This window comes from Mercenaria mercenaria, chromosome 8 (genome assembly GCF_021730395.1).
Source record: "Mercenaria mercenaria strain notata chromosome 8, MADL_Memer_1, whole genome shotgun sequence".
NCBI classification, from domain to species: Eukaryota; Metazoa; Mollusca; class Bivalvia; order Venerida; family Veneridae; genus Mercenaria; species Mercenaria mercenaria.
The window spans coordinates 7,622,159-7,766,337 of NC_069368.1; the positions used below are offsets into that span (position 1 = coordinate 7,622,159).

The 144,179-nt window shown below is 34.7% G+C and overlaps 4 protein-coding genes across 5 annotated transcripts in view; 3 read left to right on the forward strand and 1 right to left on the reverse strand.

The window, feature by feature from the left end:
- Positions 1-28,634: 28,634 nt before the first annotated feature.
- LOC123523112 (leucine-rich repeat, immunoglobulin-like domain and transmembrane domain-containing protein 2) lies at positions 28,635-105,357 on the forward strand. Of its 2 annotated transcripts, none has more exons than XM_045300750.2 (7): positions 28,635-28,841; positions 51,449-51,673; positions 87,210-87,257; positions 87,838-87,885; positions 88,700-89,050; positions 100,775-100,845; positions 103,653-105,357. In XM_045300750.2, the coding sequence occupies exons 2-7, from the start codon at positions 51,667-51,669 to the stop codon at positions 103,770-103,772; spliced, it is 645 nt and encodes a 214-aa protein (XP_045156685.2). In that variant the 5' UTR covers positions 28,635-28,841; positions 51,449-51,666; the 3' UTR covers positions 103,773-105,357. The 2 variants fall into 2 exon arrangements, with proteins under 2 accessions (XP_045156685.2, XP_045156684.2); XM_045300749.2 differs by lacking the exon at positions 100,775-100,845 and adding an exon at positions 101,552-101,709 and having other exon boundaries at positions 28,643-28,841; positions 103,653-105,356.
- An 8,303-nt stretch (positions 105,358-113,660) lies between these two features.
- Positions 113,661-115,089, forward strand: LOC128559142 (uncharacterized). Its single transcript, XM_053550321.1, has 2 exons — positions 113,661-114,533; positions 114,649-115,089. The coding sequence occupies exons 1-2, from the start codon at positions 113,661-113,663 to the stop codon at positions 115,087-115,089; spliced, it is 1,314 nt and encodes a 437-aa protein (XP_053406296.1).
- A 16,109-nt stretch (positions 115,090-131,198) lies between these two features.
- On the forward strand, positions 131,199-137,063 carry LOC123565879 (perlucin-like). The gene is made up of 5 exons (XM_045359650.2): positions 131,199-131,349; positions 131,899-131,984; positions 132,623-132,710; positions 134,184-134,422; positions 135,696-137,063. The coding sequence occupies exons 1-4, from the start codon at positions 131,220-131,222 to the stop codon at positions 134,408-134,410; spliced, it is 531 nt and encodes a 176-aa protein (XP_045215585.2). The 5' UTR covers positions 131,199-131,219; the 3' UTR covers positions 134,411-134,422; positions 135,696-137,063.
- Positions 137,064-143,885: 6,822 nt separating this feature from the next.
- LOC123565878 (ovomucoid-like) overlaps positions 143,886-144,179 on the reverse strand; it is a 9,527-nt gene continuing 9,233 nt past the window's right edge. The window contains exon 5 of the mRNA XM_045359649.1: positions 143,886-143,999. Coding sequence (XP_045215584.1) covers positions 143,933-143,999 — 67 coding nt within the window. The 3' untranslated portion in view covers positions 143,886-143,932. The remainder of the gene's footprint in view (positions 144,000-144,179) is intronic.

Consider the following 144,179-nt stretch of genomic DNA (forward strand, 5'->3'; position numbering starts at 1 on the left):
TTCTTTTTGTTTCGTAGTATTACAGAGAAATTAGTGAATTAAATAAGGAAGAAATGCACTATTTTTTATTTTTATTCAGTTCTTAATTCATTTACTTGTATCAAAACATGTCATCAACTATATTTGCTAGTATCTTATTTGCTTGACTAATTGAATATGTTCTGATGTCCACTTTGATACTAGATGATCGTACATAACATTTGTTCAGACATGGACGGGCGCCTGGTACCGGCCCTCCGTAAGCCAGCTTGATGCCTTCCTCACATGAAAGAATTAAACACCTTAAGCGAGGTTCCAAACCCACAGTGCTTGAAGGGCAAGTGTTCAATGTCACTGATCGATCGGCCACGGAGGCCCTAATATCAGGTATCTTGGTTGTCCTAGAGGATCACCAAACACGACCAGTCAGTGCTCGCACTTAATTAAAAATATCATTAGTTTCACCATTTTTAACTCCGGAAGAATTTCGACTCAGTTTGCAAGGAGGTATAGCATTACCTGCATGAACATGTAGCCACAGAACGTTCGAGACCGGTATCAGGTACCTGGGGTACATCTAGAGGTTACAGCCGTTCAGAGAAGGTGATTGGGTATTGTCCGAACTTGTATTGATAATACCTGAAATGTTTTCGATCTGGTTCAAGCCCCTACCGGGCCAGAAGGATTTACCTATACTATTCACGGACATATAGGTATGGGTCTTAGCTATAGTTTAAAACAAAACTTCGTTATCTTGAGTAGCTCTAGATGTCAGAGTGTGTCACATACACGAGTATGGTAGGGTAATTAAACGTATATGTAAAAGCTACGATATACAATTTGACCCTTATTCGGGTCCCTGTATTCTTGATACCTTACAAGTTCCAACTATCAGTGTGTCAATGTGTAAAAAGATGTAACCAGTCTGGATTTTGGCATGCATTTAAGAGTCTATAAAATGCATTAGGAGCTCAGGCGTTTTTGAGAAGCAGTCATAACAAACTGTCTATTAACCTTTTAAATATTTGACAGACAGACGAACAATCAAAATTTGCAGATAAGGAGACAAGTAACTATTCGAGATCTTAAGTCAAATTTAGTGTTTTTGGTCGAAATTTGTGTTACGTTAGTCGAAGTTACTTTCGAGTTGATAAATAACACCTACCTGGCACTTTTGAGTAGTAAACACAACTGAGACTTTTAAGGAAAAAAACCAAAACGACATCTTTTGGTCATTTTGTAACTATTTAGCGAGAAGAAATTGACTAAAACTCGACACAGAGTCGTTGATTATATTCTTCAAAATGCATTTGCAAATCAATTTTAGAAACTGTTGAGTAATCGATAACAAACGTACATATTCGCTGAAAAGGTTGTTTAACTTTGTTAACCTTTATAAGACATGCATAATACCAGCAACATCTCTTGGGTAAAATAAGAACATAATGTGTTTCCATTTCTGGCAGCATTTTATCTTGTCAACACACAACATCTATAAATCAGCATTTTATGCCAAGATCAGTGCAATGTTTTTTCCTTGCTCTGTGATTTTGCATTAATTCTGTTACTGCTCAGTTCCGGAAAGGCAATTAGATGTTTCTATTTAAAGTTTTTTGCTTGCTGCTGTGACGAATGCGTTCTGCCTGTTGAAAGACATGCTATTGCCAATATGAAAAGATTTTTTTGGCATGCCACCAAAGTGCGTGACATTTCCATTCATTTTCAGAAATTTATCAAAACTGATTTATCTTACTAGTTTGCAATCATCGAGTACTAACGTGTATTAAAGTATAAATACTGATGAGTTTTAAAGTGAGGACATTAAATACGTATTCAAGTAAGAATACCGATTGGTTTTCTAGTGAGAATACTGATGCGTATTAAATGCCCATTCGATAAGTATACTAATGCGTTTCCAAGTACGATTACTGATGCCTATCAAATGCGTACTCCAGTAATAATACTGTTGCGTATTCGATGCTTATTCAAGTGAGAATACTGATGCGTATAGAACTTTTTACGATGCCATTGGTTGCCAGAATTTTTACCAGATGTTTTGATTTTAATGTGCATGCACTCTTAGTGTGGCAAAAGAACGCTCAAGAACATGTAAACCTACATAAAATAATCATCATACATGTATTACGAATTGTTTTGCCACAATAAAGATAATTTTAATCGAACAATTTATTATACAGAATGCTAGGAATAGGAGTTTGAGCAAATTATTTTTAATTGAAGATTGATAGTTTGAAACATTTAGTGATTAGCCTGATCCCTGAAATTATCGAGCTCATAATTGAAATCATTTAAGAATCATTGGTACACGAATCATTTAGGCAAAGTAGCCAGTGAAAAATTTATGTATGAGATATTTGGTCTCATCAGCTATACGTTTTAACAAAGGACATTCTACATCGTTTGTCATCTAGTATAAGACATAGTCACCTTAGCGATTGGACCCATTTCATTGTTCAAGATACTAAAGGCGTAGGCACTTCCCAGGGTCATATAACACGTATCCTGACACAGTGCCAGAACTAATACACACTAGGATAAATATAGCATGTGGCTGAGCTGTTCTGCAAATCAAAAATAAACATATCACATGATATCTAAAATTTTAAAATCTATAAGAATATACTTTGGAACTTTGATGGACATTTCCTTTTGAAACGTTGTTCATTTTGATATAAGAATACAAAATGCGTATTCATGTAGAAACACTACTGCTAGATGACTATTAACAGTTGATGCATTATATTTGCTCAGTAAAAGGGGATGACCCCGTTCGCTGAACAATCTTATTACGTGTTTTCTTAAATTCAATATAGTCATTAATATGGTGGCTAATTTGTGCCATTTTGTTATTTCATTTAATGATTCATTTAGCGCGCGATCTGACAGCTTTTTGATTTTTTTACAATAATATCCCAAACAAACCATTTTCCTTATAAACACTGTTAAAACACCATATAAACACTGTATGTTTGTAATAACGAGAGATAAAAAGATCGTTTAAAAACCTTAATTGCGTGCTTTTTTGTAGTGTTGTTGATTTCTGGACCCTGGTTATGGATATTTAAAACATGTGAACCGTTTCCAAGAACAATAGAATGGTAATTAAAAAATGTACCGGAATCGTAAAGTCATCATATATGAAAACAATAGATTAAGTGGTTGTGTAATGTTTCCGTCTCGATCACAAACATTCCCGCGGGCTTCTGCAGACGTTAATACACAAAAGAAATTGGTTATATTTCCACGAAATGCAAAGGAAACAAAGTTTTCGAATAGTATGGAGGCAATTTTAACCTTATTTCCTATGTGAGCCCTTGCAAGTGCAATGCCAAGCTCAGAACCAGCAACTGTATTATATTAACCCAAAGAGAATCCTTCTAAATGAAAGTTGTTTCCTCTTGGGTGACTTGTTGAGGGTACAACAGTATATTTACTTCTTAGATCATATTTATTAAGGAGTCGCTGACTACCTTTTTTTACAAAACGCTAACCTTGTTTTAGGCTAGTATGCAGATACATAAACCATAATGACAATCAGGCTTTCCATTTCCTCGTGACGTGAATGTAGTTCAACGGGCGAATGACTTTCCGTAAAAGCCCGAAAATACCCGAATGTCGCATACGGGGAATACGTATTTTGCCGACTGTCGTTACTGGTCCACTACCTTAAAATAGGAAAGCCTTACCATACGAAATATGATGTAAATTTTACTGATATAAGAATAATATTATACGGGACTCGGTTGAATTGCTATGAATTCATATTGATATTTCTTCTTCGGAGAGCCAGCCATGTCGTGACTGCCGCTTTCCATATTCATGTGTCAGAATAACATTAACAGTATGGAATTCCATTGAATCTTCTACACGAGAAATAAAATCGATTTTGTAAGAAACCTTTCCTGTGGTGTATTCACCATAAAAAAAAACTGTACAGAGATTACAATGCCAATCAAACAATCTAAAACATTTAACTTGACATGATTTTATAAAATTATTTTTCAGTGACAAGAGCTTGTGTTTGCAATTTTATAGTCGTACGTTTACTTACCATTTACTAGTATTCACAGTAAAAATAACTTTGAACTTTCATAGAATTTAGTTTAGATTCAACTCCGCCAAACAAACTGCAGGAAAAATGTTATAAAAATTACCAAGTAATTTGTATGGACTAAAAGTGAATACCTCGTCTTACTGCCACATATATCATCAGAAAATAGAATAATAAATGCTTTGCTCTTGTTTCGAACTAAGTCAAGGAGAGACTGGATGAAGGGGCACAAACAATTCCTGGTAAATGAACAAACAATTGATAACTAGGGAGCTTGTAGTGAATAAATCGTATACACTACAGTCATTCCGTTTACTAAAAAGATAAGCAAAAAGATAGTTCTAACTAATAGTGAGGGCGTGCAGTGCCTGATATCTCGGCTATTGTTTATTGATCTAAATTTAAGACAATATTGCCAATAAAGGATAAACACGAATTCCTTGACTATGATACAAAGCATATTACAATAATGTTAACACCCAGGTGCCTGATACATTCTCTCTCGGCTACATTCCATCGTATCAGCCAGATATCCTCGTGATTGTTTTGTTATTATTTCAACAAATATTTGCTAAAAGTTCTTTATCACATTTAGGTAAGCAAGTTACTGTAAAGGTAATTCTAATCACGTGCGCTTCACCTGTATTTTTTAGCTTTACCTGATCTGTTGAATTAACAGTTTCTTTTTTAATTATTGGTGCATTTTTGCAATTGTTGCTTTTTTTTTCTTTTTATTAAAAGCAGACATCCTACACTAACATTTAAGGATTCAAACGAGTTTCAAAAATAAAAAAAGAAATAAAAAAAGAAATGTTTGTTATAGTATAAAGAAATTGCGGATGCGATTTCGGCATTCTGCGGTAGTTATGGAAACCTTTGCTCGTATGAGCTACATTTTTGGCCGAAGAGTACCGAATTAACACACGATAACACGAAATCTCACGGAAACTGACGATTGACATTACGGATCCACTAGATTCTTACATTACAATAACATTTTATCTTATCGAATGCGTTTTTTTACTTTTTACTATATATTATTCTTAGTAATTATTTTAAATATCAAAACAAATTCATTTCTTTCATGGCATATTTTGCATAAGGGCAAGTTTTATATCAATAAATTTTTGTATAAGGGCCATATTTTTTAAGTTCAATTAAGATTTTTCATAGTGGTTTTCGTTGCAAATTTGGAGAAAAGGTGATTCGTCATCTAGTGTAATAACAAAAAAGACAGGCAGTCAAAGATAAAGTTTAATTCTCCAGAATACCAGGCGTCGTGGAGAAATTATATCTCTATTTGAGTTTGACAGCTGCAATATTACTATGTATGAGAATTGGAAAGTATGCTAGAGTATGACCACTTCGTCACAAAATATATAGATCACCGCCAAATTCTGATATTGTTTTGAAGAACTTTGTAGAACATCGATGCTAATAGTGTTTCCTCATTATTTTCGTAGTTGAAATTTAAAGAAATGATTTGTTTGTTTTCAAAGCATAGTTGTTTGTTTACTCTTGGTAATGGATGAAATATAACAAGAATGAATATTATCGTCATTTTACTTGTGTCAAAATCGCTGGAAAGGAAATCCCATGACGATTTAATGTAATTGTAATATTCTATTGCCACCAAATATAGCACTAAAAGTAAAGATGGTGACTTTCCGGCAAAGATTGAAAATATGGTTGAAACAATCGGTGATATAGAATGGACTCCATGATTCCAAAGGACAGAAAAATATATAGTATAAGCAGTGGGGATTTTTACTACCACTTACGGCACTTAGAAACTTCAGTCGTGACTGTATGTCATATACACATGAAGAATATACACATGAAGATGCCATTGAAACGTATAATACAACCAAGCAAAAAAATATATAAATAAATAACAGTCTCGGTTTGATTGAATCGATTTATGAGAGGTTATCTGGTGTTTCATCAAGTACAAACGACAAATCTATCCTCTAGTAAATAGCATTTTTGTATCAATAAAGTTAAAATGACGTGACATGTTTGCCGCAAAATACATTTATTCTAGAAGTAAGACATGGAAGACGCATCATTTTCAGAACTGTAATTGACACTTTCTGTGGTGAAGAGACATTAATATCGTGCCTGAAGCTCTCTTTCACTAATTCCTGTGCTAAATATAAACCCTATTGGGATCCATCAAGTGTTTTGATTGTCATCTTTTCCTGGAAATAATTTGATTATGGTTTTATTTTATTGTATTATAAAGTTCAGAAAGGTTTACAAAGTTCATACTCTATATTTAAACACTCATCAAAGGATTTATATAGCATGCATCAAAATTAGAAACTTTGATACTTTTTTCTATAAGTAGAAAAGAGGTATTCGAAAATAAACTTGTCTAAGCCCGTTTTATAACCACTAATATAAATCGTTTTTGCCGACAGAATCTCATAGATACCTTTAAATATATTTCAATTGCATATGCCAATAGACTACTTTCTTACCCGTATATACAAAATTACAGTGTACTTGGTTTGCCACAATATATTAGTTAACAAAAGTTAAATCCATATTGCAGGATATGTTTGAAGTTTGTGAATAGGTAAAATTTATAATGCTTTTTCTGTTTTGAACACAATACATAAGTTGAACAAAAATGCAGCATTACACACAAATTTTGTGGATGAAGATAATCTGTCACCGAAAATCTGATGGACTTCTGTCGCGGAAAATGTGACGGACAAAGCTTTAAGGTAGTTCTGCACGTTTGGATCGAAATTTTTTCTACAATGTAGAATTTGATTAAACTCCCATTTTTCAAAACTTCAGAATATACCAAAATAATTAGCAAATAAAAAGAATAGGGTCGTGTGCTTGATTTTTTGCTAGGCTGATTTGAAAAATATGGACCTTACGCAATTTTTCATAATGGGAATCTATGTGAAAATCATAACTTTCATAATATTTTCGTAAATAGAAATTTTTCTACAATGAAGATTTTGGTGAAACTTCTCACAGTTGTAAAAAAGCATATGATCTATATGTGGTGGAATAAAATGTATAGGTCCGTGTGCTTATTTTTGAAATACTTGACCATGACTGAAGTGACCGAATATTACACGCTAATTTTGAGACATTATTTAGAATTAGTTAACGTGTCATATGTTTTAATATCATATTTTGAATTTAGAAATATATAGTTGCAGTGCCATTTTAATGAATTTACTCATTGGTTATCATTAATTCATAACATGATTTTCATTTCCGTACGCCGAATCCAGGCTTTATTCTACGTTTTCCGGAGAAATTACGTTACGCCATCACTTTCGGTTTATCAAACGTGCAGAACTACCTTAAATGGAGACAGTTTTAGAAAGAAAATTGCTTTCACATGAAAGTGACAGGGCTGATACAATAGCCATGTATGTTATTTTAGATAAAATCAATCTATTAACAAATGAGAAAATGTAAATATAATTATGTAAATTTTACATCAAACTTCGTTATTACTTCAGTATGTGAATAGCGACATTAGCAAAATTCCATTTCTCGCAACAGAATAAATTATCAAATAGAGTTATTGTGTCTGAATATTCTTCACACTTATATAACTGTTCCGTGACTAAATGTTATTCGTTCTGTTTTTTTTTCATAAGCACCCTAAACCGCCCGGCGCGACATGACCCAAGTGACTACATGAGTACATATAGAGTCAACGACTTTAATATAGCACTAAACTAGTAAAGCTTCCTTTAGTCTGAATAAAGAAACTTTAATATACCAAGTGAAGTAGACAGCGTATTCCTATTAAACTTGACTTTTAAATGAAATAACATTCTAAAGCAAAAAGCAAAAAGTAAGGCCAATAATGTCGCTGGCATCAAATCACTTGCTTGACACTAATGTTGGTTCAAAACCCTTGCTTGGGCTGTAGAACTGTTTCACGTGAAGAAAAACTGAATTATGTAATATGTGGTTCTATTCAGGTGCCCGCACCTGTCTCACATGATGCCCGGATGGGCAGCTGGGGTCTTCCTCCATCATGGAGCTGGAAAGTCAACATGTGTGTTTTTGTGACATTAAATCCAATAAAAACTAGACGTGTGTCCGTAGGACACAGGTGCCCCACTGTATGTGTATTTTTCACACAGTTAAGGACCATAACTCTAATCTAGCAGAGTACAATCCCCAAAAAAGATCACCAGCTGTACAACTTCGCATCCTAAATAACAATCCCCTAATGTTTGATAAGATTTCAAATACTTTTTGAATGATTGCGACACAAAGTTTTATGTCATTTATGCATACATGTTATTTAATAAAGGACCATAACTGTGGTTTGAATGACAGAAATCCAAAACAAAATCCCAAGGTCCATAATTATACATGATAAATAATAATTCTTTTATGTTCCATGATCCCAGGTTTGGTACGTGCGACACAATTGTTTATGTTATTGTATGCTGTTTTTGACTATGTCAAGGACCATAACTCTGGTCTTGCTGAATAAAACCTATATCGAAACCCAAGTGCACAACTTCGCATGCAGAATAGTAGATACAAACTTTATGAGTCAAATACTTTTTTAGATAACGACACACATACGGATACTAAGTGCCCTCCTCCAACTAACACACAAACAAAACAAATTAGAGGCAAAAAGCAAATAACTTAAACTCAAGATGCTAAAACAGTGCATACAATTAGGAAAATATTAATTGCACGGTAAAAGTTCTGAAGACCAAGTTATTAAGTAAGGTTAATTGATTAAAGGTAATGCCGATATTCTTAATACTTTGAAAATAGTCTTTAATGCTGAACGCCTCCAGATTAAGTCAAAATTTTAGAAATGTTTTCAATAGTTAGTGATTTCAACAGAAATAGGTTTTCGGACATTCCGTACGTTTTGGAAGTATTTTTAGACATAAAACACTGTTTTAGTCATAACTCTCAAAAGCATTAATCGGGCATTTGAAATTTGATACCACACAAAAAATAATTGTACTTATACTACACACATTAATTTATCTGGAAGCATCTCACTTCAAATGGAATGCTACTTTGAACTTGGATTTTATTAGCACTGGAATACATTGTGAATGTGATTTATAAACTGAAGACAAACAACTGCTGATCAGATCTCAGATTGTTATAGATAAACAGATATAAAGCCAAACAAATAGAAATCTCGCTCAAATCAAGAAAGATCAAGCAAAAGTCAAAGATCTATGCCACCATACAACAATACAAACTGCTACTGATGCTATTGATATATTCTGCAATGTTTCCTTTCAAGTGATATCCTACTATATCTTTTTTTAATTAGCCATATAAAGAGGGGTTTGTACCTGTCAGTCACGACGTGGGATTTCTAATACAGTTTATAAGAAAATCCCTTGAAAGCAGGTAACACAAAAAAGCAAACTAGCAGGCTCGATTTGATTCATTCTTTTATGAGAGGCAGTGCCTCAATCGGAAATCGTTACAGTCCATCAGCTTGTCCAGAAATATGCGTTTGTATCAATTTAAAGGTAGACTGTAGAATAAAAAACAATACTGCACAAATTTGTGCTGATGAACCATGGGAAAATGTACTAACCCATTTCAATCGCGCATTTCTCACCTTAAACGCGCATGTTCGGTACATGGGTACTATGCATATGGAACAAGTGGTAATTTATCTTCAATCGTGCGCCAGTCACATTGTCTCAATATTTCATATCACAGAGGCACTCTGCATGTTATGCTTTCGTCCACGTTAAAGAAGAAACTTGGTTGAACTTCCCTAGTGGACTTCAGGTCTAGACGACACGACCATGTTAGGCGAAATGTAAATGAACAAAAACACAGTAATTCGATAAAACTCGAAATGATGAATGAAAGTCATCTTAGAAATGAGTTTGAACATGAAATCATACAGTGTTACACACTTGTGTTGTTTATTCAGTTCACATGGCACATTTATGTTGCATATACACATTCTAGCGTACAGGTGTAGTTAAACGACAAGTGACATACATTTCCATATCAGCCAATCAGAATAACCTAGTTCATACAAGTTATTTTTTCTGTAACGTTGATGAACGCATAAAGGATGCAGAGTATCTCTGCCATATGATCATATGGTATATGTAAAAAAAGACAATGAAGACCCAAAGGGACACGCCTGCCATAAAAACAAGACTGTTGTTCAACAATAAAAGACCCCTACCTGAATGGGCATTGCTGCAGTAATAAAAAAGACCATTGTCGAACAACAAAAGTCCCCTACCGAAAGGGGCATTTGCTGTCATAAGAACAACACTAATGTCCAACTATAATGTTACCTTCCTGAAGTGACATAGGTGCCCCAAAAAAGAGGAACCAGAACCACCTTTTTAAATAAAAAAAATACCTTATACTTTTAAATTTATCTACCATTTGTGTCTGATGGACGAATAGACGGACAGTGGGAGAAATGCCTGCTTTGGTTGCATTCTTTTATCATCAGGAATTGCGAATTTATTGTCAAATAAAAACAAAATGGGTAAAACGTCTCGTGGGGGATTTCTTTGACTGGCTGTCTGTAGAATAGGAGAAACAACCTTGCATGTAAGAACCATGTTCATTATTTTTCTTCGGAAACGTGATCTTTGTTTTCCTTTCCGCTCGATATTCGCCGGCTAAATTGATGTTCTATTTGTGTGCTGTTCCTAATTTCCATAACGTGTTCTCTCTCATTTCTTAATGTACTTTCAAAAGCAATCTTACCTTACTCCTTTCTGAAACAGCCATTTAAAATATTTTAGATGCAAAATCACACAGAGATTATGAGTACGGTTGATGATGGATTCAAGAAACTTATCGATGTATATATTTTAGATGATGAGTAGTCACTATATATTTTGTACCCGTCTAGTTAAGATAGATTTGATTATTTTATAATTGCGTATATGACTTCAAAGCTAATCATCTAATCAAAACAGTTTATAGGCCTGTTAATGCTCAGTCTCATTTGCGTATGTATTTTTCGATGACAAAGGGATGCTGGTTGGGGTTGGGGGGCAAAGGGATAGGGGTGGGGGAGTGGGGGTGTTGTAGTGGTAGCCCAGTTGATAGAGTGGCAAGATTTATTGCTGTTGTTGGTCGCTGTTGCCCAGTTGATGTAGGTCCAAATCCTGGCTTCTACTTAAAATTGATGTTATCACACGCTGAAATTAACCTAAAAACTTAAATGAATTACAAAATGTAATGCGCGACCTATTACTACTGTATTTAATGATAAATCTTAAAGTCAGTTAAGGAGAAAACAGTTAATCTGGTGGCAAGTAGATGCTCTGCTGAAAACACTATAACAATATTCTTAAAATATTCTCATTAAAGGTATGCTACATTACAATTAAAGAGTACTTGAACATAATGTGTAATTAAAAGACAATGACATGCAAAACTGCAATGCATGTGAAGACATACATCAGCTTCGGGAATTTGTACGCTGTGATGAAACATACTGCCTTTCGCTCGTTACGGGTAAAATTAAGTTAAACATGCAAAAGAAAAGAAAAACACCGGCTAGCACATTTTCTCTAGTGGCGTAAAGTTCGAAATGTTATCCACTCTTTTAACAATAATTCAATATCACACTAAAACAGACAAATGTATCTTCTATGTTTTTATTTTGCAGAGACATGACTAGCTGTTTTCCAACAGTACAGCAGAGACAGGATCCCGTTCCTTTAAGAGATACAGAGGGCGAGAACAATGTAAATTCTAGCGGAGTTCATTCGCCATTCTGTTGTTAGTGTTCTGGAATCAATAACCTCATTTCATTCAGTTTAATCAACCAAGACATAGTGCGTAAAAGGAATAATATTCTTTATGAAAGGTAAGAAACAATTATAATCAATCAATTTAAACCTGAAAATACTGCGCGCATTATATGTTACTTTAGAAGTCGTCGTTTTAAATGTATGAAAATCCTAACAATTTATCATATTCCAATCATCATACTCATCTTTATCACAGTTATTATTATTATTATTATTATCGTTATTATTATTATAATTGTTATTATTATCATTATTATTATTATAAAAATGATACGACTTCTACTAAAATAAGAATTCATCATCTTTATTTTTTCTCCACATAAGGTCTTTAACCGAATTATTACTTAACATTAGAATTAATTTAGAAATGAGAAAGAAATTATTATCACGATGCTTTCTAAGGTATAGGCTTGTGCATAGATTCGCTAGATTTATTTGACGACGGAAAAGTAAAAGCGAGGATTTTTTTTTTCATTTCGGATATAATAAAATTCGTATGACTTCAAACTTGTAAGTGTATATGTTCCCGCATAGTAAGTACAATGTACTTATAATGTTTCCATATAACAACTACACTTGAACATAAATGTTCCCGCATAAAAACTTCATTTATACATATTTATTCCAATATGATAAGTACTTTTGAATAAACACGTTCCCTTATAATAACTACATTCATATGATCTATTCATATGATGCATTTGTAAGTGCTAAGTCATTCTATATAAAGGACTATCAAGTCAAGAATTTTATTTGTTTGCTTTGGGTTCAACGCCGTTTTTAACAGTATTTGGGCAGTAACCTAACTTTCCTGGATTCTATAACAGTACAAACCTGCTCTCTACAAGTAACTGCCAACTTCCCCACATGAGTAAGAGATGTAGGTCGAATGATTTCAGACACAATATCTTTCATCAAATCGTCACGGAGAACATACGATCGACTCACGACCCCGCAATCTGTAGATCTGTGCTCTCTATATTGAGCTAAGCGGGTGGGCAAAGACAAGAATAAGTAACAAAGTGCTGCAAAATATATTTCTTAATCTTATTTGATCTTAATGCTGCTGGTGTTTTGCTTTTACAATCATATCGTCAAATTTACTATTTAATTCACCCTTAAAAGATGCCTACTTAAATAATATGTTGTCTCGCGTTTAACTTTTTATAAGTATTCTTACTTTATATTTAAAATGTATACCGATCGAAATAAATTGCTTACTTTATAAGAAATTGTCTAGATATTGAAAAAGACAATGATTCTGTCTATATTAAAAAAAACGATTTTAATATAAGTATTATATAGCATGCTGTTTGATAAATCACATTTCTTCCTCGGATCTTGTCTAGTCTGACACTTGCTGCATGAGAAGGCATAGTTTATCACGTAAAGTGCCAGTCTTGTTGCTATAATGACAAGTTAGTGTTCACATCAGAGGTTTCCGTGGCAAATGGAATTCAAAGTCAGACAAATGTTATCAGTTTTGTAAGAATATTCCAAGTTTACATTATGATGCATAAAGAGAGCATGAAAGGGGATTTGCAACATTTTGCAACAGTTTTTACTATATAGAAAGTTTTAGCTAAAATATCAACATTGACAAACAATTATGAAAATTGAACTTATGATGTCTTTCTTTCCTTATATTCTTACAATACACGTTAGAACATCGTTAACACCCTTTTTAAATAATAAAATTAGGTAAAAGTATCTTAACATAGCTCAAGAAACACCCTGGCAGTAATAAAAGTTATCATAAGAACTCTGTGACATCTTCAGAGTTATCACCGGAATTCCGTAACATTTGAAAAATCGGGCATAAAATTGTTAGAAAGTGGTATATGTTTGCAACTTTGCACTAAAATTATTCTATTGCATGTGCTGCGGATGAAGAACGTGAATAAGAAGAATAATATGTATGAATGAGCAAACGATTTCGATATTTTACTCAAAATGTCTTCTTTTCAAAGTAGTGGCGCTGATTATTAGACTAAACAGTTTTTTCTGACGCATAGCACAAGACATCAGGCAACCTTGATCATCAAACTTTAGTTTTACGCCCCATTCTCTCTATTTAAAGATCAATAATTACCATTTTTTCTTACGATTCCTTGGCACGTCATTCAGAAATCAGACGAACTCTGTAACGTTTTCCAGGAACTCCGTAACAGTTATCAGAAGAAAACATGACAGGTTATCAGAAGAACTCCATCCTTCGTGTGACACTTCCTCCCCCGTGAAATCAGCGAATCACGACTAAGACGGTCATATTTTGTATGACATAACCTAATAGGAATCTTAGTTTACTGTATGTGTATAATCGATATTTAATTGTAATTCACATAGTTTTGCAATAAATATCATATCTTGTAATGCATTTAAAAGGAAAGAACAATGATGTAACAGTACGCATAATGGCTGCAGTTTCATTAAAAGTTTTGTTTAGACTCTCATTTTCATATTTTTCGCCAATGAATTTGTTTCATAGAGCTCTTTATAAATATGTTGCATATTCCACTTTCAAACCAAAGACATATACAGTACACATTCGTTTTGCTTGGTTGCATTCCATGCCTCCGAAGGATCTTCTTATAAATTTTGTTCACTATCGCAACCGTAATCTTTAAGTACGGTGTGGCGGCCGGAAAAAGTCTCCCCGTACTTGCGTTCAGTGTTGTTATATTTTATGGTCCTTTAGAATCATGGAATTTATTCAATAATTCTATAATACAAAAGAATTCCACTTAAACCGATGCTTTGGGTTAAAGAGGTGTTGCATTTTCATTACCCTCATAAACATATTCAGTTAAACCCAGTCTGCTATTATCTTGCTTGATTGCATTATTTGCTTCCAAAGGATCTCTGTATAGATTTTATTAAAGTATTATCAAACTACAAATTTACATATGAATTATCAAAGTGGCCTTTGTAATATGTATTAGAAATTTCGAAAATTTGGATAGCTGTACAAAAAAGTCATTACTATTGAAATAATACAAACAGTATAAACAGAAACATTTGTTTAGTTGTAAATAGATCAGTTCGTCAGATTGTCAAGATATTGTTAATCACATCGCACCTTTGGCAATGAAAAAAGAGTGACCTTTGGCAATGAAAAAAGAGTGACCTTTGGCAATGCAAAAAGAGTGATACTGAGGCCCACATGGAAGATTGGATAATCCAAATGTGTTAGCCTCATAACATTAAGTCGTTATTATTATTATTATTATTATAAAATATCAGATTCTAGTACATATCAAAGATGTGTTGACAGTCAACATGCTTCGGATATGTATATTACGAGTAATTATACGCACTATGTAGGCCTACATGCAGTATGTGGCCTATTCCTTATCAACATCTAACCGGTTGCTTTATGTTTGAAGGAATTGAACATATCCTAATTGACAAGCATGCATGGCATACGTGCTTAACCAAATCGCCATAAAAAAGTTTCACTACGATCACTTGATGAGACAGCGACGAAATATTTCCAGTAAATATTGGTCAGAGCATTAGAAAAGAATAGAAAGTTCTAATTCCAAGTGACAAGAATGTCCTACATAATAAGATTTCCTCGTATTTCTTGCAAGGTAGTTCTGGTTAACATGCTTATTCAATTAAGATTACAAAGAAGCTTGTAGAAAGTGCATGTTATCCTAACTCTGTATTTTATCGGATTAAAAGATAAATCATTTTTATATGATTGACTATTTATTTCAAGACATTTTGTAAGTTTATCAACTACTATCCACCAAGTTTTAGTGATAAAATTCATTGAAAAATCCTGACAATATACCTTATGGAAAGTCAAATATAGTTTTTCCAACTGTAATTTACATACGGGACAAGATGACTGAATGCAGATATCTGTCGCAATAAAGAATAAAACTTTGAAAAGTATGTTATACTGTCAATGTGAAATAAATAAATTGCTTTTGTGATATATACGGGTTAAGAAACTGAAATTTAATACTCAGAATTTTGACGTGAGCATTGTTATTTTCTTGCAAAAGAATGCAATTTCTTGCCTACCTAGCGGGGAAAGTATACATTTATCCGAGCACGCGCCGAGGATAGATATTCCTGTCTTTCCCTAGGGAAAAAACCTTGTCTAAAATAGCGTGCACTTAGGTGACGTCACATAGTACTGGTCCGTTGTGACGTCATAAACTTTATAAATAATGTCAGGAAATACCCAAACCTATTTGTCTCCACGATCTATTTTGAACAATGATAGGCAAGAAAAATGATCTAACATGCCTGTCTGTGTAAGACAGCTGTTTTCCCTATCCTCGGGACAGCATGGATAAAAAACCTCGCTAACGCTCGGTTTTCCATTCCACACTGTCCCTCGAGTATGGAAAACCCCGTCTTACACAGGCAGGCATGCAAGATCCTTATAAACATGATATTATAACATGAATACTTAAATCACAATTTTAAACATTTCACTCAGTAGTCTACCGGTATTATGAAAAACAACAATATTTATTATTTGTAGGGTTATAATCAAAATAATCTGGATGGATGAAAACGAAATCATAATTATATAATTGTCGGGAAAATTAATATCCTTTGAAATTAATGTGAATCTTTCTTCCGTTTCTGACAAAGCCAACATTATATTATGCTGTATTTATCTCGTTTTTCTTGGCTGTCATCGTGTAATAGCGATATGATACGACATGACTTGAAAATATGAAGTGAAACATATATATTTGAGATGTAGCTCATTTCCAAACCATCAATTTTTATAATTGCTGTTGACACATTTTGTGGCACAAAATATATTTTATAGTTTGGGAAGCTTTCACGCTAAGAATGTTATCGAAACATATGATGTTCGAAAGGAAATTGCTTTTCCGAAACAATGCATCTTACATATATATGTGGTGCTTTCCAAATTGAATGATGGACCAGTCCATTTTCGAAATATAGGTAAGGATTAAAATTCTCTAGATCTAGACATTGTTTTGAAATCATTTTAAGCCAGAGCACACATGATAACCTAAGGGAAACAGTGATTTGTCGTTGAACAAAATCATTGTTTGTCATATTTGACTAACCGTTGATTTCATTTAGAAACACAAAGTGTATTTCAAAAATGCAAACATTGGACTGTAAATAAATTTCAATTTTGCTCGACATAGCACTTTGATGTTCAACCAAGGCTGCAAAACAGATAGTCCTTAAGAAGCTTTACTTTGCTCCAAAAACAAATAACAATTTGACATTAGCTCATGAACTATTTTCCGAATATGCATAAAAGAAATAAACAAGGATATAGCAATTAAAGGAATGACGTACTTTATGTGTTTAAGTATATTTGAAACATATAAGGAATATAACATAATTATTATGACTTAGATTAAAGTACTATCGATCTTCCAAGGAAACAAACAAATATTCAGAACACCATCTTTGCAGTTCACTAATCTTAATTTACTTCAAAATATGTCATGCAAATGAACATTTCGATGAAGTCATAACCGTTATGTAAAAGCGAACATGTGGTCATAATATTATACTTTTAATGGCAACCCTTTTTAATCTACTTCAATTATTTTAGGATTTGATAAAAGATCTCACACGCACACTCACACATGCTAGCATTCTAATAAGCTGAAATGTACCATAATAAAAAAAATCTATGGACTTCATGATTCAAAATACCTAAAAGTTATCTCTCATGAGTTTGACATGCTTATATTTACAATGTTTATTAGGATAACCATTGACCGGACAGCATGAGTTTGACATGCTTATATTTACAATGTTAAATAGGATAACCATTGACCGGACAGCATGAGTTTGACATACTTACATTTACAATGTTAATTAGGATAACCATTGACCGGACAGCTCGAGTTTGACATGCTTATATTTACTATGTTAATTAGGATAACCATTGACCGGACAGCTCGAGTTTTAGGATCTGTAAGCCTTATATTTACATTGTTAATTAGGGTAATCATTTACCGGACAGCTCGAGTTTTAGGATCTGTAAGCCTTATATTTACAATGTTAATTAGGATAACCATTGACCGGACAGCTCGAGCTTTAGGATCTGTCAGTCATTCTGCTTCTATAATTCGGTCCCAAAGAATAAAATGAAAATGTATCGAACACTCATGTAAAAGTTAAATTACCAATACACAAAGCATGTAAATGAAGAATGCGTAGCTGAGCGAATCATTCTACTAAATATCAAATTTCATTTAAGGCAATCATTTGTAAAAGAAATGTGAAAATTTACAACTGCCACATAAAACGATACGTGAATCAAAATAAGCAAAATCTTTCTTCCGTGGTTGCAGCTACTAATACCACGCACTTTATACACTATTAATTCATGAGTATTTAGACCGTTTGATAACAGAACAGAAACGCCTGACATACATGCTGAACTGAACCACAAGATCAATTCTACTCCAGTACCTTACAATTACAAGAAGAAAGAATTAATTGATAAATTTTGGTTAGAGCGTTAGAAAAGATGATGGTCCTAATCCTATTTGACATTACTACCACCCGCATTTCTTGTACAGTATTATTTGTTGTACATACACACTGCCACATGTAATGTTTCAGTTCTTTTTTGTAAGATGCTAAACTTGATCCGCCACTTGTAATGTTTCACTTCTACTTTTTATAAGATGCGTAAACTTGTTTGTTATTTGTGAAATTTCAGTTCTACCTTTTTGCAATATGCTTCAATTGATTTGCCACCTGAAGTGGCTTAGCATCCCTATTTTGAAAGATGCTTAAATTGATTTGACACTTGTAACGTTTCAGTTCGCCTTTTTGTAAGATGCTTAAATTGCTCGGGCACTTGTAATGTTTCAGTTTGCCTTTTTTATAAGATGCTTGAATTAATTTGCCACTTGTAATGTTTCAGGTCGCCTTTTATTAAGATGCTTGAGATTTGTGCCACTTGAAATGATGCAGTTCTCATTTTCCTGGTTGCTTTTTTTTTCCTTCAGATATACATTGAATTTAGAAAGCAGTATTATGCATAGCGTTCTGCTTAACTATGGAGATAGAATATTTATTGATGACGCGGCATTATGTTTTAGAACTGCAACTAACGTATTCTGTAAAAACGAAGTAGTCCTTTGTGACTGAATTCTTTGATAATTGAATCTTACACTAAGCATAATCGTTATGAGATTCTATAGTGAGCACTGTAGAGAAACATCGAAGACTTAGACTTGGTTTTTATAGTTTGTTGCATTTAGGCTTTCTTAAGAAGTAAAATTCAATGCCCCAAAAAGGCCGGCTTTACATTTGGATCAACCCTCATATTTTCTCGTAGTCTTTTTGTTGAATCCTTTTGTGAAAGAGAAAGTATAAACAAATTATATCCGTTATTTAGCCTTTAAATCTCTGTGACAGCACTGGTCTACAGGGAGAAAACAATTAATTTGCACAATATGACACAACAGTCATAATATAATATGGTTGTTATATGTTCTGGTCTTTTTTGGGATCATGGGAATACATTCAATTTACTATGAAAGAATTTCGTTTAAGCCAGAGTTAAGGTGGGGGGTGGGGGCCAAGGAATGAGCTTGTACATTTCATTTTCTTTCATGAACAGACTCGATCAAACTGAGTCTGCTCCTTTTTTGCGTTACTGCGTTCTATTCTTCTAAAGCTTTTCTTATGACTATTTGTATAATATTTGGACTATGAACAATATCTTTTTGATAGTTTTATTTTTCTTTCATACGAAGTCTTTGCATTTTTAAAATGAAAGGGAGCACATTTCTAGTTTGACAGCTGCTGCATGAGAATGTATTTGTTAGGTTTATCGCCGCACCGACACAAATATAAGTCATATGGCGCCTTTCCAGATTTGATGGTGGAGGAAGACCCCAGATGCCATTCCGTGCATTATTTCACCCCAGACAGGAACCTGGGTAGAACCACCGACCTTCCGTAAGTCAGTTTGTTGGTTTCCTCACACGAAGAATTCCACGCCCTGAGTGAGGCTCGAATCCACATCGGTGAGGGGCAAGTAATTTGAAGTCAGCGACGTAACCACTCGGCCAAGGTCCCTGAGAAGCTATAGTTAACTAGTATCACGGAAAGTGCAACTAGATGATGAATAAGCAGATACTAGTCCACATCAAAAGTGGTTGCCATGCTTAGTGCGAGTATCTATATGCACCATTTGCATGCGGATCTTTTTTCTAATATGTTTGATCTCGGCCTATACTTTATCAGTTTCGAACCGGGTGATTTGAGTTTGAAGGAATTTATCATATCCGAATTGACAGGTACGCGTGACATACGTGCTTCACCAAACCGCAATTACAATAGTTTTACTAAGATCCCTTGATATGACAGCGAAAAAGAGAAAAATAATTCTAGTAATTATTGGTTAGAACATTAGAAGATGAAAGCTGACAAGAATCCCCTCATTGTATTGGCATGATCATGGTTATGTTCTTGCAAAAGAATGCATTAACATGAAATTATAATTGACACAGGTCTGTAGTTTCCTACCTCAGTTTTAACAACACGGGCAGCTTTCAAATCGTCTGGCACAGCTCCTTGTATTATAGACAAATTAATAACATGTGTAAGTGGACAAGTAATAATAGATGCTCCATCTTTGACAAAACGTGATGAAATACCATCAAGGCATGTGACTTTACTAACACTGAATTTGTTCAATTATTTCAATACTTTGTTTTCTGTAACAATGGAAAAGGAACAACTATTGTGGACAACACCATTTTTTAAAATAGAAATTAGCAACAAAATCATAACTATCAACCAGTTTAGGAATAATGTTTAGAGTATAATGATATCAATAAGTATGGGATGGAGTAACGTTGTGGGCGTATTGGCATCAACCATTTTGGGATTAATGTCTAAACCAAAATGGAATCAGCTTGTTGTACCCCCCGACAACAAAGTTGTAAGGGGGGGGTATACTGGTTTCAGGTTGTCTGTCTGTCTGTCTGTCCGTCTGTCCGTCTGTCTGTCTGTCCGTAGACGCAATCTTGTGCGCACCATCTTTCCTTATCGCCTTGACAGAATTTAATGAAACTTCACACAAGTGATCAGTACCAACAGTAGTTGTGCATGGGGCATGTTAGGTTCTTTTAGAAAAAAAAATAACAGAGTTATGGGACTTTGTTTTTTTTGTTACTATACTTTATACATAGACACAATCTTATGCGCACCATCTCTCCTCATCCCCTTGACACAATTTAATGAAACTTCACACAAGTGATCAATACCAACAGTAGCTGTGCATGGGGCATGTTAGGTTCTTTTAGAAAAAAAATTTGCAGAGTTATGGGACTTTGTTTTTTTGTTACTATACTATATACATAGACACAATCTTGTGCGCACCATCTCTCCCCATCCCCTTGACACAATTTAATGAAACTTCACACAAGTGATCAGTAACAACAGTAGTTGTGCATGGGGCATGTTAGGTTCTTTCAGAAAAAAAATTTGCAGAGTTATGGGACTTTGTTTTTTTTTTGTTACTATACTATATACATAGACACAATCTTGTGCGCACCATGTCTCCTCATCCCCTTGACACAATTTAATGAAACTTCACACAAGTGATCAGTACCAACCGTAGTTGTGCATGGTTCATGTTACATTCTTTTAGATAAATATTCTGAATAGTTATGGGACTTTGTTTTTTGTTACTATACTGTATACATACATTCTATATACATACAGTCCACATAATTATGCAATCTTGTGTGCGTCAAATTGCAATGTACTGTCAGTGCATGCGGGGGGTACATTCATCACCTTTAGTGATAGCTCTAGTTTGGGATTAACGTTTATAGCATAAAGGTATCAACAAGTTTTGGCCCAATATCGAGACCATAATGGTATTAACTTCTGTAGGATTAACGTTTAGGGCATACTTATATCATCCAGTTCGGGTTTAATGCGTAGAGCATAATGGTATCAAACCTGTTTGGGGTAATGTTTTGGATATAATGGTATCAGTCCGATTGGGATTAACGTTAAGTATATTCAGGTATCTTTCAGATTAGAATAAATGTTCAGGGTATAATTGTTTGAACCAGTTTAGGATTAAAGTTAAAAACATGTTTAGGATTAATGTTGAACCAGTTTGGGAAAAATGTTAAGACCAAAATGGTATCAACCAGCCAGGAATTAATGCTTAGAGTATATTGGTATCCACCACTTTGAAATGTTCATAGTTATGTCAAAAACGTTTCTCCAAAAGATTTGAAGATTTTTGCTATCAATCGTGTAAAGCAAGGAATAGTGTATTTGATATAAGCAGATGAAAGCGTTAATGTTTGCCAACTAATTACAAAGTGGCATATTTATAAAATTCTTTTATTTCAGACATGCATTTGAAAACCTACTGTTTGAAATGGTTTTATCCTGAATTGCTTGTTTCAAAACATCAATCATTGTAATTGGAAGAATGTGTTTGTTTTATTTTCTCCATGTCATCACATAATCCATCTCATTGATCAATTGCGCGTGTAGATAATGTAGAATGCCTCACAAATATATTCATCTCATGAAAGAAAATGTCATGTATCTGTCTCGTAAATATTTAAGCGACACTTATAACTTCATGTGGGATGATAAACCAGCATCTAGCATATTGTCCAACATTAAAGTCCCCATCCGGAAGGTGCATGACTACCGCTCCATAAGAAAAATAAGGCTATTGTCTAACACTTCCAAGGGGCATTGCTGCCATGAAAAACAAGAATATTGTCCAACAATGAAAGTCTTCTACCGGAACGGACATTGCTACCATAAAAGCAAGACTATATTCCAACAATAAAGTCCCCTTCCGGATGGGATATTGTTGCCATAAAAAGCAAGACTATTGTTCAACAATAAAAGTCCAGAATTGGCAGTGTTGTCCTGGGAACCAGAAACACATTTTTAAATTAAAAAATCTCTTATACATTTAAATTTATCTACCATTTGTGTCTGATAGACGGAAGGAAGGACAGTGGGAGAAATGCCTGCTTTGGTTGCATTCTATTTTTTAAGGCATATGAAATACAAATCAATATAATTGCACCTTTACTAATACCTGTCGGGTATTTCAACACCTGTTCATAAATGTGACATTTTGATATAAGCAAAACTGTATCCTCTTTACCATAATAGTGATATTTGATTTTATTATTAGCTTCTTCAACAATATTTTAACCATTAATAAGCTGATAAAACATTTGAAGCACTGAAAATATTCTAATTGTCTTTGTTGTCAAAAGAATTAAGATATTGTTACTGAAATCCTTTTCATTTTCCACGCAACTGTGTATTTGCAAGGAAAGTAAACTAGTAGATATCTCTGCTTCAAAGTAATTGCCTAAGGCAAGAGTTGTCACTCTTTGTGGTCACAGCTTTGAATTCAATATTAAAACTTCAGTTATTTATAAAAAACACAACTTTCATCAAATGCACATTTGTAATATCAGTTTTGGTTATTTGAAGGACATAGAAATCAATTTCTAGTCTTTATTTCATGTCTTTCTACCTTTAAACAGTTTAGGTTCTGTCTCTAATTCTTTGAAAGATTTGTTTTGGTTTCAATGTCACATAAGCTAGACAGAATTTATTGTCAAATAAAATCAAAATGGAAAAGAACATGTCATAGGGGATTTCTATTAGGTTGTCTCTGCCATAAGAGATATTACCCGCGTGTGAAAGCTGTGTTAATCATCTTTCTTCAGAAACGTGATCTTTCTTTCCGCTCGATATTCGCTGGCTAAACTGATGATCTTTTTGTGTGCTGTTTCTAATTTCCATTATATGTTCAATATTCTCTGTCATTACTAAATGCACTTTTAAAGGCCATCTTACCTTATTCCTTTCTGAAACTGCAATTATAAAGCATTTTAGATACATAATCACACTGAGATTTATAAATACGTTTCATGCTGGATTCAAGAAATTTCTACTGATGCATACATTTTCCATAATGAGTAGTCAGTTTATATTTTGTACACGTCTATTTAATATAATGTTGATTATTTTATAATTGCTTATAATATGACTTCAAAGCTAAACAGCCAGCTTTTGAACTAAATCTAAATTAATACAGTTCATAAGCCGGTTATTGCATTTCATCTGGATCATTAGTATTGTTTATTGCTGCTCGATTAGCCAGATTGAAATAACGACTCATTCTTTGTGAGACAAACCTGCAAAACAACCTACAGCTTCTGAAGACAGGACTATCAAATCTACAGACAATCTTAATATTATGGCAGTATTTGTGCAGTTAGACGGCCGTTAAATTCTCCTCTTGCTTATGTCTTGATCTCAACATTTCACTTGTCAATGATGTGACGCAAGGAACACTTATCAACCATATTTTTAAAAGCTATTCCAGATGTGGATCAAACTTCACTGTTAATGCTACGATAATTCAAATTAAAAGGACAATGGAAATATAAATTAAACTTATCCCCAATGTGCACAAACGTCATTGTTAATCCAACGATATTCCACAATTACGGATCAGTGTAAACATAAAAGTTATTCCCAGTGTGACCAAAACGTAAATCTTAAAGTTATCTTAAATATTAATGTTATCTCCAATTTGCACCTAACATCTTTGTTAATTACAACAGATATTTAGAAATTACAAGACAGTGTTAATGAAAACCATCCCCAAACGACTCTGTTAATCCAATGATATTTCCAGATTACAGGAATGAAGGTTATCACCAATAAGCTCCTAACGTCACTCTTTATCCAAACGATATTTTCAAGTTACAGGGCAGTGTCAATGAATGTTATACCAAATGTGCACCTAATGTCACAGTTAATCTAGCGACATTTCTAAAATTACAGGACTGTGTTAATGAAAATTATCCCCAGTGTGCACCTGCAGTCATTCTGTATCCAAACGATACTTTCAAATTACAGGGTAATGTCAATGAATGTTATCTCCAATGTGCACTTAATGTCACAAGTAATCCGACGGTATTTCCAAAATTATTGGACAGTGTTAATTTGTTGTTGGGTTTAACGTCGCACCGACACAATTATAGATCACATGGCGACTTTCCAGCTTTGGTGGTGGAGAAAGACCCCAGGTGCCCTTCCGTGCATTATTCCATCATGAGCAGGCACCTGGGTAGAACCTCCGACCTCCCGTAAGCCAGCTGGATGGCTTCCTCACATGAAGAATTCAACGCCCCGAGTGAGGCTCGAACCAACACTGATGAGGGACAAGTGATTTAACCACTCGGCCACGGACGCCCCGACAGTGTTAATGAAAGTTATTCCCAATGTGCACCTGTAGTCTTTCTTTGTCAAAACGATATTCCAAAGTTACAGGCCAATGGGAAGATAAGAATTCCCACCCCCCTCGATTCCCATACATTTACAATTATAACAAAAGGCATGTAAAACAAAGGAATATTGTGTTTTTTAAGTATACAAGTATAAATAGATTAAATACTGGAAACGAGATACTTTTAAACTGAATTGTTGTTCTGATTCTTACTGGATCTATTTTCCTTATGTAATAAAATTCCTAGAAATATACGAGCACGGATGAAATTTAACTAAAACATTTGACCATTGAAAGAGGGAGGGCACTGGGGCTGCTTTGCAGCTTTTCATGGAACTGCACTTGGTGTATCATTAAAGGTTCTATGTATATCATCATATGAATACATCTGCGGATATCTCTAAATTTTATTTCGGTACTTGTAACATATGTTAATGTTGCTCAATCCGGGGCTGGAGGGCGTAGGCAAAAGCTTACATTTCCACTTTCGTTTATGAACAGGCTCAGTCAAACCGAGGCTGCAATATTTTTATTTATGTCGTGTTGGGCAACCTGTGGTTTTCCACTTTTTGTCTTATTACTGTAATATTGTCAAGTTAGTAAGTGCTTGGTCATTTGAGATCATCCTAGATTTTATTCCAAGCAAATATTCGAAGCCGGTGAAGATTTTTTGTGAAAACAACGCTATTGTCTACGTACATTAAATGCAACCTAACCTGTAACACCCCTAGTGTCCATTGCCCCCTAGTGTCCATTGCCCCCTAGTGTCCATTGCACGTACTTAAAAGGACATTTATTGTAGAGATACATTGCATAAACTTCATGATCCAAAAAACTAGAACGTATAACAAAACTGAGTACAAATATTTGGTAAATTAATACTGCTGCCAAAATTCCAAACGTTTTCTTTATCAGTATTAAGTCATTTGTTTTTAGCTCACCTGTCACATTGTGACAAGGTGAGCTTTTGTGATCACCCTTCGTCCGTCGTCCGTGCGTGCGTCCGTCAGTCCGTCCGTCAACAATTTCTTGTCTGCACGATAGTGGTTTCATTTATGATTTAATTTTAACCAAACTTGCACACAACTTGTATCACCATAAGATCTCGGTTCCTTTCTTGAACTGGCCAGATCCCATTATGGGTTCCAGAGTTATGGCCCCTGAAAGGGCCAAAATTAGCTATTTTGACCTTGTCTGCACAATAGCAGCTTTATTTATGATTTGATTTTTACCAAACTGGCACACAACTTGTATCACCATAAGATCTTGGTTCCTTTCTTAAACTGGCCAGATTCCTTTATGGGTTCCAGAGTTATGGCCCCTGAAATGGCCAGAATTAGCTACTTTGACCTTGTCTGCACAATAGCAGCTTCATTTATGATTTGATTTTAACCAAACTTGCACACAACTTGTATCACCATAAGATCTTGGTTCCTTTTTTGAACTGGCAAGATTCCATTATGGGTTCCAGAGTTATGGCCCTGAAAGGGCCAGAATTAGCTATTTCGACTTTGTCTACACAATAGCAGTTTCATTTATGATTTGAATTTAATCAAACTTGCACAAAAATTGTGTCACCATAAGATCTTGATTCCTTAGTAGAACCAGCCAGATCCCATAATGGGTTCCAGAGTTATGGCCCCTGAAATGGCCAAAATTAGCTATTTTGACCTTGTCTGCACAATAGTAGCTGCATTTATGATTCGATTTTAACCAAACTTGCACACAACTTGTATCACCACAAGATCTTGGTTCCTTTCTTGAACTGGCCAGATTTCTTCATGGGTTCCAGAGGTATAGCCTCTTAAAGGCCCAAAATTGGCTATTTTGGCTTTTGCAGCCATATAGAGACTTCATTTATGGTTTTATTTGATACAAACTTCCAAAATAACTTCAACAACAATAATTCTTGGATTCCATGACAAATCAGATCCAAGCGTAGGTTCAGAGTTATTTTATATCTGATTACCTCCCCTGATTGTAATCAAAATGGATTTATATCAGTAAGTACTTATAGGACTTATTTGAAATTTCATTAATGTTATTAGTTGGACTGTGCCAATCAGGGTAGATAACTATGGACTGATTTATGTCAAATTACCTCCCTTTATTTCAAATTAAAATGGGTATATCTCCGTAACTAATGAAGATACTGATCTGAATTTTAATTTAACATCAACAGATTTATTTGGCAGATCCTTCTTTTGTTCACTTACAATAATTTATTTTAATTACTTTCCTTTTACGTTACTATAAATAGCTGATATTTAGTAACTTTTTTATTATTGGTCGTAGGGAAAACCGAGACCACTTTTCTGTGGTACAACATGGATGGTACCTCCAATTTTTAGGTGTATTTTGACATATCTGTACCTTGTAAGAATTTTTTTCCTTTGTTGAACCTGTCCTTTGGACTTAGATATTTTTTCTGAGGACCTTCTTGTCCTCAAGTGCAATGATAACAGGTGAGCGATATAGGGCCATCTTTGCCCTCTTGTTTAATTTAGACGCAGATTAAAAAGGTAGGGACCAGCGGACCAGACAACGCAAACAAAAGACCATATAATTCTATTAAATAGCGTGTCACCATATAATGACCTCCCACCTCCCCAACCTCCCCAACCCCTACGCATGTATGAAAAACATTCTGATAATAGCTGTACTACAAGGTGACTGAATCACTTGACCCACAGCTGGGCTTCGTAACCAGACTTGGGGTGTAACATTCTTTCATTTGAGGAAGCCATGTAGCTGGTTTATGAAAGGTGATCGAGTATACGAAAAAAAAAATCTGTATCAAAACCCCTGGAAGCATAGAATGCAACCAAGCAAAATTATAGCAGACTCAGTTTTGGCTGACGGAGTCTGATCATAAGTTGCGTAACCTTGTCTGCAATAATGCCCGGAGAAGTATTTGAATACCTCTTAACAAGTAGGCCCCAAATGTATTAGGTAAAAGGAATTATCCTGGACAAAAAAACCTGTCAAAACAGAAGATATTTTGTTAATTTTAGTGGCCAATATCTTATCTTAAAGTGGTCATAAGCTTATGATCATTGTATTTTATCGAGTGTATGTACTTTCTGTATATAATAAAAAAGAACTTCTGAAGATTTTAGGGAATCGAATTTCATTAAACACTATACACTACTTTGACTGGTTTGATCAATACCCTGAACTTAATATATTGATAGATCTACCTTTTTCTAGAATATAAAAACTTGAATACTATCGCGAAATAGTTTACGACAAGTATATTTGGTAAATGCTATGTTAAATATCATATATTTTAACTCGTACAGAAATACACTATATGGATAAAACCTCGTAGGTTAAACCAAATGAAAAAGAAAAATAACACAAGCTTTTACATTTTCTAGCGTGGCTCAAATGTACATGTTATCCACTCTCTGAACAATAATTCGATATTACACTAAAATAAACAAATGTATCTTCTATATTTCTATTTTGCAGAGACATGACTTGCCGTGTTCCAACAGTACAGCAGAAGCAGGATCCTGTTTTCCTTTAAGAGCTACTGAGGGCGAGTACAATTTGAACTGTTAGCAATTCATTCCTCACACTGTTGTTAGTTTGAGTTCTGGAATCAATAACTTCATTTCATTTAGTCTTAATCAAGTAAACGATCTTAATTCAAACGTAAGGATTAAGACATAGTGCGTGAAAGGAATAAAATTCTCTATGAAAGGTAAGAAAACTTCATAATTAATCAATTCAAACCCGAAAAACTGCTTGCTAAATTGAGTTACCTTATATGTTACTTTAGAAGTCGCTGTTTGAACTGTAAGAAAATTCAAACAATTTATCATATTCCAATAAATCACAATTATTCTACATTTACTAATTGTCATCTTTTTTTTATTATTTTTCGGCGACGCCGTCTAAATTCGTTTTCGTTACCTTTGCCACGTGACTTCAGTTTGCAAATCAAACTGCTTGATAACGCATTATAGATAATTTATCAAAATGGAAGATTTATGCAACACTCTGCCTGATTGGACGAGAGTGTCAATTTCTTTCACTCTGTTGATTGTGCTACGCTGAGTGAAATGTAGACAAAGCGTTTATCCTAAACGACGCTGTTCACAGTTTTAAAGCTAACTTTGGCTCAGTATATTTAGCAAAAATATTGATATATCTCAAAATGATAAGTAAGTTTAATAAATATGATAACAAGAAATATCTTTAAAAATGATGGTCGGCGAATTGTAATAAGGATAGAAGTTTATGAATTTTTCATCTAACATTCAGCTTTCATCTAACTTTTTTCAAATTGTAAAACTAAACACCGCACTTTAACAATTTAAATGGTTCTATTTTAATTTTTCGCAAAGGTTTCGTAGGGTTGCAATTTTATTTCGTTAACCTTAGGCGAATAATTACAGCAGTAGTTTGATGAAGATTCATGAAGCGAGGTCATTAAACGTGTTTATATTTTTAGCTAAATTGGTCCCTATCCCCATTTGTAACAAAATAGCAGGAGACCTTACGATATTGTTATACATCGAGTTTGATAAAAATCCATTACATTTTAGTGGTTAATGCGAAGAAAGGCATATCTACTTTTAGCTATAGTGTTCCCTAATAGGGCCCAAGTTCCTATATAAATAAATTTGGAAGAGGACCTTATAATGATGCTCCAGACCAAGTATGACAAAGATCCACCAAGCTGTTCATGAGACGCTGTATAAAGGCATTTCTAGTTTTAGCTCTAGCAGCCCCTAAAAGGGGTCAAATGTCCCAGCTGAACAAAGTTGGCTACAAATCAAGTTTGATTAGAATACATGAGAAAAAAAATCAATTAAAGGATTTTTTTTATTTATTATTTTTATTTATTTCTAAAATAGGCCAACTGATCCCGCTTTAACAAAAGCATATTCGCTTTTCACGAATCTTTGGACAATGACGTCACACCTATAAAAAAAGTGAAGGTCAAGCAAAACATATAATTGTAATTATTTCAATATTTTTGTTTCATAAGGAAAGTTTGACCATAGTCATATCACATAGATAAACTGTATGCAGCGTACCTTCATTTCAGTGTAATGAGATTCAGTCATTATATAGCATATATAATAAAACAGATTTCAACTGAGTTCAATATTTGCATACCATACTAAAGAAAAATATTCATATATAATAAATCAGTTAAATAATTATATATTTTTATAACAAATATATAAAACGCATTTATATATATGTCAACATTTTCATATAGCAAATCAGAACTTTAAAGCATTACAAGACTTTTTCACCTTATCATGATACGACTATTGCTTCAATAAAAAATCTAAACGATTTGCTTACCTACTTTAAGTGTGACGTCATTCCAGATTCTATGTGATATGCATTGACGGATCAGCTTTGCTTTTAGAAATAATAATTAAATAATAAAACTGTAATTGTTTTGCTTGCCTTCATTTTTATAGGTGAACGTCATTGTCAAGATTCATGATAGCGATATGCATTTGTAAAAGCGGGATCATTGCCTTTTTAGAATAAATAAAAATAAAATAAAAAATCCTTTAATTGATTTTTTTCTCAGTATTCTAATCAAACTTGATTGTAGCTATCTTTATTAGGTCCGCACCAACTTTGTTCAGCGGGACATTTGTTTCCTTTTTAGGGGCTGCAGAGCTAAAACTTAGAATCTTTAACTTCTCTCATGTTGTGAATATTTGTTCTGGTTCTTCGGGATCATTGATTCAATTCTTTGATAAATAATACCTTAGCGGTTAGGGGTGCATGTTGCATTTCATAGTCAGAAAGATCAATCAACGTGTCTGCAATTCACGTTTGCTTTTCGTGCTTCGAGGATTACTTCCAGTTATTTATCAGCTCTCTGACACTTGGATCTTGTCAATTGGTGGAGCACTTATAAGGGCCTCCAATATTATATAGAACTTGCCTTTATGACACAAGCTAAGTAGCTTTCGCATTAACCACTAAAATGTAATGGATTTTTATCAAACTCGATGTGTAACAATATCATAAGGTCTCCTGCTATTTTGTTACAAATGGGGATAGGGACCAATTTAGCTAACATATAAACACGTTTAATGACCTCTTCTCATGAACCGCTTCATGAATCTTCATCAAACTACTGCTGTAATTATTCGTCTAAGGATAAACGAAACAAAATTGCAACCCTACGAAACCTTTGCGAAAAATTAAAAGAGAACCATTTAAATTGTTAAAGTGCGGTGTTTAGTTTTGCAATTTGAAAAATGTTACATGAAAGATGAATGTTAGATGAAAAATTCATCAACTTCTTTCCTTATTACAATTCGCCGACTATCATTTTTAAAGATATTTCTTGTTATTATTACTATTAACATTATTATAATTATTATTGTCATCATCATCATTATCATCCTTGTTGTTGTTGTTATTATTATTATTATTATTATTATTATAACAAGAGATGTCCGTAAGAAAGCCAGTGCTCGAATATTCGAATCGTTGTCACAGAAGCAGAAATATTAATCTAATGTCAAAATATCAATAGAGTTTCAAACAAAACTTTAACCAGAAGTTTCTAAGTCCAAAAGGGCGCAAAATTTGCCCAAAATACATGTCAGAGTTATGGGACTTGATGCAATCAACTAGGTTTCAATATAATATCTGCATTTGTTTTGCAGATGGTAACTTGCACGCAAAACTTTAACCAGAATTTCTAAGTCTAAAAGGGGGCATAATTTGCCAAAAATACATGTCAGAGTTATGGGACTTGACCCAGTGAGGTTGGTAATTGATCTAGAAAAATAAAAATAAATTTCAAATCTATATGCCTATAAGTTATAGCTAATGTACTTGCACGCAAAACTTTAACCAGGATTTTTTACTCCCAAAAGAGTGCATAAATTGGCCAAAATTCATGTCATTGTTATTGGACTTGATGCTATCAACTAGTTTTATAACCCCGAAGACACATGTGAAGTTTCATTTCAATATCTGCATTAGTTTTAGTGATAGTAACTTGCATGCAAAACTTTAACCAGATTTTTTAAGTCCAAAAGGGGGCATAATTTGGCCAAAATACATGTCAGGTCAGAGTTATGGGACTTGACCCAGTGAGGTTGGTAATTGACATAGAAAAAGAAAAAATTAGTTTCAAAGCTATATGCTTTTAAATGATAGCCATATGTATTTGCACGCAAAACTTTAATCAGGATTTTCTAAGTCCTAAAGGGGGCATTATTTGGCAAAATTGCACGTCAAAGTTATGGGACTTGATGCTATCACTTAGTTTTATAACCCCGAAGACACACGTGAAGTTTCAATTCAATATCTGCATTAATTTTGGTGATAGTAAGTTGCATGCAAAACTTTAACCAGAATTTTTTAAGTCCAAAAAGGGGCATAATTTGGCCAAAATACATGTCAGAGTTATGGGACTTGACCCAGTGAGGTTGGTAATTGACCTAGAAAAAGGAAAAAATAAGTTTCAAAGCTTTAAATGATAGTCATATGTACTTGCATGCAAAACTTTAACCTAGGTGTGACGCCGACGCCGACGCCAGGATGAGTAGAATAGCTAGGCTATTCTTCGAATAGTCGAGCTAAAAGTGATACTACTTCTACTTAAATAAGAATTTGTTATATTTCCTTTTTCTTTACATTAAGTCTTTTATTTAGAAGTAAGACAATATAATGATTATTATGATATAATATATTAATAAATTATTCTAAAATATAGGCATGTACATAAACTCGCTTGATATATTTGACCACGTTGACTAATAAGAGAGATGGTGGGTGGGGGGGGGGGGGGGCTTCCTCATTTCTAATGTACTAAAAATCACACTTCAAAATTAAACGTATACTTTCCCGTACAATAACCACATGTGCACATGTATAATCTTGTATAACACATTTGAACACATATGTTCCCGTATAATAACTAATTGATGTAACTACATTTGTAAGTACCAAGCCATTCTATAAATGAATGTATCAGGACAAAAATAAGTAATAAGGCAATGCTAGAAAATATATTTCTTAATTTTATTTGATCTTGATGTTGTTTTGGTGCTTTTCTTTTACTGTACAATTATATCGTCAAATGTACTATTTAATTCATCATTAGAAGATGCCTTATCAATACACTTATCATTGCTTCTAGAATTATGTCTCGCGTTTAACTTTTTATCTTCATTAGAGCGGAGATTCTAATACATTATATAGATTTTCTTATTTCAAATGTAACGTTTATACCGATAAAAACAAATTGCTTACTTTAAGCAATTGTCTGGAACGAAATCAGATATAGAAAAAGACGACAAAAAATTAAAAGAAGATTTTAATATAGGTATTATATAGCATGCTGTTTGATAAATCACATTTCTTCCTCGGATCTTGTCTAGTCTGACAGCTGCTGCATGAGAAGGTATAGTTTATCACGTAAAGTGCGAGTAGATTGAATCTAGTCCGTACACTCACAGGTTGGTATTCAGATCAGAGGTTTCTGTGGCAAATGTAATTCAAAGTCATCAGTTTTGTAAGAATATTCTAAATTTACATTCTGATAAAATAAAATGCATTATTGAGGAATGTGCAACATTTCGCAACATTTCTTACTAGAAAGAACTAGCTGAAATATTATTATTGACAAACAGTCTACAAACAAAAAGGATTATAGTCATTTCAGTACTATCTATATAACGAAACGGCAATCTTATGGGGCACAGTGATGTCATCATTCCTTTCTTATATGGGCATTTACCATGGTAAATCAGTGAATAACGGCTAAGAGAATCATATTTTGTAGAACATGACATAATATGAACCTTAGTTTATGTGCAGAAGTGTATCCCTTAATTTTATGTTCGTTCCATGTTCAATTGTAATTCACAGAATTTTGCCATAATTATCATATCTGATAATGCCTATATCGGAAAAGAACAATAACGTAACTGGGTCCAAAATGGCTGCAATTTCAGTTTAGTAAAGGTTATTTTATATTCCGACTTTCTTATTTTATCGCCAATGGATTTGTTTCATTAGGCTCTTTTTAAATAGATACAGTATCAGATGTTCCATATTCCTCTTTCAAAACAAAGACGTATGCAGTACATATTCATATGCCGTGTTTACCTCATACATATGTCATATATCACAACGCACATTTATTCGAGAAGGGATAAAAGTGGGATTTTACTTTGTATTGTGGAATTGTGGAAAAGTGAAGATAAAAGATCCTCGTTACGTATAAATAGTTTTCTTAAACTTATATAAACAGATGAGAAGAGAATGGTCTTCAAATACTAACTTTGTAACTTCATGTGTTTGTTTTCTATTTGTTTACTTTGTGTCTGTTTGTATGTGTATGTCTATCGCTTACATGTGTACATGCATACACAGCTTTGATCTGGCAGACCTGCATTGTTGGAAGGTAGCTATTCCTACTGGGTCATTGTGCTGGATTTATGACTTTTTTCTTCTTTGTTGATAAATGCTTCAAAAAAAAGTTTAAGAGGAATTGCATTACCATTACCTCTCATGAACAGACATATATTTATTGCGAGTATTTATATGCGCAACATTTTTCTAATATGTTTTACCTGGGCATATTCTTTATCACTTTCTAACCGGCTGATTTGTGTTTGAAGGAGATGGACATATCTTAATTGATAGGTACGCGTGATATACGTGCTTCACCAAACCGCAATTAAAATAGTTTCACTGAGATCCCCTGATATGACAGCGAAAACAGAAAAAAATTCTAGTTAATATTGGTTAGAGCATTAGAAGATGAAAGAAAGTTATAATTCCAAATGATAAGAATCCCCTTCATAATAAGATTTCCTCGCATTTCTTGTAAGGTAGTACTGGTTAACATGCTTATTCAATTAAGCTTACAAAGAAGCTTTAGGCAGTGCATGTAATCATGTAGTTTTGAATTTTATCGGATTAAAAGAGAAATCCTTTATTATAACATTGTTTATTCTTTCTGCAGAATACGTGTATTACAGTAATGAATTATTTTTATGCTTAGTTTGCTGTTTTGAAGCATTTAGAAAGTCTATAAACTCTCCACCAAGCTTTAGTAATGTAATGTCACAGTTTATTTATTAAAATGTTACATGTAGACTGCAACTGTAAATGACATAGGGGACAAGATGACTGCATGCAGATAAATATCTGTTGCAATAAAAAAAAATCGAGACTTGGAAATATATGTTTTACCGTCAATGTTAAATAAGAAAACTTTTGCAGTGATTTGTATATGCGGGTTTAATAACTGAATTATTGACGTGACCATCGTTATTTTCTTGTAAAAGAATGCAATAACAGAAATATTTGCATCACAAACGTAAACTGTATTTACCAAATTTCAATCTGTATTCCAGCGGTATCATGGAAAAGCAATATTAAATATTTGTAGGGATATAATCACAACAGCCGGGATGGATATCTCTAAACAAAAACGAAATCATAATTATATATTTGTCGGGGAATATATTAATGTGCGTGGAAGTTAAAGTGAATCTTTCATACTTTTTTGATTTGATTCAAGTCAAATTGCAACTTTCTAGGGATAAAATGTGTATTTTGTAGACACTGGACAGAGCTGGAATTCCGTCATATGAAAAAATAATAAAATTCCAAGCAAGATTAAAACACAATTCTACACCATGAACATATCTTACAAAATCTAAACGATCTACATTTCATATGAATTCTTACTTGTTTGAACAAAACCTGTATTTAAATTTTTCTATACCAGACATATATATTATCAATTTGATACTGCTTTTAAAAGGACTCTTAAACACGCAGATCTAACATTAACTGTCAATCTAGTGAAATAAACTTTGGTTTACTATCAATTTACTCCACTTATGCAATACAGCTTAATCTACATAGTTAAACATTGCAATATAAGTTAAATATGAATAAATCAATTTATGACCATCTGGGCCGTTTGATAGCAGAAGCGAGCGACATACATGCTTAGCTAAACCACTAAGACAATTCTACTCCAATCCCTTGATATTACAACGAGAAGAAAGAAAGTATAAATAAATATTGGTTTGAGCGTCAGAAAGATAGAAGTCCTGATCCGATTTGGCATTACTACTACTAGTATTTCTGTATCGTATTATTTGTTGAACATACATACTAATTAAGGCTATGAAGAAGCTAAATCGATCTGCTACTTGTAATGTTTCAGTTATCTTGTTTTTGTAAGATGCTTTAATTGATTTCCCACGTTTAATGGTTCAGTTCCCTTTTATGTAAGATGTTTAAATTCATTTGCCACCTGTAACGTTTCAGTTCTCTTTTTCTGTAATTTGTCACTTGTAATGTTTCAGTTCGCCTTTTCTGTAAAATGCATAAATTCATTTGCCTCTTGTAATGTTTATGCTCGCTTCTTTGTTAGATGCTTTAATTGGTTTGCCACTTGTAATGGTTCAGCTCTACCTTCTTAGGGTGCTTAAAAATTGGTTTGCCACTTGGAATGTTTCCATTCTTCTTTTCTGTAAGATCCTTAAACTGATTTGCCACTTGTAACGTTTCGGTATGCTTTTTGGTAAGGTGCTTAAATTGATTTGCCACTTTTTAAGATGCTTAAATTGGTTTTCAACTTGAAATGTTGCAGTTCTCCTTCTTTATGAACAGATCTTCCTTTTATGATTGCTTAATTTCCTTCAGATATATATTGAAATTACGAAGCTGTGTTATGCATAGCGTTCATCTAAACTATGTAGATAAATTATGAATTTATCACGTCATCATTTTTAAAACTGCAACTGTAACTGGAATATTTTGCGGCACGAAATATTTCTTTGAGGCTGAATTCTCGATAAAATGAATCTCACACTAAGCATAAACCTTATGGGATTCTAGCCAATCCTTTGATAACCACAAAGAAATTTATTTCCTGAAAATTGCTTTGTGTCTTTATTTCAATGTACCGTGTAAGCTGAGTAGGTAAAATTCATTACTTAGAAATGAAATCCCGGCATTACTTTTTGATCTTCCATCGTATTTGCATAGCAATTTGGTTGTTAATAGATATTGTATTACTGTTTCTATGATATAAAACAGAAAACGTTTTGTAAGTATTAATCCCATCATTCGCAATAAGAGTCGCACACCATTTACATGGTCAGTCTTTATATTCGTTAGCACGAAGAAAAGAGGAAATGTACTACATGTTCTTTATGTTTGTAAGTATACGTTTAGACTTTTCTAACTCGACAATTTTTATTTCAACTTTCTCAAAGGTATTTTTTTCAAATTGTTAAGATATTTTGAAACTTTGTTACAACCATTCATCTGTTTAGTATAAATATGTTACACGCACATAATACTAGAAAACTATTGAGTCATGGAAATATTTACACCGTCGCCAGAGGCAGACGTGTTTTCTTTGCTCTTGGATCTTACCATTATAACTCTGTTATTTGTGAAGAGATTTGCTGAAAATTGGATATAATAGATATGAATGTACGTTGTATCTTTCTATGCTTCTAAGTTGCCGTATCTTCGGTGATTGAGTGGCTTGCATCCAGTGATAACTTTGATAATTTTCTTCATGAATTTACATCAGGCATTACTTTTGTCCACCTGTAAAGTACACCTATTATTGGATATAATATATCGAATAATAGGGGATTAGGGAAACTAGATCCTGCGGTATGTATCATTATAAACCTACGCAATATAGCCTGTAAATGAAAAGGCAAAGAAGTAAATTAGGTGGTAAAAACTAGGTATACCTAAACAATATGGTGTTAACTTTAAAATTTGAAATACCCTTAGAAATGCAATCAGTACAAAAATATAAGCAAACGTGTATCCTGTATTACTCTGAACTGGAGATCTGATGTGAATAAAGATGATTTTGTTGGCCAAAACCTCAGGAATGAGAAAATACATTTCGCTCTTTTGACTGAAACTTGGTACTCGGGCAAGAAACAACATCAGTTTAAAACTTCTGACTTGAACCAGAATGGATATAAATAGAGTGTTACTAATAAAAAAAATAAAAAGGTGGTGGTGTTGCGATCACTTGTAGAAACACGATCAATATGCGAAAGTTAACTCGCGGTACTGTTCGAAGCTCTGAATATGGTATTTAGAAACTCGTTTTCAAAAATTTGACTATACACGTAGTGGGCGTGTATAGATTCCCGGCTCTATCAATAGATAACCGGTTCGTTGTTGACATTTTTTAACTTCACCGAAAACATCTTACAACATTATGAAAATTTACTTATAATTGGCTATTTCAATTTGCATATTTATAGTAACAACAGTGCTTTTACTAACTTCAAGGACTCCCTAGTATCAATGGGCCTTGACCAACATGCTGATTTCAGTACTCATACAGGAGGAAATAGCTTGGATCTGGACATAACTCAGTCACTTAATGGTGTTCATGTAGAAACATGTGAGCCTGTGCCATTTTTAACTGATAACTGTGTTGTGAGGGTTCTCTTAGAAAAGAGACTACTTCTAGTAGGAGCGTATCACTTAGAAACTTTAAAATTCTGAACGAGTTAAATTTTACACTGACCTTAGTGCAATAAACGTTAATTTACAGAATATTAACAAGTTTGTGAATGAGTTTGAATCGGAAATGGAGGACGTCTTGAATAAGCACGCTCCTCTTAAAGAGAAAACTATAATTCAGAGAGCTAATATGATGATATATGTTACGAACATTTAATTTAGGTAAAACATGTTGTTTCGAGTGTGTTAGCAATCGTATTTAAATACATGTTACGTCTTGGATACATACCAGACTCATCAAAACGTGGGATAATTTAACACTTTGGAAAGAAGATCCCAATAATTATCGTGCTATTACTCTGTCATCTGTAATGTTAAAACGTTTGGAAATTATATTGATATACAGATGGACGAGGCATTAATAGACAGCTTTAGTATACAACAAGGCGGATTTCAGGAAAAACTAGGATGTATTATGACGTTTTTCATATTACGCAAGCGTGTCCTTTTTCACGCGAGAATTCGTCAAAGATGTATGTATGTATGTTACCTAGATGGAAAATAGGCGTTTGACAATGTATGGCATCATGGTTTATTTTACAAATTAATTTAGAGCAAAATCGATGAAACATCTTTAACCGCTTTTAAAGATTTGTACAAAAATGTTACCAGCTATGTAAAATATAAGGGTCTGAATTCGCCAGTATTCCCGGTATTACAAGGGACGCGACAAGGCGGGAAAAGTTCGCCACTGCTTTATATCATTTTCATCAACGGTCCCATTAAACGGCTACGGTTTGTGTATGTATAATATGAATGTTTGTGCCCCAACAGTAGCTTATGATATGGTTCTTTGTCTTACTCGAAGTTTGGAATTGACAGGATGCTGGATATATTTTATAGTTACTCACGTCATTTAAGGTTCAAATATAATGCTAATAAATGGGGTGTTATAGTCTTTAACCTTTAGCTTGCTAGATAAATTGTCGTCTGCTGGAAATGTCGTCTGCTAAAATTGTAAAGTTCATTCAATTTGCTCCAAAATTGGAAGAAATATTGTCAGAGTAGCAAACAGCTTGGGACCTGATCAGACGCCGATTTAATCGGCGTCTGATCTGGTTCCAAGCTGTTTGCAAAGGCTGTTAAATTCGCCTGCAGCAGGCTAAAGGTTAATGAGTCTGGAACCGATAGGACAAGAACTGATAGAGTATTCAAACTTGGAGATGAAATAGTCGAGGAAGGAGAATACTATATCCATCTAGGACTGGTACCTGACGAGTTTCTGTCAACAAGTAAATGTATACAAGATGCTTGTATCAAACTTAGGGAACATTTCTTAATATCGCAAATTGCGGAATCCATCCAGTAGCAATAAATCCCATTGCGGCAAGAACAATATACCAGTCAGTTGTTCTTTCAAAAGCATTGTATGGATGTGAATTGTGGTCTTTGTATTCTAACTCTGACATGCTTAATTTAAAACTGCGCACAGATTGTGTGTAAAATCCATGAAACAACTCAATAAATTTACCAATATTGGCTTCGCCCTGTTTGCTTTATCCCTTGACTCCATAGAAACAATTATACACTTAAAAAACACTATTTGTTTGGGCGACTGTGTCATTTGCAGTGTAGATACCTCGAAAAATGAATGTTTGTTTACAAGTTAACGAGGTTTATGAATTTTGACAAACAGATATATGGTTTCATAGCAGATGTATACAGACAAATTCAAAAATATGATTTAGTGAAATTTTAGCTGGAATTCGTAGAGTTAGGATATTTCCCATCGAAGTGCACTTGGAAGTCACATTACATGTATATAAAGATGTCGTAGTGAAAGAGAAAAGATTGTCTGATGAACAATTATTCTCAATTAGGCAAGAATTACACAATGTAATTGCCCTGAAAAACCCGAGCGTGCTGTGGTGTATAGCTAGGGCTTACCCTAAACTTATGTTTATGTGTACTTTTCTCATTAAAACAGTCGGTGTACGATTATCGAAGAATGTCGTACAGCGTTGTACAAAATGCAGACTTGATAACTCATTTAATATGTTTCTGTCGTGAAAATCACAATTTACATACTTGTCTTTGAGACGCTGTCGTCTCAGCCTACGGCTCAGATACATTAAGTCAAGTGTTTAGAATGAGCCCGTATGAACAGTCGTGGTTATTTATACAAATATCTACAGCCAACAATAAACGTAGTTTGAATAATTATCAAATTGCAAGAGCTCTACAGAGGGTATTGACCTAACCGTGAATAGCATATCGTATACCCGTAACTATCTACTGTGTATCCTGAACTTCACACATATCATACCATGTGCCCTTAACTTCGCATATATTATACCATATACTCGTGAATTTGCATATACGAAACAATTTCCCCTTCACTTTGCATGTGTTATGTTATGGACTCTAATTTTGAATTAACTGTTGCCAAATTTTCTATTGTTTTTATTATATGGAGTAAAAAAACAAATGAAGGCTGTTATATATCTAAATGGTGCAAGTAAAGATATATCAGATGAGTGTTATTTCAGATTAAGCAGAGTCTAATAATTCAATGGTCGAAAAATTTGCTGACTTTTTCATGGCATAAATCTCAAATATACGTCAGTCCCTAAGTAATTACCAAAAGTAAGGGATGTACCAAATTTAGACAAATTTACTGTATTGGCTTATAATGAAGTGCAAACACTCAGCAGTAAATTGAATACTACGTCAGGAGAGCTAGATATTTTGCCAACACGCATTTTGAAATCACATGAAGACGAACTTCTCCCTAGTACCACTAAATTGGTGAATCTCTAATTGCAACAAGGTGTTTTCCCTGTGAAATACAAACAAGCTGTTGTTAGACCTTTGCTTAAAAAGCAGGTCGTGAACTAGAGCTTTCCAACGATCGTCCTATGGGTAACTTTCATTTCTGTCAAAACTTTGAGAAAGTTGTTCTTTACAAATTAAACACACATGTAATTCCAAACAGTCTTTTGCCTAAGAATCAGTCTGCATGTCGGAAATATCACTTGTTAGGGAGACATGGATCTCTTTATAGTAAATAATTCAGTCGTCGTTAACCTAGTTGTTAACCTGTTCGATTAAAATTTTGGAACTTTTTCGGTAGTAAATCAATCGCATTTCGTGAAAAAGCACATGTCGAAATAATCCAATAAAAAGTAGAAATGACATGTTTTTTTTCGTTTTTCGCAACAAAGCAGTGTTGTGATCGATAATAAGAGATGTTTGGAAAACATCACTCCTGTAAATCTGCTCTGCTTCGGTTGGTTAATGATCTTCTAACAGCACGTCTTGGGCCTTATTGCAATTGTCTTAAGTGCGGCACAATATTCTGCTAGATGCCCTAAAAGAACAGTATGGTGTCTGTGAAACATCTCTTCAATGGGTAGCCTCCTACTTAAGGCATCGTACTTGTAAGGTTAATGTCAACAAGGTATATTCATCAGACCGCCAGCTTGAATGCAGTGTGCCCAAAGGCAGTTGCCTTGGTCATTGACTGTATCTCACCTTTGCTGGAACTCTTTTTGATGTCATTCCCAAATCCATATCAGTCTACGGTTTTGCTGATGACCATATAGTAAATAAAGCTTTCGTCCTACATCTGCTTCTGTAGAATCACAAGCGGTCGGAGACCTCGAACGGTGCGCAGTTACAATCAATGAATGGATGAGTAGAAACAAACTGAAAATAAGCACTTAAAACTGAATTTATTATGTTTAGTACGAGACCTCAATTGAAAAATGTTTAACAAATTTGATTAACATTGATGATGATGATGATATCAAACGTTAAAGCACAAATAGATATTTTGATGCATTTCTTGATGAAAACTTGAACTTTAAAGATCAGTTAAATCGCAAATGTCGTACAGCCATGTTGAATTACCTACGAATTAAGAACATCCGAAAATATTTAACCAAAGCAGACACTTAAAATTAAGTTTTGTCTCTAGTTATTTCACATCTGGATTACTGCTATGTTATACTGTATAGTGTAGCTAACGGTGAAGTGCGTAAGATGCAATGTATTCAAAACATGGGAACAAAACTCTTCCTTAACAGGAGGAAACTGGACAGTGCCAAACAAGCATTGTATGACTTATATTGGTTGCCGGTGAAATCAAGGATTGAGTTTAAGATACTTTCTTTCATGTATAATTATCACATTGGCAGAGAACCTGTGTATTCAACAGAACTGCTTACAGAGTATGTTCCTAGTAGACACGGTTTGAGATCGTCAGACAATTCTGAATGTCGTTATGTTGTCCATATAACAAGTGCAATACATTTAACGACATTAGTTTCTGTATTATTGGTCCAAAACTGTGTAATGAACTGCCGATAGCATTACACAGAAGCAAATCGCTTGATACATTAAAAAATCTCAAGACTATATTTTAGAGACTGCATGGCTTTTAAAAAAATTGATGTGTTTTATATGCAATACCAGCAGGTGTAAGTTTTTAATTTTATGTGAGTTTTCACATTTCATCATAAATATTTTAAGGTTTGTTAAATTAAATGTTCAGCGCCATTGAATATGTCATTGTACAGAAATATGCGTTTAATCAAATTATCCACTTTCAGTTTCAGAGATCATGTGCAAATTGGTGGTGAATGTTTGGCCACCATGTAACCACTTAGTCTTTTATAGACCGGTTGGATCATTGCCTTTTAAATCCATTAAAATGGACCAACATTGACCACAAAGCTATCATGAATTTCAAAACGTCCATGAGAAAATGATTCCTTAATTTTATTAGAAAAATATCAGTTTAAACATCCGTAAAATACCAAGTAATGATTTGTTATTTTTGACTGTACTGGTCTTTTTAAGGATCGTTGATTTTTGTTATAATGCAGTGTGTTTTTACCCACAACGTGACTGAACAATTGGTTTAAAGGGGTCTAACTGGAAAAGTCTAAAACTGTGTAAGTTGCTTATGTGTATGAAACTCGTTGAAAAAATACTGAAACTGAGTTCAATTGAAAGAAAGTTTAAGATTATAATTTCAATAATGCCTCTTGTAAAAGTCTACCTATTTTTCAACTGAACACTTACGTTCATTGATCAGGTCTTAAAGGGTCCAACAAATCAATTACTTGATTAAGATCTTATTAACCACCTTTAAGTATTACAACAGCCAACAAAATAATACAATTTAATCAATGAACAAGCATTTTACGAGAACGTTTGTTAATACAGAGATAACCGTTTTACCTGTTATTGCAAAGAAAGGCAACAATTGCCACGGATAGGTATATAGCAGGTACCTGGCTTAAGCGGTTCGTAACTTACTATTTCTTGTAGCATTAGAATGGAATTTTATTACGGAGTTGTCAGTTTGTCAGTTAATGTTAAAATAGGATCATAAAACATAGTTTTATTCCAATATGGCGATTTCGTGACTAAAGTTTCCGTTCGTGAATCCAACACTCAAAGTAATTCCTTCAGGATTTTAACGAGTATTTTGATGTAAAGAAACAGATTGGTTTTGCTTCAGGAAATAGCTTTATGATTCATTTTAATATGTAAGCGTGTTAAAATGTTCATTTGGGATTTGCTTGATATTGACAATGCGTATTAAGTTACTCACTTAACGTAAAACTGACAACTTCTTACTTTTCCCCACTGGCACCAGGCCAGAAAGAAAAAAAACAGCATTTCGAAGCAAAAACAAGTATGACATTTACACTGGCATCAAACCAAAAAGAAAATTCCACTATACTAAATGGGCCATGGTCATGAACCGGAAAATATACGCGTGCCCATTTAAATCGCGCATTCCGCACAAAAAAAAACGATGGGTTAGTACACTTTCCCGTTCATGAACATGGTTCTTATAGCATATCTAGTTGTAGGGTAAAACATGTACATTTTTTTCCTTAAGGGCTGGTGCCAGTGCTTTTCTCCCGCTATTATCTTATGTTCAAGAGAGGAAAAGTGGTGAATGTTATAACCTCTCAAATATAAATCACCTTTTTATATAATATGGGACTTTTTGGGGGAAATCCCCGGTACCCCTCCAGCCTAATCAGTTAAAAGCTATGTGAGAGATGCCAAGCATATAATTTGAGTGTAATTTGGCTGCCCTTTGTCTGCACTTGAGTATTAGGTTGAAAGGAATAAGGCCTACTTGTTTGCTCCTTGATGTCGCCGGTAAAGTAATATTCGCAATATGTTATTTTCGCTATAAATTTCAGCGAATAAAACAAGTCGAATATTTTAGAAGTTGTGGCAATTTAACTCAAATGTGACTGTGGCTTAAACGTTTAAAGTGCTGTGAAAAATATTCAATCAAAGGTATTACATGTAACTTTTATATAGGGAAATTATCTTAAACAATAACCTGGTAGAAAACACGAAGAGTGCAAGATAAAGCTATTGGGTTTGGAAACTGCTGAATGAAAGGGACGTTCACATACACAATCCAAAGTGACCAGTAATTGAAATCAAGTAATGAACAAGTATGAAAATGAAATTATTACATTTTCTTTTCACAGAATTATTGAAACATTAGAGTGAAATATATCTGGTGTTTTCACAGTGCAAAATATCAAATATAGTTTTGTTTTTGCTGGTCAGACACTATAAAATGGATAAACTTAGTCAAAACATGAAATAAAAAAAGAATGTTTGTTTTACATGTTAGATGAAAATATCTTTCACTCATGAATACCATATCTTACATTTGCCACTCGCTCGTATAAATTTTGCATCTGGTATTCAATAGTGAAAGAAAGTTCAATCTTACACTGAAACAAACAAATACCCTCTCTCTCTATATATATATATGCAATTAACAAAGTGAACCCGTATATCATATATCAAGCTGTTAGATAAATCACATTTCTTTTTGTCTGGCAATTGCTATATGAGAAGGAATATGTTATCATTTATTTTTGATATTGTGACCAGCCTTGTGGCTTTTTGTCTAATCAGAGGTTTCCGTGGCAAATGTAATTTAAAGTCAGACAACTGCAATCAGTTTTGTCAGAATATGTAAATATTACAAAATGATAAATGAAAATAACAGTAAAGATAAAGACTGTTGGACTTCTGTCCTTGCTTTTTTGAAAATACAACGTGATATTGCCAACTTTATCTCAAATGGAGTCTTAAGTTGTTCAGAAGAATTGGATATGTAGGCTTTCCTACGGCCATTTAAGCGGTTTTGATATTTAGTAAGACGTTCCTGTACATTAGCATCAGTTATTTTATGTTTGTTAGTAATTATCTTAACTACATATTGATAAACTTACATTTTCGGACATTAATTGAAATCTATTTTAACAAATACTTCAGTGAACATCAATTTAAGAAGTATATAAAGACGTGCATCCCTTCATTTGAAATCCATAAGTATCATATAATTAGTTTACTATATTTTCAGCATTTGTGACACCGTTAAGTGTGACATTGTATTAGTCAGCTGGTACAATTTGGTTTTCTTAAACTGTGTTACACTCGTGAATACACGGAGTTATATTTCCATTCTTACACGGAAACATCTTCTATACCACATTTCCAGCATTCATACGTACATTAATTTGTTAGTTTTAACGTCGTTCCGACACAATCATAGGTCATATGGCGACTTTCCAGCTTTGATTGTGGAGGAAGACCCCAGGTGCCACTCCGTGCGTAATTTTATCACCAGCTGGCACCTGGGTAGAACCACTGACCTTCAGTAAGCCAGCTGGATGGCTTCCTCACACGAAGAATTTAACACCCGAGGCTCGAACCCACGTCGATGAGGGGCAAGTGATTTGAAGTCAGCGACCGTAACCACTCGGCCACCGAGGCGCCAACGTACATTTACTTCTAAACATTTTACTAGACTTTTAACATGCACATGAGTAATCGGATGACATAACTGCTCGGAAAAGGGAAGTCATTCACAATTGTAAACATTCAAAAAGTCCAAAATCTAAAAGTTAATCTATCATACTTGATTACGTTAGCTTTTGATAAAATGCCATTATGATACATAACAAAGCAAAGTTGTTTTAATGATCTCAATCCTCTTGTAAAAGAAAAAAGAACCTACTTTATAAACGCAACAACACGTTAACTATCAAGCCATTGCTTCTCCTTGGCAACTCGGAACTACAATGTTTATTTTGCTCAATACATCCATTTTCTGTAATATATTTGTTAATATAATACCAAGTTGTGATAACCGTAAACTGGTTCCGAAGCGTGATTTTGGTTTTTCTCAACGTGATAAGAAATATATATGAAACAGTCGTATTCAAAAACATAATTTCATTGGGCTTGACACTTCATAAGGGGCACTGACCTAATGTTTCTATATGGATTTGGTGAAGGAGGTTAATTGATTATCTTTCTATAAGTGGTTGGTGTTTTTCTCTTTTACCGAGTTACGATCTCTTAAACTGACAGCTTAACGATCATTAAGTATTTGTTTGACAAAAACCTGTATGTTCTAGCACATACTCTTAAAATATGTACTTATAACATACAAATCCTAATAAAAAGTGCTTGTTATATTATTGTCATTTATATCTCACTGTTAGTTGAATTGCGGCAAATTGCCATTGTATAGTTTTGTGAAAATAGAAAAAGGTACATTCTTTTAATATCAAACTATCAAATATCAAAGATTCTATCTTGACAATTGAAAAAATATAAGTCGAAAAAGGGGCATAATTTGGTAAAAGAAACCAGAGTTATGGAACCTTAGCAATTTAAGGCAGTTTTTACAGTAAAGTTTTAATCCATTCCCAAAAGTGGTTTACATGCAAAAACTTACATACAAAAAAATCGGGACGCCGATGTCGACCAATGGTTGAGTCCAATAGCTCTACCTATTCTTCGAATAGATGAGTTAAAAAGTCCCTATCGGAAGGGGTCTTGCTGCCACTAAAACATGAATATTGTTCAACAATAAAAGTCTCCTTCCAGAAGGTGCATTGCTAACATAAAAGCAAGACTGTATTCCAAAATGAAAGTCCCCTGCTGGAAGTGACACTGCTGGCATGAAACAAAATATTATCCAACAACTAAAGATCCCTACCGGGTGGGACATGGCTGTCATAAAAAACAAGACTATTGTTCAACAATCAAAGTCACCTACATTAAAGGAAATTGCTTCCATAAATAGACAAGACTTTTGCTCAACAATATAAGTCACATTCCGGGAGGGGCATTGATGCCGTATAAAGAAGACCCGTATAGACAAGACGATTGCTCAACAATAAAAGTCCCAATCCGGAAGGGGCATAACTGCAAAAAAGATAAGCATGTTGCTCAACAATAAAAGAACCGTACCTGAAGGGGCATTGCTGCAGTAAAAAAAGACCATTGTCGAACAATAATAGTCCCCTAACGGAAGGGACATAGCTGCCAAATAAAAAAGATTATTGTCAAACAGTAAAATTCCCCCAACAGAAGGGGCATTGTTGCCGCAGAAACCAGAACCACATTTATAAATTTAAAGATCTCTTATACATTAAATTTTATCGACCATTTGTGTCTGATTGACAAACAGATGGACAATTGGAAAATCGCCTGCTTTGTGTGCATTCTATTCTTTGAAAGATTCATCTTAAAGATTTTATCATCAGGATTTGTTTTGGTTTCTATGTCACATAAGATAGATAGAATTTATTGTCAAATAATAACAAATGGATAGAAACGTCTCGTTAGATTTCCTTGCATGTAAAAGATAAATGAGCCATGCCATGAGAAAACCAACATAGTGGGTATGCGACCAGCATGGATCCAGACCAGCCTGCGCATCCGCGCAGTCTGGTCAGGCTCCATGCTGTTCGCTTTTAAAGCCTATTGGAATTGGAGAAACCATTAGCGAACAGCATGAATCCTGACCAGACTGCGCGGATGCGCAGGCTGGTCTGGATCCATGCTGGTCGCATACCGACTATGTTGGTTTTCCCATGGCACGGCTCAAATCAATTTTTTTTCAGTCTGAAGAACAAACGTGATCTATGTTTTTTTCCTCTCGGAATTCCGTGGCTAAACTGATATTCTATTTGTGTGATGTTTCTAATTTCCATAACATTCTTAAGATTCTCTGTCATTACTAAATGCACTTTCAAAACGTATCTTACCTTATTACTTTCTGTAGTCTAAAAGTATTTTAGATACATAATCACATGAGATTTATGAGTACGGTTCATGCTGGATTCAAGACATCTATATTATATTGGTGTATTTAGTTTTTATGATGAATAGTCACAATATATTTTTACACGTGTATTTAATATCAGGGAGATTATTTTATAATTGCTTATGAAATGACTACAAAACTAAACAGCCTTTGAACTAAATCTAACCAAAACAGTTTATAGGCCGGTATTGCATTACATCTGGATCATTAGTGTTGTTTATTGCTGCTCGATCAGCCAGATTCGAAACAATGACTCATTCGGAGACAAATTTGCCGACGGCGGGACTGTTAAATCTGCAAACCATCATACTATTATCGCGGTATTTGTGCAGTTAGACGGCCGTAAAATTCTCCTCTTACTTATATGTGGTTAGCATCATTTCGCCTGACAAAGGTGTGACGCAAGGAAGCCGATCAGCCTTGTTTATAAACTTAACTGTTTATGCCACGATATTCCAAAGTCACAGGACAGTGTAAATATAAACTTATCCCCAATGTACACAAACGCCAATGATGATCCAACGATATTCGTGTAAATATAGAATATATCCCTTATGTGCCCGAAACGTCATTCTTAGTTCGAACAACATTCCAAAGTTACAGGACAGCGTAAACATCGTAGAATTATCGTAAATAGCAATGTTACCCACAATTTTCACCTACAAAATTACAGACCTCTGTAAATATAACATTCTCCGCACAATATGATTCCCTTACATTAACAATGGTAACAAAAGGAAAATGTTGTGATAATGGTATGCAAGTATAACTACTTTAAATACTGGATATATTTATCATACGTAACGAAATTCCTAGAAATATACAAGCACGGATGAACTCTAACCGAAGAAAATTGACAACTTAAAGACGGAGTGCCCTTGGGTAGCTGTAAAAGCTGTAATATCGTAAAGTTAGTTAGGGCTTGGTCATTTGGGACCGTTCTTGTGTTGACTGCAAGCAAAACTTCCCGGTCAAAATAGTCGGATCAGAAACCACTATGATATTATGTAATTACAATGGAAATATCCGTTTTGGCCACTTTATTTAGTGTCCTGTTTCCCACCCGTTTAGTGTCATATTTTCAAAAGCTTAGTGTCGTTGCAAAGTGCATGTGGCAGACTAAAATATGATATCTTTCTTTCTGGGACCAACCTAGCGTTCATTGCAAGCCAAAAGTCCGGGCCTAGACCTCGGGTCACAAACCTTTCTACGTACGTATGTATTAATATTAGCTTATAATAATACAATAACTGACAAACTGACGCCATTATAACTTGATTCAAGAATATAGATTTTATGAGTTTTATTATAAAATATTGAACTTATTACGGAATGTCAGCTGAAAAAGTAATGCCTTTCGTGCAAAAAAAAACACCTATAAGGTGATGCTTTGAAAGAATAGAAAGGAACCAAGCATTATAAGCAAAACAGTGGCACTCAGTTTTAGAGTTTGTTTATTAAATGTAACCAAATCTATAACACTCCTCGCGCCCTTTACATGTACTTTGGAGGAGCTTTATTTTGAAAGTACATTGCATGAACTTCATTAGCCCAAAGAACTGGGAAATATAACAACTGAATAAAATATTTGATAGACTTTCACTGCTGCCGCTTGCTACTGAAAAAGCTTACCTCATGATTTTCAATTCAACATTTTTTAAATTTAGACCCCCCCAAAAAGGAAAGAAACAAAGAAAAGCGGACCAGACAACGCAAACAAGCGAAAGTATAATTCTTTTAGATACCGTGTCACCATCTAGTGACATTCTCTTTCTTCCACCCCCAGATAGATATTATAAAAATTATTCTGATGAAAGCTATACTACAAGCTAAGTTTGAATTAGTTGTCTACCACAGCTGAGCCTCGAAACCTGGCTTAGGGTGTTGTAATGTGAGGAAGTCTTCCTGCTGGCTTATGTAAGGTCGTTGTGCATATCAATAAAATCTGCCAAGATATTGTTAGAAGAAAACAGCTGACTCAGTTTGACTGTGTGTTCATGAGTTGCCTCCCCGTGTCTGCAATAATATCCGTAAGGGTACTTTAGATTAATTTAACCACGTTGCCACGGAGCCCCAAAAATATTAGGTAAAGGTAATTAACCTAGTTTTAAATCCTGTTTAAAAGTTGACAATAGAAAAGATATTTTATTCTCTTTAGTGGTCTATATCTTGTCTTAAGCTTATGATCAGTTTTATTTTACCGGGTTTATATTCTTTCAAAATATAATAAAAAAAGAGCTTCCGAAGAATTTAATGAATCAAATTTCACCAAACACTATACGCCAACTTGACATAACTTTTATTCTATGTCTCTCACCAGTTTTTACTACTGCTTTAATAAATTATCATGAATTTGATATATTGGTAGATCTGCTTTTTTCCAGAATATACAAATTTGAATAATGTAATAAAATAATTTATAGTCGGTATATTTGGTAGTTTCGGTGTAAAAATGTCATTTACATCTTTCCACTCGTATGGACATACACAATAACTGTAAAATTAGGATAAACCGTACAAAAAAGGATAAATAACACAGGCTAGCAATTTTCTCTATTGGCGTAAAGTATGACTTGTTATCCAGTTTTTGAACAATAATTCGATATAACACTAAAACAAACAAATGTATCCTCTATATTTCTATTTTACAGAGACATGACTAGCTGTGTTCCAACAGTACAGCAGAGGCAGGATCCTGTTTTCCATTAAGAGCTACAGAGGGCGAGAACAATCTAAATTCCAGTGTGGAGTTACTCTGTTGTTAGTTAGTGTTCTGGAATCAATAACTTCACTTCATTTAGTCTTAATCAACTAAACACCCACAAGCATAAGGATTAAGACATTGTGCGTGAAAGGAATAATATTCTTTATGAAAGGTAAGAACAAATTATATTCTATCAATTACACCGGTAAAACTGCCTGCGAAACTGAGTAACCTTATATGTTACTTTAAAAATCGCCGTTTTAACTGTAGGAAAATTCTAACAATTTATCAGATTCCAATTAATCACAATTATTATACATTTACTTATTATCATCATTTTTATTCTTGTTATTGTTATTATCATCATTATTATTATCATTATCATTATTTATTATTATTATTATTATTATTATCGTTATTATTATTATTATTATTATTTTAAAAATGATGCTACTTCTACTAAAACAAGAATTTATTATCTCTATTTTATCTCTACGTTACTTCTTTTAAAGGGAATTAAGACAAGATAATATTACATAAGAATTTATGTAGAAATCATAAAGAAATTATTGTTGCGATACTTCTAAGATACAGGCTTGTGCATAGATTCTCTTTGTTTATTTGACGACACAAACGTAAAATGGAGGGTTTTTCTCAATTTAAAAGTAATAAAATTCAATTGACTTCAAACTTTTGTGTCCTTCATAATATGTCTATATCTTTCCGTGTATATATTCACGTATATCAACTACATCAGTACATAAATAATCCCGAAGAATAACTACATCTATACAAATACATTCGCGTATAATTACAATATTTGAAAATACATTCGCGTATAATAACAACATTTGAAAATACATTCGCGTATAATTACAACATTTGAAAATACATTCGCGTATAATTACAACATTTGACCATCCATGTTCACGTACAGTAATTACATTCATATGTTCCCGTAAAAACTACATTTGTTAGTATCTATATAAAATACTACATCAAGACGAGTATAAGAAATAAGCCAATGCTAGAAAATATACCTTTTAAAATTATTTGTTTGTCGCTGTCTTTCTTTTTAGTTTACAATTGTATCGCCAAGTTTACTGTTTAAGTTCTTATTATTTGCTTTTCGAATAATATGTTGTCTCGCGTTTAACTAGGGGAGACATTCTAATGTTTAAGTATACTTCCATAATATTTGAAGTTTATACCGATTAAGACAAATTGCTTACTTTATAAGAAATCGTCTAGAACTAAATCAGAAATTGAATAAGACAATAATCCTGTCTATGTTTAAAAGAAGATTTTAATATAGGTATTATGTAGCATGCTGTTTGAAAAATCACATTACTTCCTCGGATCTTGTCTAGTCTGACACTTGCTGCATGAGAAGGTATAGTTTATCACGTAAAGTGCCAGTCTTGTCGCTAAACTGACAAGTTTGAGCTCAGATCCGAGCTTTCCGTGACAAATGTTATTCAAAGTCAGACAAATATCAGATTTGTAAGAATTGCAAGTTTTTCCATTGCATTAAAGGGCAATGTGCAATATTTGACAACAATTCTTAATAGAAAGAAGTACTAGTAGCTAGAATATTACCATTGACAAACGATTATGAATATTTACTACTGCATGCACATGCCATTAAAAGGGTCATGAAATTGGTTTTAATTTTTTCAAACGTTTTTAACAGAGATTAAACAGGTCACCATTAAAATTCACCCATTAGTTCTTACTATTTAATGGGATTTTCGTGACCATAGTTTTAATGCAATACATTAAAAAGCCATGAAATATGTATATTAAAACCCTGGTAAAATACACCTTGTTAAACTGCTTAAAATAAACCATTAAAATAAGTTAACAGGCTCCTTAAAACTCCGTGAAAATTTTTAATTGGCATGAAATTAATGTGCCATTAAATAAATACCCCTTAATTCCCCATTATTTAGTAAGAACTAATGGGGCCATTAATTCTTTTAATACTCTGTTAATGCCCGTTAATTATTAAAAAAATGGTTAATGGTCTCATTAAATATGCCAGATTCAATTTTAATGGGTTCATAATATTTTAAGGGCCATGAAAATTTGCCATAAGAATTAGACATCTTAAGATAATCAACTTCATATTTATTTTTGCCGTATTGATTTAAACTACGTATTACTACACGTGTAATAGTATCTATACATATGTACTGTTTTGTAAAATGCTAGAAGAATATTTGTTTCTTCTTTTTTCTCTCATTATTTTGTAATGTAAACACATGTAACAGCCTCATACATATTGTCATATTGTATCCTTATTCTGTCATATGTTCATATGAAATGAGAAAATAAATTGATTTTGTATTGTATTGTTTTGTACTGAGAAAGATTTACAGGTACCGGTTTAATAGATCAAGTGACCATGTGGGTAGTTTTAACTATTCAACATTAAAATATTGACCAACATTCTGACCAAGTTTTTATTGGTACAGACATTAGGCATCAGGTGTATTCAAAAAGCAACTGTTGATGATAATGTCAGCGCACAATGGGCACTCACAACTTAGCTCTACTTCAGTACTTTGTGCTCAGGTGCATGCACTTAAACAGCTAAGAGCAAATGTTTGAGGGATCGCATCACAAGTTCCCCCTCCCCAATCAAGCGTACCACACTCTTTGATTCATCGGAACGAAGAAGCGATTGATCTGCCCATGCCCCAAATGAATTTAAGTCAGACTGTAAATCTTCACAATCATGTGTACTGTTCACTTCTCTATAAACCTTAGTTTCTACTCAAGGATTGGAAAATTAATTTGAAAATCTAAACTGGTCTGAGCACATTTTATAATGTAAATTCCTTACCCCACCCTTTTTCTTATACAAATGCAAATTATTTGGACAGGAAAAACAAAAAAACAGAAAAGTGGCATGCATCAATACATATTTACCTTTACCAAAATAATGTAGATTGATGTTATCAAATAAATTAATATGTTTTCATCCGACTTCCTTTGAAATAAATCCGATTTTTTTGTAGGAACACAATTTGGCAACAGTTGAAAAACAATGGCGTAACTGCATCAAGGGGAAATAACTTTAATGCAGCTAAATATAACATCGTGATATATTATAGATGATGTGTGCATAGTATGTATTTTTTGTGATTAAAGTCCATTTTAGAACAATATGGGACTGGAATTATAAGCATTCAATGGGAGTGCAAGCCAAAAAGCAAAAAAAGAAAATATACGAATCACATTTTACAGAATGAAGGATTTAATGGGCATCACATTGCTGTTAAGGGCCATTAAGTTTACTCTTAAATGAAATCGTACAGAACCTGAATATTAATGGGCATTAAATCAATTTTAAGGGCCATGAATAATCCTGTTAAATTCAAAATATACAGAATTTCACTATTTTTTCAAAGCCATTAACTTTTTTAGCTACCAAACTTAATTTTTAATGGCATGATTCATGGTAAAAAATGGGTGTTTTAATGGTATTTTAACATGTAATCCATTAATATTGTGAAACCTGTTAAAAAAAATGATGCAAGAATTAATGGGGTTAATTAACGGTTTTTCCTATTTTAATGGGTATTTTACAGGGTTTTAAACCATGTTTAATGGTATGTGCATCCAGTAGTGATATCGGACATACAGAAAGATATTATAGCAATTTGAGTACTATCTATGTAATGAAACGGCAGTCCTTTTGGGCAGTGTGATGTCATCACTCTTTCTTTATATGAGCATTACCATATATGGTAAATCAGTGATTCAGGTGTAAGAGAATCATATTTTGTAGAATATAACATAATATGAACCTTAGTTTATGTGTAGATGTGTATACTTTAAGTTTATATTCCATTTCTAATTTCACACGTTACCATGTCCACCGTGGATGCAGTTTCATTACATGTTTTGTTAATTGTCTGATTTTCATATTTTTTCACCGATGAGTTTGTTTAATTGAGCTCTTTCTAAATAGATACATTATCAGATATTGCATTCCCGACGTATGCAGTACACATTTAATGTGTAACAAACCCACGACGTGCTAAGCTTCGTATTTATCCCAGAAGGGAAGAAATGGGATTTAATTTTGTATTATGAATTCTTGTTAAATCGTAAGAAGAAGGGTCTTCAAAGACTAATTTTGTAATTTAATGTTTGTTTTCTCTTTGTTGTCTATTTGTTTACTTTGTCTGTTTGTTTGTGTATATGTCTATCGCTTACTCATACATGTATACGTCATGATATTTGTTTAAAGGAATTGAACATATCCGAAATGACAGGTATGCGTGTCATACGTGCTTAACCAAACGGCCAAAAATAATTTCACTACGATCCCTTGATATAGCAGCGAAATAAAAGTTCCAGTAAATATTGGTTAGAGCATTAGAAAAGAAAAAGACAGTAACAATTCTAAGTTACAAGAATCCCCTTGATAATAAGATTTCCTCGTATCGACATTATGGAATTATGTCTCCCTCCCCCATCCCCCCCCTCTCTGGGGGAGACATGTTGTTTTTGCCCTGTCCGTCCGTCCGTCCGTACGTCACACTACATTTCCGATCAATAACTGGAGAACCTTTGTTCTATGACCTTCAAACTTCATAGGGTTGTAGGGCTGCTGGAGTAGATGAACCCTATTGTTTTTGGGGTCACTCTGTCAAAGGTCAAGGTCACAGGGGCCTGAACATTGAAAACCATTTCCGATCAATAACTAGAGAACCACTTGACCCAGAATGTTGAAACTTCATAGGATGATTGGTCATGTAAAGTAGATGATCTCTATTGGTTTTGGGGTCACTCCGTCAAAGGTAAAGGTCACAGGGGCCTGAACATTGAAAACAATTTCCGATCAATAACTAGAGAACCACTTGACCCAGAATGTTGAAACTTCACAAGATGATTGATTATATAGAGTAGATAATCCTTGTTGTTTTTGGGGTCACTCCGTCAAAGGCCAAGGTCACAGGGGCATAAACATTGAAAATCATTTCCGGTCAGTAACTTGAGAACGACTTGACCCAGAATGTTGAAACTTCATAGAATGATTGGTCATGCAGAGTAGATGACCCCTATAGATTTTGGGGTCACTCTGTTAAAGGTCAAGGTCACAGGGGCCTGAACATCGAAAACCGTTTCCGATCAATAACTTGAGAACCTCTCGACCCAGAATGTTGAAACTTCATAGGATGATTGATCATGCAGAGTAAATGACCTCTATTGTTTCTGGGGTCACTCCGTTAAAGGTCAAGGTCACAGGGGCCTGAACATTGAAAACCATTTCCGATCAATAACTTGAGAACCTCTTGATCCAGAATGTTGAAACTTCATAAAATGATTGAACATGCAGAGTAGATGACCCTATCAATTTTGGGGTCACTCTGTTAAAGGTCAAGGTCACAGGAGCCTGAACATGGAAAACAATTTCTGATCAATAACTTGAGAACGACTTGACCCAGAATGTTGAAACTTCATAGGATGATTGAACATGCAGAGTAGATGACCCCTGTTGATTTTTGGGTCAGTCTATTAAAGGTCAAGGTCACAAGGGCCTGGTCATGTAAAATCATTTCCGGAAAATAACTTGAGAACCACTTGACCTAGAACTTAATAGGATGATTGGGCATGCAGAGTCGATGACCCCTATTTATTTTGGGGCCACTTGATCAAAGGCCAAGGTCACAGGAGCCTGAACAGTGACTTGAGAACCACTAGGCCAAGAGTGTTGAAACTTAGCGGGATGACTGGACATGCCAAGTAAATGATCCCTATTGCAGCCAACCATCAGTGTCTCTTTGACTTTCGCTCCTGACCCCTATTGACTTCATGCTTATAGGACTTTGCATTGGGGGAGACAAACCTTTGTAAATGAAATCCTGTGAACAGAAACCGCCTGTCTCTAAAATCCAACAATTCCCTTTCCGAATTAGACAGGTTTAGTTCACCATTAGCAATTGGAGACAACATGTTCACTCTTGTATACAGTATAACTACATTAACAAAATTCTCAAATTTATTCTTGAGGGGTATTTAAATGAGAGCTCTTTATATATATTAAAAAGGAATATGACGTAGACAATTTGAATATTTTACAAAATGTAATACGTGAATCTTTATAACTATATGACATACTCTTTGAAAATTTAGACAGTTGTAAAGTGGAATTATGTAAATCTTAAAAAACTAAAAATGCTTTTGTTTATAATGAGGCTGCCACTTGTTTTGTTTTGGACATAAAACATGTTTATTTATAGTTATATACTATTTTTTTATAACTGTTTGCTTATGTATTTACCAAAAGGTTGAATAATTATTAACATAATAGCAAATATTGAAAGAAACAAATCTACCTCCCTTAATGTATCTAAAACTATACACTCATGTGTAATATTGAAAATAATGTTTTTAAAGCATAAAAGTATAAATAACAGCTATCTTGATAATTGCTTGATTTGTTTATAATACAAAACAAATAGCCCTATTGAACCTTCACACAATGCTGTTTATATATATTGTCTCAGTTAAGTATTAAGCAGGTGTTAATCCGCATCGAAATGATTCAAGTCAAATCGCAGCTTTCCAAGGATGACATGTGTATTTTTGTGGACACTGAACAGACTTGGAATTCCGTCACATAAAATAATTCTTTAACTCCAAGCAGGGATAAAACACGATCATTTTGGTTCAGAAAGACCAGGTAAGGGCTCTGAACCCTATGTACGATCTTTCGTTTTTCTGTAGAAGTATACCATAAACATATCTTACCTTATCGGAAAGTTCTGCGTTTCATATGAATTCTTACTTGTTTGAACAAAATCTGAATTTAAATATTTTTATACCAGACATTTAATTTTTGCTCTTTAAGGGATCCTAAAACACGCAGAACTAACATTAACTGTCTATCTGGTGGAGTAAACTTGGGTTTACTATCAATTTACTCAACCGATGCAATACAGCTAAATCTATGTAATTGAACCTAGCGAGTTAAACATAATGGAATAAAAGATTTTGGCATCAATGCAAAAATAACATTTTGTCTTAAATATAATTTGTGGATTTTTGTTAGAATTTGATCAAATAAATGGTTCATTGCCGCTAGTTGTCTCCTCCCATACTAGCTTCATTGATCCATACTTCCTAGGCTTGCAGCATTACATTGTTTTAAAATGATTATTAAACCTTAAAAGCCCATGCTTAGTCTCAGTTAAAGAACAAAGCAAGGGGAATAAAAAAAACAACTTTTTTTATTTTATTTTATTTTATTTTATTTGAGTCTCATCCATTTATATGAATCAATTTACATATATACGGCGGTTGTTCAATCGATACGCAGACTTTTGTCATAACTTCAAAACTAGACATCTGCTACATACATTATGTGCCAAATCAGAAACTTTTACCTTGCATTATTTGTGTGATTCAGTCAATGGTATGCATCCCAACCCGGGATAGTGACATATTCATGACGTCACAAGTGTTTGCGTCAATTTTCTGGAACAATGAAATGTTGCTGTTTTTTGTTGTTTTTTTTTAGCTTGATCTGTACTAAAATATAGATCTATAGCAAAAAGTTTTGATTAGTCACAATCTTAATTCTCATTAAATGTTCGCCTTTCTTACCATTGGTAGATCTATATATTTAACTGATGAATACAAATAGAATTTCAATTATTTTTTCAAATAAGCTGTTCTTAATGTACAATTCCTAATGAATGTGGTTGTATGTGTTCGGATTTAGCGTCTTTTTTAACAATGTTTCAGTCATATAAACGAAGGTGTCTACTTATAGCAGTAAGCACAATGCCCAACTTTATAGTGCTGCCTCACTGGAATATCATGCCGTAGACACGTTACATGATACCCAAATCCAGTCACATTATACAGACACCGAGCTGACCAGTTCTAGCACTATCCTCTTGAGGAAGCTACTAGTACCATTTTACGTCTTTGGTATGACATTGCCAGGGATGGAATCCTCGATCTCCCGCACTCGAAGCGGGCGCTCTACCACTTGGCTGCCGAGGCGGTCGCAATCCCTCATGAAGTTCTCAAAATTATGGCTAATTTATCACAGAGTTCATTTTCATTATAGTTCTCTTCACGTAGTTTTTTAATCATTTAAAATTCTTTAGATGTTCTTGTGAAATCATTTTATGACAAAGCACACATGAATTGCACAGAGAAAACAGTGACTTGCCGTTGAACAAAACTACTGTTTATCATATATGACTAAACGTTGATCTCCTTTAGAAATACAAAGTGTACTTATACAATACAATCATTAGACTGTATATCATATTCACTTTTGCTTGACATAGCACTTTTGATATTCATCCATGTTTGCACAAACAAATCCGTAGTAGCCAAGGTACAAGGCACAAGATATAAAAAAGCTTTATACAAATAACAAAGTTTATATTAACTCATGAATCATATATACAAAGAAATTATCAAGGAGATAGTAGCTAAAAGGAATGACATAATCTTGTGTATTTAAAACATACTAGTAAACTTTATATGAAATAGTATGATTTATATTAAACAACTATCGATCTTCCATGGAAACAAAGAAATATTCGGAATACAACTTTTGCAGTTCACTAACTTTAATTTACTACAACATATCTAGAGTTATGGCAAGCAAATGAGAAATTCGACAAAGTCTGAACTATTCGGTAAAAGGAACATGCCATTCAAAGTTCTTTTTATTACAAATCTATCCGATTTTTAGCATTGATGAAAGATCTCACACTCACATTCTCACCTGCCAACATCGGATTAAGTGGTACTGTGCCATACTGAAAAAAGTGAATGGATTTCATGATTCAACATTCCTAAAAGTAATCTTTTCACTGAATTAACAAATTAGAAACCCCTCAATATAACATGATGTTAAATAGGATAATCATTGACCTGACAGACCATGTTTTAGAATCTGTCAGCCCATTTGCTTCTGTAATTGTGTTTCAAATAGCAAAATGATTAAGTATTGAACGTTAATGTAAAAGATAAATAACCTTTACAAAGAATGTAGGTGAATACATGAAAAAGAAAAATGCATCGACGATCGTCACTAAATATAAAATTTCATTTAAGGCAACCATTTGTAAAGTAAATGTGAAAATTTACAACTGCCACATAAAATTATACATGAATCAAAATAAGAAAAATCTTTCTACCAAAGTTACTGCTACTAATACTACGCACTTTATTAGTTCCCTACTGGCTGAAAACCAGTTTCGGGGACTAAAGGAATGCACTTTTCATTCTGTCATTCCGTCCTTCCGTCCGTCCACAATTCCGTCATTCCGTCCTTCATACTTATGTGGCTATAGTAACAATGGGTAACTGTACTTTTTCTTTGATTTCATTAAATTCCGTAAGGCTTTTATGTGGCTATTTTTCCTTTACGTGGCTAAAAGAACAATAGAGAGAACAAAAGAGTAGCCACAAAGGTGGACGGATAGCTCAGTGGTTTGCACACTGGCCTTCCAATCCTGAGGTCGGAGATTCGATCCCCGGCAGCTACTCGGGAATTTTCAGAAACGCTTTTCAGTGTTTCCCACCCAACTAGAGGTGTACTGGTCAGGAACCCAGGCAATCCTTGCGTGTATCAGTGCTATACACTGGGCACGTTAAAGAACCAGACTGTCTATTCGCAACGAGCTAGGCTAAGTTAGCCGGACAAGCCTGTATCTGATTTCTGACCTCTCTGTCGTGGGGGCATTGTCTCACTCTGTCCGTCTGGTCAGACTGCTCTGTGTCTGTACTAGTAGAGGATGAATTATGCGCCCTGTGTGGCTGCATTTGAACTATGTAAAGCGCCTTTGAACGTGAAATTGATCATGAAAATGGCGCTATATAAATCTGGCATAATAATAATAATAATAATAAATACCCAAATATCCTTCCGTCCGTCCGCAGTTTCATGTCAGGTCCATAACTCTGTCATCCATGAAGGGATTTTAATATTACTTGGTACAAATGTTTCCAATGATGAGACGACGTGTCATGCGCAATCCCCGGACCCTTAGCTTAAAGGTCAAGGTCACAATTGGAGGTCAAATGTCAAGAGGGCTTTTTTCCTGTCCGGTCCATAACTCTGCCATCCATAAGGGGATTTTGATATTATTTGGAACCAATGTACCTCATAATAAGACGATGTGTCGTGCATGACTTTCAGACCCCTAGCTCAAAGGTCAAGGTCACACTTGGCAGACAGCTGTTAACATGGCATGAACAGGGTCTGTTTGGTGTCCGGTCCATAACTCTGTCATTCATTAAGGGATTTTAATATCACTTGGCACAAATGTCCCTCATGATGAGATGACATATCACGAGCAAAACCCGGACCCCTAGCTCAAAGTTCAATGTCACAATTAGAGGTCAAAGATCAATAGGGTTTTTTTCCTGTCCGGTCCAGAGCTCTGTCATTCATCAAGGGATTTTGATATTACTTGGCATAAATTTCCCCTATGATGAGATGATGTGTCATGCATAAAACCCAGAACCCTAACTTAAAGGTCAAGGTCACAATTGGAGATCAAAGGTCAATGGGGCATTTTTCCTGTCGGATGTATAACTTTGTCATGCAAAAAGGATTTGAATAGTACTTGGCACAAATGTTCATCACTATGAGACGGAGTATCATGCGCAAGAACCAGGTCCCAAGGTCGAAGGTCAAGGTCACACATAGAGGCCAAATGTCAGATATAAGAATGACTTTGTCTGGAACATTTCTTCTTAATTCATGGAGGGATTTTGATGTAACTTAGCATAAATGTTCACTACCATGAAACAGATTGTTGTGCGCAAGAAGCAGGTCCATAGGTCTAAGATCAAGGCCACACTTAGAGGTCAAATGCCAAATTCAAGAATGACTGTCCGGAGCATTTCTTCTTCATGCGTGGATGGATTTTGATGTAACTTGGCGCAATTGTACACCATCATGAGACAGAGTGTCATGCGCAGGTCCCTTCTTTAGAATTACTTCCCTGTGTTGTTACTATAAATAGCTTATATTGTAACTTTTTCATTACTGGTCATAGGGAAAAATCGAGACCACTTTTCTGTTGTACAACATGCATGTTACATCCAGTTATGAGGTTTATTTTGACCTATCTCTACCTCAGGTAAGGATTTTTGTGTGGACTTAGAATTTTTTTTTTTTGATTTTGTTTTCTTTTTCTTTAAGATTAACTTCCCTTAGTTGTTACTATAAATAACTTATATTGTAACTTTTTTATAATTGACAGTAGGGAAAAACCAAGACCACTTTTCTGTGGTACAACATAGGTGTTACTTTCAAATTTTAGGCGTATTTTAAGGTATCTCTGCCTGGTTAGGATTTTTTTGTGGATTCAAAGTATTACAATAATTACTACACAACCACAGAATTAAAATTCTATTTGCAAATACAGGTGCTAGTGTAAAGAAATTTGCTATGACGGGCGTATATTGTGACATTCTGTTTTTTTGTTTTGTTTTTTTTTTTACTATAAATAACTTATATGATACCTTTTTGATAATCGGCCAAACTATAGGTTTTTATACATACAAATTTTAATCCAAGTGTTTTGTTATAACATATTGTATATATAGTACAATATTGTTTATACATTATTGACAGATATCAGTTCATTATGTTATACTGCAGTAGAGAAAATTAGTTGCCTTCCAGTAGGGGACTTTGTATTGCATGGCAATACTTCATTCACTTGTTCTTTATAGATTTATGGGCATTTGGACAGTTTGATAACAGAAGCGCGTGACATACATACTTAGCTTAACCACTAAAACAATTCTATTCCAATGCCTTGATATTACAACGAAAAGTATAGATAAATGTTGGTAAGAGCGTAAGAAAAGATAAAAGTCCCAAATCCAATTTTACATTACTACCACGCCGTATTATTTGTTCAAAATGCTTACTGATTAAGGCTATAAAGAAACTAAATGGATCTGCCACTTGTAATGTTTCAGTTCTCTTTTTTTTGTAAGATGTTTTAATTAATTTGCCACCAGTAATGGTTCGCTTCCCTTTTTTTGTAAGGTGTTTAAATTGATTTGCCCTTTATAATGTTTCAGTTCTCCTTTTTAAGATGCTTAAATTTGTTTGTCACTTGTAATGTTTCAGTTCTTCTTAATTTTTGTAATATGCGTAAATTGATTTGCCTCTTATGTTTCACTTCGCCACTTTGTAAGATGCTTTAACTGATTTACCCTTTATAATAGTTCAGTTCTACTTTTTCGAGATGCTTAGATTTGTTTGCCACTTGTAATAATTCAATTTTTTTTTAAGATGCTTAAAATGATTTACCACTTCTGATGTTTCAGTTCGCCTTTTCTGTAAGATGCTTTAATTGATTTGCTACTTGTAATATGTCTATGATCTTTTTTGTAAGATGCTTAAATTGGTTCGCCACTTGTAATGTTTCAGTTCAGCGATTTATGAGATGCTTAAATTGACCTGGAACTTGAAATGTTGCAATTTTCTTCTTTTGGATTCAGGAAGAAATTTTCCTTTTATGATGGCTTATTTTTTCTTCAGATATAATATATATATATATTGAAATTACAGAGCAGTATTGCAGTATTATGCATAGTATTGAGCTAAACAATGAATGTAGAGAACATATTTATTTATAACTTTCTTTGTGTCTGAATTCTTTGATAAATGAATCTCACACAAAGCATAATCCTTAAGGGATTCTATCCAATCCTCTGATAATCACAAGGAAATTGATTGCCTGAAAATTGCTTTGTGTCTTCATTTCAAGAAACATCAAAGACTTGGTTCGTTTTACAGTTTGTTGCTTTCCAGAGGAGATAAAACTCATTACGTAGAAATGAAATACCGGCATTACTTTTGTATTAACCCTCGTATTCGCTCTTTAAAATAGATATTGTACTACTGTTTCTATGATATAAAAAAGAAGAACGTTTTAGAAGTATTAATCCAATCATTCGCAATACGAGTCGCACATTGCAAACATGAACAATCTGAATTCTCTTGTGAAAAGAAAAAGTATCAATAAATTATATCCGCCATTAAGCCTTTGTATCTCCATGCCTGCACTGATCTACAGGGAGAAAAAAACTAATTTGCACAATATGAAAGTTTAAAGTCATAAAATGGTTGTTATATTTTGTGGTCCTTTGGGATTATGGGAGTACATTCAATTTATAACTATGATAGAATTCCGTTTTAGCCGGTTTTGTGGGGACTTGCACATCTTATTATTTCTCATGAACAGACTCAGTCAAATTGAGTCTGCTTCTGTTCTGCGCCGCTGCGTTCTTTGCTTCGATAAAAACTTCTTATAAATTTTATTTTTTATAAAGTACTTGGACTCTGAATAATACGTTTTTGGTATGTTCATTCTTCTTCGATAAGAAGTCTTTGTATCTTCAAAATGAAAGGGTATATATTTTATGAAACAGCAATATTTCTCTGTTTCAATTATGAAACTAGCGTTTACACTAACAAAGCAAATAAGTAAATTCAGGTATGATAATGATGTTATATGGACTTTGAATGATTATTTTTTTCCATAATTATGGATTTTGTTTTAAATTTTCTAAAAGATCTCGGTGTAAATTTAACCAACGACCAAGTTTGTATTAAAGTATTAATGCTAAAATAGAACCTTGTTTAAGAATGGAAGTTTACACAAAGTATACAAGTTCTATAACACAGTATCTTATTTCTGGCAGTAAATCGCGGCCTTATAGAAGCGCAATATTACTCCGCGAAAGAACAAGTGCATATTTCTCGATGCAAGCCCAACAATCTTTTTATTACATACTCATCCACGCTTAAAACTAGTACATAGATGATACAAATCAGATATTAAGCCTACGTGAAATTGAAAATATCGTCGTTAAGGAAACCTCAAACGCACCGAGACATACATGAAAGTGTCGTCACAAATGACGTCACACACCAATATGAAATTTGAACGTCAGTTAGAAAAAAAATATTGACGTATAAAATTACATTGTTAGTAAACGGGGATTAAAAATTGTGTATGTAATAATAAAATTTTCCTAACAATTGCAATGTTGTGACAGGAGGCTATGTATTTTAGTTCCAGAAAGGTAGAAGTACATCAGAAGTAAATCAGAAAGAAAAATATAAAAATTTCAATACTGTCTATGTATTTAGGCCTATAGTTACTGTAGATTAAATAATTACACATGAGACTTTCTGTTTTCAAAGGCACTATATATGAAGGTAGCTAAATGAGAGTGTTGAATTATAAGACAGTTTCGATTTCTGATGCAATTAAAACGGTTGTTTGTTAATCGCTAAGGTTACGGATAAAGTAAAGTCAGCGTCTTTAAGACTCATCTTTATACCCTCTTTATTATTACATGAAGAAAAAAGTACGAAGATGTTTTTTAAGTTTGTAAGTATACTTGTAGCATTTTCTAACTCGACAAGTTTTATTTCGACTTTCTCGCAGCTGAATTTTCAAATTATTAAGATATTTTGAAACTTTGTTTCAACCAATTATCTGCTTAGTATAAATGTGTTACAAGCACATGATACCGGAAAATTACTGAGCCGTGCAATTGGTGGCGAATGTTTTGCCGACACGTTACCACTTAGTCTTTTACAGACCGGCTGGATCATGCCCTTTAAATCCCTTAAAATGGACCAACAGTGAGCACAAATCTATTATGAATTTCAAGGGTCTTGATACTGTTCGTTGATTTTTGTTAAAATGCAAGATTTGTTTTACACTACTTGACTGAACAATTAACAAATTCCAAATCACTGTAAATATTCCGAGAATGCTATAATGCCCGTCAGGAGTTTAATAAGGCAAGAAATTATTATTTAAGACATAAAACTGTGGAAAATAAAACCAGTTATTTGGATAAAAAAACTAAAGTACAATAATATTAAGCGAAAACATAAAAAAAACTTTTTCAGCGAAGTGAGGGCAAACGCGTCTCAAAACTAGCAAAGTCCAGTCCTAAGTCATTTTGGAAAGACGTCAAATCGCAATATAGACAAAATAATAGGGACCCAAACAATCTTACTATAGACGACATGTACACGCACTTTAATGAGTTATACGGAGCGCCACCTACACCTACTACAAATACTAATGAACAACAACAACATGATAGAATACATAGTGATAGAGTAGATAGTTTATTTACCGAATCGGAATTAAAAGATGCAGTTTTCTCTCAAAATAATTCGAAAAGTCCAGGTACTGATCATTTGATAGCTGAGGTATTCAAACACTCATTTGATATAATTTCCGATTTCCTGCTTAAGATGTATAACAAACTATTCACTGATGGTGTTTTCCCACAAAGTTGGCAACAAAGTATTATAGTACCAATTTTTAAAGGTGGGTCGCATGAAGCTAAAAACTTTCGTGGAATTACATTAAATAATATTTTGTCTAAAATCTACTCTAAAATGCTAATTACTAGGTTGACAAAATGGGCAGACGAAAATTCAGCTCTAATAGATAACCAATATGGATTTCAAAAATCGAAATCCACTAGTGATTGTATATTTGTCCTCCATGCTATTATATCAAAGACGCTATCTATGAAAAAGAAACTTTATGTTGCTTTTTTAGACTGGGAAAAATGTTTGACCGGATTGATCGAGTAATGTTATGGCAAAAATTAATAACATCAAACGTAAGCACAAAACTCGTTACAGCTATTAAATCGATGTATCTAGTTGTTAAGTCTGTTATCCGTTATAAATCTACAAACTCAGATCCTATAACATCATATATCGGGGTAAAGCAGGGAGATCCTGCCAGCAGCATCTTGTGTCTTTTCTTCTTAAATGATATTTTAGAAAATATAAATAGTAATATAAATGGAATTGTTAGTATTGAAGATATAAAACTATTTTTGCTACTATTTGCTGATGACGGGGCCACATTTGCTCATGATCCCAAAACATTACAGTCATTGTTAAATGATGTTGAAACTTATTGCAATGCATGGGGACTCCGATTAAATGTAAATAAAACGAAAATAATGATATTTGAAAATGGGCGTCATACATCGTTTAATTTTTACATTTATAATTCACTTATTGAAATTGTTCAGTCATTTAAGTATCTTGGCGTTTATTTGTTTAAAAACGGTAATTGGAATCGCACGCAGCAACGTATAGCACAACATGCCCAATTCTCGCTTCATAATATATTTACAGTATATAACCAGATGGACCTACCAGTTTCTCAGCAAGTATACTTATTTGATACTCTTGTGTCGTCAACCCTTAATTATTGCGCCGAGGTGTGGGGCCACCATGCCGGACCAGACGTTGAGATTGTACATACTAAATTTTGTAGAAAAATCCTATGTGTTAAACGCTCCACAAACGTAGATGCTCTTTATGGAGAATTAGGAAGAACACCAATGATTATTCAGAGAAAAATACTTTTAAATAAATACTGGATAAAATTACTACCTCTAGACAATCAGTCAATATTATTTAAAGTATACAATATGTTGAAGAACGATGCAGAGGCAGGTGACACTTACAACGGCAGTAATTGGGCCCATAAAATTAGAAATTAGATATGTATAACCAACAATGGTACTCAACAATTAATAACTCTCCTCGTCTTGAAACGAATTGTTTATTTAAGCATGAATTTAAAGTAGAAAAATATCTTGACATTATACAAGAGCCTAAATTCAGAATATCATTTACGAAATTCCGTACATCATCACATGACTTAGCAATAGAACGCGGGCGTTACAACAATGTACCAAGGAACGAAAGAAATTGTATATATTGTAACAATGGAATAATCGAAAATGAGTATCATTTTTCTTCTAATCTGTCCTAGATTTAGAGATCTTGGAGTTAAATATTTAAAACGTTATTATTGTACCCCCCGACAACAAAGTTGTAAGGAGGGGGGGGGGGGGGTATTGGTTTCAGGTTGTCTGTCTGTCTGTCTGTCCGTCTGTTCGTAGACGCAATCTTGTGCGCACCATCTCTCCTTATCTCCTTGACAGAATTTAATGAAACTTCACACAAATGATCAGTACCAACAGTAGTTGTGCATGGGGCATGTTAGGTTCTTTTAGAAAAAAAAATGCAGAGTTATGGGACTTTGTTTTTTTGTTACTATACTATATACATAGACACAGTCTTGTGCACACCATCTCTCCTCATCCCCTTGACACAATTTAATGAAACTTCACACAAGTGATCAGTAACAACAGTAGTTGTGCATGGGGCATGTTAGGTTCTTTTAGGAAAAACATTTCAGAGTTATGGGACTTTGTTTTTTTGTTACTATACTATATACATAGACACAATCTTGTGCGCACCATCTTTCCTCATCCCCTAGACACAATTTAATGAAACTTCACACAAGTGATCAGTACCAACAGAAGTTGTGCATGGGGCATGTTAGGTTCTTTTAGAAAAAAAATTGCAGAGTTATGGGACTTTGTTTTTTGTTACTATACTATATATATAGACACAATCTTGTGCGCACCATCTCTCCTCATCCCCTTGACAGAATTTAATGAAACCTCACACAAGTGATCAGTAACAACAGTAGTTGTGCATGGGGCATGTTAGGTTCTTTCAGCGACAAAAATTGCAGAGTTATGGGACTTTGTTTCTTGTTAACATACTATGTACATACAGTCTGCATATGCAATCTTGTGCGTGCCTAATCTACCAAACCCTTGCACACAATTTAATGAAACTTCACACAGGTGATCAGTACCAACCCTAGTTGTGCATGGTGCATGTTACATTCTCTTAGATAAATATTCTGCATAGTTATGGGACTTTGTTGTTTGTTACTATACTGTATACATACAGTCTATATACATACAGTCCACATAATTATGCAATCTTGTGTGCGTCAAATTGCAATGTACTGTGTCAGTGCATGCGGGGGGTACATTCATCACCTTTAGTGATAGCTCTAGTTATACTTGGCCCACCAAACAAAAGTTTATCAACCTACTAACAGTGACTAATCGGAAATTATACAGAACTTGAGTAAATTTATATATTATGCCAATCTGACACGAAACTAAGAACCTTTTTCTAATATCCACAAACATCTATGCTCTTTTGCAAAAAATGTATATTGTTTAAGAAATCCATGTCTTCTATTGTATTTAATGTATTGTGTTGCTATAAATGTGTGTAACATGTTTAATGCAATAAATATATTGAATTGAATTGAACTTAAGAATTGTTGCAAAGGGGTTTAATTGGAAAAAGTCCATAATTGTGTACGTTTCTTTAGATTATAAAAATCGTGTTAAAAACAGTGAAACTGAGTAATATAGAAAGTAAATATTATAAAAAAAAAAATATGCCTCTAGTAAAAATCTACCTTGTATTAAGTGGTATGTACAGTGATCAGATGTTGTAGTGTCAAACTAGACAATTACTTTACCAAAATCAGATTAACTTATAACAACAAACCAAACAGTGAACAACTATTTTACTTGGCTCATAAGGTTCGTAACTTACTATTTCTTGTAGCATTAGAGTTAGTGAGTTCGGGCTTATCGTCATTTTTAACAATTTTCAGTCATGTAAACGACGGTGTGTACTTGTAGCAGTGGGCACAATGCCCAACTGTATAGTGCTGCTTCACTGAAATATCACGCCGTAGACACTTGACATGAAATCCCACCCAGTCACATTATACTGACACCGGACTGACCAGTCCTAACACTATCCTCTTAATGCTGAGCGCCAAGCGAGGAAGCTACTAGTACCATTTTTCATGTCTTTGGTATGACACGGCCAGGGATGAACCCACGACCTCCGCTCTCGAAGCGGTCGCTGTACCGCTAGGCTACCAAGACGGTCCTGCAGCATTAGTATGTACTTCTATTACGGAGTTCCTAGACACCGCCAGAATGTTAAGAAAGAATCATAAAAAGCACTGTTTTATACCAATACGGCGATCTGGTGACTAAAGTTTCTGTTCTTGAATCTTAAAAGTCAAAGCAATTCTTTTGGGATTTCAACGAGCTTTTAATGTAAAGAAACAGATTGATTTTGCTTCAGGAACTTGTTTCATTTTATTTGAGCGTGTATAAATGTTCATTTGGGATTTGTTTAATATTAACAGTGCATATTAAGTTGTTTTTAGGAACCATAGCTTCTGGATATTGCACGTTGTGTATTTTGGTCTTGATAAGAAGAATAGGAAACAAACACGTGGTCGCCAGACTGTTTTGGAAAGAAACGGAATATCTGGCTTGTTTTCTGATGAAAATTAGTACAGCTACTATATATGTTGTTCTATTTAGAGTTTTATAAAAAAATAATAACAATTTATTGTGATATAATGAGACATTTATTGTAGAAACGTACAATCCTATGTTTTTCTTAAATACAATGTAGTTCTGGCAAACTGAAATGCTTCAGGAAATTTTCCAGATATAATTTACATTTCTACATTTCTAATGATTTTCTAATGGTTTGAACAATTAAATTTAGATTTAAATATTTTCTTGTGCAATGAGATCTGTTTAAATCTGTTGCATATTTTGCAAATACGTGAACAAATTGGTCATCTTCAGTAGCAGAAGTTAAAATTTAATGTTTTAATAATATCTAATATTTAGCAAAATCAGTCATAATTGAGCTTTCGTTATATGAACCTAGACACTGTCTTAATTAATTAAACCTTGCAGAAATAGCGTATGCATAATTCACTTAACTAGTTTAATTCCGATAATAATTTTTATAATACTTTTTGATTTTTTCTTGTGTAAATAAAAGCGAATTCTGAAGTCGTTTTTGGTGTGGTTTACAACTAGCATGGTATAGTCTTTATTACAAAATTCTTTTTTTCTGTCTGTTTATTAAAATGAAAGTCTCAAAATAACCAGTTATTGTAATTTCATAGTCAAGTATGCAGTGCAGCTCAAAATATCCAGTTAAAGTAATTCATAAGTCCAGTATGCAATGCCAATTCAGAACAATCAGTAATAGTAAATTTTCATATTCCAGTCTACTAAAACACTGCTTATTTCAATGTGATTTTTTTATGATCGCATGTTAAACAGTTGCTTTCATTTTATGTTACTTACCAACAAGGAGAAGAACCATTTTAGTTAATAGTATCGTTCCAATCCTTTCCCTATTTTATGCATAGATATATTTGTCGATTGTCATGCATAAACGAAATTTATGAAATAAATATCTTTAAACTAAACTAAAAGGACTAGTTAACATAATATTCTCAAGATGTTTCCTTGTGTACAACGTTTTACATTTCTTCGTTTCACTGGCATTTTACGTAATAAATCTCAGACATTCACTTCTATAACATTAACGAGGGAAACATATTGTGCCTAAAGCTACTGGCACCAGCACAAAAATAACAATTTGACTTACATGAACTTTATTTCAATTTGATGAAATAAAATTGTTCCTAGTCGGTGGAGTCTCCAGTTAGATCGTAAAGACATGCTTTTCTAAACTGGTAGCCACCTTTAGAAAACAGTAACATAAACATCCTTATTGTTACGAACACGTCAATAAACATGCAGGGTCTCAGTTATAACAACCAGGTGCCTAATCAAATGTATATTTTTATGAAAAGACTATACTAAAAATGTACATTTTAGTTGGAATTGCCGGAGCATTAGTAGCTTGACTTCGAAAATGTTCATTGTGTATAAATCATCCTTCGAAAATATCAAAGCTGCCTTCTGTAATTTCTAAAAACGATTAACTTTTCATCAAGTATTTACATTCAGTTGCGTTGGGAATAGAAGGATGACACTTTATGTCCAATTTTGATTTCATAGGGAAGTATTTTTTTAGTTTTAATGTACCCTTCAAACCACTGAAATCTAAGAAAAACACGAAGACTGTAAAATCGCTCTGAATTTCCATGTTTAGCTTTTCTTTTTCTTTTTTATCTCAAATGAATTCTTGAGTTGTTGAGGAAATTTGAATATATAGGCTTCCTTAATCAAACCGAGCCTGCAAATATTTTCATTTTTGTCGTGTTGGGCGACCTGTGGTTTTCCACTTTTTCTATTTTGATATTAGTTGTCCTGATGTTAAACCAGACGTTCTAATAGCACTACCAATTATTTCATGCTTGTCAGTAATTTACTGAAATATATGGACATATAGTATGTCGATAAACTAACATTTTCTGACATTAATTGAAGTATACTTAAACGAACATACTTTTAACAAGTATATAAAGACGTATGTTCCTAATTCTGAAATTTGTTGTCATAGAAATAGTTTATTTTCAGCAAAGGCATTGTGAAACCAAGGTATTATGTGTGACTCTCTTTCACTCGCTAACATACGTTCTTACACAGAAACATCTTCCATACCACCTTAACGCACATTTACTTCTACACAATATAAGAGTTTCAACATGCAAATGAGGAATTCAATGTCAAGACTGCTCGGAAAAGGGGAAGTAATTCATTATTGTAAATCTAAAAAAAAAAGATAAAAAAGTTCATTTAGAAACAAATCTAATGACTTAATTATTTAAGCGTTTGATGAAAGACACAGAACAAGGCAAAACCAAGTCGTTAATGATCTTTTAATGACATCAGTCGTTTGGTAAAGGCAAAAAAGCATTTTACAAAACCCCAAACTTTGATTAAATCCTTTTGAATCCTTTGAGCTGTGATAAACATTAATTGCTTGTGAAAAATAAAAACAAAGGCATGTTTTGGCTTTCCAGAACTTGACAGGGAACATATAAAAACAGACATATTTAATACATTATTTCTCTGTGTAATGAAATTAGTTTGACACTTCATAAGGGGTAATGACTGAATGTTTTCCATGTGGGACCTAGAGAAAGAGGTTAATTGGTTTTCTTTCTGTAAAGAGGTTGATGTTTTCTCTCCAAGAATATACTGATGTTTTTGGGTGTTTTTATTTAGATACAATCAATTAAACCGACATGTTCACTTTCATGAAATACTTGTTTGACAAAAACCTGTATATTCTATAAAACACTTACAATACCAATTTTAACCCTTACCCTGCTTAATTTCTATAATGAACTCGTCCAGCTTTCAATTTGGACAGTACCATTAACTGTTAAAAGGGGTGCTTGATAAGGGTTAAATACAAATCTTAATATACAGCATTTCGTACGTTTATTAACATTAATACCTCACTGTTAGTAGGGAAACATGGCGAAATGTCGATTGAAGTTTTGGTGAAAACAACAGAAGGTATTTTGGTGTTTGGAACTCGTATTTTGATACGAATTTTATACAGAATTATCATGGATAAAAGATTATATAGACATATATGACATTCCTTTAACATAGATGTTGTAAGATTTGGGACAAAACGGTCAACAACTTGATTCAACTTGATTCATAAAAATCAATTGGCAAATTTCTAAAATGGTCAGTTTTAACGATTATATTTTACTTTATATACTGCTGTAACAAGTTGAACGTATATCTTCATAATAAATAATTGTGGAACTATACATGGGATCAGACGGTCATTGAATGTTCAGTGAAATTTCCAAGAAATATCAGTTTATCTGACCATCTAATGAGAGTAAATATAGATTTTATTACATGTAAAAGGTATTATTAAAGATGACAGTTCTTACAGCTATTTCTTTCTTTTGATTTTTATTTTTGTTTTCTCACCAACACAATTATAGATCATATGGCGACTTTCCAGCTTTGATGGTTGCGGAAAACCCCAGGTGCACCTCCGTGCATTATTTCATCATGTAGAACCACCGACCTTCCGTAAGCCAGCTGGATGGCTTCCTCACATGAAGAATTCAACACTCCAAATGAGGCTCGAAAACCTACATCAATGAGAGGCAAGTGATTTGAAGTCAGAGACCTTAACAACTCAGCCATGGAGGCCCCCTCTTTTTTTCTTTTGAAGTAAGCATATCTGCTTTTTGCAAGTTACTTGTTTAACCTGCACCTTTGTTTTACTTGCCTTCTATTCAAACATTACATTTAACTATTAATATGTATATGAAAAAACAATATGTGGAATGGTATGCTATTACTGTAATCCTTTTGGATTTGTTTGTTTTCTTTTTTCTTTTCTTTCTTTTTGTGCTTTTCTTCTTTTTTCCTTTCTTTTTTTGTGAAATTGAATCATTCCTGATAAAAAAGTTACTTATAAATTAATTTACAACTTTAACTAAACACGTGCATCTGTGTAATAAACCTGACTGCAGACGAAAATGTGCGAAAAATTAGTAGTTTGTTATTCAGTTGTGACAGATAATCAAACAGCTAGCCTTTTTGAAAGTAATTATTTCTTTGTTAGGTTTTCCTGAATCGCAGACAATGTGATGTAATCATGCGATAATAAAACAGGTTTAAGAATGTAATTTATGCGATGTTATTATAGCCCAATCTCATTTCTGGCAGAAAGAAAACACAAAAAAAGCAAATTCAGTGAATTTATATTCCGAGAAAAATAGGTTGTTTACTGAATGAAGGGACTTTATTTTGAAAGATCCATCCACAGATTCCATAGATGAAGCCGAAAATTCGTATTTTTCCCAAATCTACTTTTTCAAGGAAAACCTCTGCTTTTACTACGTCAAATGGGGATAATACTCGTACTATATGAGCAAAGGTACGTGTTAATGAATTGTAAGCATTTTCAATTTCGGACGGACGGACAAACAGCTGGAGGGACAACGCCAAATCTATATCTCTCCACCTTCGTCGGGGGATAACAAATATGGTCGCCTGAATAATTATAAATGTGATGGAATACATTTTGTATCTGTTTTGTTGTATTTCATAGAGGATCCTAGCATTGTATTGATGTGTGCGTGTGTGTGTGAGTATGTGTGTGAGAGAGAGAGTATGATGTAATTTCATTTCACCAAGGGACCGATGCAATGAGTGAGACTATTATTTTCAAATCTTACGAGATGAAATAAAATTCATCTTAAACAAAAAAAACTTTTTCCTATTGGATGCTTTCTATGACAATAACACACAATATGGTACTTGTCATTTTATACGATATTTAGTGTTCTCCCCTAGTAGCACTAAATACGGACAAAAACACAAGTGATCAAATACCAGCGCGCAAAAACAAAAAGTTTCAAAAATATTTCCGCAAGATATTTCTCTGGAATATTTTCTACCAGAAATCATGATTAAACCGTCTTTATTTTTATTATGACAGTTATTAGAACTGCTGTAAAATCTGGACCATCGCAGTGTATGTTTAAAGCTTTTACTACATACCAGCTGAGTAATATCCATATGCCAGTCAGGTATTGATGCGGTCGCCATGTATTAAAATTATACCAATCCAGGAAAAATGTGTGTCATTTTCAAAACAAATACTGGATTCATTTTAATTCACGGATAGAGTAAAGTGCTATGGTTCATTTTGCACAAGGGTGTTAAAAGAAACTCTTTTCTTTTTTCTGTTGACAAGGGCATAGAGGATGCGGATAATTTTTCATTTAAAGTGTAGTTGGAATTGGACAGCCGAAGAGAATTGGCTGCTGTCGACATGTGCACTGAATGGAAACAAGAAACACTTGTTTACCTGTCTGTTTCTTGATTATTAAAGGTATTAGCTTTACGTCTAATTTACATCGAAATACAACTATGAGGTATAGAATCAAAACTTTTATACATGATGCAAACACAGAGATACAGCAAAAGCAATCGTACATACCCTATAACTCGCGTCTTACGATAGTGAAATGGTAAAATAGTGGTTCCAGTTCTTTTCATGCACAAGTTGTCGTCCCTAAACCATGTGAGAAACTACACACTCCGCGACAAACTGTGTTGATTCATGAACATTTTTTGCCTTTTATCCACTTCTTACAATGCAACCATGCTTGCAGCATTCAAGACAAAACCTATATATCTAGACAGCACGAATTACATGAAAAGATAAAAAACTTTTGCGTGTTTTTCTTTTCGCGCTCTGTAGTAATAATGAGAGAGAAGAAACAATAATAAGTTTCTCGGACAATAATTTGTAAGAAATCTATGGCTGTTTTGTCCAAATTTCAGACGTCTCAGCGCAATGAATAACTGATTTGATAGATACAAAATTACTGCATGGAAATTATGCTATTATGTCAGTATGGCTATGTAATTGTTTGCATGATGTAGTATTACTGGGAATGAAAATAAAACTTTGAACATTTGCGAAATGGTCCTGTTAAGAGTCGTTGCAATATGTGTATCTTTTAGATTTAAAGACACTAACTGGGGAAATAACCCGAAAAAAGTTGAAGTTGTATAAATGGTGGAGCAGATTCAAATAGTTCTTAGTTTTGTATTCTTCTGTACAGAATTAAAGTGTACCCTTAACTTCATTGCTTTTTTCTTTAAGCTGAAAATACATACGCATGTATTAGGTCTATGCAACTAAACTTAATGCAATATATTAGGATATTAGACGACTATTTCAAACCCACAGAATAAACACTAAAATATAACTTGTTATATTCTTAATATTTCAGTTTTGCTTCGAGCATTTCGAAAATTACTAATTTCTGATATTAAGCTGCAGTTCTGAAAATATTTCCGTTCGAATACGTATTTTCCGTACATTATTCCGGCATTCTCCGGTACGAACGGAGCCTGGCGTTTGTATGAGCTATATTATTGTCCGAGGAATGCCGAAACGGAATACAAGAATACGTAATCGCCCGGAAATTACCGACTGCCATTAGGGATGTCTGGCCTAAAGACAAAGTAACAAGCAATTAGTACACATCAAAGCGAAACTGGTAAGAAAACATGTATTCCACTCATCAAAATGGTGAAATACTGTAAATCCCCGTTGTTTCTGGCAAAAAAACTAAAATTGTTAATATAATATATAACATTTGACATTTAGAAATGTGTCAATTAATGTTCAAAATAAATAGAGAAATTTAATATATATTGTCACTAAGATGGAATCGGTTTAATTAGTTTGCCGTCGAAACAGATGAGCTTTATATTATATGTCTTTATGGGAAATAATGTAGACAGACAGTTTGGCAAAAACGTGATCTACCAAGAGAAAACGGAAAATACATATGGGCACTGTGAATTGCATGTTAAACCGGCATTTCTGGAAAGTCGAAATTGTCGTTAATGGACTTAAAACTGTTACAAGGTATAAATAAAAATCTTTGTGAACAGCTTCATCTGTGATTAAACATAGTATATAAAACATCTAGTGCAGTACTCAAGAGAATGCTTGAGAATAGTTGATGTGTGTGTTAATATTAGCCCCTTTAAGGAGTTTAGCTGACATCTCATTGGACATACAAAACACATAAACATACCATAGTAACTTATTTTCATGTTTGAAACACATTTCCCTTAATGTATAGTTTGGCTTTTTGAAATGTTAATGTCGGTATTCTATTTTTCCTGACAATTCTTAAATGAAAATTGCAATGACAATTCCATGCTCGGACAATGACCGTTAAACATTACACCCGCATGCTAAGGATGAAAGCTGCACACATTTGTTTAAATGTCCAATGGGGATCGGAACATTGATAAAGATATGGTCAGATCTTCTAAACCTCTAACATCTTTTGCTGACAACAAAACAATGGCCGGATAAACACAACGCTTTTTTTGCATAAAAATTGGTTATTAATACGGAATGTCGATCAATGACTAAATAAGAAAATGTAGATATATGCAAATATCATATAGAATCTAACAAAAGAAATGACAAAATACTGCTCAGATGACATTTACGAAAACCAATGTATTGCGACAAATTCATTGATCAAACTAAGATATATTGTCAGGATGTCCCGAAACTAGGTCAAACTTAATATGTTCCACGTCCAACAAAGTATTTTACTATCTGACCGCTTGAATATTTAACTGGAAAAAAAATACAGTTCGTGTGAGCCGCCATTTACATTTTCATCACTGTTAACAAATGATTTAGCAAAATGACGTTGGTTTAAATTAATTTCTCACACTTATCTAAAAGGGCTCTTGAATTCATACCGAGAATGCAGGGAAACAATAAGTTGTCTAAAATATTTTATTTTTGAGACAAATATCTGTTCTAAGTAAGATGACCCGTACTGACAATCGGCAAATTCCGTATTTTCCGTATGCGGTGTCGGCATTTTTCGCTTTTTACGGAAAGCCATGTGCGCGGTGAGCTACTTTACATCTGAAGAATGCCGCATTGTCTCAAGAGAATATTGAAATTGCCGAGTGGCATTATGGGTCCACTACCTTATAAACGCAATTCTTTTCTCATAATACCATTTCTTGTCAAAGGAATGGCTTTTGTGTGAAATAAATGGTCATTAGAGAATAGCAGTCAGAATATATTTATCACTCTGAAAAAGCGATTAATTGGATTTTTACCGTTTCCAGTTTTAGCGACGAATACCGAATATGACAGCCACTAATGCATTTCCCGCCGGAATAATACGCGGGGATAAAAATGTGCTGTATTTGTAGAGAAAAGATTATCAAATGCAAGCTTTTTTATGATCTGACGAACATGAACACTTGTGACAATAAAGCCGTTTTTAAAATTAGAACGTAGGCTGAAGAGGAGAATAAATATTTATACTGCTTTTTATGCTGGATTTAAGGTCACGGCGACACAGTTATATGTTATATTGCAACATTTCAGCTATTACGGTGAAGGAAGACCAAAGTTGACCCTACAGGTATTATTTAAGAAAACAGACAAGCATCTAGGTAGAACCGCCGACATTCCTTGGCTTTCTCATCTGAAAGAATTATACCTCCAAAGCGAGGTTTCGAACCCACAGCGATTTAAATGCAAATGATCCAAAGTCAGCGGCCTTAACCACACAAGCAAGAAGGCTCATGTTTATATTGTGTTAAATAAAATGCAAATGATCCAAAGTCAGCGGCCTTAGCCACACAAGCAAGAAGGCTCATGTTTATATTGTGTTGAATAAAATGCAAATGATCCAATGTCAGCGGCCTTAGCCACACAAGCAAGAAGGCTCATGTTTATATTGTGTTGAATATGTTTTAGTATGAATCTATAAGGACAACCCTTTGAGATGTCTGTATTTTTTCTTTTTAAAATGAAGTTTTACGTACGCCTTTAGTTACTTCATTTAGATTTATAACACAAATATTTCTTGAAACCTTCTTAATGTAATTTGGTTGAGTGAAAATCAATATAATGTAATTTTAGTTCAATCAGACACGTGGCCGTTTAATTCTTTTAAATTCTCTTGGATGTCTTTGATCAGGTTTCCTTTAACGAAATTAATTTTCAAGAATATAAAGTAAACATGTTATAACTGGATGAAGGCTTATATGAGTGTAGACTTTGTCTAAGTTGTGTTTTAATACTTGCATGAGTACATGTTCTTGTAGCGTTTCCTTCCTTAATACCTTTCAGCAAGTGTCTGAGGTGTCCCAAATCAGAACACTTTTGGCTCTTTCTCAAAAACCGTTTAACAGTTTTCACAAATTCTCTGTTCTTTTTCCCACCTACGTTTAACACATTTGCCATCTTTGTCGGAGCTTTGTATTCCCATGAAGTAGACCTACTGCTGATGTACCGATTTACAGCGGTTATTAAAGCGCCCTTGTCTTATTTCTGTTCAAGCGGGCCTTTTTTCAGTTATGGAAACAAACAAAACTCGCAGGGGGGGGTGAAAGGGAGAATGGGTGGGGCAAGGTCTGGGCTGTACATTTTGTGGGACAACCAACAATTACCACTTGAAGGAGTTGATACTATAGATCAGGCAGTATGAGGACAATTTTATTTTGATAGCCTGGGACGCAACCTTTTTCGTTATTCTTTGAGTTTTTACAAAATTACTTCTAAATAATATCAAGCAGTCACAGTTTGACCTTTTGCATGAAATGAGCCAGTAGTTTTCTACGTGAATCCCAGAAAGCAACCAACATAACTGTGCCAGCAAAGAGAGACAGCTTATACTTCTTGGGAGGTGGGGAACCAGTTCGTTTCAACTGCTTTGACTGAGCTTTTGTTTCGGGTTCATTATAGTTAACCAACATTTCAACCCCAGTGAAGATACAGTTCAAAAACCTATTTCTATCACAAAAGCGCTCAAAATGTTATTTTGCTATTGTCACCCTGGGTGCCTTTTGGTCTTCTGTCAGCTGTTTTCGGTACTAACCTTGCTCATACCAAATTTGGCGTGTAAAATCTAAAGTGCGGACGCTTTACCAATCCTAAACTGACTATCTACCTCCAGCAATATCACCCTGTGATCTTTGTTGACAAAATCTCAAGATAAGCCACCATTATAGGGGAGACTGCTTCAGACGGCTTTTCCCTCACGCTTGTCCTGCCCTCCATAAACTGTGAAAAACAGCTATCAAAGAATGGGATATGCAGGCTTTAGCAAAACCTTTCAGCAACCTTTGAAAAATGTGGCAAGGGTTTTCAACCTATAAAAATCTTTAAGAGATCTCTGTTCCTCCAGCTTAAGAGTCCATGGTAGCTCTAATATCTGCATTTTTTAAATGCTGAATACTTTATGTATACACTCATCATTAGAAAGAGTAAGATTTGGTGCGCACTATTAACCTTTATAAACTCCCGAGTGAAGTTTTTGCGTCGGCCCGTGGTGTTCCTGTTTTGGTGTCTTTTTCTGAACTAAGCTATTCTTACTGTGTGTTTGTACATGTCTCATAGAGTCACCATCAGATCTCCCAGTATCATGATTCCAAGATTCCATTAACCGATTTCTGCTTATCAAATTTGCTTGAATGAGGGTAATACTGGTATAAATGTCAAGTGGGAATCGAGATATCAATTATGTACACAAATTGCTATTTAATCATGTGGAGTGAAGTTGTTTGATAATGCTAATGTTTTGGTGTCACTTTGAAATAGATCACAATTAGTAGGTGATATTATTCTATGAAATATTAAGAAAATGTAAATGCATGTAGGTATCATTTAAACTTTTTTATATTATCTGTTGAATTCAACTCGCATAAAGAATTTGACGCGAAGATATAATAGTGATCACAATGGCAAATATCCACTTAAGGCTAAGCAATTATTTCTCAAAACGAGGGCATAGATCCAATAGCCATGACTACGTTTCAAAAACTAAGCTTTCCAAAACGAAAGTACAACAATGCATGCATGTGTACACAACAGAAATAAACACACATAATAAAGTAAGCCAACTAGACAGCAAGGACAACTTAAATACATTAACCCTTAGCCTGCATGCGGCAAGTGATTCTGCCTTCACATCCCTGCAGTCTGATCATGGTCTGCACTGTTCGCCATTCAGTCAGTATCCATTTGGTAAGCACCCCTTTTAACAGTTATGGTACTATCCAAATTGAAAGATACACACGTTCATTATAGAAATTTAGCAGGGTAAGGGTTAAGGAACCAGTCGGGCACCGCCTTGGAAAAGTCAAACCTATTTGCGTTTTATCAGCGTGTCACTGAAATACGTCTAAATTAATCTCTCCACTTGTGTACATTTACAGCGTTTACACTAAGCCTAATTAATCACAGTCCTCAATGTCTACTGTAACCACTTCAATATTTAACAGAACTAGTGAATTATACAGTGGAACCACTCTAATCCGAACTTTCTCGGACCGAAAGAAATGTCAAGTGTAGCTTACGGGTTCCAATAATGTAGTGTTAAAGTTCTTGAACAATTTCAGAATATCACTGCAGACGAAGACAGAAGTATCGCTTGTTTTCGATCACAAAAAAATGTATTCTAATGAAATATGAATTGCAAACTTTGCTGTTTAGAAAGTATGGGACCGTCTTATCAATATCGTAACTTTACGAGAAACTTGCGAGGTCCATTTCTCGTAAGTTCCGATTTACGAGAATATTTATGATTCTCGCAAACCGTCTTATCAACGTCCTCGTAAGTCCGCATATCGCAATCCTCGTAACTTTCTCGTAACTTTCTCGTAACTGGTTAAACACAGTGACGCAGTCTACATCTTTTTTAACGTCGTGTAAATAAAACGGGCACTTGCTTAGTAACAAAACAACCGGCATAATCTAAACAAAGCGCTTACGATATCGTACCTACGATAATTTTCATAAGACACCTGCCAGACTTACGAGAACCTTGCGAGAGACTTACGAGAAAGATACGAGAAATATTCTCGTAAGTATCTTGATAAGACGGGCCCTATAATACTAACAGAATAACACGTATTCTTATAGCCTTGAAAGAAAAACGGTCCTTTTGTCTGTCAGAAATGTTTTAAAATGTGGCATGTATTGTAAACGTTTCTTTGTTAAACAAATATAACCAAATTTAAGTTGCATGTTCCTACATACACGACCTTGAAGAGGACAACAACGCTCGGCTATTCAAAAGCTTTGTCACTAGAAAGGACTATAGTAATGAAAACATAGAAATGAACAAGTACAGAAGGGGCAACATTTTTTAGTAAAGAACCTGTACACCACATTGAACAATTGTGTGAAGTTTCAGTTCAATTTTGAGTGGATACTGAGATACCAATTTAGATACAAAACTTAGACAAAAATTCCTAAGTCGAAAATGGGCCATAATTTTGTAAAAAAAGCAAAATACAATAATCATTATAACTGTGAAGGGCAAGTAATTAATCACAGTGAATCAGTGTGTGAAGTTTCAATTCATTCCCTGAAGTGGTTGCTAAGATGCTAGCTTACATATAAAACTCAACCAAATCGGAACGCCATTACCGAGTGCATTAACTGTACCTTTTAAACTGCAGTTTGATTCACCAAAGAGTCTTTCGAGAATTTCCATAAGTTTGCAAGAACAAAAATAGATTTTATGTTTCCGATTGTGGTAGTTGGGATTTTTTTCTTTCTTTTTTATCGTTTTTAATCTTATTGTCAAATGTAGTTTTCATGGCAACAATTGAAAAGCAAATTTTAAAGTTTTATATATCTGTTTTTAAAAAAAGAACACAACTACAAATGTATTTTAATGCCAATATATTCAGGAATTTCTATTTTTTTTCTTCGGAAATTTGTGACCAAATATGACTAAAGTATATTTGGAAAATCATTGACGACTGATTCATAATTGTTGAACCTACTACTGCCTTTCAAATCGATGTGCGTATCTGCACAATGCTGATGGTGTTTTGTGTCATTTGCCTCAAACAATAGCAAGTAAAATAAATGCATGCACTACCAATGTACTTTAGTGATAACTGTAGCGTCTGATAGAAGCAAAGACTTTAAAAGACAAAAACAATGTTAATCATCTTATGGAAACAGGCAAAATAAATTTATAACATCTTATTTAACAAATGTATCAGACTGTAGACCACTATGCAACTAATATCTGTGAGTAGAATTTGTAATTTGTCGTCTGTTATATCAAATGCAATTTGTTGCTTGTGATGTCAAAAATGACAGTAAATCAAAGAACGAACTATTTTGTCAATACTTATTTCACCGTATTGATTCTAAAAATAGCAGTCGCAGACACGATGCAATCGAATTCTGACAGCTACAATATTACCTTATTTACGTATGGAAATTTATACTTGGTTATTATGACTTGATCTAAATTATATATTTTTCTATATTATTCTCTCATGTCACGAAAAATTGAGCAATGACAAAAAAATCTGACGACAGAAATAGTTTTTATATAAACCACGAAGTATTATGCATATGTTTACCGTGACAAAAATCATTTATTATACCCCCACAAAACGAAGCTTGGGGGCTATATAGGAGTAAGTCGGTCGGTCGGTCAATCGTTCGGTACGTCCGTTGGTTTTCATGGTTCGCGGACAATAACTCATGAAAGGCTTGACAGATTTAAATAAATTTTGGTACACTGGTGTAACATCATAAAATACAAGTCAAGTTCGATTTTGACTACAAACCACTATTTTTGACGTAGTTATGGCCCCTTTCCAACTTAAAATTTGCCGAACTCATGGTTTCCGGACAATAACTCATAAAAGGCTTGACAGATTTAAATAATTTATGGTACACAGACCTGTGTAACATCATAAAATACAGGTCAAGTTCGACTTTGGCTACAAATAACCAATTTTTGATGTAGTTATGGCCCCTTTCCAACTTAAAATTTGCCAAACTCATGGTTTCCGGACAATAACGCATAAAAGGCTTGACAGATTTAAATAATTTGTGGTACACAGACCTGTGTAACATCATAAAATACAGGTCAAGTTCGATTTCGGCTACAAATAACCAATTTTTGATGTAGTTATGGCCCCTTTCCAACTTAAAATTTGCCATAATTCGTTACTCCTGTGACAGTTCTAGTTTCTACAAAAAGTATCACAAGTGGTATGGCATATTTATACAATATCAAAAATAAATTGTCCCCACTTGAAGCTATGAGTAAAATAGTGTTAAAAATAAGTATGTGTCCACTTTGTCATGAAACTCAGTAAGACCCTAGTGATTTTTGTGTTACATGGTTTCTTATTATAAATCGCTGGTGTGCTGATGATGTCATGCTATAAAACATTTTCTCGGGCAATAGTTTCGAGCGTTGAGCGTCAAGCCATTCAACAAATGTATACTTTTATACTTTACTGTTCAAGTCCGTCCTTAGATTGTGCAAGTTAATGTCAATCAGTGGACAATTTGAATTTAAATTGGGGGACAAGTTTATGAACAACTATACATCCATTACAGCTAAAGTCACGTCCCACAAATATCACATTTGCTCGTAATCCAGATTGATACCCGCCAGACAATTGGTTTTCATTGAGCCAACGTACGTTTGAATTAGAAATAGCATGTATTGTACTATTTATTTGAACTGTCAAAAACATGTTTCTGGCTTTCATGTTAATCTGTTTTGAAAGTTCAAATAAATAGTACAATACCTCTCTGGTCCCTCATCTTATCAGAGAATGTGAAGTCGGAAGTATTTAGCATGACTTATAAGATATCCATTGCCCATAATTTACTCATTTTTTCTTCGGATACTAGCTTTAAATGTAGAAAATTTCATCAAGTGAATTTAACTAGACTAAATATATACATTTACTACAACTGTTTATAGAGCTACATTCAGAATTAAATACCATGTGTAACAGTTATCATGTCTCCCACCACACAGTGGTGTTGGAGACATATTGATTTACTCCTGTCTGTGTGTGTGACTGTGTGTCTTTCACAAAGCTTGTCGGCACTCTAAGTCGAACATTTCTCATCCGATTTTCACCAAATTTGAACAAAATGTGTTTGCCAATAAGTCCTCGACCAAGTTAGATAACTAGCCAAATCGGCCCAGGCACTTCGGAATTATGGACCTGGAAACTTGTTTTTGATAATCAAAGCACTCAAAGTCTGATAAGACAGTTGAGGTCTTGGTGCATGGTTGGCTCGTATACTATTATTCAGATGATTAGGCAGTTGTGGGAGACATGCGCTTTTCTCAAAAGCAGCTCTAGTTTGTTAAATTATTTCCAGTTTTCAGTAGTAGAACACTTTAAAACTGTGCTTAACTCTACATGTATTAGATGTATACTGTTTCTACACACTAACATTTTGATTTTATGTTTACAGAGATACTATGAAGTAATTTTCCATATTTGGGTTTACTTTATCTTTAAATCATGTGTATAGGATTTAAGCACTTATCGATTATTTGCACATTGATGTTCATCAACATTTTTTTTGTGATTCTAGCAGTGAAATACGGTGAGTTTTGCGAATCCACTGTGATAATGCGATTTGCACCAATATATGGATCCATAACAGATGGGTCAATTTCAGGTACCGTTTGTCTGTCGGTTATGTGGACTGCCGACATAAACGATATCAATTGAACTTACTGTTATCTTGACTTTGACTTACTGGGTGTCGTTCTGTAACATTTTATTAGTTGGAGGTGTTTAAATTGAATGATATGAAACTTTTATTTTCTTATGCCAAGATACTGAATAAGATAATTGTAAGAAATTATTTATTATGTTTATACATACATGTATATGTTTCGTATAATATCCGAAAAGCCTTGTTGATCGATTATGAACGTTAAGTAGTGTATATCACTTATAAACATTGCATGTTTATTTCATTAAGAGAAGAGTATTTGTAAAACAATATCTACAATCAAGATTTCATCTTATATGTGCTCATTCAAAATAATTGCTTTAAAGGGAGTCGTTGGTTTTTCGGTATAATTAGGTTGGAATGACCTGTCTCGAAAGCAAACTAAGATTTTAGTTCTTTTTAACCACACCTGATAGAGACACGGTGTCCATACTTTATCAGTGTGTGTGAAAGACTTACTAAGTATGCCAGGTACGCATACACTTAGGTACGAAGTATCACGGGCAAGCAAGACTTTAAAGTCGGTAATGGAAACAAGTTAAGAAAATCTTTGTGTATTCAGCTAATAAAAGCGGCTTTTAGAAAAGCTTATTTTAGTAATTGATGCTATCTATTAAGATATCCTATGCGTGTATTAGTGTGACGGCACAAAGGATGTGTTACCATAGCCTAATAGTTTAACAAATATACAGGACAGGTAACGTTATTGGTAACGTAATTATCATATTTCAGAATCTTTATTGGAAACTAAAATTAAGAAAATCTTTGTGTATTCAGCTAAAAAAAGTTTATTATAATAACTGACACTATTTTTTAAGGCTCAGTGTGACTGTGACGGCAAAAGGAGTACTATCACAGCTTAAGAGTATAACAAAAAATATAATTATAACTGGTAACGTAATTATTTTATTTTATTCAGATCCCGAGAAAACGGACACAGACGTCCATAATGGGGTCATCGAGTATGGTAAGTATTATTTGGGATTTTGTAAAGGCTCACAACTTTCGCTTTATCTTATGTTTTAAGTTCTAAAATTTGAAAAATACTTCCATTATAATTAGTTACATTATAGACAAAAACTAAAAATATAGAGATCATGAAATCTCGTGAAGACGGCAAAATATGCCGGATAGTTCTCTACTTCGTTAGTCCTGCAGTAAAACTGTGTGAGGCATTTTGTTTTACGTTATAACTTTCAATTTATATTAACCATGAACTAAATAATATTAAGTTTGATACATGAATTTAGAAATCGTACGGTAGTTTTATATAAGTTTAATAAAAATTCGATATTTTGACCCTTTCATCCACATGAAAATACAGTTTAACTTGGTATACGTACTATCCAGACCTTAGCCGCTATTACCAAAAAATGGCACATTTTAACACAAGATCGTCAAATATCAACACATTCTCTGTTGTTGTTTTTTTAATCTTCAGCATTATATATCTAAAGACTTGACATTAACAAAAAGATGCAATTTGAAATTGAGGAAATTGATAAGTGAACTTTGATATTGTAATACATGTATTTTAACATTTTCAGACCATGACGTCAAAGAAGTAGGGGTACAGAATGGCGACTTGGATTGTGGTAAGAATAAATAAATACAGAATGGAAATGATTTTCTGATTCATTCAGACTCCATGCATCAAACTCATCAGTTATCAGGTTTTGTTCATCTGGATCCATGCTGGTCGCAAACGCACTATGTTTTATCATGGCGCGATTCAAATGCTATTTCGGCATCCTTCGGGAATTACAGAAAACTGCTTCTTTCATAATAACCGGAGAATGCCGAAATCGCGTACGAAGAAATACGTAATCTAACGGAAAAAGCCGATTGTCCTTACGGAACCACTAACTTAAATCATGTAGCAGGAGACAGTAACGTTAACAATAACGTAAACAATCATCCAGTGTTTGAAAATTCCTACATCTGGCTTAATGATTTTAGCATAATTTAACACCGACTAACAATAAGACTGTAATCTCTTTAGTTTTAAAAAGGAAGATCCCAAATGCCCCTCGAGGCATTATTGCAGGCACCAGAATAGAACCACAGCCCTTTCATTATACAGCTTAATGACGTCCTTATTAACAAGACTTCTACTGCTCATGAACAGACTCAATCCAACCGAGTCTGCAATTTTCACTGTTTGCAATGTTCTCGCTGCTTCCAAGGGATCTACTTTCCTGATTTTATTTTTTCTACATCCCTTGAATGTTTCGAACCCGCAGATATATGGGGTTAGTGATATGAAGTCAGCGACCTTCACCACTCAAACAAAAAGACCCAAGTGCTTTTAACCTCATAGTGATCTTGAGCATGGATTTTATATTTTTAGGGCTATGCTTTCAAAATCGTATTTTAGTTAAGAACGGTTATACATAACCACATTTTCAGAGACAACTCCAATGAAGTCGACACAGACAGAGATAGAAATGCAGTCACCACAAGCTTATGCAGCGGTTAGATTTGAAGAAATGCTCATTGAAGTAATTAATTCCTCCACCTTGTATGTCGACTGGTGTCCTGTCCTTAACTGTGATAATCTATACGGATACAAAATACGTTACTCAATAACAGACAGTTCCTCATACAATGAGGTTTTTGTGACTCCAGGAATATCAAATTACACACTAACTGGTCTAAAACCCGCGACTGAATACGTCATTTGTGTTAATGCAATAGATGATAACGAAAGGGTGATACAACAGTGTGGTCTTGCAACGCAGAAAACAGTTGAATTTGAAGGTGAGTTCATCATTTGAGCTTTGTCATAATTAATAATATCATTTTTTTTCAGTATTTTTATGCCCCCGAAGGGACTTCGGAGGCATATAGTTTTTGAACCGTCTGTCGGTCTGTCGGTCTGTCCGCAATTTTCGTGTCCGGTCCATATCTTTGTCATCCATGGATGGATTTTCAAATAACTTGGCAAGAATGTGTACCACAGTAAGACGACGTGTCGCGCGCAAGACCCAGGTCCGTAGCTCAAAGGTCAAGGTCACACTTAGACGTTAAAGGTCATTTTTCATGATAGTGCATTGATGGGCGTGTCCGGTCCATATCTTTGTCATCCATGGATGGATTTTCAAGTAACTACGCATAAATGTGTGGCACAGTAAGACGACGTGTCGCGCGCAAGACCCAGGTCTGTAGCTTAAAGGGCAAGGTCACACTTAGACGTTAAAGGTCATATTTCATGATAGTGCATTGATGGGCGTGTCCGGTCCATATCTTTGTCATTCATGCATGGATTTTAAAATTATTGGGCATGAATGTGTACCACAGTAAGACGACATGTCGCGCGCAAGACCCAGGTCCGTAGCTCAAAAGTCAAGGTCACACTTAGACGTTAAAGGTCATATTTCATGATAGTGCAATGATGGGCGTGTCCGGTCCATATCTTTGTCATTCATGCATGGATTTTAAAATAACTACGCATGAATGTGTGGCACAGTAAGACGACGTGTCGCGCGCAAGACCCAGGTCCGTAGGTCAAAGGTCCTAAACTCTAACATCGGCCATAACTATTCATTCAAAGTGCCATCGGGGGCAAGTGTCATCCTATGGAGACAGCTCTTGTTTTTTTTTGTTTTTGTTTTGTATAATGTAGCCTAACTAATGACAATGTTCTCTTTGCATTTCTGGGAAAATAATCTCATCAAATTAACCAAAAAAAAAAACAACATATGATGTAGTTCTGAAGACGGTGAACCTGTCGACAATATTGATAGAAAAAAAAACCTTTTACAATTAGGTTGTTTTTAGATGTGGCTTTGATCTGCAATCAGGAACACAGTGCTAGTACTCCAGTCATCACCATTTACATTCTCAAATATCTTGTCATTGCTTTGTAAACAAGTATATAATGTTTAGAAGGTAAGCCTTACCAACTGAACGTGTCAGTCGAGTATTTTCGACTACCAAAAAGTAGCAATATGTCTGTGATAAAAATATCTAAAACAATATAATATATACTACGTTTTGATGAAGGACTGAGGGTTCAAACGAGATGGTTCACCTAAGGATAAAACGTAGTACATTACGCAAAGAAACCATAATAATTTCAAATAAATCGTCATTATATAGATATACGACAGAAAATTGGCTGAATGTGGAATTAAGCGTTAATTTAGACTAATTTTGACGTCATTTTGACAAAAAAGGAACTGACTTCCGGTAATTGACTTTCCGTTAAGTGCCCCATTAATTGTCTTTTTGTTTGAGATGTTTTGCCCAGAAGGCAAGTACCTTGGTCTATAATTTTGTTTTGTCTTCTGACCATGGATGTGCCTGTTTCTAATTAATGACGGTATTGAAGAAATGTTCTGCAAATATATAACAGCGGTTCCCGTATTCTGCTTAAATATTTTAAAAGTACCAATCTTTACACTTACTTAGGAAGAAATTGTATATTTTCGAGTAATGAGATGTTATTTGATAAGCTCTAAATTCTGGAAAAATGACTACGTTGATGCAAAAATAGTAATTATTATCGGTTGGTGGAAAAAGGTTATTGTTATTGTCGCTTTTTGTAAACGGTTAGACCTGCAATCAAATTGTATATAATATAAATTATTTCTTTAAAATAATTTCATTTATTCCTCGAGACTTAAAATGTGTGTTAGTTGCTAAGGATTCGGGATTAATCGGCCTTTATTATTTAGTTGAACTGGTTTTCGTTTTATCAATACAGTACTGATTTGCATGTTCAGCGAGCCGAGAACACAGCCAGTTGTTCGATATAAAAGCAAAAAGCCCGTGCAGATTTCTCACATCGCGTCTGAAAGGGCGAATAGACCGTTATTATACACTTACTGACAGAATCTACAGTTCTTCTACATGTCGTTCAGTAAAGATAAACTTAAAGTAATCTTAAATTGAGATGCCGCATGAACGTGTTAGACCTAAACGACAAGGCCGGGAAAGGAAGGACGAAGGTCACAGGCAAAATGTAAGAGCAAAATCGTCAACAACAGGAATATCACCATAGGACGAGAGGAGAGGAACAAAAGGCCGGCCAAGTACGAGGTGCGGAATCAGATACCTCCACATGACCTTGGAGCACGAGGGACCGGTAATTGTGCAAACGATATCGAGAAGGAAGAAACAGACAGTTACAAGATAATGCTGGTGGGTGTATTAATAATATTATTGATTTTTAAGTATTTTTATATGGTTCGGGTATTTCACAAGACTATGTCATGGTTAGAGGTAAAATTTCAAGGAGGGTGTGGCGGTGTAAGTGTATAGGTCATCTATACTAGGCTCGTCTGTATGGTCAGCATGTCTAATATTGAACAAAAAGTTACAGTCTGTGGGAAGATGCGCAAATTAAATCATACCTTCTGTTAGTCTTACCAGTGTCTTATTGGCGGCACATCTGCCTTTCTCCCTTGAACAGATTTTCAGAGACGAATATATCAATTTGGCATTATTGCCGGTCAAAGGGGGCATTTAGTTTTCAAAACGTTTTTTGTAAGAAAGACATTTTAGACTGTCTACCGACGGTCAGGCTAAAAACACTCGGGCAAGATTAATTCTATATGCAGTGGTCGAAAGCGTTCATTATTTATGCGGCGACATATTTAACCAATCAGTGATAAAGTTCAGAAAATGCTTTGTTACATGTACAAGTTTTAGCATGGCGTGTGGGGTGGGCAGTTTCGGTTGCGTCGGGTGATATCGCCCGCATCCTGGTCTTAAAACATAACAGACTTGTGGTGGCGATATGTGCAGGTTAATGACGCAGAGGAAACGGTTCGGGCGAGTACACGTCACTGCATGTGCAATTACTTCATTAATATTCAAATTATTCATATAAAGCACATACTTCGCTCCACATTCGGGAGTGTCCTGCAGTCATTATAACTTTTCAGTGAAGTATCAAAACCCACATCCCGGGATAATTTGCAAGTAGAACATTTCAGAGACATTTTAGGGGTCAAGATTGGGGTCGCGCCCGGAGATGAAGTTTAAATGAAATTTCGTCTCAGAGCTCAAAAAAAAAAAAATATATATCGATATAGTTAACTTAGTAGACGATATTGACCCAAAATAACAGCTGCTAAATTTCTAAAATAGGTCAAGATCTAGGTCAAGGGACTTGTCATCAAAAAACGCAAAACGCATACCGTTTAGTACGTTTAATAGTCTTCTCTACTAACACAAACACTGGACTGACACAGAAAGTTTTTATTTTGAAACAACACTTCCTTTTGAGGAATGGATAACATTGCAAAATTTGCTAGGATTTAAATATACGCCACAAAATACCTGTATTCTTTTGTATTTCCATGACGGTAGTTTTACATGATTTGCATGAAAAGATTGAAATATACAAGTATTTAGTAACAAGTTGACGGTGACATAGATTAGACATAGATTAGGCCAAAACAAGGTGTTTACTGACTTAATACTATATTTAATCAATGTAACAATATGTACAGAAATTAGTGCATTAAGTTAAATTTCGAACACATTTGGTTTCTTCAGTGTAAAGTAGTCATTCTATGCTATGCTCTTAAAACTATGATGATAAGAGATTGATTGAATAAGTTTTTGCATATGAAGCTGTAAAACTCATTTATTTTAGGAAGGGCCTTAATTATCCATCATGGCTGTATATTACTTGTTATTTAAGAATGATTTTCATGAAGTTTCCGTGGTTAAAAAAAAAAAAAAATGGTTACTAGGTCGTGGTGGGCATTTAAGAATTTTGTGTTGAAATCAAACATGAAATCGGGCAAACAGCAGAACTATCTAGACGATTTTACTGGAAGTGGTTTTGCGTCTTTAAATGTATTTAAGGATTTGATAGCAGTTGGCAATCGAAAGAACAAAGCAATAATGATTGAAATTTTGGGGTTCAGAGCTTGATTTGTAGACCTACAGATGGTGATCCGAATTCTGACCACTACACTTCAGAAAGTAAATTAAAAAAAAAAAAAAAAAAAAAAAAAAAAAAAAAAAAAAAAACATCGATTGTTTCACAGAATAATTTTTATTCAGGACTGCAGATGCATGTGGATTGTTTCTTCTCTGCTTCATCCGACTCATTCTGTTGATTTAGCAAGCCTATCTCCACATTAGGGTTGAGATTTGTTTAGATTTAACAATACTAGGATTCTTGCGATATTACAGTCGGTATACCCGTTTTTTTTCAGGACTATTTTTGGATTACCAATCAGGGTAAACAGTTGTTTTTTCTGCAAATGCTTGGGGTGAAGGTTTGGATTAAAGGTCATTGGTGTCACGCAAACTGTTGCCTGACACGTGGCATAAATGTGGCATAACTTCCGATAGAATTGTTCTAGAACTATTATATTATTCCCCATTTATCTGGGGTACCTACTTGTCGAATAAAGAAATCAAATTCAGTGGCGATTATGTTTGGTGCCTTCATATAAATATTTTATTCAAAACCAATCACGTGCCTGGTCGTTTTAATGGCATTTGAAATGGCCTGCTTCGCCTTCGAATTGAAAAGTTTAAGACATTCTTTATTTAGAACAAAGAAGTATAAAATACACATTTTATTTTATTGGTCGGAAATCTCTACCGATTCTCTGATACAATGTGTAGCACTGCTTTTAAAGCATTTGAAATATTTCGACAATTATAACCGGTAAAAGTATAGCCTATACTTAGTGAATACGTCACCATGTTTATTCATGACGTATGGTTTAGTGTAAGGGTTCTCATCAAAGTTTATCATACCTTACGAGCATTATTTTTCATTAGTTTTTATATGAGAGTGTTTTTAAGTAATCTATTACAGGGTTGTCATACGGAATCAAATTCATTTTTGCGGCGGTAGATATAAACCTGTTTTATTGCAGATTTATTATAACTACGAATAAAGGATGTTTAAAGTTGTTTTCATATTAGCCTATTTTGGCAGGCCACCTATTTAGATTAATTAAGTGTACTGGTAGGTTCAAGCGTCGGTGGGATCCGGTATTTAGAGAAGAGGCTGACCTGTCTTTTACGGACAGTATTTGGTTATACGTTTAATAAATTCTAAGACAAATCAGAAAGGGGATTTTATTTTGTTGAAAATACAAAACGAAACCAGGGTAGCTTGCCCATAATTCAATTAATTTAATGCGATTCTATGAAATATTAAGATACTATTTTCTTATGGGCAATATCCCCCGAGTCAAACATTCAAAAGACCAAATAGTTCAAGCAATTTCTGAGAAAATGTTCATCGCTACCGAGGCTTTACATGCTAGTGGTTTAAATTTATGACAATTATTTCACAATTTGGACACAAATTCAAATAAAACTTGTGTGTGCCAAAAGTTGATACAATTCTTCATTGATTTAGGTAAACTATTAAACAATATCCGAAATTACGAATATTTGGTGATTTGAAACTATGTATGTACTTTTACCATGTATACACGCAAATAAAACAAATAACTTTTCATGACTACTTACTGTGATTCAGAAGTTCTGACGTCACAAATAACCTAACATCGAATTATTTTGTTAAGATCTAGTTTGCCCAAGATTTTTACGGTTAAACCAAATCACACTATAATGTGTTATACCACAGCAACTTTTTTCCCGGTAAAATGTTGTTCAGATTTATGCTATTAGGGATAAGTGCAACAATATGCTTAATTAGTTTGTCCTGTACGTACTGATCATTCGTATTAGAAATATTACAGTATCTTTCGGTAACACCGCATGATATTTTCGACTCCAGCGATTGGCTGGCCGTGTGGATTGAATGTTTACCTATATTTTTTGCGTTCGCTATAATTTCTTTCGCGCGGATTCATTGCATTTTACTTGAGATTTGCCGCGGTCACAGAGATGCTTTAATAGAAAATTGTAAATGTCTAATTTTTCTTTGTGTTGATTTTTTGGGGGATAAATTTTTGCAAAATTTATTGTGGCGGAAAAAATCAATAAATCGAGAGGAGACGGGACGCATGGTGTTTGTTAAACAGCTTTCTAGCACTGAGTGTTTGGTAGCAGCTCTTGACTTGCTTCGTGGCATCGTTTTGGTGCGGAGCCGTGGTGAGCTGAGGTCTGCTGTCACACATTCGGGTGTGGTCCGTGTGCTGGGTGCCGTCTGCGGTTTTTAGGGGTCATCGCATCGCGTGTTGTCTCATGCTTGCGCCTGGTCTCCTCTCGCTTGAAGATAGAGCGGCCAAAAACATGCCAACTTAACTTTTCAATGTTTTTCTCAGATCTATTGATGCATTTACCTTAGCAGATGTAGAATATATTAATTTAGAAATCAAGTATTTTAAGTCATTTGTTCGTCATAATGTGTTATATGATCTTAAAACATTTAACAGTATAACAATGAGATAAATAAAAGACAAAGAATGGTACATGTTCTTATTTTATGTCGAGTAATATGGAATAATATAAATTATTTCTTTAAAATAATTTCATTTATTCCTCGAGACTTAAAATGTGTGTTAGTTGCTAAGGATTCGGGATTAATCGGCCTTTATTATTTAGTTGAACTGGTTTTCGTTTTATCAATACAGTACTGATTTGCATGTTCAGCGAGCCGAGAACACAGCCAGTTGTTCGATATAAAAGCAAAAAGCCCGTGCAGATTTCTCACATCGCGTCTGAAAGGGCGAATAGACCGTTATTATACACTTACTGACAGAATCTACAGTTCTTCTACATGTTGTTCAGTAAAGATAAACTTACCCTCCCGCAACACCCTAAAGTTGCTAATGCAGTAATTTTTTATGGTTAACATAGTTTTTTTGGTGAAAGACCTGACATTCTGGAGAAATTTGTGTCAGATTTGCTGCGTTTTGTATTATACTTTCAGGGTACAGATTTCTTATATGGCATTTATTGAAGATGTCAGTGAGCTGTTAGTGCAACGTACACTGTGAAGTCTCCGATATCCCAATTATAATCATACTCAAAGAAGTTACGAATGAATGTTCTGTGATAGAAGCCAAGTCGAAGGAACTTCAAAGTACCGTAGATACTTCCTGGAAATTAACTTTTGGATAGTTCCCTATTTATGGAATTCAGGTGTATTGTGTTGATAAATAACAGCATTCGTTAGAATGTTTTTAACTGGAACTGTGTGATTTTTTTTTAGGATATCGGAAATTAAATTAATGTTTAAGACATTTTCTGTAAAAGAATATATAGGAAAGAAATTACATGAACTTGTGTATTACTTTAGCTTAGGTATTTTCATTTATATCTTAGCTTCTAGATAAAAGATAAGGCTCACTGGCAGTTATTTATGTGTTTTGTAGTTTTTATGAATCGGTAATTATACCTTAAATGTTAGGACTGTCGCTCAAATAATGTTGAATTGAGGGGATCAGGCGAGATATCGAGTTAATTAGATTGCTAAACAATAACCGGTTGGGTGTTTGTTTTGTGGCGATTTAGACGGTAGACGCCGAACTAGAGATATATCTATGCGCTTGGTGTGATGAATTTTATTCGGAACAGTTCAGTGTAATTAGCGTTGTCGTCTGTCACTTAACATGTGAAGCTATGTTTGCCTTTATCGGGCCTATCACAAGGGCATTATTGTCTTAAACAATGCACCAAAGGTTGTTCATTGCAAAAGATGCACCTTGCTATTTAAGGTTGGTTGACCTGAAGTTGCTTCTGGTCACTAGGATTTCGTCCTTATAGTACTGGCGAGTCCTAGATTGCATTGCGTTGCGTTGCGTTGCGTTGCGTTGCGTTGTTGCTTGTGAAGTGGTTGTAGTGCACCACTGTAGGTTCTGGTGATGCCTAGTTTGCTTTGCTTTTTTGTGTAGTGAAGCTTCTATAGTGAATAATTACAGTATTGGCGAAACCTAGGTTGTGTCTGTAATGTATCACTGTGGTACTGGTGAGGCCCAAGTTGCATTCCGTTGTCCGTAGTGCTTCACTATAGTGTTGGTAATGCCTATGTTGCGTTGTTTCTTGCGATATGAAGTGTCTGTAATGCATCACAATGGTACTGGTGAGGCCCTGGTTGCATTCCGTTGTCTGTAATGCTTCACTATAATGTTGTGTGGTGCCTATGTTGCGTTGCTTCTTGCAAGGTGAAGTGTGTCTGGGGTGCATCAGTTGGTGTTTTGTGTGGTAGGCCCGGTCAGTCCGTATTTTAGTTTTACTAGCTGAAGAATTGGGCTGTCTCATGAATATTTAACGCGTGCCGTTTTCGTGGACACTAATGCCAATATTGTCGTTCTTGTTTTAGCACAGATATATATCAGACAGCTTTCTAGCACTGAGTGTTTGGTAGCAGCTCTTGACTTGCTTCGTGGCATCGTTTTGGTGCGGAGCCGTGGTGAGCTGAGGTCTGCTGTCACACATTCGGGTGTGGTCCGTGTGCTGGGTGCCGTCTGCGGTTTTTAGGGGTCATCGCATCGCGTGTTGTCTCATGCTTGCGCCTGGTCTCCTCTCGCTTGAAGATAGAGCGGCCAAAAACATGCCAACTTAACTTTTCAATGTTTTTCTCAGATCTATTGATGCATTTACCTTAGCAGATGTAGAATATATTAATTTAGAAATCAAGTATTTTAAGTCATTTGTTCGTCATAATGTGTTATATGATCTTAAAACATTTAACAGTATAACAATGAGATAAATAAAAGACAAAGAATGGTACATGTTCTTATTTTATGTCGAGTAATATGGAATAAAGTATACACATCTCAGAGAATTATTAAACTTTTCTTCAATGAAAATTGCGACGATAAATGGGCAAAATATTGTTAAAATCTGTGAAAAGACATAAAAAAGAAAGAAAATGATCTTTCGCTCGGTAACTACTCTTGAAAATATTGCACATGATGTTACACTAAAACAAATGAATATCAGTCGCGGTCATTCGAGCACATGGGCCTGAATTATTGCTACTTTAATAGGTCGAAGTGATTACGAATACATGCGCCTGAATTACTGCGACTTTAATAGGTAAAAGTGATTACGAATGCATGCGCCTGAATTAGTGCGACTTTAATAGGTCGACGTGATTACGAATGCTTGCGCCTGAATTATTGCGACTTTAATAGACAGGAGTGATTACGAATACATACGCCTGAATAGTGTGACTTTAGAAGACCGAGGGGATTAAAAGTTTATACCCCTGAATTATTATGACTTTAGTAGATAAAGTTGATTAAAAGCACATGCACCTGAATTAATGTGACTTTGGTAGGTCGTGGTCATCACAAGCACATGCACCTGTTTTATTGTGACTTTAGTAGGTAGAGATGATTACTGGTAGGTGCGCCTGAAATAGTGTGACTTAAGTTAGTTAAGTTAGCTAGTGTGATTACGAGCCATTGCGCCTGAATTATTGTGACTTCAACAGATCGAGGTGATTACGAGCAAATGCGCTTACATTATTGTAACTTTAGCGGGTCGAGGTGATTACGAGCACATGCGCCTGAATTATTGTGACTTTAGTAGGTCGGGGTGATTACGAGCAATTGCGCCTGAATTATTGTGACTTCAGTGGATCGAGTGATTACGAGCAAACGCGCATGCATTATTGTAACTTTAGTGGGTTGAGGTGATTACGAGCTCATGCGCTTGAATTATTGTGACTTTAGTGGGTCAAGGTAATTACAAGCAATTGCGCCTGAATTATTGTGACTTTAGTGGATCGAGGTGATTACAAGCACATGCGCTTGAACTATTCTGACTTTAGTAGGTCGGGGTGATTACGAGCACAGGCGTCTGAACTATTGCGACTTCAGTAGGTCGAGATGATTACGAGCACATGCGCCTGAACTATGGTGACTTCAGTAGGTCGAGATAATTACACCACATGCGCCTGAACTACTGTGACTTCAGTAGGTCGAGATGATCACGAGCACATACGCCTGAATTATTGCGAATATAATGCATTGAGATAATTACGAGCACATGCATCTGAACTGTTATGACTTTAGTAGGTCGAGATAATTACGAGCACATGCGCCTGAACTACTGTGGTTTCAGTAGGTCGAGATGATTACGAGCACATGCGCCTGAACTATTGTGACTTCAGTAGGTCGAGATAATTACGAGCACATGCGCCTGAACTACTGTGACTTCAGTAGGTCGAGATGATCACGAGTACATACGCCTGAATTATTGCGAATTTAATGTATCGAGATAATTACGAGCACAGGCATCTGAACTATTGTGACTTTAGTAGGTCGAGATAATTACGAGCACATGCGCCTGAACTACTGTGACTTCACTAGGTCGAGATGATTACGAGCACATACGCCTGAATTATTGCGAATTTAATGTATCGAGGTAATTACGAGTACATCCCCCTGACAATTTGTGACTTTAGTAGGTCGAGATGATTAAGAACACATGCGCCTTAATTATTGTGACTTCAGTAGGTAAAGATGTTTATGAGTACATGCACTTGAAGTAATGTGACTTTTTTAGGTCGAAATAATAACGACGACATGCGCCTGACTTATTGTGACTTAAATAGGTCATGATAAGTTTTAGCACATGAGCCTGAATAACTATTATTTTAGTATGTCGAGGTGATTACGAGCACATGCGCCTGAATTTCTATGAATTTAGGAGGTCGAGGTAATAACGAGCACATGCGCCTGAATTATTGAGACTTTAGAAGGTCGAGGTAGATACAAGCCTATGCGCCTGAATTATTACGACTTTGACGCCTGAATTATTGTGACTTTAGTAAATCGAGATGATTAGGAGCATATGCGCCTGAATTATTGCAACTTTAATACCTCGAGGTGAATACGAGCACATCTCTTTGACTTATTGTCACTTTAATAGGTCGATGTGATTACGAGCACATGCGCCTGAAAATTCTATGACTTAAGTAGGTCGAGGCGAATACGATTACATGCGACAGAAATATTGTGACTTTAGAAGATCGAGGTAGTTATAAGCATATGCGCCAGAATTATTACGACTTTGACGCCTGGATTATTGTGACTTTAGTAGATCGAGATGACTACGAGCGTATGTGCCTGAATTATTGCAATTTTGATACATCGAGGTGATTACGAGCACATGTGCCTGAATTATTGTGGCTTTAGTAGACCGAGATGATTACGAGCATATTCGCCTGAATTTTGCAACTTTAATAAATCGAGGTGAATACGAGCACATCCCCTTGACTTATTGTCACTTTGATAGGTCGATGTGATTACGAGCACATGCGCCTGAAATTCTATGACTTTAGTAGGTCGAGGAGATTACGATTACATACGCCTGAAATCTTGTGACTTTAATAGGTCGAGGCGATTACGATAACATGCGCCTGAAATATTGTAACTTTAATAGGTCGAGGCGATTACGATTAAGTGCGCCTGAAATATTGTGACTTTAATAGGTCGAGGCGATTACGATAACATGCGCCTGAAATATTGTGACTTTAGTAAGTCGAGGTGATTATGGACACGTGCGCCTGAAATATTGTCACTTTAATAGGTCGAGGTGATTATGAGTACGTTAACAATGTATTTTTCTTTCCAGGCAAACTGTATCGTTCCACGCCTTATACCACAGTTATAGCCGCCGCCATTTTACTCACGACCGCCATAGTGGTACCATTAACTATACTCATTACTGCATGTACGTAATTATGTCCTCAACGGAAATATCAGTTAGCATGTTCGTACATGTAATTGCTTTAGGGAGGAAGCCAGCAAATTATTTCAAATAATCTAAACCTTGTAAAAACTGATAGAGCTGAACTTGCTTTAGTCGTTACCTGTATTAAACAGCCCTTTAACTTAAGAAGCTACTCAGTTAATTTCCCAGATTAACTTTTCGTTTCATTTATTTCAACTTGCCTTAAATAGACACTTGTCCCAAGCAGCTAGATAGCTAGATTATGTCGACCCCTGGCTGGCTGGCTGCTTTATAATATATATCATTACGTCACATGTGCTTGTAAGTGTAAACTCTGCACCTTAAAGATACTTTAAAGTGAAAGCATTTTTGCATACCATATCCCAACTGTTTAGTTCACCGATCTGCAAAACACCACCGACGAAAGCCTTTACTTTGGGGAAACATTCCTGACCGCCGAAGATATCGCACACCTTATCTTTGTTATTAAATCTGTCACAATAATCAGTCATCTCTAAACCTTAACTTCCTCCGTAATTGAAGAACATCAATTACTGTCTTAATTCAAAATCATTTTATCAGATTCAGAAATCTTGCTGGCTTCCTCAGCTGTAGATACTCGCTTTCCTTATTTAATAAGCCGTGTATTTTGTTCGGCTTTTATTTTTTGTTTTACAGATGAGAGACGCAATCACCTTGGTGCACCAAACTGTACGGTGATTGCTGGGGTAATGCTGCTACTGATCGCAGTAGTTGTACCAGTTACCTTCCTCTTTCTGAGAAAGTGCGGGCCTTGTTCTAGTACAACTGACAACAAAATTACTATCATACAGCAGGTATGCACGAGCATCATTTATAGCAATAGACCATATCGGCACATTTTGATGACTATCGTGCATGACTTTCTTCGCATTCATCCTAAAACTAATCACTGCACAGTCCATATATACAATTATAGTTTTCATTTTTGCGTGTACAATGTAGTTAGGTTAAACAACCAGGACAGAAGTCCAACTTACAAGACAACATTCAATGGGCGCAGTTGGTACTATATGTTTGTAATTCATTCTATTGAAAGAATTGTAACACATTAGTATGATGTCTGGGAAAATCATTGCCTGATGATGTATGAATGTTAGGCTTCTAAACCCATCCTCCTAATGAGCAGGCGATTCTTCCTCAACAATTACAGAAGCCTTTTATTCAGGTATAGAACCCGTGGTGACAGTCTCTCCTATTTTTAACGGAAAGCCAATAGCACTTGCAGTAACACTTACGTCCGAAGAATTGTCGGGAGTCATTATTGATTCATTACCTTTATGCATGTTTTAGTATTGTTTTTGGTTTAAACTAGTAGAAGTGGTAGTAGTAATAGTAGAAATAGTATGCTACAATTGATAAATCATACTTTAATTGAAATTATCCTCTCTATTTAAGAAGGAAATATGAACTCTGAAGTTAATTTTTGGACCAGAGACAACACCAAATCCTACTTGACTGAAAAGTAATGTCCCTTTAGAATGATGATAATGATGTATTAATTCCTATGTTGATATTTATATTGATACTGAACAAAGTTTTGCCTATTTAAAATACTTTGAAAAATCGCTTTTCTTTTTCCGTCCTTTTCTAATACATCTCAAGGTTTTAGGAAATTTAGAAAATTCGCCAGTATCTTCGGAAGTTTGTATTTCAATATATTTACGAAGTACATAAACATATACATTTTTACAAAGGTCATATAGATATTTAAGCAGATAAAATAGAACTGAGTATATATTGCTTATAACTACTGAAAAAAAATGCAAGTCACCTACAGGAATAGAATATCTTACTCAACACCAATACCTGGACAAGGTTTGAAATTAATTGTCTGTCCTTACAATATGTAATGACTTAGGGTTATATCTCTTTAACAATACAAAAATGTCAAACAATATAAACCAGTCATTGTTTCTAAATTCCCATTACCATGAAACATAAAACGAATGAAATTTTCAGGATCACCACTTTAAAGCTCCTTTTCAAATGGTATGACTGGTAAAACATTTTATTCCCTTTAGTGACCTAGGCTTTGTTTTAGTATAATTTGTATGATCAGTTTTGTTTTTTATCTGATCAAAAATTTAAAATACCTTCCAAAAATTTATACATTTATTTTAATATAGTTTATATAATTCTTAAGCACAATACGTAAGAATCAAACGATAATAAAATGTTGTCATGATCAATAAAGATAGCGACACTCATGGTTATATATCATAGCAGACTGGGTAATTTTCGCGAAGGCTTTATTTAGCAAGTTCTTGGTAAGCAGACTTATTTTCGAACAAGATTAATATTTGAGTCGCGCCATGAGAAAACCAACATAGTGCCTTTGCGACCAGCATGGATCCAGACCAGCCTGCGCATCCCCACAGTCTGGTCAGGATCAATGCTGTTCGCTTCCAAAGCATATTGCAATTAGAGAAACCGTTAGCGAACAGCATGGATCCTGACCAGACTGCGCGGATGCGCAGGCTGATCTGGATCCATGCTGGTCGCAAAAGCACTATGTTGGTTTTCTCATGGCGCGGCTCATTTATGAATATTTTGAATTCGCGAGTGGTATGCGTGAAAAAGTAATGAAAATTGATACGAATTTTGAGGCCTGTCAAAATAAAATCGTCATTCGTTTAGATATATTCAAAATTTATAGAAATGTCACGAAATAATCACCCAACTCCAAACATAGTTGTCTGTATATCTACTATTAAATGGCATACCGTTTTTTTATCAGGATGCAAGAGAAGACACGGTGACATGGAAATATGGAAAGGGCGGCGGACAGAATGACCAAACAAGCAAAGAACTGAATGTCACACAACCACGATCTCATCTTAGAGTGATACATTATTAGATATCATATGTTAAATATCATACAGCGTTTGTAAAAAATAACTCTTTTATAAAAATAATATTACCGGTATATATATATATATATGTATTTATATCACTATTGTTATAAACAAAGAGATTGTGAATGATACTACACTTTTTATTTCACTATATTTACTTTTACTGTATATTTTGAATGGAAATTCTGTATTTTCGTATTTTAATAATATTGGTGGAATTATATCAAGGACGCCCCTTTCCGCGAGGTTGCACGCGCAATCTAACGTCATTCACAAAATAAACATAAACAAAATGGCGTCTTTCGGAAAAAGTAGGCCACCAAGATTTGTATAAAAAATCACGGTAAAGGTTAAAACTGAATTTAACATTATTTTAAATAAAAACTAGAAAATGAATTTATTACAATTGAACGTGGGTGGGTCTTTTTGGCTGTTCCATTTAGATGGTGAAAAAATCTATATCCTGACATTTATTTAAATATTCTGATACTCGTGGAAAGCAAATTTATTATCTGCTTATTTGCATTTCGGCCTCAGGACTTTTTTTAAAGTAACACTGCTCATGTAAAAATGCTACATGTTGACTTTCGTTGAGCACTATGTTGAGGTATAGATGTAGTGAAACAAAGAGTCTATTTGTATACATTATAGTTTTTTCGGAACAGTGTACACTGTAGTAATGTCTATCTGCTTTTGAAAAATATTAACATTGACATAACCAGCTCTGTAGTTTATGCTTGCAAACTTTAATTCAAAGCACTGGTCGAAATTCGTAGAATTTTATTGCGCATACTTCGAAATTGAAAAAGTAGAAACTGCAAAGGTCGACAAAATTCGGAAAGACATCTGTAATAGTCCAAATAAACGAAATACGATTTACAGAATCGATAGACATTTTACACTGAGAGCCAAGGATAAACGAAAGGAATGTCTATCGCTGTAAAACGTATCCCGAATTTATTCTACTGCAGAAACTGCCAACAATTGCGCATAAAACCAAAGGTGAAACATAAATCATATGTCTTAGAACTATACAATACAAGATTAAATGACCAACATCAGTACATTCGGTGTAACAGACGCCTTGTCTAATAAAGTTAACTTTGATTGATAAATGAGTGGCAATATAGACAGAATATTGCATGTATTACCATACAGCAGAATAAATGAGCCGCGCCATGAGAAAATCAACATAGTGGGTTTGTGACCAGCATGGATCCAGACCAGCCTGCGCATCCGCGCAGTCTGGTCAGGATCCATGCTGTTCGCTAACAGTTTCTGTAATTGCAATAGGCTTTGAAAGCGAACAGCATGGATCCTGACCAGACTGCGCGGATGCGCAGGCTGGTCTGGATCCATGCTGGTCGCAAAGGCACTATGTTGGTTTTCTCATGGCACGGCTCAAATAGACTGTACACTGTAATTGCTACACTGTTTCCCTGCAGTTATTCTGTGTTAGATTTGTGCAACAATATTGTATTTTTATAATGTAAAAGGGTGAACATTTGTTCTTTTTATCATTGATTTACGTGTTATGTGAATTCTTTTGTTTTAATAAAACATTAAAAGCGATCGATCATTGTGAGAATATATTTAAACAAGGAGCTGCGTCCAATAAACGCTTGATGCCCCCGGTTGCATCCTTGTCGATACAAAGCAACCTAAGGCCAAAACGAGGTCAAGGTCAAGATCAAACTGAGGTCAGGTGATGTTTGAAGATGAGGAATGGTCACAGGTTACATCTGTATTAGTTTCAATTCATTCTTGTAAGCGGTATTGATGCTAGACGAAACTGTCCCATTTGGTTAACCAACTGATGGCACATATAAAGCAACCTAAGTCCAAAATGAGGTTAAGGTCAAGGTCAAACTGAGGTCTGGTGCTGTCTGAAGATGAGGAATGGTCACAGGTTACATCTGTATTAGTATCAATTCATTCTTTTAAGCGGTATTGATACTAGACGAAACGGTCCCATTTGGTTAACCAAGAGATGGCACATATAAAGCAACCAAGTCCAAAATTAGGTCAAGGTCAAGGTCAAACTGAGGTAAAGGGATGTCTGAAGATGAGGAATGGTCACAGGTTACATCTGCATTAGTATCAAGTCATTCTAGTAAGGGGTATTGATGCTAGACAAAATGGTCCCATTTGGTTTACCTCGTACGGACGGACGGACGAACGGACAGGACAATCACTATATGCCTCCCGCATCAGTTGATGCCGGGGGCATAGAAATCAGTAAAATTCATTAAGCAACAGTTTCGTTGCCTTTAAAGAATTTATTATTCAAAAAGCATATTATGAAACTTAACAGGGCTTTATCGCGTAATAGTGGTTATAGTCTTACAAACGTATAAAATGGAAATTACTTCTACTGCAACTTTGAAAAAAGGGTATTCGTAGTTTTTTGTTGGGTTTGTAGACAGACAGAAGTTTAGGTCATTTGACGATTTTCAGCAACGAAACACACTCTTCCTCTTTCGGTATTATTTCAGAAACGGACGGACACCATGGAAGAACCACCGATATTCATGAAGTCCGCTTGGCGGCACCATCACATGAAAGTATTCTACACCCACCACGAGGCTTCGATCCTACATTCTAGCATAAAACTGCTGTTCCCGCGCATTTCGTGGAAATGTAATGACGTTTAGTGACAATATATTCATTTATGAGTTTTACGCGTTTTATGCCAAATATAGTGTTAACGCATCTTCATCTCGTGTTATAACAGATTCAGAATCCCTCGGGATACGTTGGTACCCTTACCCTTACCCTACCGGGCTCGTGCACCTATCAATCTCTCGGAATTCTTTAGATGTTATAACCCGAAACAAACATGCGTTATTCCTACAGCGATGCAACCTTAACCACTCAGCAACGGAGGCTCCAAACATTGTAAGTAGTTAATATTGACCTTCCAACACTCTTTAGTATTTACCAAAGCGGAGATTATTTTGTATTGACTTGAGAAAGGTTAATGCTTCTTGCACTCTGAACTTATCTCATTATATCTATCATTATATATATGATATTTAGATTCCTTTCAACTTTTGCAAACCAACTGAAAAATCTGAAACCTTAAATACAACAAGAATGGTAATTAAAACCGCATTCAAAGTTCTAGTGCACTGCACTCCATGATTCAAAAGGGACAGTATTTGATGATGGTTCAAGATCCCATTATGGCCACCAAACTACATTCTTAGATACACTGAGATCTCGCAAGAACTTCAGAGTAATATACTCTGGACAAGGAAAGTGTGACTGATAGAAGGACATACAAAGAGACAACTCGGAGAACAAAATAAAATCAGACCCTTAACGGTAGTAGTAGTGGAAATACAGAAATTTCATAAATAATTTACGGTTGATGATTTATAGTTGATAGCTAAAAGCAAACACTTAAAAGTATTACTGTCAGAAACAAATGGCCATATTTCAAAACAAATCACAAACACATTCTTAATGTGACCTTCTATCAAGATTGTTAAGATTATTTCAATTCGTCGAAAAAATGTGGCCACTAGTAGACAATGTCGTGTTTCACTATATCTATGAGGTGTTGGACTCTTCTTGTCTGAAACGTCTGTCCCTATTTCAAACTATTTTTACACAAATCTTCCTTCGCTAACTAGCCAACAAGTTTGTTCAAACAATTCTGATTTGTCGAATACAAATAGTCACCAGAAGGCGTGGTCAGTTTTCCTTTAACATATTAGTGGACCTTAAAAATATTTTCTTCTCGGACACGGATTGGCGATTTAAAACCAAATTTACATAAATTTTTCTTAGGTGACTCTCTTCCAAGAGCGTGGATCCTTAAAAATATGGCCACAGATTTGATATCGTAGAAACTGTATTAAATTTTCAGAACTGCTTGTCCAATTTCAAAACTTTTAGCATAATTATTTCTTTACCAAGAGTGTTCAAATTATTCTGATATATCAATATCCATGGACACCAGAGCTGTTATAGAAAATGCTCAAACATGGTCTCATAAAACGCAGGCTCAATTTGAAATAATTCCACATAAATTTTCCTAGGGTGGCTTCCTACAAAGCTTGTTCAAATAATTTAAACCCACAGCGATGGGGGCCAGTGATTCGAAGTCAATCACTAAGTGGTTACGCAATGGATTTATATCGACCTAATTTATAAAAGATAACTAGATTATCACGACGTTCGTTTGGGCGCATTGTTTTATTCATTGTTTTCTCGTCTTTTATGCACTTTTAATACGACATAAAATATTTTATAAATTCATTCGCAGCCAGTATAACGACCGAATACAAGAATTATACTGTGTTTTTCTACGAGGCTCAGCACTGTTATGATAAATCTGAAAATGACAAATTACAAGGGTCTCGGACAACAGTCATATTGTATTTTCGGGAATAGCCAGTCTGACAGGGCAGATACAAAATTACTTTATTTATAAATGGAAATTTATGCTATGTCATTATGACGGTACAATGTATATTGTTACTGTCGTTGTATAGAAAGGAAGTAAAACAACTGTGAAATGATGTATTTGTCTTGTTCCCCTTTCAAAATGACCGTCTTAAAAGTCTTTTCCTATTCTGCATCTTACATAATAAGATCATTTTATAAGTCTTTACCAATTCTGAATTTTATAGGGAGCATACGAGATTATCAAAAAAATATTTGGAATATATGACAGGATTTTGAAAGTCTTTTTGACATCTACATCTTATATGAGATGATTTTAAAACTCCTTTCACATCAGTATCTTGCATACTTTAAGGTTATTTTGAATTTTTGCCATATCTACATCTTAAAGAGTATAAGATCATTTTAGATTCTTGCCACATCTGCATCTTACATAATAAAAGATGACATAATTCTTTGTCACACCAACATTGTATATAGTGTATGAACATTTTAGATTCTTTGCCACATCTACAACTTATATTATAAAAGATGATAAAAAAAATTTGCCATATCTGTATCTTATATAGTATAAAATCATTATAAAATTATTTGCCACATCTTCATCTTATATAGCATACATCAACCAAATATTCAACCGATTAAATTGCTTTTAAGTGCAGAATAGGCTTAAAATGTATTAAAACCTTTTATCGTTTTGAGTATTTCGGAAACAATTAGTAATAACATTCAAGTTCCTATATACTAAGTATATATATATATATTTCTAATAAATGTTTTATATTAGATAAAAAAAGTATTCAGAACAGGCAATTCTGATGTACATACGCACAAAGTCCTACCTTAGATATCAGGCTCAGATTTTGAAATGTTTAAAGAAATTGCAAACCGTTAGAAGAACATTCACAAAGCTCTGGTACGTTTCAAAGTCTCTAAAATGTAATCATGTTAAGAGAAATCAATAGTATGCAATTTCCATTCCCTTCAAGAATTATTACATTTTAAAGCTATTAAATGCTTTTAGCTTATCAGATTTCCTTTACGAAAATAACTTTTAAACAGATGTAAAAAAAAAACTACACAGATCAGCCCTAGACAAAATGTGTGAAGTTTACATCCTAAGTTAATATGTACCTAACATCTTTGTTTTTTAAAGTTTTTCATAGGCATTTCATGCATTCAGCGGTGTAATATTTTAAGCAATCTTCATGTATCTGTGATTATATTAACAAACATATATAGGTTTCTGCCCGTGATAAAATAATACCTGGAGAGGAACTTCGGATCTTCCTCCAGAATCAAAACCTGGAAAGTCGCCATCAGACCTATAACTTTGTCGGAATGACGGTTAAAACCAAACCAAAATTCGAATTAAATATACGGCAAACCAAAATGTCAGACGATACCAACAATCATGCGAACTACATTCCTTGAACATATCGGTATATTAACTAAACTTCGAAAATTATCCAGAAACAAGCTACTTAAACGGCTCAGTTGGATAATGTACGACTCGGTTGGGTAAATTATGCGACTCACCTGGGTACTGAACTGCTCAAACTTGATATTGTGCGACTCAGTTGAATAGTGCACAACCCAGCTTGATATGGTACGACCCGGCTGGTTATTGTTCGACTTAGTTGGATAATGCACGGCTCATCTGGATGATATACTACTCATCTGTATAATTTACGACTCAGCTCGATAATGTATACATTTAATTTAGCCTGTAATCATAAGAAGTTCATTCTGTACATCGATATATTTTGTTTCCTGTAGTAAAATCCACAGTTTCACTTTTTCATTTAATGAAAAATTGTACAAAATATGTCTGTTTTTATATTTTGCCTAATGTTTATTCCTTATCCAGATGTTTTAAAATATTTTCGAAGATCCTAATACCAAGGGAGTCAAAAGTAGAAATATATTAATCATTGCCAAATGGATTTTGAATTTCAAAACACAAACACAAATTTTGCTAATATATCAAAATAGAGAAAACTTATTGTTGTACAAGTAATCTAAACATAAAAATTAAGAGAATATGTGTATTTCGAATATGATTTTGATATATAGACACTAGAACTGCCAGAAATGTAGAATACATCCCAGTGAATAAAAACTACTGACCCTATGTAAGAAATATTTCTCCGACGAAATTCATTTATGGTGACTTACCTGACAATGATAATATTATGAATAAATACTAAAGAAAAACATAACGTACACCTGAAATTTGAGCACTCATGGGTTGCTTCAGAACACGTTTATTCATTGTAGAATGAACGGTCCGCTCAAGGCACAGCTGTTATCATTTTTGTGGAAAGAAGAAAATAACGTAGACCCGAACTGGAGCGCACATGGGTTGCTTCAGAACACTTTTATTTATTGTAGAATGAACGGTCCGCTCAAGGCACAGCTGTTATCATTTTTGTGGAAAGATGAAAATAACGTAGACACGAATTGGAGCGCACATGGGTTGCTTCAGAGCACTTTTATTCATTGTAGAATGAACGGTCCGCTCAAGGCACAGCTGTCATCATTTTTGTGGAAAGATGAAAATAACGTAGACTATTAAAGCAAATAAAAATTACAACATCCCCTCGTTTATTCATGTACACACGTAAACATAACATTTTGTTCTGGTATATGTTTTCGTATAAAGAGCACTTAAAACATACTTGTGAAAATAATGGCTAGTACTACAATTACAATTTCATACAAGGTTCTGTAAGATTTTGTTGAGATTTTAATTAAAAACATTTTAAGAGGCTTCGAGGTTGTATTTGATAATTATAAATGTTTTCTGCAATAGCTTATGTGACTGGACATAATATTTTATATGGACAAAAATCTTACAAGTAGCGTTTTTGTTACGTGTAATAACTTCATTCCCATTTAAAACCTTGCTTTTCTAAATATAAATATCAGTATTTTATTTTTTCCGGACGATTCTTGAAGGAACATTGTTTGCTTAGAAAATGACCGTTAAATGTAATACACTATGCCGCAAAAACATGTACACATGTGACGTGTTAGGTACATCTTACATCTTGCAGTGACAGCCAAACAAAAATCACATTGATGGTGTAAACCTGGCACTTTGTTGGAAGGAAAGTAGGTTACCAACAGATTAAATTGTTCTTCTGGTAAATAAGAAAATGTAAATATATGTAAATGTTGTAGAATGTATCAAAACATTAACGCAATACTGTTGTGATGACATTTGTGAAAGCCAATTAATGAAGACAAACTAATTTGTCAAACCAATATATAATACCGAGATGTTCTGGACATAGCTCAAAATTCATTTGTTATACACAATCTTGACTACTGAAGATTGGGAAATTCTTGAGTATGCTTTATTTTACGATTTCATGGCCAGGAATCTCATATATAGTGTTAAAATTCTATAAACGTAAGTGTTTGTGTTATGACATGACATACCTTGAGACAATTGTCAACCTACAGTAGGCCTTACTAGTTTAAATATTTAAACGAATTAAGTATACTTCGCACGAGATCAGTCACTTTTTATTAGTGTTATGAAAACATTCTGGCAAAATATTTGTAATTCCCCGTAATGATAATCGCGGTAGACCCGCTTCTGGCAATAGAAATACCTATCACAACCATGAATAACAAAAAAGTAAGGAAAGATTCCCTAGAAGGACTGAACACAACAAGTACAGCCAGAGCCAAACATCGCAAAGTAGGTCAACCAGTAGTTAGTGGAAATATATAGCGAACGGGTTGCTAAAATACCTATCAACTTATACATTCTAATTATATGAAGGATATAAAATAGGGTTGGGATAAAAGGAGTAGAAAGGGCAAGTAAAGAGGATTGGGGATATAAAAAAGTGAAGTAGAAAGTGAGATGAAGGGAAATAATACTTCCAACAACTAAGACAATATACAGAACATATAAAACGGAACGGGAAAAAACAAATTGAAAATAGGGACACCGCCTTGCAACGGTCAGTAACTTTAATACCCGCTTGTGTCAAGCCAACCTCACACCTTGTATACTGTTTGTGTCAAGTCAACCTCACACCTTGTATACTGTTTGTGTCAAGCCAACCTCACACCTTGTATACTGTTTGTGTCAAGCCAACCTCGCACCCTGTATACTGTTTGTGTCAAGACAACTTCGCACCCTTTATACTGTTTGTGTCAAGCCAAGCTCACAACCTGTATACTGCTTGTGTCAAGCCAATCTCACACCCTGTATAATGTTTGTGTCAAGCCAACCTCACACCCTGTATACTGTTTGTGTCAAGCCAACCTCACACCCTTTATACTGTTTGTGTCAAGCCAACCTCACACCCTGTATACTGTTTGTGTCAAGCCAACCTCGCACCCTTTATACTGTTTGTGTCAAGCCAACCTCACACCCTGTATACTGTTTGTGTCAAGCCAACTTCACACCCTATATACCCTTTTGTGTCAAGCCAAACTCGCACCCTGTATACCCGTTTGTGTCAAGCCAACCTCACACCCTTTATACTGTTTGTGTCAAGCCAACCGCGCACCCTGTATACTGTTTGTGTCACGCCAACCTCACACCCTGTATACGTATACTGTTTGTGTCAAGCCAACCTCACACCCTTTATACTGTTTGTGTCAAGCCAACCTCACACCCTTTATACTGTCTGTGTGAAGCCAACCTCACACCCGTTATACTGTTTGTGTCAAGCCAACTTCACACCCTGTATACTGTCTGTGTCAAGCCAACCTCGCACCCTGTATACTGTCTGTGTCAAGCCAACCTCACACCATGTATACTGTTTATGTAAAGCCAACCTCTGTATATAGTAGTCGCAACTTGACCGCGATGGTTGACCTTAGGCTGATTATTCATATCGATTATTTTATTGTAGAAATATGGGGTGCTTAGGGTAGCCGTCAGTTTCAAATTTATGAATGCAAACAGCTGAAGCACTTTACGTATAGTGCATATTTTCTGACCTGGTGAAGATATTTATAGAAAGGTCATAAATGGGCCATTCTATCGTTGAGTTTAGGGTAATCGGCTACATCGTTAGATTTCGTTTCATTCCGTCGAATTCTCCGTAAAAGGGAATAGATGTGTTAATGCAAAATATGAGTATTGATGTCATGACCGACCGACTGGTGTATTGGTTATGGCAATTACCTCGAATTGAAAAGGACGCAAGTTCGATCCCGCGATAGGATTACTATATTTTTTTATATATTTCATTAAAATATATATCTTGATATATATCGATTTTTTTTTCTTTAACCAAAACAACCTGTTTTCTTCAATATCTGCAACGGCTTAGATAAATTATCTTGTATTTCATAATGTCCTTCAAATAGTTTAAGGGTTGGTATTTAAACTATCGAAAATTGCACGATATTCACGAGGAAATTGAAAACTTTTCTTTATTTTATATAAATGAATACACACTGATCTAAGCTTTCCAGTGTCGCTGTCAGTTGACCAGCATAAAATGTCGAACACAAAATCTAAAGCTTTGACTTCAACATCGAAAGAGATAGTTAACAACGTTGCTAACTACTTCGTGAAAGAAGCGAAAGAACCATCTAACATACCGCAATACTCGTTCTTACAAAGGACAGCGGAGGCAACAGGTATTAGTAGCAGAACTATCAGCAGGATCCGTAAAGAATTTAAAGACTCGGGCTCCCTGACATCGCCGAAGCGGACATCCCCTAAGGAACTGAAGACGGTCGATGATTTTGACAGATGTGCCATACGCAATAAGATTTATGAATTTTACACAGTTAGGCACGAACTTCCAACTTTAACGAACCTGCACGAAGCTTTGAAGGAAGACATTGACTTTATCGGCAGTAAAAGTTTGTTAAGAAAGATTATCAGGGAACTTGGATTTAGATGGAAGAGAACGAACAGTCAGAGAAAGGTGTTATTGGAAAAGCAAAGTGTGGTGGAGTTACGGCTGAAGTATTACGCGAAGAAGAAACAACTTGAAGAAGCTGGCTATGACTTCGTTTACATTGATGAGACTTGGGTAGACACAAGTCATACAGCTAAGTATTGCTGGCAGGCACCCGGCATGGATGGTGTTACAACCCCTGTGAGCAAGGGGCAAAGACTGATTATTGTGCACGGTGGTTCAAATGAGGGTTTTGTTCCAGGGGCGCTTCTTATCTATAATGCGTCTAGCTCTTCTGGAGACTATCATCATGAAATGAATGGGGAAAATTTTTGTAAATGGATGCAAGAAAAATTGTTACCAAATATTAAAAAGAAGAGTGCGATTGTTATGGACAATGCATCTTATCACTCCGTTCAGTCCAGCAAATGTCCTAATTCTTCCACTCGGAAAGCAGATATACAGGTATTTTATACTAAAAACACAACTCCATTTATTAATTCATTATATTACATTGTATCAGATCAGCAATACATAGAAGAATAACCATTTTTTATCAAACCTATTTTCTCTATTTCAGAAATGGTTGACGGAGCACAATATACAGTATGATCCAGCCTTGCTTAGACCCCAGCTCCTGGCACTAGCTGAAATAAATAAACCCGAACCAGCATATGTCATTGATGCCATTGTCAGAGGATATGGGCATGAAGTTCTAAGATTGCCGCCGTATCATCCGGACCTTAACCCTATTGAACTGATATGGAGTCAGGTGAAGAGCATCATCGCATCCAGAAACCTTACATATAGGTCTGCTGACCTTGTTCAAATAGCAAATTCGGCATTTGAAGAGATAGGGGCCGATCGCTGGAGGAGAGCCTGTGTCCATGCTCAAAAAACAGAAATATCTTATAGGGAGACAGATATTGTTGTTGATGTTGCGATGGACAATCTGGTCATTGACTTAGCTGAGGACAGTGACAGTGACGAAACCGAGAGTGCTAGCGAGGGAGAAGATTAGATTTTAATGGTTCTACTGTCATTGTCATTGTAAAATTGAATTGTTGATATAAAGAAAAAATCAAAAAAAAATCATTATATACAAAATTAAAGGAAAAAAACAAGACCTAAAATATAAAAAGCATATAAAAGAAATTGAAGATAAAGTGGAATAGTATTAAAAATATGTAACTAGGAGTCATCGGGGATCGAACCCACACGAATCACTTTCCACATCTCTTACAATAAAAATCCGCTGTGTAAACCATTACACTATGACTGCATTTGTAAGTCAGCGGGTTATATTTGTATTATCAGCCAGAAAAGCCGATACGGAAAGTATCGATTTTTTACGAATCAAACCGATGCACCAAGTTACCTACTGATTTTAATGGTTCAGCCTGCACTAAAAATATCTTCGCCAGGTCAGATAATATGCACTATACACTCCTTTTCAATAATAGGTTGTATCTAATTATGTATTATAATACAAAGGTCAACCATCGGGGTCAAGTTGCGTCCACTATAATTTCAATAGAAATTCTCCGCTTACATAAACTCTGACATAAGTGACAAAATACTTGACCGTATAAAGTTTAACATGTAGTGTCTTTCACTGGTAAGTAAATATAAAGTGCAGAAAATTTGTAACTGCTTATAATAGAACACGTAGTTTATTTCATGCTTTGTTAACATCTTCGGAATATTTTGGGAAAAACACACATTACACCAACATTCTCATTAATCATTTCCACCTAATCAAAAACTTTAATAATCTAACAAACTTGTATATTTAAGCTTGATTAACCTTGTTCTAACCACTTCAATATCTGACAGAAATAGCATGAAGCTAAATTAAACTGTGTCTAATTCAACTGCTTCTATATCTGACAGTACCAATTAATTACACGTGTTGGCACACTGAGGTTCAATTTAATATAATAATTTTTGATACTGCAATACAAATATTTTCCAGTAAATTCTGAATGTCAATTCAAAAGAAGACGAAACTGTAGCCTGGTTTCGATCAAGAAAACTATATTGCAATGTCATACGAGTTTCAGAATATGCTAGTTTGAAAACAAGAATACGATTTCAAAAACAAGACATCGTTGCTGTTAAATACTGAGGATAGGAGGCTGCTGAAACAGACATTAAACTGTTTGAAATATTTGACAAAAACAGGTACTGGTTACTAAGCCATTGGTACATGTGTCTTGGTTAGTTAAATATTTGTACACTTGGCTTTGTTAGAAAGATATAACAAGATGTACTCTACTGTACATGAAAAGCCATTAGAGAATTTTCCAGTTTTCACAAAAATTAAATATAATCAATACATCAATATCATGGCACTTGGGTAAATAAAACCACACACGTGTCGTAAACAAACTAGTTTTATACTTTCTTCGCATGAAATGTTTCTATAGCCCAAGGGAGTTTTGAACCAACAGTGGCAAGTGACAAGTGATTCGAAGTCAGCTATCTTAACCGCCTCCCCCCCCCCCCCCCCCCCCCCCCCCCCAATTTACAACAGAAAAGATCTTTATTAAAATTGTATTAGACTATTTCAATTTTTTTGAAAATTTTAAAAGTTCTTTTCACCGTACTTGAAGCTATTTATGAATGGTATATAATGCCAATGGTGTTGCGAGTAATTAAGAACACTTTCTAACAAATATGTTTGAGGAGAGATTGTAATTTATCGTCTGTTACATCAAAAGTGGCAGTAAATCCGATAAGTTGCATCATTGTAAATATGTGTTAACCGTGTTAATTCCAAAAACGCAGTCGCAGAAGTGAAGCGATCGAATTCTGACAACCACAAAATTAATTCTCTTCCAAATGGATATTCATACTAAGTTGTCATGATTTCATCCGAATTCTAGATTTTGCCACATTAATCTTTAAATTTTGATCAGTTAAGAATCACGCGACACAGTTCAGGTCATCTGGTGCCTTCTCTAGGTTTAATTTCTGCATGAAGACACCAGTGTAAAACCACCGACCTTCAGTAATCCAGCTGGATTGCTTCCTTTCAAGAAGAATTCTGTAACCCAAAGCGAGGTTTCGAAGCTACATGTACATCGTTAAGGGGCAAGTGATTTGACCTTTACCATTAAACCAAGGAGGCCCCTGAAAACAATTAGCAAAGGAGGATAAGATGCACTATTTTATTTGTTTTTCGGTTCAATTTAAAGCACATTAATAATCTATTTACAGATGGTGTAGCATATTAATATCCAAGGTTTAAACCTGACCCAAATTTTAGCAACTAGTAGCAAAAACGCAAAGAATATTGTTTGGTTCGGTGAAAAACTGATGAGCATCGTTTGGAAAACATGTTCACGAAAGTTAACTAAAAGTAAGTTTCACACGAAACAAACGAAGCTTATTTCCATCATATGCATTTTAAATGCATCTTTAGGTGTAATTGTAACTTCTTCTCTTCTTCCCTTATCGCTTTTGAAACTTGGTCACAGCTGTAGTGATCAGTTTTAAAGCAGACTGGGATATTTTAGCATGCCTGTTTCCACTGACTCAACAAAATATGCGTGAGTGATCTATTACATCTGTTACAGAGATCACGTTAAGTAAAATTAATGTCATTAAATTTTCTGTCGAATCAATCATACTGCTATTTAATGCTATTAAATCCTGTCTAAAGAACTAAATCAGATTTCCCCTGCCGAAGTCAATTTTTCATAAAATAAATGTGTGTATAATATAAGAATATTTCAACGGTCGCAGGGCAGATTGAATAATCCGACTTGAGCGTTACAGGGCTTTGCTGAAAACCATCCACTGCTAGTGACAATTAAAAAAAGACAAGAGCTGTCGGAGGACAGCAACGCTCGACTATTCAACAGTTGTTAATTTCAAAAGTCGAAACGTAAAAATAGTAAAACAGAGTTATGGGAAATATACAATGCATATCAGCTCATCAAAGTCGACAAATGTGTGAAGTTTCAATCCATTCTCACCAGTGGGTATGGAGCTATCAGCTTACAGACAAAAACTTCTCAAAGAACTTAAGTAATTGCTTAAGTAAGTCTGTTATTTCAAATGCATGTTTTTGCCCTTTGCGCGACTTCAATGTTGACCTTTTCATCTATATCAGAACCGTATGTGACTATTTCACAACAATTCTGAAATTTATAGGAAACGAAGTAAAAATAAGAAATATAGGCTACTTAAGCAAATACTTAATATCATATTTGCGTGACTGAAATAAGTACTGCAGACAAACACTACTAACTATAGCATAACTAATTTATTGTTATAGAAAAATCAACATTATATAACAATAACTTCAGCAATAGCACGAATTTTTAAATCAGAGACTTGACTAAGTAATTATTTAAGGTTTTTCGTGAAATTGGGACAGATTCTCACACTTTTCGTCACATTGAATAAGCGTGTGAGGTTTCAAACTCTTCCCATTGGTGTGTACTGAGATACCAGCTTACATACAAAAACTCAACCCAAAATTGCTTAGTTGAAAAAGGGACAAAATTTTGTAAAAATGTAAGGTAGAGTTATGGAATCAACATAGTGCATGGCAGGTGTTCACAGTTAATAAATGTGTGAAGATTCAATAATGGGTACTGAGATACTTTAGCTTACATACAAAACCTTAACTAAAAATTGCTGAAGTTGAAGGGGCATAATTTTGAGAAAAAAAAACACTTATGGAATCTGCGCAATGGTCATCACACTGCAGTGTGTCTAGTTTCAATGCGGTTACTAAGACACAGCGGACGCCGACGCCGACGCCGACGCCGACGCCCGGGTTAGTCCAATAGCTCTACTGCAAACGCTTCAGGAATGATTTATCGAAGGCCAAATGCAGATGTGATATATTCAAGTTTGAAAAAGTTAGCTGACACCAGTTTATACAGAGTTTAAATAATTATAATACTTTAGACTTCGTCTATATTTGAAACAACCAGCATTATCCTTTCTGTTGTTAGAAGGAAATGGCGTTTTTTTTTTTAAATAAAATTTTAACTTACATGCACTGCATTATAAGGAAACAGATTCTGAAGAAAATAAACATTTGAGCCGTGCCATGAGAAAACCAACATAGTGGGTATGCGACCAGCATGGATCCAGACCAGCCTGCGCATCCGCGCAGTCTGGTCAGGATCCATGCTGTTCGCTTTTAAAGCCTATTGGAATTGGAGAAACTGTTAGCGAACAGCATGGATCCTGACCAGACTGCGCGGATGCGCAGGCTGGTCTGGATCCATGCTGATCGCAAAGCCACTATGTTGGTTTTCTCATGGCACGACTCATTTCTTGAAACCTTTTAAATTTAACCAAGTTAAATGAAGCTAAATATCCAGCATTTTTTGGATCAATCAAGCTTGCAGCCGTTTAATGTCATTAAATGCTCCTGGATGATTAGATTTCCTATTACAAAATTAAGTTTCAGGTATCTGACGCAAACGATTCGTGCGGTAATCGGTATTTTATAGACATTAATTTCCCACTTGTAGGTACCTCATATTTACATGTATCATGTAGAGCTATTGAAATCCTGAAATCTTCGTGCATATACTTTTAGGATTTCTTAATGTCAGATATTGACTAATAAAATATGTATTAATACGTCTATAGCGCGAATCGAGTGATCTAGTTAGCAATGAATTCATATACTTTCAAGCATTGAAATTGGTACAACTTTCTTTGAATATAAGGTTTATTTACAATAATTTATTTAAGACAAATACTAATTTCTTTGAATTAGAGGCTTAGTTGCAATAACTTCTATTTTTGTTTGTTTGTTTTGGGTTAACGCCGTTTTTCAATAGTATTTCAGTCATGTAACGGCGGGCAGTTAACCTAAAAAGTGTTCCTGGATTCTGTACCAGTACAAACCTGTAACTGCCAACTTCCCCACATGAATTATCAGAGGTGGAGGACGAATGATTCCAGACACAATGTCTTTTATCAAATCGTCACGGAGAACATACGCCCCGCCCGGGGATCGAACTCGCGACCCCGCGATCCGTAGACCAACGCTCTCCCTACTGAGCTAAGCGGGCGGGCTAACTTCTAATTTTAGATACGTTATTAAATTTTGTGAATATGAGTTCTTTAAATATAAGCCTAATCTATTTTTAAAAAACGTTACTAATATCTTTGTATATGAGGTTTACTTGCAATAATGTATTTCAGATACGTTACCAATATCTTTGAATATGAGGTTTACTTGCAATAATGTATTTCAGATACGTTACCAATATCTTTGTATATGAGGTTTACTTGCAATAATGTATTTCAGATACGTTACCAATATCTTTGAATATGAGGTTTACTTGCAATAATGTATTTCAGATACGTTACCAATATCTTTGTATATGAGGTTTACTTGCAATAATGTATTTCAGATACGTTACCAATATCTTTGTATATGAGGTTTACTTGCAATAATGTATTTCAGATACGTTACCAATATCTTTGTATATGAGATTTACTTGCAATAATGTATTTCAGATACGTTACCAATATCTTTGTATATGAGGTTTACTTGCAATAATGTATTTCAGATACGTTACCAATTTCTTTGAATATGAGGTTTACTTGCAATAATGTATTTCAGATACGTTACCAATATCTTTGAATATTAGGCTGACTTAAAATAATCTATTTTAAGAAATGTTACCGTCGATACGTTTTATATTTCAATGTATGTCTCAAATAAAAATGTAGACTTACCATTTGACTAAAAAAATCAGTGACAGTGTTTTAATCATGTGAAATTGGAACACAATGTTTTAGTTCATTACGAAATATTTCAATGTTTTCATTTTACGTGATAATTGCAATCACACGAATATATTAAGGTGTTGCCAAACTCTTAAAGTACTACGTATTGGCATATAACGCTGCATTAACGTATCAATATACGCCACAGTATGATTTCAACATAAATGTGCCAACTGCTGCTATTACTTATAAAATGTTAACATCTGGTTATTTCTAAAAAAAAATGATACAGTATTTAAGCACATGTTTGTATCGCGTTTTTGTAATATTTACAAAATTTTGATACGACATTGAGGCCAGTCATAACTGATTGGTCTTGGGTCATAACTGACTGATCTTGATTTTGCTCTTAGTCAAGCTGTCAATGTTTGGCAATGATTTTGTTTTTAATTTTCTTTGATATCCTATCCTATTATAAGATGTTCGGTCGGAAGAACTGGGCGAATATCTCAATTCCATGAAAGACGTAAGTACTGGTGTAAGAATCGAGACACTTGTACGTAAAGTGCTCATAAAATCATATCAATAGCGAGGCGAGGTTAAGTGTTTATCCTCATGTTTTGTTGTCGCTTTGAAATATTGTATTACCATTCGTGGGTCAAATTATTCCAAGACGAAATTAGAAAATGTAAATGTATGTAAATACCATACAAACATTCTTTGTATTGTGTGATTACTGTCACAATTATAAATAACTTTATAGAAATACACGAAGATTCAATCATGGCGAAGGAATACAATTTACATAATGTCAGCATGTAGATCTACTCGAACTTGATCAGAATTAATCTCCACTGAATAACTTAACAACTTTTAATTTTTACAACACTCAATACCGACTAAATTAATCACCTTCTTGACTGTTTAACTGAACTAACAGGGCTAGACACTAACCATTTTGGGCCACTGGTCCGAAGAGCAGTTTGCACTCAATTTTTAAATGAAACAGTTACTGATCCTCCAAATAATTCACTGGTCCTTGTTGCTTTTCACTGGCCTCGGACCAGCGGACCAGTGTTAATGTCGAGCCCTGACTAATAATTACACTTTATTTTGGATATAAAGCGAGTTCAATTTTACTACAGTACTTGCAAATCAGAATAATTTTACAAACAGAGTAAATGTAGTATCGCATGTTCTCGCGTGTTTTTAGTCAAAATAATTATTCAAAATGCAAGAAAAAATTTCTGATTTGAAAAACCATGATTCTAGAAAGGAAACATCACTGCTAAATGCTGGAGAAGGGAGGTTGCTGAAATACATTTTTTTTAGTTTCGTTGCGTAAATCGTCACACCAAAACAATTACAGGACATATGGCGACTTGGGAAGAAAGATATAAACAGATTATTATAATAGTAGCTGGATTTGGGATGCTGTATTCGGCTCCAGCGGATTTTTGCCAGATTGGATCTCACGAGGCGCGCAAGCGCCGAGTGTGATCCCACCTTGAAAATCCACGAGAGCCGAATGCAAAATTCCAGATCTAGCTACTGTTATAATGACCCTTTTTGACCCTCTACCTTTTTGTTTGTTGTTTTGTTTTTGAACGAAATCTTCAATTTTTATCGATATTAAATGGATCTAAGATTTGTTTTCCCCGCCTAGTTACTTTATGTTAGGGAAGGGCCATTTACTGATGTTGCACGAACTTGTGGCCCGACCCATTTGCTTTTTTTTTTGGCTGTACATGTACACTTACTGATATATAGTATAAATGTAAATAATAATAAGCAATAAAATATATTTAAACTAAACTATCTAATTAAAGCATTTATTTATGCTATTTATAGAGCTTTCAGGTTACAAAGGGTACTAGTAGAAGAAACAAAAACAAAAACAAAAAAACGGAAAAGTGCTGTATTCAGACAGAAAGATAGCGCTATGGTTAGGCGTATATGATGCTGCCAACAGTCACATCAGTTGTTGTAATCGTAGATTTAAATATGAGGGTTTTGCAGGAGAAAGATCCTTTGAAATAAAGATTTAGAGCCTTTAGTATCATGATAAAATAACGACCAAAGTGGTCTAACTGTCACTTCGTGGTAAAACGTACTGTCAAGCTTAAGTAGGGAAATACGTATCTTTCATTATCTTACTCTGTATCTTTCAGCAAACCGTCTAGGAGAGTGTGATACATCCTAAAACTAGAGTGGTTCTGGTACTTATGTCCAATGTCACTGATTATTATCCGCCATCGTATTGAACCCGGATTTGAAAATATTAGCACGCACAAGTAGGTCAAGTATGCAACCCGGATTTGAAATTTTTATCACGGACAAGTAGGTCAAGTATGTCATATGCGTAGTTTATCTTACTCTGTATCTTTCAGCAAGCCGTCTAGGAGAATGTGTTACATACTAAAACTGGAGTGGTTCTGGTACTCATGGCCAATGCAACTGATTATCTGCTAGCGCATTTAACCCGGATTTGAAAATTTTAGCACGGACAAGTAGGTCAAGTATGTCATGTGATCCGACCTGCCAAAATCCACGAGAGCCAGATACAAAATCCCAGATCTAGCTACTTTTATAATGACACTTTTATACGATGTTCCGTTTGGACCATCGAAATCTTTATCTATGGACCCAATACCTCAAAAGTCAAAATCACGAAAGCACGATGATTGAAGTCGAAACCATGATGATGAAGGTGGAAATCACAATGGCGAAAACACGAAACTACGATAGTGAAAGTCGAAATCACGAAACCACAATGATGAAAACGCAATATCATTTCGTATTTTCACCGTCGTGGTTTCGTGTTTTCATCCTCGTGGTTTCGACTTCCAGCGTCGAACTTTCGACTTCCGACCTTCATCATCGTAGTTTCAACTTACATCATCGTAGTTTCGACTTCCGATTTTATTATCGTAGGTTTGACTTTCACCATCAAAAGCACGATGGTGAAAATGGAAACTACGATGTTGAAAGTCGAAACTACGATGACGAAATTCGAAATCCCGATGATGAAAACACGAAACAACGATGGTGAAAATGCGAAATGATATCGCGTTTTCATTATCGTGGTTGCGTGATTTCGACTTGCACCATCGTAGATCATTATTTGGACATTTAGCGTACTGACCTCAAATCAATTATAATCATTATCGGTCATTTACCAGTCATAAGTGACCTCTGTATCAAATGTGATCTTAAACCAAAGCATTCTCTAGTTATTTGGCAAAAACATTTCTACTGTTCTGCGTCAATGTGACCTTGACCTTTGACCTACTGACCTCAAAATCAATAGTGGTCATCAGCTGGTCATGATCAACCCCCACCCCTATTAAGTTTCGGGATCATAGGCCCAAGCGTTTACAATTTTGTCGTCCGGAAACGGTTTAACTGTTCCGGGTCACTGTGACCTTGACCTTTGACTTACTGACCTTAAAATAGGGTCCTTTGCTGGTCATGACAAACCTCTCTATCAAGTTTCATGATCCTAGGCCTAAGCGTTCTTGAGTTATCATCCGGAAACAATTTAACTGTTTCGTTTGACCTTCGACCTACTAAACTCAAAATAAATAGAGATCATTTGCTGATCATGACCAACCTCCCTATCAACTTTCATTATCCTAGGCCTAAGCGTTCTTGAGTTATAATCCGAAAACCGTTTTAATGTTCCGGGTCACTGTGACCTTGACCTTTGACCTACTAATCTCAAAATCAATAAGGATCATTTGCTGTTCATGACTAACCTCTCTATCAACTTTCATGATCCTAGGCCCAAGCGTTCTTGAGTTATCATCAGGAAACCGATTGGTCTACATACCGACCGACATATAAACCGACATACCGAACGTGACACCGACCGACCGACATCTGCAAAACAATATACCCCTCTTTCTTCGAGGGAGGGGTGTATAAAAACAGGTTCATCGATCTAAAAACGTCTCGGCTAAATCAATCATATTGCTTATATAAATAAATTTTATTTTGGAATTATTACTTTACTCGGAGTGACAATGACATTTCAATTACTTGCATATGTACGCATCCGTACACTACTATTTATGAATGACAATGTGTGGAATAACAAAAACTATATATGTACGGCAATACAAGATTCATCTATTAATATTACGTCCCATATAGAGACAAAACAAATGTTTATAGATACTCTACTAATCAACTGTACTTGTTATGTTAGTATCTAAATATAATTATGTATATTGTTGGGAATAAATATGTTTAAACCAAATAATAAAGGCCTCTAAATGGTTTGTCACCTGCTTTATCACTGTTCAGAGTTTCAGATACGCAGGAACTGTTACACGTCTAAGCAGCTGAACGATGAACTGTGGTAATTTAGACGATAAACAACAGGAAGGCCTTGGTTGTTTTTATTCTAACATCTAGAACATAACGGGGTCCATAACCATTTTCAAATGAAATCTTACAGACTCATTGAAATATTTTGAAAAAGTTGCCGCACTTCATTTATCCAAGTAGCAATGAACCGGACATTATTCGGAAATTTGACGTCATAAGTACCGCCATTATGCTCTGTTGCCGGTACGCAGTCGTTGTTTTTCGCAAACTTTACATAGCTTGATCTTCATTGTTCATCAAACCGAGGCTTGTTATAATTACTAATAAAATATGACATATCAAAAGCATTGATTTATTTAGAAAATAACATAAATCTATTTCATTTTGTTATTTGCCGCTGGAGTTCATATGCGAATGAATTATATCACGAGGGCGCATCTGAACGAAATATTATGATTTTATTCAAGAGCAAATCGCTAAATGAGATATATTATTTCGATACTAACACGTTACCAAGGATTTTAAAGTACATCCTTGACCACATTCATTAGATATTCATTAAATATTTGCCTGTTTTCCGTTGGTTTCTTTTCCAGCGAGCCGTTATATGCCGTTTGACGCTATGACGTAATAATTGCCACATCAGAAAAATGAATTGTTGTATAACAACAAACAGTTTCAGCCTTCTTTATTTAATAGGAAAATGAATCGGGTCGTGTTAGAATATTGAATGGTGTTCAGATGCAATGGAATTATATCAAGAGGGTGCAACCCGAGTGATATAATAATAAACATTTCTGCGACTGTGGCATTTGACGTTATCAATTCTTTCAGTGTTAGCCATTATCTAACGACTGGTATAGTAAGTGTTAACACGACTCTTATTTATAACGCTCAGTTTCATTTTTACCTTATTGAAATTGATCCTTCTAGCTGGAGACGTAGAAAAAAGTCCTGGCCCAACCGAATGTTTGTCCATATTTCATAAAAATATTCGTAGTGTCCTTAACAAGCTAGAGTATATCAAAAATTGTATTTTACTGATTTCGACGTTATTTGCTTTACAGAAACTCACCATACTGATAGTTACTTAGCGCTACAAGAGTACAGTAATTGTTTTTGTAAAAATAATATACAGCTCATTCCAGGGGATTTCTTGTGTATCTTTCAGCATATTTACATCCTAAACATGTAGCAGTACTTGAAGACTACCTCTCAGAGTCATTGTGGATCGAAGTAAGAGATGAATTAAAAATCTATCTTATATGTAAGGTATACAGGCCTCCGCATTATAAGATGATATCTGAGGCAGATTTGATATATGCCTCGAAAGGGCAACCGAAATTGCATCACAACTCATTGTTGTTAGTGATGTAAACGAAGACCAGTTGAATCCATCTGCCCGAAAATTCAAAGAACTGTTATACCTTAATAGCAGAAATAATGTAATTAACGAATAACTGAAAATTTTCAAACACTTATTGACCTAATAGCAGTATCAGAAGGAATTACAGCTTTAGATTCTGGAATTTTCAAAACCCCAGCTAATATAAGTGATCACTTTGGTCCGTTTATTATGCCCCCCTACGAAGAAGGAGGGGTATATTGTTTTGCAGATGTCGGTCGGTCGGTCGGTCTGTCGGTCGGTCGGTCGGTCTGTATGGAGACCAATCCGTTTCCGGATGATAACTCAAGAACACTTGGGCCTAGGATCATGAAAGTTGATAGGGAGGTTGGTCATCACCTGCAGATGACTCCTATTGATTTTGAGGTCAGTATGTCAAAGTTCAAGGTCACAGTGACCCAGAACATTTAAACGGTTTCCGGACGATAACTCAATATTGCTTGGGCCTAGGATCGTGAAAGTTGATAGGAAGGTTGGTCATGACCAGCATATGACCCATATTGATTTTGAGTTCAGTAAGTCAAAGTTCAAGGTCACAGTGACCAGGAACAGTAAATTGGTTTCCAGGCGATAACTCAAGAACGTTTGGGCCTAGGATCAAGAAAATCAAAAGGGAGATTGATCATGATCAGCAGATGATCCCTATTGATTTTGAGGTCATTTGGTCAAAGTTCAAGGTCAGATTGGCCATGAACAGTTAAGATGGTTTCTGGACGATAACTTGAGAACGCTTGGGTCAAGGGTCATGAAAGATGATAGTGAGGTTCATCATGACCAGCAGATGACCCTATTGATTTAAAGTTCAGTAGGTCAAAGGTCAAGGTTAGGGTGACCCAGAACATTTAAACCGTTTCCAGACATAACTTGAGAATGCTTGGGCCTAGGATCATGACACTTGGTAGGGAGGTTGATCATGACCTGCAGATGACTCTTATAGATTTTGAGATATGTAGGCTAAAGGTCAAGGTCACATTGACCCGGAACAGTTAAACCCTTTCCAGACCATACCTTGAGAATGCTTGGGCCTTGGATCACTAAACTTGATAGGGAGGTTGATCATGACCAGTAGATGACTCCTGTTGATTTTGAGGTCAGTTGGTCAAAGGTCAATGTCACATTGAGCCAGAACAGTAGAATTTATGTTTACAGTGAGCAGATAATTTCTGTTCCTTGTGCAATTACTGAATACATCAAGGGGGGCATTTCGTGTTCGACAAGCTCTTGTTTATATATTAATATCAATTCTGCAGTGCCTTTTAAGCGAAAAGTTTGGAACTACAAATACGTAAATTTCGGACAGCTTAATAATCTTATTCGAACATACGATTGCTTCTACTTTATAATGTTACAGAATGAATGCGAACGGAACATTTACACGCATTTTTCTTTATCTTGTCCAAAGGTTTATCCCAATAAATTTGATGACCATTCGTCCAAATGGTAGGCCGTGGTATAACTCAGAAATCAGACACAAGTCCCGTCAGCGAGGTAGACAAAAACGCAACGCTCTAAATTAAAAAAAAAATATCGTCTGACTGGATCCTCTACAAACAATTAAGAAACAAAGTAAATAACTAGCCGGCGGTCTAGTGGTAACACGCTTGACTGCCAATCCAGAGGTCCGGGGTTCGAATCCCGGTCCAGGAACTGGAAATTTCTGAGAGGCTCTTGAGTGCCTCCCACCTGTACTGGTTCTTCCCAGGAAGGACGGCTTCGCGTGTATTGGTGCTATACACCGGGCACGTTAAAGAACCAGACTGTCTATTTGCAAAGAGCTAGGCTAAGTTAACCGGACAGGCTTGTATCTCTCTCTTTTCTCTCTGCCTGTTCTGGGGGCTTTATCTCACTCTGTCCCTCTGGTCAGATCGCTCTGTGTCTGTACTAGTAGAGGATAAATTTCGCGACCTGTGTGGCTGCGTTTGCTATATGTAAAGCGCCTTTGAACGTGTTTATCATGAAAAGGGCGCTATATAAATCTGCTATTATAATATAAATCTGGTATTATATTATATAATGTGGCATACTCACATATCAAATATTGTTCAATCTGCATCTAAAGTATTAGGATCTATGAGAGCATTAAAATTTAAATAACTTGAAAAACTCTTCAGCAAATATACATTTCTTATATGAGACCAATATTTGAATATGCATCAGTTGTTTGTGATGGCTGCACACATTATGAACAAGAAACGATTGAAAAACTACAATATGAAGCGGCTAGAATAGTGACCGGTTTATCCCGATCAGTTTCAATTAACAATTTAATAAAAGAAATAGGCTTGGTCTCTTTATCCGATCGGCGTAAAATACAAAAACTGATTTTAATGTATAAAGGTAGGCACGGAACACTACCAGTCTACTGAAATGACCTTATCCCACCTTTAGTTAACGGAACTTCGTAATAATGACAACTTTGTGACTGCAGCACGCCGTACAGAAATATTCTCAAAATCTGTAAGACCATCTTTAGTAAAGTTATGGAATGAATTAGAACATTCAATTAGAGAATTACCCTCCTTAACATATTTAAAAAGCAAAATTGAAAGAAATATTTAAGCCTCCCATTGTACCTAAGTATTTCCTTATTGGAGAAAGAGAAAATGCAGTTTATCAAGCTTGCTTGACCTTTACAATAATCACTTACGAAATGACGCCATTTGTGAATGCGGAAACGGAGAAGAAAATGCAGAACATTATTTCTTTATTTGCAAAAGATACTCTGAGGAAAGACTTCGATTATTTCAATTAACAAGACAATTTCATCCTTCAAACACAAATACATTACTCTTTGCAAAAGAAGAACTAACAGAAGAAGAAATTTTATTCAACAATCAAATCGGTTTAAGTAGTACAATAAATTCAATTAACGTAAAATGCAAGTCTTATCTATTTTTCATTCTTTTTTTCTATTTATTATTATCATTATATACATTTTTTATGAATGAAATGGTCTGTTTATGTTCTTCTTTGCTTGAACAAAGTTTGGATTTATATCAAGCATGGCTTTCTTTTGGTGCGGTCGGGATGCAGAGGCAGCTTCAAGAAACAATACAGTAGCTCCATTACAGAAATGTCTTTGATATACTTTTCTTTCTCTTGCGTTATTGTAAAAAAAAGTTTGTTTGTTGTTGATTCTTTGCTCTCAAGTAACTTGCTCACATTAAATCTGTTTAGTAGAGTATAACATTGTTTCTATGGGAAGGGCTGTATGCTGATGTTCAATTAACTCGTAGCCTGCTAAATTTCTATAATGGACTGGTCCATTATTCAATGTGGGCAGTACCACTTATCATTGAAAGGGGTGTTCACTGAAAATTTACTGACTGAATAGCGAACAGTGCAGACCATGATCAGACTGCACGGATGTGCAGGCTGATCTTGGTCTGCACTGGTCGCAAAGGCAGAATCACTTGCCGCCAGCAGGCTAAGAGTTAACTCGTAGCTCGTCCCTTTTGTTTTTTGTTATGTGTTAAAACTGTATGTACTATTGTATGTACCTTTGAAACAGGGAGCAATTAAATATGATTAAACTAAAGTAAACGCTATGACGTAGATTTGACGTACAAACAGTAAATTATTGCATGATAACACAACATTTTTTGTTTAATATGAAAACAAATCGGGTCGTTTTAGAATGAATTGTAACATACAGTTTCAGTTTAATCATGAGAAAAATTGGATCGTGTTAGAATAGAAATTAATTTGATTTTTAAGTGGTGCTACTTGAAAATGAGGCGGAAAGCATCTTATCAAAATGACATCTCACATGTTCATCCTGGATGATATGCTATATAACATAGTCCTTTATAGGCTTTCACTAGTAGGTAGGGTATCTAACCAAACTTGTGAGTATTGGTTTTTCTTATATTTTGGTTGATCGTGTTTTTATTATGACGATAATAAACTATGCCATGTAAAGCAAGGTATATGGTTACGTAAGTCAGAATAATATTCGAAACGAACTCTGATGTTGGAAAAAGGACGATCTTGGTATTTTCATATTAGTTATTTAATATATAATATTATCATTATTAAGAATATATTACTGAAATTGTATTCGCACAGTTTAAACAAGTATATTCCATCGCTAAGTATTACAAACGTTTGTGTTCTAGCTAGTTCATGCGTAGGAAAAGAAATTCCCAAGAATAACTCTCATTCTTGAAGTATGCTTATAGAATAACAACTATTAAAATGGCTTCCGAACCACATTCTCGGTTGTATTAAACCATGTAACTTCCGTGTGCTAAGATCAGTATCTGAACTAATATATAAATATATAAGTTCATTGACCTTTCCTTCTTGATTTTATAATAATTATTATACGTTAAATGCTCATAATGGCTTTGTTTAAATGTGGCTGTCACATCTTCTGTTATGAAATAAAATGTATTAATTTCTTGTTAAATCCTATTTTCGATATTTGGTTTCTGTAATATTTGTCAAAGCTGTGAATATGGATGAACACAGCAGGAAGTCTTATTGAAACTGTGGTTTTCCCCTTGCATTTGCGCTTTTTTGGCATCCTTTCCCCTTTACTATGAGTTAGTTTTCGTGCGCTTTTCCAAACATTTGATTATGCATTGCATCTATTGGGATAGCTGTTTCAGCTATTTTCAACAAAAAATTAAAGCCTTATGGAACTATATATGTATTTAAATTGATTTTCTACGCATGTCTTCATTTTGTTTACGGTGATGAACAGCAAAGAGAGAAGAACAGACATGTTGCTGCAGTATTTTCTTGCCGTAGTTGTTTTCCTAAATGCCCATGCCGCCGACCGTGGTCCTGTATCTATATTTGAGAAATGGAGACTCAAATCCAGTGGTAAGCATGATTCTAAGCCTTTCCTCGGTTCAGAATGAAACGTAATTTATAATGGTCAAAATATATTCTATCAATTAACATACTAATGTGTTTTGTTAAAGCGAAAGAAACTCGTTTATTTTCGTACTAACAACATTTATGTAATGATATCTAGGGACACTTTTTCGCGCCATTTCTGACGTAATCTGTCGTCAGAACCAAAATCCACAAACAAAATAGAGTCTATCGAAAAATCTTCCAAAATCGGCAATCAAAATTTCAAAAACAGCTCATTTTTAACAATAAACATGGACACGATACAGTAATTTTTGAGTGGATATATTATTTTTACTTAAACAAATATTATCAGAAGGAGAATCACAACATAACAGGGGCAGGTGTTGGCACCAAAAGGTTGCAAGATCAGTAGTATGATATTTATTATATTTTGTTTATACTCGTTGAAAGAATATTAGACTATGCGGATGGAGATATCCTGCTTAGGTGGTAGCCGTTATAATGATAACAAACATCATTATATACGTTGTAGAGGGTATTTTTTTATTTTAGTGAAACAGTGTGCTAAAGGATGGGTATGCTCAGAGACGTCGTGTTATCATTTCACCAAAGAAAAAGCCACGTTTACGGAAGCTTTTGTATGTGTAATGTATTTTGTGTTTTTGTGCAAGAAAAAACTATACAATTTTAATACTTCTCCTCATTAGCTTCATTAAAGATGCACTATGCTCACTTTTCGTTAGATACTTATTACATTTTGTTTTTATTCTAAACTAAATATCTTTATCAAATGTATTTAATTTAGCAAAATATATAAACTAATTGTGTATGAAGCGTTGCATCTCAATTAAATACACTCGTTATCTCGAATTCCAAGGGGTCGAGCGTTTTAGTTCGAGATAACAGCAATTCGACTTATGATATTTTGTGCAGGTGTTTTCGAGTCGGAACTTGAAAATATCTTCGAGATAGCCTTAATTTTGTGATAAATTTGTTCGAGATATCGAGTATCAACTGTATTACATCTAGTATCAGTTGTTTGTTGGCATTTATACTGTGCTTTTCTTACACATTTATTAATATGTCATATTTTATATCTTATGCTTACATAAATACTGTGTAATTGTTGTTCATATTTTTAAAATATATACTTAAGCGGCACCTGCAAATTACTGATAAAATGTATCAAATTTTGTAAATGATTAAAATATTTTATGAAAAATCAAACTTGGTAAAATGAGAATTATTCATTAGATGACTGGTTCTATGATTACAGAGAAAATGCCGTGAGATTCGAGCCGAACTGGTTGAAGTAAACGACGAGAAGGAATTTCAGTTCTTGAAGTCCCAAGCTGACCACAAAAGTAAGTGATATTTACATGTCGCAGATATTTATATGCTGTAGTCAATCTGAATATCCCCTGAGAGCAAAATTCATTAATGGTTGAGAGCCATCGTCGACACTGTCCACACCGTTCATCTATCTCGACATCAAATGATTGAAGCTGCATCATTTTTTTTGACGAATTTATTATTTCAGTTATCCCAATTTAGATGGTTATTAATGCCAATGACAAAACGGCTAGCTTAAATTGAGGGTTTAACTCCATACTGCCGTAACCCTTTCTATGTTTGATATGCGTTTAACTATATATATCACGTTATACAAATGACTCAGACCAAAGAGGGTGATGTAGGATGCTGTTGTATCACGCGAGTATATTCTTAAAATATATATTCCGCAGCGATTGAAAATTCTTTATGTTAGTCATGTAACATCAAGATGTTTCACCCCTAGAACATATATGTCTAACCGTTGAAATCAGACGTTTCATGAAGAAAGTTGAATATTAGCCATGAAATATCATGATGTTACACCTCTAAAATACATAAGTCTATCCATTGATATCAGGAGTTTCATGAAGAAAGTTGAATATTGGCCATGTAATACCACGATGTTACACCTCTAAAATACATAAGTCTATCCCCGACTCTAACACCCTGACCACCAAAATATACGACAACAAATATATAAAATTTTATGCTCCCTCCTCTGTTAATATTTTAGTTAGGTGTCACTCCTTCACTGGGGGCCTGAAAAAAAAATTAGTATACCCAAAACACCAAGACCCTTCTATCCTCCCCTGATACACTCCTACACCGCCCCTCAGTTATTTTTGTAATTATTTCTGTTCATATTCCTTTCTTTTTCAATTCCTCGCGTTCCTTCATATCGTTTTAGTACAACCAACCCTTCCTAATTCACTTACAAACAGGTAAAAATTTTCTACATTTTTTTCTACCGCATTTACTGTTCTCTGCAAGCTTATACGGCATGCAACATCATTTGGTTAAACCTTTATCCATGTACATACTTTTTAAAAACTGCGTGTAATTTATAATGATATAAATTCTCCTTACACACATAATTACGACAAGTTACCACGCTTCCTAAACATGTTTGTGAAAATCCCCAAAATTTGACCGAAGCACAGAGTACGTTTACATTTCCATGTCAGTGTCCGTGATAAAGGTCTATTAAGAAGCTTCAATAGTAGATTGTCTACCAATCATTGAAATCATTGTTAATACCATAATCATTATTTTGAAATTTCATTAAAAAATGTTTATAAGCGTACAGTCAATCGCCTGGTTAAATCATTAAATCTTTTGTCGTTACGGTTATTGTTGAAGGTGTAATGAAAAAGCGTCCATTCACATGTTATTCGAAACATTCTGATATTGTTTATAATGAATTCCTGTTGGTTCGTGTACATTTCAAATGCAATATTAGATCTATATGTGGTAACATATAACCATATCTGTTTTTATTTTAGACCTGCCATCTGACTTTTGGATTGCCTTGACCGATTCATTTGAAGAAGGGAAATGGATATGGATGAACACTTGGAACAAAGCCTCTTTTACAAAGTGGTCTCCTGGCCAGCCTGATGATAATCATAACCATCATTCTGAAGATTGTGTCCATATGATCCGTTCGAAGGCTTTCAAATGGAACGACATTGATTGTAGTACAACGAGGCAGTTTGTTTGTGAAAAGTGACATAGTTTTATGGTAAGACCTGCTGTTGAGTGAACTAAGTCTCTGGTTGTTTTTTTTTTTCTCGAAAAAAAAATCTTTATATTTCAATAACCAAATATGAATTATACATCATTGAAACGTTTCCATAGGAGATAGAAAGACCTTTCTGGATTTGATAGATATTTTTTATTCTTTATATTTTATCTCCAAATCATTTATAACAATTATTTGGTAAAAGTCTGTGAATAATTCCTGTTCCATTCTCGCATACCAGAGGTCTACCGTGATGGTTCCCTCGGTTCGTATCGTAATTTTGACGAACCTCTGTACGATTTGAATGTTCCGGCTCATGCAAATTGATGATTGATTATTAGTTTTTTTTCTCAAACAGTTTTACGTGAAGATGAACGTTTTATGCCAACTTGGATATTCAGAAAGTCAAAATTGTAAAATCCGTGTCCAAAATAGCTGAAATTCATATCAAAATAAATATCAGATTATAAAAAAACATCAGTATGAAAATTATTATAGAAAATTAAAAGTATCATTTACTAAAAAGTAGATGCTTGAAAATAATGTATGATATTTAAGTATTTATTTAGGTATTTGGTCAAGCTACTTGAATATAACATGAAAAGTGTTTTTGGTTAATAAGAAATCAAACGTACATTCAAGTCAAACATATTGCATATGTACAAACTAGTGCATTGACTGACAATGGCCATTAAAATAAACTGTTCAATCATATTGGACGAACTCTTGTTTAAATGCATTATTTCATTTAAATAACGGTCGGGCGTTTAACCAAAATGATATTGTCTTGCCAGCATCAAGCTGACTTCTATGTAGGTACAAATAAAACAGAGAAAATTACAAACTTTATTAGCCAAACATTTGCCTCGTCCCCAAGAGGATCGAACTTGAAATAATTGAAATGTCATACGAATGTGTTCACATTGAGCAAACTCATTGGACTAAATAGCAAATACTAACATGATTACACAGATAATAACCAATTGTTACTAAAGTCTCCATGTACACAATATTGTCAATGGAATATTTTGAATGACACGGAGTCATAGTTAATTTGCATCCATCACCGAAAAACGAAAATTATAGGTACTAATATCAAACGACATACAATTGTTTATTGCTAAATTAAATGGAGAGTATCAATAAAATAACACTTCAAGTTATCCTCAAAATGTAATTCCCTACACAACTAACCATATCCTTGATAGTGCGAAGGTGAACGGAACTGCATTGTACTTGACTAAAGTTATTAAGTATATTGCTTTTTTTTCAGGTACAATCCGACTGGCAGAATTCAAGATGTTCTCCTTCAGTTATCACTATAAGCCTATTTACTTAACCTACTTGACGTGTGAATGCATTATACTGGAAACTGATTCTCACCATGGAAATACAGCCCTGCGGTTTGCGCATGCTTGCAATTTACTGAAATATTTAAAATGCAATAGTTTTAGATATATTTCATGTTTTGACTTTCGAATGATATTTAACATTTAAACGAATATAGAAGAAAATGGAATTGTTTTCGTATACTTCCAATTAGTGTGCGATAAACTTTCAACACCACATGTAATATTTGACTAAAACTCTGTAAACAATGATTTACTCTTTTAACACAACTCTGACGGCTTGATTATGTGCATTTATTTTTCCTTTAAATTTGTATAATTTACAGTTCCCTAATTAAAAAATGAAAGAACTAGAAAATGAGGCATAGTGTGGTAAGACTCGAAATGTTCCGTATCTTTCCGTCAAATCTGTCTGACTTAATCATATCGTATATTTATTGACTGTTTTCTTTAGAAAACGAAGTAGTTGCTGAACTTATGTTTTAAGAGCGATAAATCTTTATGTCAACTTCCTCAGACAAAAAAGTACCAACCTCCTCGGCAGATACAATATACTGACTAAAGGTTTAAGGAAGGTTTAACAAGTGTGTCGGAAAGGTTGATACTTGGTAATCGGACCAAAGCGTTGACATAAAACGATATCCGTTTTCACATCAGTACATGAGAATAGTGAAAGTAAACATTTGACCAGCTATGCTATGTTATAAGATTACTTACTGACCTACATATGGATTTTTCTTTCAGTGAAGTAGATATTTTAAGAAGTAAAACCGTAGGCAACTATTAATAACCTCCATATTTGCCCAGTAAATAAGTAACTAAATGGACACTGCGTAATCAAGCATAAATCAGAGCCTTGAGATGTCTGATGGTTGCGGGTTTTTTGGTAGATTTATATTCTGTTTAAATGCCAGTCTATGAATATACATGAATGAGAAACAAATACAAATTTATTGTGCCTCATATCTGAGATGAACTCTGCCTGACCCAGCTTGTGATGTAACCATGGACTGGAATACCTCATCATTGATAGATCTCATATAATCTAAATGGTCAGTGTAAGTGGATACAGGTTGAATAAGAACTGCTTGTTCACTGATAATTCATCCGTACTGTTCATGAATGGGATTATTTTGTGTAGCACATGAACATCCTTTGGATGTGATTCGGAATAAAATAAAGATGCTATGATTGTCAGAAATACACTTTAACTTTGGTAGTGGGATAAACCTGCAACCAAAAAACCCAACCAGGCAGAGAGAAAGTTATTGATTTTGTCATTATTCTCAGCAGTAATTATTCTCAGCAGTAATTTGCCATTTTACAAGTTTAACAGACACCCTAAAAGTGGAATTATGGTAGGAAGTGAATTTTTACTCCTCAAAATTAGTATTAAATTTAAACATTTGGGGATTTTTAACACTGGTTTTGACACCCGTCTTGAATAAAGGACTACAACGAGAGCTGTTGTCGTTAACTTTAGATGGCAAACAATGTTAATTTATGATTGGCCTTATTTCCTCATATATGTCGCTGTTTTTGGTGTTGTATAACGTGTTCTTTACTAGTTTATATTATTCACTTATTCATAGTTTTAATGACATTTTAATAAATCTGTAAAAAAGCAAACGTTTGTTTTGTTTTGTGGGTTTAAGTCAAATATACACAATAGATCTTATATTCTGACTTTCAAGCTATAACAAAGGAGGAAGACCCAATCTTTTCAATAGTTTATTAATATTAATCATCCGAAACGACTTTCGAAATCGCAGTGAAGGACAATTCATTCGAGGTCAGCGACCTTAAGTACTCGGCCAAGTACGTCCCCGAAGGGCTTGCAATTCGATGTAAGCGACGATATATTTGAATGGCATCAAGCGAAGGAAGCGACATTTAATTTAATTAAGTTATGAATGTAGCTCACTATGCAAACTTAACTTTGATAAAGTTAAAGACATTTAATGAGGATTTTATACGTTTGAAATAAAAATCTATAGGTAAAATATATTCATGAAAGATGACCATTGGATATCTTTAAGGACCACCTCAGAACACAGACTAGCTATCTGTATGAAGCACTAATCACTTTTCTGATTGAAGCAGTGTACATGTACATGAACATGTGTATAAAGACAACCTGCTCAGAAAATTCAAAGTTTAGTTGATAATATTATTTACAATTTTAATACAATATACGCTTGAGATGAAAAAGTACGAAAAAATACCTTTAAGAATTACTTTTGTGTAAAGGTCGGCTTAATTCACAACAAGATGCACACTTGTGTGTGTCCAGACCTCATGTTTTGTCCACAGGTGATAAATCCTAAGGCTATCTAAATTGTGTATGATTATGTCTCTCTTCGTCTCAAAACATAGATATCCAGAGCCATGAAATATCGATGAAATGATTTTTCCAAAAAAATGAAAAGATTATCTAGTTGGTAACAAGACTAGCTGCACACGAAATCCGTACATTCTTTAAACTACATGATCCTATGTTGTTATTTGCGTTTAACATGTTTTATTGCATACAATTTATAAGAAGATCTTTTGGAAGTATAGAAAGCAATCAAGCAAAAGAATAGTAGACATGGATTAGCTGAATCTGTTCGTGAGAGCATTGCATTGAAACGTGCAACTTCCCTCACACCCCTTTGCACCTGTTTAAGTGGAATTGTATTATAATCAAACTGATTGTACTCCATGATACAAAAGGACTGGAAAATATAACTTCTCTGAATCTAAGTACAAGGAGACTTTCATACACAGCATCACCCACTCCACCCCTACACTGCACAAGATCCTGCTACTAGTATTGTTATAGTTGAAAAAATCTGTAAAAAGATTAGATGGAAGCATAATAAAGCGCTACCAAGCAAAATATTAAATTCGGTTAGATCAAGTCTGTTCATGAGAGGTAACGAAATGTAAAACAACTCTCACACCCTCTAGCACCGGCTTAAACGGAATGCTATCAATACTAAAACGATATGCTTTCCAATTTGTGTTAACGTTAATCGAGAGGTTAAGATTTCATATTTGTACGTGTATGTGTACGTGTATGAATTCTAGTATATGCTTAAATAAGACGCAAAGACGTACATTTACAACATAAGTCTAATTTGCTTTCTAGAAGCTGTGCATCTACGATCGTAAATTTACTTAGCTTTTTTTTTGGAAGAAATTTCTTTATATGTAAGAATTTCCCTTACGTACACGTACATGAACACGTATTCAAATCTTAAACTCTGTACTACTATGTCGTCTCAAATGACTGGTCATATTTTCGAGTTCTGTGATAACTATATTCTTTCTGCAAGCTTCGCAGCCAAGGCGCATAAATGAAGGACTAAATATGCCTGAATGTATCTTCTGGAGTTACCTGTTTTTGCTAAAGACTAAACACCACTAATTCCGGCTGTTCTTTATTTCATAGAAAATCCACTTACTTTATAACGGTTTTTCGACAATTTCTGATATATCACATTTTCACATTATGAACTATGTCGTTCATATATAAGGATTAATTACGTAATTCACTATCATTTGAAAAGACAATTCAGTCAGTTAAAGCATTAAGAAAAAATGAGTGAACAAGAAATCATTGGAGCTAACGCAATAAAAGATAGAATAATTATTTTGTTATCGAAATATAATTTTATACAAAAATCGATACAATCATCGAAAAAGAATACAGTTTTACATATTTTTGCAAGACATTTTAGTATGAAAAGCACATTATGGTGTGTAATTAAAATTGAGGCGTTTATATCAGAAAACGGACAAATGTACAGTGAAATAGATACCTTATTAGGGCATTTATTTAACGAATCAAAACATAGCAAACTACTCATATTAGACCTCTGCGTAACCAAACTCACGTGCTGAAAGTATGGTTCTATTTTAGTCCATGGTAATGATGGTGGCATGATATATTTGTAATAACAGAAATTATTTTAGTCTTTAAGTAAATTATTTTTTTGTTGTAGTACTTCTGACCAAAAGTAATAGTATGTATGACAAAAAATAAAAGTATTCATGACAAAATATAGTAGTAATAATGGCAAAATAATGCTACTTCGGTACCTATGAGCGCAACTAAGAGTTTTAAGACAAAACATAGCATATTTATGTGACAAAATAAAGTACTACTTAAGACGACCAGATATTCTAGGAATTATGACAAAATATTAAATGTAGTATATATAAACAAACATTAATACTATTTCTGACCAAATATAAAAGTATTTAATGCCAACAAAAGATTTCAATGAGGTCTGGTAAAATATCAGTGAAAGAGTTTGTCCAGATAAGCTGTCACCAGCATTAGCTGAAAAACGTGTTGGTAGCTCTTTGGTACAAGAAATGTCTCTCTCATATGTTACAGCCGATGGCAGTATTGTCATTTTCATATTTCGTAACATGAACGTTTTACAAATATAATTCCATTAATATTTTCCATTCTTGTCATTTTTATAAAAGAAGGCAAATGCTACCAGCTTTTGTAGGTATACTTTTGTTTTCCCCGTCAAAATTTTATTTGAATAAATGGAAAGAATTGCATCTGTTTCTAGTGTTGAGAGAAGAACAGATTGGAACACACCCAAGGAGGATTAACTTTTTAATCTAAATCATTTTATATTTAACTATCTGGATATGAATTACGTTATTTTATACATAAACAGTACTCAGATATTTGGATTACTCAGATATTTTCATGAGTGTATGGACAAAAATATTGAGGTCGGGGGAGAGGGTGCGTTAGAATATTTATTAGTGTATATGGTGTATATGGTGCTTTTAAACTTGCTTTCTCTGGCTTCTACAGAGTTGTGAAATATGATAAAAGAGATTTGAGTACATATGCAAATGTTGAACCCAAACGTGCATATGCAATTCTTTTCAGCAAAACTAAAAGACACGTAAAAACGAGAAAACGCAGACTTTCAGCAAAATTAAAAAATGTTGATTATTTGAATTCCAATCCATTCTTTAAGTTTTTAAGGGGAGCGGTGATCTAGTGGATAAGGTGTCGGCCGCTCAATCCAGGGGTCGTGGGTTCGAGCCCCACTGGGGTCACGACCATGACTTCTCATATGACACCAGTACTGGTTTTTCCAGGAAGCGGACTCGAGAGTGCTTACAATAAGCTTAAAGCTTTCATCACAATCGAGCTAAAACAAATTAGTATAAACTAAACAATCCATTCTTTACGAGCGAATATAATATTTTTTTCTAGCGAAACCAAGATATATGTACAAAACGTAGAATGTCCTAATCCCATGTTATTCTCCAAGAGTGAACGTATATTCTCTATCAAGTGTCAGGATCCCATATCATTGTCTATGAGTAAACACTTCTTCATTTTCTGCAAGACTAAGGTAAGTTTAGTGTCAGAATCCCGTATCATTGTCTATGGGCAAACGAATTAACATTTTCCATCAAAACTAATATACGTTAAGTGTCCGAATCTCATCTTGCTCTATGGGAATAGAACATTCATATCTTTCAGTAATGTTAAGGTATGGCCCATCTAATGGTGAATATTCAAATCTTCAAAACAATGTTACAGCAGTATACTGTATCAAGTGAGAAACTTGTATGCAAAATTTAAACAACTTTTACCGAGCCTTAAAGGAAAACTAATCCTCCAAATTTCATCCGTATTGTTTTCCGGGGGGTGGGGGTGGGGGTGGGGGGAGGGGGGGGTAATTTTATTATTATTATTATTATCGTACTTTGCTTTTGCTTTTGTTTCTGACAAAACTAAGACGGTCTCAACAGCTTTAATACAGGTTCACCTAAGGAACATAACATGTGTTCATTATTCTAAAATCCACCGAGGCGTTAAAGCCCCGATTTCACTGCCACGGTTTGGTCTCCCGGTTTATCCTGGTTAAGTGATCCGGGATAAACCTTGGTCAACCTTGATGAACCGGCGTACAACCTTGACGATTCCGTGAACGTCCGGGAAGATCCTTGATGAACCTTGGCGAACCGGCAAACGGCCCCGGATGCTTTAAAATGTTTAATACAACCGGGAATCACCGGTAACGATGGTCAAAACCGGCATATTCCGTGCAATATCGGCGCTATGCCGGCAATGTCCGGGGTAACACCGGATATTCACCTTGCTTCTACCGTGATATTCCGTAGTAATCCGGGGTAACCAGCAATCACTTTATACACGGTAGAGCTGTGGCGAACTCCGGCCCGGGACGGCAAAGCTCAGGCGAAGCACGGTATGGCTCCGTCATGTACCGATGGTGGTAGGGAAAGTTACGGTAAGCCCATGTTTATTTGCCGATTAACTCCCGGTTATAGCCGGAATATGCTGGCAAAGCCCCGGTTGAGTCCGGTAGAACCCTGTTTCACAACGGACTGTCCGGGTTTGGCCCGGTGTGTTCCGGGTGATCCCGGCCACACACTCGACGGTGACAGAAGGTGCGTCCACAAATCTACGACGGTAACAGACGGTGAAGTTGCGGTGACATACGGTAATAATATTATGATGATATTCGTAATTTTAACATGTCCGGAACATTGCGAAACGGTACTTACTTTACTGGGGTATAGGTTATATACCAATAAAAGATATTGTTTTTTGTTTCATTAAAAAATTCAGTCACTTCAAGACTATATTGCTACATTTTCTAGATTTTCACTCAGTCATAGACCTATTTTCAACAAGACATCTACACACTTCCTTCAAAAAACAAAAAGAAAAAAGGGGTGTTGAATGTCATGCAGTGAAATGCAAGTCAACTGTAGATGGGTACCCCAATATTGCCGCATTTCAGAAACCGGTATAAACACTCTACTTTCGTTTTCATGTAAACAACTCGAAAATATGCAAATATAAGTATGAAAATTGTCTTATTTTGCGTGCAATATATTCCACAAGTGAAATAACCTCCTCTTGTCTCTTGTTTTAAATCCAAACAATCTTTAAATGAAACTTTGAAGTTTTGTAGTTTCTAGCATGTTTTAGAGCCTTTTTGCTAAGCAAACTGAATTTGCTTTTTGAAATACTTCTGAAGCCATTATATGTTTATTGTAAAACTGCTTCGTTATACCCTCCACGAAATTGACGGGTACTTCAATATGCAGCTCTCCGATTGGCCAGTTAAAAATTTTGACTGAAAATGAGGAATATGTTCTATAGTCTTTGTAGACAGTCGCCCTAAGACCACTTCTGTGGTATAATTTCAGATAAGTTGCGTTCTCTAGTTTAGCTCTGACAGTCTTTTTTGACAAATCGCAGTAACTGAAACAATTTTGGAAAATGGTTACTCAAAAAAACATCGGCGTGAAATTAACATCCGGGAAGCAGTTCTTGACAAGAAGTCTTCAAATTTCAACTGTATACACAGTGATGTCTTTGGCAATGATTTTTGACGAATATGTGTGTTTTGGAAAACCTTGGTTGAGAGACACCCAAGAATTATTTGTCAGAGATTTTCCAAACCAGGTCAGCAGTTTCCGATCGTTCCCGCTATATACATGCAGAGAAAATTGATCAGGCCTCTAACGATCATGATTTTTTCCAGTCAGAATAATTTGTAGCGGGTTACCCGAGGAATATCCGCGAGTAATTATTTCGAAAATGAGTCAACAGTTCAGTTTAGGATTTTCTGTTCAAGATTTTTTTCTTGACGAATCCCATTAATTTAAAAGTCTTTGCAGGTTTGTAGAGGGTCACCTAAGCAATTTAGGGGGTGTGGGAATGAACAAGCAAACTGGCAGCCATATCTTTTCACGAATCAGACTGACTTGTACAAGCTAAATTGTAGATGGTCACCAAAGGAATATTTCTTTGAATTTATTTTGGCTAGTGGTTTCTTAAAGAACATTTTGCGATTTTTTTATTTCCGCTACCACGGCAACTAAAGTTATGCATGGAATAGATTTCTTTGAAAACTATTAAAGAAGATCATTTAAGTAAATTTGGTCGAAATTGACTGAGTGGTTTAGGAAATGTCATTTGAAGAAAATGATGACGGACGGGCGCTGGGCTCTCCTTGGGCACACAAAAAATGTCAATAGAGGACGTGGTGCGGGGGCGGGTGAGCTCACCTTGAGGCAGTTGTACTCTGGTATGCTAAAATCATCAATGGAAAGTGAATTTGCTTTATTATGTCTGCATTTCATTTCAACGCGGTCAACAAAATCCGATATGCTTCACTGTTAAGGCAGGCATCACACAAACTTCTTTGTGAAACTCGCAACTGAAATGAAAACAAAATACATGGCTAAATATAGATTTTTTAAACTTATACTTTAACTTTCAAAATGTTGAAAGCAAGGCTCTGATTGGCGTAGCGTTAATTGGGAGATGTACTTTGGTCGGATTGGCCAATGCGGCTAAAAGAAAGAGAAAATACTACTAACACTTTATTTCGTGTTTT

What these genes read in the sequence shown, in the direction of transcription:
- LOC123523112 (XM_045300749.2), top strand. An exon ending in GAATGGCGACTTGGATTGTG is followed by an intron (nt 87,886 to 88,699) that starts GTAAGAATAAAT and finishes CCACATTTTCAG; the next exon opens with AGACAACTCCAATGAAGTCG. An exon ending in AAATTACTATCATACAGCAG is followed by an intron (nt 101,710 to 103,652) that starts GTATGCACGAGC and finishes TTTTTTTATCAG; the next exon opens with GATGCAAGAGAAGACACGGT.
- LOC123565879 (XM_045359650.2), top strand. Translation starts at nt 131,220, where the DNA reads ATGAACAGCAAAGAGAGAAGAACAGACATGTTGCTGCAGTATTTTCTT. An exon ending in ATGGAGACTCAAATCCAGTG is followed by an intron (nt 131,350 to 131,898) that starts GTAAGCATGATT and finishes TTTTTATTTTAG; the next exon opens with TGAAACAGTGTGCTAAAGGA. An exon ending in GTCCCAAGCTGACCACAAAA is followed by an intron (nt 132,711 to 134,183) that starts GTAAGTGATATT and finishes TTTTTATTTTAG; the next exon opens with ACCTGCCATCTGACTTTTGG.
- LOC128559142 (XM_053550321.1), top strand. Translation starts at nt 113,661, where the DNA reads ATGTCGAACACAAAATCTAAAGCTTTGACTTCAACATCGAAAGAGATA. An exon ending in CTCGGAAAGCAGATATACAG is followed by an intron (nt 114,534 to 114,648) that starts GTATTTTATACT and finishes TCTCTATTTCAG; the next exon opens with AAATGGTTGACGGAGCACAA.